The 144,179-nt window shown below is 37.0% G+C and overlaps 1 long non-coding RNA gene across 2 annotated transcripts; it reads left to right on the top strand.

Moving 5' to 3' along the window:
- Positions 1-63,378: 63,378 nt before the first annotated feature.
- LOC111775482 (uncharacterized) lies at positions 63,379-116,425 on the top strand. 2 transcript variants are annotated; one of them, XR_011422560.1, is made up of 5 exons: positions 63,379-63,633; positions 98,969-99,141; positions 101,715-102,154; positions 112,415-112,571; positions 114,511-116,241. It is a non-coding gene; the product is annotated as an uncharacterized lncRNA (long non-coding RNA). The 2 variants fall into 2 exon arrangements; XR_002811186.2 differs by lacking the exon at positions 101,715-102,154 and having other exon boundaries at positions 63,414-63,633; positions 114,511-116,425.
- Positions 116,426-144,179: the final 27,754 nt, after the last annotated feature.

Raw genomic sequence — 144,179 nt, 5'->3', positions numbered from 1 at the left:
TGTTTTATTTCCCTTCCCAAGCAGATTTTAGCGTCTCAGAAAGTGGGAATTCTATTTTTTTCCTTCTTAGTACTTCTGTAGTGCCAGTGTAAAGCTTAACATTTTGTACATAGCTTATTATTATTAAACTGAATGGCATTTATAGCTGAGTGGTTGTGTTCTGGGTATATGGAACGATTCTAGAGATGAATGCCAAAATCGGTAAGGAAAGGTAAGTGGTAATAAAAGAGAAAATACCTGTCAGTAGAAGAAAGGGATCATCTCTGAGGGAATTTTTTGTTAAAGTCTGAAGTTAGTACTGGGGAAGAGTGGAGTTTATTTGTAGATTCTGGAGAATTCCAGGGGAGTTATTCAATCCCAATGGAAGAGTTTCAGATGCAATCGAAATTGAGAACGGCTAAACTAGAAAGTATAAACTGGTGATGGAATTTGGAAATGGATACATTTAGGCAAAGTAAGAAGAGATTTCATATACACACACACACACCATCATCATTACATAAACAGCTAAGAAACTTCATACTAATTACGTCATAACAGTAGTTGCTTTGAAGAGTTCACCTATTGGTATCTATGGGGAAAGTATAATTGCTTTAAATTACTTGAAATTGCATTGGATAAAGTCTCAATGGTAACTTAAATATTTTTCTCAAGTAATATTTTGAGTTAAACATAGTTTCACATTTTCATTCAGGGATATGTTTGACATTGAAAAATTGAATTAATACATGTTTTCATGCCAACTCTATAGCTGGAATCTGCAAGGTCCTGAGGAATATATAAAATGACAAGAACTTACCACAGAACCACAGGATGGTGTTTATTCTAATACAACCCATCCAGACTATAACAGAATCTTTCAAAATAAATAAGGTCATCTCTGGAATGCTTCTGAAGATCAGAAGAAATGGCAGAATACTGTCAGCTTAAGTTATGAAGACACTAAAATAAAACAGTAAAACTAATTTGGTTCAAAAACAAACATTTGGATACTGAATATTCAAAAATGGAAAACACATGTGTATTATCTTTGAGGAGCTCAAAATCAGGCAACGAACAGAAAGACTGATATCCACAGTGCTATGAATATGGAGATGTGGGAACAAAAACGCACCTTTATGAGGTGGGATGAGGAGAAGGGAAAGGACAGAGAAAACAACAAAGCTTTGTGCTATCAGTTCATTGCCCAACAAACTAATGCACAAGTCTTAGATTTTTATTGCACTAACAACTAAAATCAATAATCCCAACAATGTGAAATTAGACCAATAAAAACCAAAATATTATTGCCATGGTGCAGTTTTCTATCAATGATGATATGATCTTGGCGATGCCTAACATCAAAATGGGATTGTAAAATTTCAGGGCTCTTGCAAGTCTCTGTTTTTTGGAATAAAAGACTTCTGCAGAAAATTATATCACATTGCATGTTTGTCTACAAGCAGAAACATAAATAAGACATGCAATAGGAAACTAGCGGCTATTTGAAAAGAAAAAAAAGTTGGGTTGAAATTTATTTTACTCAAGGAAACATAAAATGTCTCCACAGTCCATAAAGATTGAAGAGATAAGCTGAGGACCTATCACAATGATTTGAATTATGTATTTCAAAATTCTGTGGAGCCACCAGTATAACTCGGGCCATCTTTAAATTTCTTGATATACCTATATGTTTAGGCAACCTCTCAGTATGTAATAACATAACGTCTGAGCCTTGGTTAGATAAGGTTAACATCTTTATGCCAATGAATGAGTCCATAGATACCCCCACTTATAAGGGAACCTTATGTACACTCCCTGGTTACACCCTCATATGCAGAAGTTTTGGTAGTGGCCTTTACTCTTGGGCAACTCATTGTATTGACAGCTAGAGAATACAAGGACAGTGTGCATTTGCTGTATTCACTGTTTTACTCTCTCTACATAACCAAACAATGGCCTCTCATTGTTCTGTCCCATTAAACTTCCATAACCTATTTAACTGAGAACTTCTAGGAGGTGTGCGTGATTCTAGGTTTGCCTCCCTGGGAAGAGGTTTCTTCCCATGAATTGGAGTGAGCGCCAATGAACAAATGATCAGGAATCCTCCTGACACTAGAAGAGCTGGCCAACTCCACAGCCAAAGCAATTTCAGCTCAGCAACAGTTGCTTAACTCGTTGGCCAAGGTAGTTTTGGAAAATCTTACAGCCATTGATTATCTGCTTGCTGAGCAAGGAGGTGTCTCTGCAGTGGTGAATACCTCCTGTTGCACATGGATAAATGCCTCTGGGGAAGTAGAGAGCCAATTACATGAGATTAGAGAGCAAGCACAGTGGCTGCAACAAATTGTACCTAACAGTCCACTGTCTTTTGATTTGTTCAGCTGGTTACCTTCAGGTCTGGGCTCCTGGTTAAGAATCATTCTGAAAACTGGGCTTATAGTATTCCTCCTAATCTTATTCTGTATAGCTGTTGTAAAATTCTGTACCTACGATCCGTCAAACCTCTGTAAAAATGATGTACCAAAGGTGATGCTGGCTCAGTACTTTGAGATGATTTCCAATTCCTATGACCTTGTAGAAATATGGACTTCAAATGGGAAATGCCTACGAGTTCTCCCGCCTAACCTTCCTTATTACTCACATGTGGCCTAAATAGTTTCCAACCACTATGCACCTTCCCTCCAAAGTGGGACATGACAACCAGGAAAGGTCTTTCCTGGCACTGAGGGATGAGACCGCTATGTGCAGAGAACCTGACTGTTGATCAGTGGTGCTTTGGGAGTTAGATCTTGATCAAAAGAAAAAAATTTTGAAATTAATAAAATAAACCTCAACTAAATGGGAGTCAGGAAGGCCTGTAAGGGGAGCTCTCGCGCCCTATCATACAATGTCAATTACCCCGAATAGGAAGAGATGTAGGCTTGCATCTCCAGCAGGAAGCATAACTATTTTACTACTGAAGAAAGATTTCTCTCCCTTCCTGGCAACAGCCCAGCCAATGAGAAGCTGTTACCACCCTGAACTGTTGCTTTCTTCCAATAGACCTTCATTCAGAACAGCCTTTCCCTACTCCCCTTTTGCTCTATAAAAGCAAGTCCCTTCCTTTGTCTCTCTAGATTTCCCTATGGTTCACTATAGCATACACACTCCAAATTGCAATTCTTTGGTGATCCCAAATAACCTGTTTTTTTTGCTGGAGAAATATCTGGATGCCTATTTCTTTAAGGTCAACATTTTGGTAGAAAGAATAGCAAAATATGAGCAGAAGATGAGAACAGTGTGTTGTGACCTAAGAATTTAGAAATTAGGAAAATTAAGTTTTTCCTTAAAAGAAAAAATAAGCATAAAAGATGAGATGAAATAATAAACATTACCAAAAGAGAAATCTGATTTTTATGTTTAAGGGCCGCTGAATGGATGAAAAGTACATGAATGTATACAAGAGGAAGGGCAGGAGAGGGAGACAATAGCCAAGCAAGAACAGTCCAGGAAACAACCAATGTATTAAAGGGTGTGATGTCTGGTACCACTGTGAAGAGTGAGGCAGGAAGACACTGATGTCATTAAGCATTCAAAATATACAAGAATTCAAAATGTACAAGTGACTCTCTTCATTCTAGTTCCATGCTTACCAAGAACATGTCTTTTAACTTGACTTCACATGAACTGCTTATAAAAAGAAATTTTCAACCAAGTCACTGTGAAGCAGTTATGTTTCTTGACAGTTATATTTCTTATTGCAGAGTAATCTTTTAAAGAATTATTCAGGAATATTTCATATTCCACACAAAGCTAACTTCAAGGGAGTTACAGTTCAATGATAAACATATAGGAAGAACTGTAACTCATGCTTCTTAAAAAATAGCAACATTTCTTTAGCATTTGGGCAAAAAGCCACAAAAACGGCAAATTGACAGCCACTTCAAGGAAGCAGCAACCCATTTTGATATTCCTTGTGTTAACTAGAGGGACAAGGAGGAAATGTTCTAGTATTAAAGAGGCATTTTACCTAGGAAAGAGTAAACATAGGGCACAAAAGCTATTGATTCTTACTTTGATGCCTATTCCAGAAGTAGGTGTTTGAAAAGTAAACATGTTAGAGTCCTGGAAGTCCCCTCAGTATCCCACTAGACCTACATTCAAGGTTCGTGTCAAGCTCTGATGTACAAATAAACCCTCTGTGCCCCTGTGATCACAGAGAGAACAAGAGTAAGAGCTGTGACAGAGCTTCCCAAGCGCTGAGCGGGGTGAGGGCAGCTTCATCCTTCCTGCGTTCAACCCTGCCCTTCCTGCCATGTATCTGATACACGCCTGGGACTGTAATTCTGTGAGACCGTTGCCATTTTCTTCTGAACTAAGGGCTCTGAAAACACTTTTCAACAGAAAACTGCTTTGTCTAATGAACTTAGAAATGTCCTAGAAAGCATATGGTGGAGTGGAAAGTTTAGAACAGATGCATCATTTCTGCTTCACCTGTCCTTGGGCAGCTGTTGCCATTCTCAGTGGACTGAGGCAGGGCAGTGATGTCTGCAGGTCTGAACGCAGCCTGAAGTGGGAACCCTCCTTTTGGGCTTGCCTCACCTCTCCTCATTCTCTGGTCTTACAGTAATTTACAAAACTGCTTAGTTTGCTTTATTTGGTCACATAAAAGAATGTGAACAATATGTAATTAACACAGCAAGAAAATTAATGATTTTGAATGATTTAGAAGCATTAGGTTTTAGAGAATTAAGGTCTAGAGAATTATAAAGCCATCAGCAATGAACTGAGAATTGCCCAGCAGATTATAGCTTCAGAGCTGGAAGGGCCCTTTGAGAGCATCTGAATGCAAACCTCTCATTCTGAAGATGAGGAAATAGATCTCCAATAGCTGAGGCTTAAAAGAAAAGATATGGGAAAAGAAAGTTAATTCATTATTGGTCATATTAAATTTGAGTGGCTAGTAAGATGCCTACTAGGAAATATTAGCTGGGCATTAGGCAATGTGATCAGAGGGCTAGGCTTCCTTCTCTTTCTGTATGGTGTTCATTCTGAAACAATTTTTCCTAAGATATTATGGCTCTAATAAGTATCACACATTTCTGCTACCAGGAAAGGTCATATTTCTTTGTCATATATTGGGAACAAGGAGGTAAAAACAACACTACTCCTAAATTTGCCACTGGGTACTTTCTCTTCAGAATTATACCTATGAATCAGCAGCAACCCTACCTCCTCTATGGGCCGCCTTCACTCTGCAAGAGGTTACCCTCCAGACCTTTTGGACACAGTTCTCTGTAGAAGCCTGCATCTGCCATGTGGGTGCCAGGGGCCTGTGAACATAGAGAAGGCTGGAGGTCTCCAGCTATGACACACAAATCTCTGTGGCACATCAGCATTTAGGGTTGGGGTGACTACAGGGAATTACAATACATGAAGAAAATTAAAACCACATGTTTGTGACTTTCCCTTGACTCTTGCTCAAGAAAAAGATTCCTAGAATAAAGTGTTCTTGAAGCATCCTTTTATGGAAATTTTCTGGCCTCAAGTGCTACTTGGTTATAAAAATGCCTTCATCTTCAAGTCCAATGGTTCCCAACTCTAGTTGCCCATTAGAATTCCTTGGGGAGTTTTATGATTTTTGTTTTGTTTCTATTTTTTACGACAAACGCTTGAATTGCACCCAGACTAATGAAATCAGTATCTTTGAAGAGATAAACCAAGCAATTGTAGTTTTTTAATAAACTTCCAAGGTGACTTTAAGCTACAGTTTGAGAAGCACAACCTTAACATCTCTTGGGAATGAGACAATGTGAGACGATATTTCTGGCAGGACGATAAGTGGTAGCTACCTTTGGCAATCCAATTCCTGAGAACAGGGGGATTTTGTTGCTTCAAGTCCCGCAATACAGTTCATCTTATCCATGAGGACACCAAGTGAATACCCTCTGAGATTTCTCAACTAGCCACATGCACCAATAGCATGGACTGCAAACATATTTCTACATTTTTCAGGTTTTCGAATGGGTAGCATTGCATAATCCAAATGGGTAAATAATATATACATGCACATGTACACATAGATCTTCTTAGAACAGCCTTAAATCTCAGAGACCATATCATCTTACTAGAATGCCTTGAGGACCAGGAAAGTAATAGACATTTCACAATCAAATCTGTGTAAAACAGTAAGGAGGGGTGAAGTCCATAGTGACCAGAGACAGAGTGTGTCACATTCATTAAAAAAAAAGATCACTGGGATGGCCAAATAAAGCAGAGCCCTTGGCAATATTCATGACCCCTAGCTCTAGACCTGGTTTCTTAACTAATTCATCCTTACAAAACCATTTCTCTTCCTATAATGGAGTTTGACTATCAAGTTATCAGGTGTAGAAGTGTTAGTGTCTTTATTTTTTAATCCACATCTCTTTGCACTTGTACATTGTGTTTCGTTAGTCCTGTGGGGTATAATATACAAGCCCATTGCTGAGCCAGATATCTCTTAATGACTGCTACATAAACAACTATCCAAAATTTGCAATTGTCAGGGCTGGCCCTGTGGTGTAGTGGTTAAATTTGCCTGCTCCACTTCAGCAGCCTGGGTTTCACAGGTTTGGATCCTGGGCACAGATCCACCACAGCATCCCACATAAGAAACAGAGGAAGATGGGCACAGATGTTAGCTCAGCGACAATCTTCCTCAAGTAAAAAGAGGAAGATTGGCAACATATGTTAGCTCAGGGCCAGTCTTCCTCACCAAAAACAAAACTAAAACAAAACTTGCAATTGCCTTTCTTAAGAACTCCATTAAGATTTTTGCCAGGGGCCATTTTTATCCCCAGCCTGTCTCAGTGGAGGTCTGGATAGGATGGTGAGGAAATTTCGTTTGTTTATCTTTTGGTGCTTCTGCCCACTGAAGGCGAATTACTCACAAATCCAGGATCAATCATGTACAACAGAAGCTCACACAATGACCAAAATGTGGGTGCAAATTACTATTTATTAGCTGGATTTATATAATTTTTATGTCTTTAAATATAGCACAAGGTGGTGATAATTATTTACATGTTTATCATGCTGTCTTTTAAAGATTTCTCTTTGCAGGTCTCCAAAAGAAGACAAAGCAATTGCAGGAAGGCAATTTTTGTATGTACTTTTCTTTTCTTCTCAAATGGAATGCAAGCACTCTGAAGAGGGGAATGTGTCTTAATCTCCTGTTGCGTGACACACAGTGCTTACACAGTGTTGGACGCATCGCAGCCACCCAGGAAGCAGTAGAATACATTTAATTCTGCATTTTGTACTATACAAAAGAATCATAAGCCATAGTCTTTCACTGGGTTGATAGTATATGTCTGGTTTCCTCTGCATCCTGAGAGAGACTAGAGAGAGGATCCCTCCAAAACTAACGGACACTGCTGTAATAGCCCCACGTGGCCCACTGGGGACCCTGGAAAGTCAACCTCAGCTCTAGGTACACCAGAATTAGAGGTGGCTTTATGATACTCAATTTTTTTGCTAGAAATGTTTTGAGACCAATTTTTTATATGTTGCTTTGGAAACTGTTAGACACCAGCTTTTCCCTTTAGTGTGTCACTGCCTATGATTTCTCAGAAATCACTGTGAATAGACAGGGATACACGTAAACAGGAGAAGTTATTACTACAAATTCATTTATTCACTCATTCAGAATTTTGATTGACTTCCTTCTCTGTGCCACATATTATTCAGGAAGCTTGGTATACATCAGATAACAGAAGAGACAGGAATCCCTGCTATCATTGAGTTTTTATTCTAGTGAATGGAATTCTTTTCCAGTGTAATTAATTTTGATGAATACTAACCAATTCTCGCAGCTGACGAAATGTTAACTAATCATTTTGTAGATGTTTAGTTAAATAGTTATTAATTTTAGTTTTACAGTTTCCTTTAAGCATTTTAAAGCATATATATATATTATACACACATACACACAATATGTTTATATATGAAATTATATCAAATAAATTACATAAATATAAATTTTATAAATATAAAGTGGGTATAATTTTTTTCTTTTTATCTTTCTTGAGCCCATGAAAAGTTCAAAGGTTCTAAGCATTCTTCCTAGTTCATATAAATGGTAAAATAGTTCTGATTTTTGTTCTGTGTCCTGAATTAGAGAAATGCTGCTTTGCTCAGTGTTAAAAATAGTTCATAAAACATAATGACGAAAAAATTCCAAACTGGAATAATGACTGTTGTAATAGAAAAACACTCTTCTGTGTTTCTTCTCTATTACTCACATGGAATACTTCACTTCTGACACTTAATGGGTCTTTTTCCCCACACCAAGCAATTCTCTGCAACACCAGCAGGGTGTCCCTACAATTCAATTCAATTCTGACACTAACCAGAGTTCGTGCAGGCTTCACTCAATCCCACACGACTTTCCCCCACTTCAGACACCAATTCCAAGTAGTAAGTCCCCAGGTTACCCACAACTTCTGTCTGACTTCACTGCAAATCGGAGGTTCCCAAGACACCTCCCTGGGTTTTATCATTTGCTAGAACACCTCACAGAACTCAGAGAAACCCTTTTATGAGTTTCTTATATAATAAAATAAAGGGTATGATAAAGAATACAGGTGAACAGCCAGATGAAGTAAGTAAAGCGAGGTCTGGAAGGGGCCTGAATGCAGGAACTTCTGTTGGTTTGTAGCACCCTCCCAGTACCTGGATATGTTCACCAACCTGGAAGCTCTCCCAACGCTGTACTATTGGGATTTTTATGGGGGCTTCATTACACAGGCATGATGAGTCATTAACTCAATCTCCAGCCCTTCTCCCTTGCCCAGAGGATAGGGGATGGGGCTGAAAGTTCCAAGCTTCTAATCACAGCTTAATCTTTCTGGCGACCAATCCCTCTCTAGGAACCCACCAGGAGTCACCTTATTAGAACAAAAGACGCTCTCATCATGTAGAAATTCCAAAGGATTAAGGAGCTAGGTGTCAGATGTTCCTATCACTTAGGAAACTACAAAGGTCTTAGGAGCTCTGTATCAAGAACTGGGGCCAAAGACTAAATGTTCGAGCAAAAGATTATACTAGAACCACTATTTACTAAGGTTGTAGGAGCTCTGTATCAAGAACCAGAGACAGATACATATTTCTTATTATTTCACACTGTGATGTTACAGATCTTCAGTACCAAAATGGTACAGAATACACCAAGATAAGTCACATTAAGATTTCCATTAAAAACCAAAGTTTTTAAACTTTAAGGATATTTAATGTCAATAAAATTGTGAGATCAGTATATATCTTTCACTATTTTGAAAAATAGGGAAAACTTACAGGAGAACTTAGTTTCTTTTGTCATCTACTAAATTCAAATAATAAATACAGCAGCACCTATATTTGCTATTGTAACAGAGCATATCTTATTTGAATTTAGTAAATTGGTGAATAATTTTCCACGTGGAATTTATTTTATTCTTCACTTTTGATCTTTTCCAGGACATATAAAAAGTATAACAATAATTTTTTTCTCATGTTCTTGGTTTTCTGCAACCATTCTTGGGCTAGAACCTGACAGCCACGGCTTCTTTTCTTGTTGCCTCAAGTCACAATAAATTCTATAGACATGTACCAGCTACAGAGTGAGTAACAGTGTGCTAGTAATTGACATTTCTATTACCAGATGTAATTCCTCATTTCAAAGAGTGATTGTAGCATTCAATGTGTTTCTGTAGAGGTTTTAGACAACTTCTCAAGAACTGAACTCTCTTGAGAGTTCTACCTTTATGATAGCAAGATGTTCTTGAATAACTTTATTTTTTTTAATTTAACTCTCAAATAGAGTTATCAGTTAGTTCATTGGCCCAAAGTTATGTGTTTCATTTCTTTTTGCTTCAAGTTTGAAAGAATTATATGCATCCTCAGAAAGCCAGTGACCCTGGAATAATAGTCCTCAAGAGTACAGCCTCATGTTCAAAACCAATATCCATCATAAACGCATTAAAAATTCTGGTATTTTACAGGAAGTGTTGTGCATGATCACATCAAAAGAAGATGCTACTCAGAAAGACATTTTGGTTTATTTTTACCTTATTCTCATCAGACTTATACTAATAACTAGCATAGAATATAGAAAACTTTCTATATGTATAAATTTCATCTTTTTCCTGCCTTAAGAAATATACATACATATTATAGAAAATATGGAAAAATAACTGCAACAAGAAATAAGTCACCCTACACTACAGAAATACCTATTATAAATGTTTTTATTCTTCTAATCTTTTCCTATGACTAATTATTTAGGTTTAAGAGCTATAATCATACTATATGTAAGATGTGGCATTTTGCATTTAATAAATTATTATTTTATCTTTAAAAGTTCCTACATGACTGACTCTTGGACATTATCTTTTAGATTTTGCCTTATACCTGGGAAACAGAGTGGTGACACAGAGCATCAGATGCATAGAACACAAGGATGGTCTCATTAAAAAATTTTTAAAAAGACGAGTAACAGAAAGACAGTATAACTGAAGTTTTTTAATTCCTGGAGATGCTTCTCTGTATTCTTGTCAGCATCCAGCTACATCACTCCTCCAAACTCCATCAAAATATAAAATAAATAAAACCAGAATTTCTGTGGTTATGGTAAACAGACTCTAATGCACCTTCAATTTATCTCCACCTTTTTGTCCTTTGCCCTTGTGTAATCCCCTTTTTTTGAGTGTGGGTGGGACCTGTAAGTTGTTTCTAACCAATAGAATAGGGCAAAAGTTACAAAATGTCCCTTTTGTGATTACAGTTTCTGAGACCATAACAACTGCCTTACTAAGGACTCTTCCCCTCATTGGCCTCATTCCCCTTCATTGAGGAAGCAAGTGGCCATGTTGGGGAGGTTCACAAGACAAGCAACTGAGTGCAGCATCCAGGTGATAGCCAGAAAGAAACTGAAGCCCTCAATCCAGCAGCCTGCGAGGAACTTAATACCACCACCAACCACATGAACTTGGAAGTAACTCCTTCCCCAGTCACTCCTTCATGTGAAAACTCGGCCCTTGCTGACACCATGACTACAACCTTGTGGAGAATGCAGTGAAGCTGGATCCGGGCTCCCAGCCTACTGAAACTGTGAGATTATCAATGTGTGTTGTTTTAAACTGCTAAGTTTGTAATAAGATTGCTTTGTAAGTAACTAGTATGGTGTTATTAACTATGTTTCAGACCCATGCTAAAGGAATAAAAGGAAATAAATATGGTCTGTAATTTAAGGGACTTCTCACTTATTGGTTATGCAAAAGATTTAAAATAATAGAAGTTTTAAAATTTAGTTAATGCAAAGCTCTGGTAAGGAAAAACAGAGAAAAGATGGATTGTTTTGTATGCAGACTGGGGATGCCTTCAAAGAGGTGGAACTTGAAAAATAAATGAGTTAAATGGACATGGAAGAGTGAGAAGAACTTTTGGGGTTTCTGTCAAATAAAAATAGACTGACATGACATCCATTTCTCCTATAGATGGAAGAAAATCATTCAACTGAGAAATAATTTGGCCTTTGCAGAAAGACATTTATGGCAGCATGGAGTAGGGAATTGAATCATGTGGTGAAAAGCAACATATTATAAAATCAGCATTATTGACCTTTTCCCCTCATTTTTCTTCTGTGTCTTTTTTTTTTAGCCCTCCTCCATATCTGCCAACCACCAAACACTCATGTGTGTGAGTGCACTGACACACACACAGGTTTTCTTCTTACTTTTTTTTTTTTAATTTTATTTTTCCTTTTTCTCCCCAAAGCCCCCCAGTACATAGTTGTGTATTTTTAGTTGTGGGTCCTTCTAGTTGTGGCATGTGGGATGCTGCCTCAGCATGGCTTGATGAGCAGTGCCATGTCCATGCCCAGGATCCTAACCAGCAAAACCCTGGGCCACCAAAGTGGAGCTCGCGAACTTAACCACTTGGCCACGGGCCGGCCCCAGGTTTTCTTCTTAATTCTGCTTTCTGAATATGCATAAGAATACAAAGCATCAGTTTTCTGGGGGACTGTTTCAATGCCCAGGAGTATGTGATGATTGGGAATTCTGGCAGGAGATAAGCGTAGGATGGGAATGTTTCTTCTTCCCTTTCTAAAAGTTTGAACTCAATCTACAGAAATTGGAGATCCAAGGCTTCATAACTAACTAGAAGATACTTCCTAATGTTACCAATATGTTTTTTAGATTTGTGCATTTCTGACACTGCAACAACAAGGAAAGCACATGTGGAAGCCCATATTAGATCGACACTGAGTTACTAATTCTCTTAGCTTCTGCTTAAAGCTCATCAATTGAATCTCTCTAATGTTAATTAAGTAGTGGAATTTATTTAATTTTTTTTTTCTGTTTGGACTTTTGTTTCAATACATAAGCCTTATCTAATGAAATTTTTTATTTACAGAAGGGTTACTTTCCTGTAAGTGTTCCCTTCTAATATTATACCATAAGCAACCTTGATTATCTAGCCAAGAATATATTTCAAGGCAAAAAATTGATCCCTTTGTCTTATGTTTGTTTCCTGAGAAAAGTAAAGAATGATGAACCATTTAATCTGTGGGAACTTCTCAGTTTTGAAGGACAGAAATATTTGAATGTAAGAAATAGAACAAATAAAAATTTGTTTACATTTTTCTTGTTGAATATTTTGGTTATCTTTTAACCAATATACACCGTTTATTTATAATTTAACTCTAAGGAATTACATTTTTAAGCAATTCATTCACCAAAATCATAGGGAGACTTGAATTATATTGTTTATACATTTTACTCTGGTGCACGAATAAAGCACAATTTGAAACCATATGTTTCTGTAGGCGTTTAAAGGAACTATTAAAGAATAATTCTTAGCTTGGAGTCAAAGGATGTACTCTCTTATTTGCCCACCCCTCTTAAAATGTCAGGACTCTAGGTGTGGTTTTATCAGTGGGGAAAACGTACAAAGAATCTCTGCTCTTGCCCTTTCATCTGGGTAACATTTCACTGCATTCCCTTTTGTCTCATATTGTCCATTAATCAACTGGTTTCCTGATTTAGAAAACAAGAGTATATTTTTTCAGTTTTCAGCAAGCCTTTTGCTGTAAGAGCTGCAGACTCTAACAGTCATGATTCTACTCTTTCACCTCACCCGCTGCCTTGGCTACAGTTGATTAGACCAGTGTGGACACCTGCTTCCAGCTGGTACAATTCTCATTATTTTTTTATCTGGAATTTGGTATGAAGACTAAGAGATTTGTAACCAGTCTGCTTAGATCAAGAACAAGAATTAAATATAAACTCAGAAAGCCAGTATTTCTGATATGTACATGAAGAATCAGAGGGAACAAGCGTGAAAGAAAAGAAGAATGAGTCAGACACTGCAGAAAGGGAGATGTGAGAGATGGAGAAGGATGACTGTCTAGACTGCTGATGACTTTCCAGTTATTAGTTCCAGTCATGGCTGTAGTTACAAGGATCAGCTCCCTTTGGTTTCCATGAAACTTCTAAGGTTTCATCAAATGCGTATAATAATTTTGCTTAAGTAATGCCATGGCTTTCTGTTACTTACAGTTCAAATAGTCACGAAGAAGACATTTTCAAGGTCTCCTTCACACGAAAAGAAGACTTTTTATTAGGCTAAAGAAGACTGTTTTAGAAACAAAATGGAAAACTCAATGTATAGTACTAACATTATAGACAGATGATAGATAAATATATAGATACACAGATAGATAGATAGGGATAGGCATTTAAGCTTATCTTCCAGTCTAATGAATTAATTTTGACCCTTCAACTGAATGTACTCTCTTTCCTATGTTTCTACCTCCACAAACATTGGAAGACTTCATTGTGTTTTAGTGTCTAACTGTGGATAGAAATATTAAACAGCATACATCCTAAGACAACAGTCTGCTCCACACTACTGGAAATATTCCTGAGTTATTGCAATTTGTTAATTAACAGTTTTCTAGTATATTTTACTTAAATAGTTATACCTTCATTTTCTATCATCAAGACCTCATCCTTCAGGTTCATAACATCTAAATATATATCTCTGTATACATCTATACTTATACCTATGTCTATATCTATACTGATATCTATACCTGTATCTATATCTATTAGAAATTTCACGGACTTTGATAAAATTCTTACTAAAACACAGATGCATTAAGTCAATAGCATTCATCTCATACAATGATTTTAAGAAAGAGGAGCAGTGTTGGTTTATCATAACTTGTACTTAGAAAGTGCCTTTGCATTTTCCATTTGTGGGTCTCTCTTCCCCTTGTTGTTTCTCCCTCTCCCCCTCATTCCACCATGAATGTCTTCATGCACTTATTGACTTTCCATAGATGTCCTACAAATCCTGTAAAATATGTTGTGATATGTTCTTTCTCCAGCAAGTTCAGTCCTATTAGAAGAATAGGTGAGTCACTGGGCAAATTTCCACTGTCAGACGTGGGCGTCATGGCTCCCTGTGCAGGGACATTACACAGAGGAAACAGCACTTTCCTTCAGCGCTCTTGATTTGTGGAGACCATGTGGAGCTATGGTAATGGTTAGTGTATGTGAGCACAGTCTATAGTGACTGCATTCAGACAGGGAGATCCATGGTGTTTGAGCAGAGACCAGATTTGTTAAAGTTCATTGAACCATCCTGGATCTTCCTCAATAATACTTTTTGAATGCAAATTTGTTTCCCCATTTTTGAAACCTCCAAACTTCATGAGACTTTCATCATTTGCCCTGAGTTTACAGCACGGACTTCCTAGCACATCCTATTGCCTTCAATCACTCCTTTTCTTGGGTAAATCAGGTAGCACATTGTCTAATTAATCTTCTCCAAATCTTAAGTATTAAGATCTATTATCACTTGGTATGCTACCATAATTCTTATTAAAGTCAAAATTTTTACCTTAACTCTCAAGATTCTCTATCATGTAACCCATGTTATCTTTATGATTGTATTTCTACTCCCTCTCCAGCTATCTGGAAATTTTACCCTGCTAGCTCAGTTTCTCCCATAATATTTCGCTCAGCTAGAAATTCTATATCACAGCTATCTGATGACCTTCAGCTTTTGCAATTTACTATTTGTCACAACTATGTACAAAGTGCCTTTCATATATCATCTCATTTAATCCTTAAAACTCTATGTAGCATGGATTATTGTTCACATTTTTCAAGTGAGATCTGAGATATTTTACCCCAGGTCACACAGGTAATCTATGATGAGTTAGGATGTGAAGGATGTCACTCTGTTATAGAAACTACATTCTTAATGATTATCCCCAAAGACTTGCCTTCAATTTCCTGTGATCTTTTTTCATAACATAAATTGTACTAGCTTCTGTTTAAGCAATCTTAACCATATGATTATCGACTTTTCTATATTGACTTAGAATGGCCATGATTATCCAAAATGGATTTGAGACACCGCTGTGGGATCATACTTTCATTTTTGTTTAAGTTCCACAACATTTTATTGAACATATATTTTAGGCCAGTAGGGAGACCCAATATTGAGGAAAATATTCCTGCCTTCTAGAAGCTTAGCATAGAAGAGAATATACACCTGAAGAGAACACATTTAAACATATGTCTTTAATTTTTAAAATTTGGGATGAAATATGGGACCAGTTCGGAATGGAGCAGTGGGCTCTGCTAGGGAGAGTTGTAAAGGGGATCTCTCGTCTCCCCTGCTCCCCGTCTTCTGCCCCTAAGTCGCTCACAAAGATGAGCACCTAGTATATTTTAACGCATGAGAGAGATTCTGAAAGTAAATGCAGTAATGGATAGGAAGGTTCTACTTTGGAAAAAGGCAATTCGGTGTGTCTATAAATAGGGGATAAACCTAGAATCCAGTTTGGGAGATTGTTTTTCACCAGCTTAATCATGATTAGCATGCATCTATGATATAATTTTGTATCCTATTGCTGGGCTATGGCAACTAGCAAATAAGAATAATTGATGTTACAAGTAGTAGTAATTTGCACTTGTGATTGACACATCTTTGCTAACCTGCAATTTGGACAGCGAAAACAGTCACCTTATTCATCAACATGTGGGCAGTACAATTTCATAATAGTCTGGATTCTTTAAAATGAAAGTGAAAAGATTCTCTCTACATTAAAAGTTATAATTCACAATGCCTGTTGACAACAGCATTTACTGTGCACCGCCCACTCTGTCCTTGGCATCATATTGAATGTGATATATCAAAAGAACAACCTGCTTCTGCCCTCAGGGGATTTCCACCTCAATAAGGCAAAACCGTTAGACAAATCTTTCCCCCTTTTGCAAAGCGCATTGGATAAAACTGGCAAATATATTTGCACTTTCCATACATTGACTCATTTGTTTGTTGGCATAAGATAATTTCCAGAGTTATACCCAAATCACAGGAGTTTGGCACCTGAATGTATGAGAGAGGATGGCATTGGCTTCACAAATAAGAGGGAAACCGTTATGAACAGAACTGAACATGGGCCATCCAGAAAGCCCAGGAAGGAGAGTAGGAAAGAGGAAAAGTAGCCAAGGGCCAAACTTTGACTGGTGAAGCTTAAATAGTAGTGTAAGAGAAGCACAGGATATCTGAATATGCTGAAGGTGAGGCCAATTGATGAAGGCTCTACAATCCGAGCATAATCAATTTAAATTTACCAGAGAGTTTGAGAGCTTTGTGAAATTTCTTATCCAAGGAAAGAGATGAGAAAAAGTATTTTGAAAGCATCTGGAGAGCTTTCTTACAGTTTTGAAGGGTTTAGCTCTAACCTATTTCACTGCCTAAAGAAAGGATGAGAAAGAGGGAAGTCCAAAGTATACCAAAGGAGAGAAAGAAAGGAAAAAGTAAGAGATTCAAGGAGGAAAATAAAATGATCTAGAACAACTAAATAAAGGAAAAGAGGGAGTGGCACGTTCTAGAAATACAAAGAGGAAACAAGGAAGTCGAGTAGGAATTGGAACAGCAAGTGTGGGGGCGGGAAGGACAATATTCACTCCATCTCAGGAGTGTATATTCACACAGGGCTCCGGGGAACAGCGGAGAAGGGTGGTGGATGGACATGCAGGGTCAAACCTGATTAGCAAAGCGGAGGAGTCGCTTCAGGGAGTGTGACTCAGGAGGCAAGGCCTGGCCACTGGAAGGCCACCTCCTGCGCTGAAGGGGCCTGCACCTCCCTGCAACAGCGTCAGAACTGGGCGTTGTTGTTTTGTTCTCTGTCAGTTTGGGGCAATATTCTACTGTGACAATATAGAGAAGTGAACTACTTCAATGGTAGGATATAAATACAACACATTGGTACCAATTATTGCAAGTTAAGTGACAAAATTAGCTTTGTCCTCTAGCAAAGGGAATTATTTCCCTCTAGGCAAAAAAAATAATTAATTAATTAAATGAGGTGAAAGAAGTCAAGGAAAGAAAGAGATAAAAGATGAAGCTTCATGACCAACAGTAAGAGGAGAAAGGAAAAAGTAGTAGAAAGAAAAATACAAATTTCTTATGTATCTCCTACAGTGTAGGGCCTGTGCTCTGTATGTTCACAGACCACTTCTGTGAAGCAGGCTCATTACACACATTTACAGATGAGGAAACAGGCAAATCAAACTAACCTCTCCCTCCACAGAGCCAGGGGCTTGATGCCTCTGACTTTTCCTGCCCTGTTTTCTCTCCATAAATGCCTTTGTCCCTTCTCTCTGGTCAAATCTCATTCAAAAAGCTCCACCCAGGCCTAATTGTCTCTGAAGTTTTTCACAAATCTTTACTTAAAAATAGCACTACCTTCAATTAATAGAAGTCCAACTTCAGAAAAAGTCTCTCTGAGTGTGCAACCTTAGAACCATGGACCCAGATGGGCCTTAATCTTCCCTTCAGCTTGGTCAAACTAAGACAAACTTCTCCCAGACTCTAGGCCCCTGACCTCCCTTTTCTTAGAGCAGTTACTTTAGAAAACTTCTAATTGCAAATTCTTTCTCTGCCTCTTTGAAATGCAGATAAATCTCCCAGCCTCTAGCCAGTTTTACAGCCCCGGAGCACTTTTCCCAATTACTTATCATCAAGGAGGATAGTACCTCTACCTCCCAGTTTCTCTGGGAGAGAAAGAGCCTAACTTTAATGGCCACCAATTAGCAAATACAGAGGCTTAATCACAGAATAAAACATGCAACCTCATGAATAGTTCAACATGGTCCACACACCCCCTTGAACAACCTCCTCCAGTAATTTTCCACTAGCTCACTCCAGAGCTTAAAAAGTCTCCTGCCTTTTGTTTCAGGGGAGTTGAGTTCAGTCTCGTTCGCCTATTGCAATAGTCTTGGATAAGTCTTCCTTTTTGCTTAACTTTGTCCAGTGCAATTTTTCTCTGACACTGCAATAGAATACTGCAGAGAAAGGAGACAATATCTGCCTGAGCTAACATGGAGGGGCTCATTACTAGACTATCCGCTATGTACAAAGAGCTACACTGAATACTTTATTCATCATCTCCTTTGACTGCTATAACATTTCATCCTAGGAGGAAGGCATTATTCATTGTATTTTTGCAAATGAGGAACAAGCTGAAGAGAAATGAAGTAAATTGTCCAACATAAAAAAATATTAATATGTAGGAGGGGTAGGATTCTAATCCTGGTTTCTTCACCCTAAATATCCACTTTTTCTATTGTTAATCCATTATTTGCATAACTTTTTACAAAGTACTTATACATATGAAAAATAAATATCCCTTTCCTAAATCTTGTGAGATAGATTTTATTATTCTCATTTTACAGATAAATATACTGAAGCCAAACTGGTAAGTAACTTGCCCATGTTTACATAATGATGGTTGAAACAGGAAGTTATAAGCCCCATTTTCTTTAATTTATGTCTGTCCTAGTGATGAAATGAAATGAAGTGAAGTTACAGGTCTCAGGCATTAATGAAACGCAAGAAAGAATGAGAGTATGTAGGCTTAGGAGCATTAAGAAGGCAAGCACTTAGCCAGCCATTGCATTTTGCTAGAAAGAAGAGAAGAGGTTAACAAACATTTACATATCTAATAAGATAAAATTTAAATTAAATAAGTACTTATTGTTTACTTTATTATTATAAAGTCAGGTTTCTAAGCCTGTTTGAAAAACAGAGTGAAGAGCTATTCTTGACTATAAAATGATTTGTTTCACTAGTTTCAAGTCTTACTGACTTGCAACCTTAAACTGGAATATGTTTGATATAGAAAACCACCTTTGTTGAATGTTTGCTGAAGGAAACTGTTCACTTAAAGTTATTTAACTATCTTTGCCAAAGGAGGTTAATTTTACCTACCAACCCTGATAATTGGCTCACTATGACCTAACTTAAATTGCTCTAATTAACAGCATTGCTATAAAAGAACTGTACAGAAATTCTTAACATTTGGAATATTAGCTAAAGGCAATTTCTTCTTTATAAAAATGTATTTTAAAAATAAAAGTAAAATGATTAACTATTCCAATAAGAAACAATGGTTCATTCAAGTGAAGATAGCTGAGAAAAATTGAATGAAGGGACAGTTTATAAAAGAAGCAGGAAAATCAACCAAGGATGCTAGGTACCTGGGGCCACAGGGAATTGTTCCTACTGGGGAACTGGAATTGGCCACCCCAAGAACTGTCTCTTGGCATGAGGATTATTTTGGCCTGGTTACTTTTAAAAAATGCAGACAGGAAAGAAATTCTGAAAAGTAGAATTTACTCACCCTTTGTTAGATCTCCATCTGTAAAGGTGTCTCCCTCTCTGTACCAGGAAGAAGGGGGGATGACCTTATCTCTAGAAACTCTTATCAATGCAAAAGGCAGCAACTTAAATCTGCATAATAATCTTACTCTTGTTTACTGTACTTGTCTGGTAATCTCTGGTAACTGACTCCACCCACTCCCAACATCTTCCTTTGCCTTTAGCTGAAGATGATATTTAAAGTGGTGGCTTCAGCCATTTTGGTGAGTTGCTCAGGTTGCCTGAGCCTCTCCCATGTATACATGTTATAAAGCTTTGTTTAATTTTCTCCTGTTATTCTGTCTCATGTGAATTTAATTTCTTCTCCAGCCAGAAGGACCCAGAGCAGGTAGAGGAAATGTCTTCCTCTCCTACACTACCCTACCTCTGAGTGATGGGAAAGGGGAGTACTTATAAGCACTTGGAAAGAAGCTGTAGCTGTGAGTGGGGCTGTTGGACAGGAGTTGTGACCTTTGGCAGATAAGTGCAGCTATGACCAACTACAGGTTTACTGTGAAAAACAGATGGGGAAATAAATATCCTTCACTCTGCCAATTTGCTGTTCTTCTGCTCCTGACTTTCATAAACACAGGCATCAAACCATAAGCTAGAGGGCAAAGTAATCTATTAATCTATCTAGAAAGGTCTGCATTCCAAGGCATGGAATGTGACATACTGTGGAGAGTGGATATGGAGGAGCTGAACAAAGTCTGTTGCTTTTATCCTTCAGCATCTATCCTCATTGTTCACAGATGAAAAATGTATGTCCCCAACTCAGAGGGTGTGAAAGGTCTTATCAGCTACCATATCATAACAGGGTCAAGTAAACTCAATCAGAATCAAATCTCAAACCTAAGGCAGTAACCAAAACTGGAAGGAGGGGGAACTAATTAACATAATATATAGCTGCTATTGGTCCCACTTTTGTAGGTTGTCAAAAGGCCTTATTTAGCAGACAAAGCTTCATTCTTCTACACCCATTTCATGTTCTCCTTATGTTCTGTTTGCTCAACTAGTACCATAGTTGGACAAGTTGGGATAACCCAATATTTTACTCCTATATGATCTGAGTCTTTGCTACTGTTGACTTTATTGGTTGCTATGGTTTTCCATGGCCAAAGACTATAGGGCAAGAGAGCCTTAAGAGGAATCCCAATGACTGCTCTGGTTCTAGACATGGTCTCCTTGTACCCATTGTATAAATTTCTTCTTAGTAATTCAGATAAACTTCCATGACTATTGACCTCCTTCTCTGCCTGTTGATTCAATGGCATGAAGAGCCACACATTGCCACCAGGCAGCATCAACTTCCAAATTAATGAAACAATGTCTATGGTCCTTGGTGGAAACAATCCTTTTCTTGTACGCTATGCCTTCCAAAAAAACTTAGCCCAAAATCAAAGGGAGTGGGAAGTTAAAAGAAAATCCCTTAAGTGGGATCCACTACTGCCTATGGGAGAGGCAGTCACCATATATTGACTGCTAATTTAAGGTATATAGGATAGCACCTCAACAACTGGACAGGGTGTGTTCTCCCAGCTGGGTCATTAAGTGGACATTTACTAGGTCATTCTACCACTCTATCTGGTGCCTACTTTCAGAAGATGGCACACATGTAAGTCTTTATTTCTTGGGTGTGAGCCCTTTATGTACTTTCTTTGTGATAAAATGAGTTCTCTGGTCAGAGGCAATGTCGTATTGGTATAAAGTTTTTCCATAGAAATAGATAGGAATTTTGTAAGCCAACAAATGGTGGCATTAGCAGAAGTGTTGTGAGCAGTGAGGATGAGTCAGCAACTACTTCTATAACTCTCGTAGCTTGTAAGCTATCTCTTTCTGGACAAGACTTGTACTTCTCCACCCGGGCTGTGTTGAACTCTCTCTAACTCTCATTATAGGCCCAGAAGCAATGAAGTCCTGAGAAGAAACACCACCCCTTTGTGAGGCAATTATGAAATCATTGAATAGCTTTTATCTAGTGGAAGACTTGTTTTCTCAGGTAAGGAAAGCAGAGAAGAGGCTGCTTCCATAGTAAAAAAGAATTTTGTATTTCAACATCTCATCCTTTTCTGGGTATATTCATATACCCCAGTCCTACATGTTGTGCTCCCATTTTTCTCCTCACTAGTGACTCTATCTTACCGTAAGAGACTTGGCATTGTTGTTCATATGATTGGTGCTGACATTATACTCTTACAATCAGGCCCTGGGTTTGGTCCTCAACAGTATCAATCCTTGAGCTACAGGACATAATGGATTCCTTCAAGGCTAGCATAGAGATTTTTATTTTCCCACCCATGTTCTGAATTGGGCACTAAGAGGATCAGTTTGTCATTTTCTTTCTGTGCTTTCTAGGGCCATCAGAAGCAGACATTTATTGCCACAATCTGTTTTAGTCACTGTTATCACCATAGTGACTAAGTACCACAGACAATTGCTCTGCCAGTGCCTTGCCCTCCACTTGTTCATCATGCCATACTATTACCTGCAATAATCTGAATAATCATTATGCCATTTTATGCTATGTATTAACACTTTCTTATTCTACCCCTAGCAAGGAAGTTATCCTTGTGCTTCTCAAACATGTGAACAATCAGAGCTGGGCTTCCAGACTTTAGCAGAGGAAGTCAAGACCTGGAAGGAAGGGTCTTGGTGTTTTCTTGAACTTTTTCTTTTCCTGAGTTCCAAATTCATGCTTATGATTTTCATTGGCAAGGGTAAAATTGAAGCTGTGTGACAAGGAACCTGTTGACACCGTCCATACATGTGGAACATGCAGCTGGGTGGAGTAGGGTAAGCTGGATATGAGAACTAGGCAAACAGAGAATATTGAGCACATTTGTAGGTTATTTTAAAACACAATACAAAATCTTAATCACCTGGGTGATTTGACTATGTCTGTACCTATGTTTTAAAGTCTCACTTCAATAACTTTGTTTCCCAGCTCACTGTCAAATCTCACTGCAGACATTTAAAGTGAAATAATTAAATAACCAGTAAGGAGGACAAAATAAACTAATAGTCATCAATACCATAGCTTTCTGTAGTTCTCAGCATATACCATCAAATCCATCTTGTATTCCTTTAAGTGCCATATTTAATTGAAGAATATAAATGGAGACAAAAATAAAAGTCAATGTGAGTAGCTGCTAAAAAGGAGATGGCATAGGAAAGTAGATAGGCTTCTATTCTCATTAGCACTTTTCTGATCCTTTGAGATTTGGGAATTATCATCCATTTGCAGCTACTAAAATCCTCCAATAATAGCTTTTAAACAAGTAACAATGCTTCTCTCTCTAAGTCCAATGTGTGTCAGATGCAGCCATCTCCCTGAGAAGCCTGGCTTAGCCTCTAGGCCACAGGTAGGACTTTGAGGCCTGGGTGGAGCAGAGTGTGGACAGAATTGAATCTTTAAGCATGTTAACTGACAGAACTCATCTCATTTGTCCCTTCATGGAGATTTGAGAAATGGTAACCCACTGTTTCTTCATTTGTCCCACTTCTCTATTTTCCTAATTCTTTCTTTGTCCTCTTTCTTAGACAAATGTTTTCACATGTTCACCATTAAAACTGTCTTACTTCTCTGAAATTCTACTTTAGGAAACATACTACATATATTACTATTTTAACATACTTCCAGATTATGAAAAAAAAACTAGATTCTCAGCTGCTTTGCTAATAGGAGCAACAAAACTACATCAGTTTTTTGTAAATACAATGTTCAGCAAGATTATTTGGGAGTTCCGCATGAACTTAAAATGTTGAATTATTAGAAGCTTTCTTGAATATTTTGCACTTGAATCTGCTAATAAACAAAGACAGGTTATAAGTAATAGAGTTATAGCTTTATTTTGTGCTTTAATTTAGGTGTATTTTTTTAAATGAAGTCCATTTTGCATCTTGAAGACTTTTTCCTACTTGATATGGGAATTGACCAGTTAGTAATCCTGGTCCCTAGTTCTCATAACAAACTCTACTTGGTGCTATGAGTCTTCTCATTGACTCATGACAACTCTATAGAGTCTACACACTGACACTGGGCTCATACTCAGCCCTGTATCTATGTGGTTACTGTTATGGTTCTCTCTTCTGCCTAGATATTCAGAACATACTCATCCTTGTCTTCGTGTGTCAAAATCTTCCACTTCTTTTGCGATGTCTCAGATCCTCCCCTAAGAAACCTTTCCCAAGGCCTTCATTCCACACCAACATCATCTATGAAATGGTTGCTTTTGTGCTATTGTTAGTACTTCATGGCACACTGGGCTGTTTGCTGTGGTCTAATTATCTAAATCGTATAACATCATACTTTATTAAATCAGAATACAATGTAGTTCCATAAAATTGACCAATTTTTAAAGTGAGTTTACAATTTAATGCTTAATTTAGTGTTTCTCAGCCTTCTAGGACCTCACTAGGGGAAAAAAGTTAGCGGTATCATCGCATGAAACTGGGTTACGGGGACATCAGGACATTACACTCAGCATCTCTGAAATGCTCAAACTCTGAGGTCAATAATTTTTTTCATTGTAGAACACAGCATCTAAATAATCAATAAGGGAGCTGTAGGGAAATGAGCAGGGTTAACCAAAAGTTACTCTGGGAACTTATTTAGGGTTTTATGGACCAAGTTGCTGGGACCGTGAGATCAATTTTCCTCAGAGGGAGGGGATCCCCCCAAGCTCAGCTTTCCACGGAACCAGTGACTTTGCCCCCATGGCAGGGGCCTGCAATATTCTAAATGTTGAGTGGCTCATACTGCCAACAATGCCTGTAAAGAGCTGGCATGCTAATCCAAGCTCCCTTGCTCCAACAGCCTCTAATCTCATTGGCAAGGCTGCTGTCCTCCACTTGACCTTTAAAAAGGGAAAACCAGGGGGGATTCTCTTTCCTGGAATAGATACTCACACTGTAGGCCCTGCAGCCTCCTGACCCTAGAGCACACCTCTGGGGGATGATGGAGGCACTGAGGATTGTGTATTCATATCCTTCCTACTCTTGCTGACCCTTGGCTTTTGTAAAATTTCCAAATGAGGTCTGCTACAAAACCTTGCTATATGATGTTGTGGCATTTGTCTTGAATTCTAGTGCAGGACAGAAAGTCCAAAAAGGGCCCATCTTTCATGGCAGAGACCAAAGAATAATGTTAAATGTAGAGAGTGTTTTAATGTCTTAAGGCCTGGTTGAAGCGTTACTTTTGTATGATACAACACTTCACAAAGAACTCATCCTCCACACAAAGGGATTAGGAGGTCAAACAGCTAACCACCTCCCCCCAGCCCGGGCAGCACATCTGTTCAACACCTGTGCAGCTCAGGTCGCTACACTGCTGTAAACCCTGTAAACTGCCCTACTGCCTGTGGAGAGTAAGTCCGAGTTTCTTATCTTGGCCTGTGAGATTTTTCATGATCTGGACTCTGCTTCTGTCTCCAGACTCATTTCTCTTCATATTCTCTTTGCTCTCTAACAGCAAAATAAGATCCATGGTTCTCAAAACTTGGAATGCTCTGTCACGTTACATGCCTTCTCAAGGCTGTTCCCTCTGCCATAGCTACTTCCCGTCCTGATGCCCTACCCTAATGAACAAATGTGAATTCCTCAGAGCTAATGCAAGGCCTCCCCTGTAAAGCCCTCCCTACTCTCAACTCTAGAGGTATTCACTTCTCTACTACATTTGTAATTTGGTGCATACATTTATTTTTAATTATCATTTTATATTGCATTTTTTAATTGTTTATTTTTCTCTGTTGGATTGCTGCACACTTGGGGATTTTATTCCTTTATCCCTGGCATCTAGCATGGCGCCTGCTTTTTTGTGTATTCTCAATAATGATGACTGGTGGCATGGAATTGTATTACTATTTTTTTCCTTTGAAGGATGAAAACTCCACTTGATCGATGTAACAGTTGATAAAGGTCATAGTTGATATCTAAGGCTGTCTTTTGACCCTAAGCTCAAATTTCTTTCTATCACTACCACCACCACTGTTACTGAATCCGGTTCGTTTTTGACGGTTGCCCAGAAAGCCTATCACCGAGATGACAAGATTGCAGCAGAGAGAGTTTTAATCAGAAGGTGGCCAAATAAGGAAACAGAAGAACCAGTCTCAAATCTGCCTCTGCAAAAGTGGGGACTCAGGGATATTTATGGGATGGGGGAAGGTGGTCTGAAGCGTGGAGACAGATGATTGCAGGTGAGGAGAGGTGAAGTAATTGGCGATCTGCACAGGCATAGTCAAACTTCATGCCTCTTCATAGGACACATGTTCGCAGAATGGTGGCATTGGCATGATCTGGGGTGGAATTTTTAGCCTCTTGACGTCAAATGGTCACTTATCAGGCATCTGTGCAGGCCCAGTTGATGAGTTGGTGGTCTCAACTGGCCTGAACTGGACAAGGGGTTCCTATTTCCTGAAAAACAGCTCAAACACCCCTTACCATGGTGACCGAGGCACCAGGGAGATGTTATCTACAGGAACCTAGCAGAAGTTAAATAGTAAATTGCCTAAACAGCACAGTTAACAATGAGAGGGTGATCAACTAAAAGCTATAATCAGTAATTGCAAAAAGGGAAAAGAAACTTTAGTTACTAGCTACTTAATCATCAGTGGCTAACTGTTTACTCATTTCACCACCACCACCAACGCAGGAATAACATAAGTGCTTTTTAAAGAAGTTGCTTCTAAAAGACAGGAGAAGAACAACCAAATGGTTAGGAAGCAGCATTTCCCTTTTTACTTGAGGCAGTTAATTTAGCAGATTTAACACTGGAAATCTTGTCAAAACGCAGTTTAGTGTCTGGTGGCTATTTTAAACTGTTACTATTTGATGACAAATTGTAATGCTATTGACATCTGAATGCACTTACCACACCCTTGCTGGCATCGTAAACCAATTTTTCACAGAACTCTGATTTTTTATCAGATCATCTCATGAGAGAATTCCAGCAAAACTAAATGTACTTTAAAAAAAAGAAGAAGAAAAAGAGGAGGATATTTACATTATTAGGTCCTCTAAGACAGTAATTTTCAAATTATTTTTCATATTAGTTAAAAAATATTCTCTAGTTCAAATAACTTTGGGAATTACTATGTACTATATCAGCTTGTATAGATTTATCAAACATATTTGCAAAATAAACAAACAAGAAAAAAATCCCAGAATCTGAAGTAAAGCTATTCATTTGGTTAAACTCAATATTTCTCAAACATATTTGTCCACAGAACCTATCCTAGGATAACATCTAGTAAGATCCTATTGATGCTACTTGAAAAACACTTTGCTAAACACTGCTCAGGGAGCGTGTGTGTTACAAATATATACAACAGCAAATGATGGATAATTCGCTAGGAAGAATTAAATGTTTCTGCCAAATCATTACTGAAGAGACTGCTTCTAAAATTCTAAAGTGAAATAGAATAAGTCTATGTCACAAATAAGGTCAGATATTCCTGACAAGAAATCTTTTTTCCTTTGCTCTGAAGCCCAAATTTGAGGAATCCTAACAAGAGTGGCCTACGTGAGGCAGGTACCGCTCCTTCCCTTCAGGAAAGCTGAGGGCCTAGAGCTCTGATTTTGTCTGAGTTGACAGAAAAATATCCCAAGGAATAGATTGAAGAATTTTTCAGTTGCAAGTTCTGCTGCCAGGAGTAACTGAAGTCTGTTGTAGGGGAAGGCGTTCTAAAACTTACAGAACAGACTGAAGTCAAGTCATTGGGGTGAAATCAAGGGCAAGAACTGGATTGAAAGAGAAAGATGTATCCCAGAGAAGAGACTGATGGAGCAGCCTGGGTGGATTCCTGGAGGAGATGGGGTGCCTCAGGAGGGACCTTATCCCTGAGCCCCTCAGCCAAGCCCACAAGTGGTGGAGACCTAACTTGGGACAAAGGCTGTGATGAGAGACAAGAGGCCCCGACCAATCAGTACTGTATTGACTGGACTGAAATCTATTACTTGCAATGATAAGTGTACAGCTGGTCATTCTGATTTCCCCATGGTAGAAGTGAACACTTATGGTCCATTTCACAGCTGTGACAAAGTACTCGTGTGGTTATGTGTAGTCTGATGTGCTACACTTTATTGTAACAGCATAGCTGGAGTTGCAGCAACTGAACAAACACATTTAGTGTGCAAGTTTCTTCCCTATTAGCTTCAAATCTAGGGCAACCTAAATTTAAGTCAGTGAAGGAGGAAACCAAGTACTTAAAGTGCTTTTCACATAATCTCAAACCTGAATCAGTGAAACCATCTCACGGTGCTGAGATCTGTTTAGAAAGCACCTCATAGGCCAAGGCTCATCTATTGTTCTACAGAACGAAAGTATAGTCCAGCTGAAGAGCAGTTGCCTGGTCTCTCATTTTTGTTAATACTTTGTCTCTTCCCTAAGTGTTGCCTTGCAAAGCTTCCAGAACTCTTGGAAACAATCAGAACAAGTTTATTTCATTTACATTATCAGATAAAATATTTTGACATATTTACAAAAAATAAAAATTATCCCCTCTCAGGCAAGAGGATTTTGAACAAATCCATAAAGCAATGAGACATTTTCAGCACCTACAGAATTCCTAAGAATTCAGATATTTTTTTCTGATTCTAAGAGCCTATTTTGAAAGATATGTTATCATATTGTCATCACATGGTTGAATGAATACATTCAGTTATGGGAATCTCATTTTACATTTCCTCGCAAGAATGTTCTGGAATAAAAATGAATTTGCTGAATGGCAGGATTCCACAAGGAATGGGATCACTAGCTTCCTAATGGCAGTATAAGGAACAATTCCATGTTGGGTGCCATTTTGCAAAGGAGATGCTTACCTGTTATAGCCAAAAAGCATAACAGAACAGGGAATATAGTTGGGTTGATCTGGTTCAAGTCCCTCTTTAAAATACCTAAAGTATGTAGATTATTGTCTTAGATCTCTATAAAAAACATCCTTACAGAGACCCCAGATAATCATCCAAAAACACCCAAGTAAAGCATGATAAGGAGGATTGTTATTAAGAGATGCTACAATTGTAAATATAGTAGACCTGATTGAAAAGGTGACATTTGAACAAAGGTAAAAAGGAGATAAGGGACATAACCCATGTGGTATCTTGGGGGAGAGAATTTGAGGCAAAGGAAACAGCTCTTACCAAGTCCCTAAGGCCAGAGTGTGGCTCAGGTGCTAAGGAATGGCAAGGAGACCAGTGTGGCTAGAACAGTGGGAGCAAAGAAGAGCATAATTGGAGATGAGACTGGAGAGTAAAGGAGATGAGGAGAAAAAGGAGGAGATCATGTCAGGCCTTATTATCCGTTATAAGGATTTTGACTTTTACCCTGAGTGAGATGGAAGTCAATGGTTTTGAACTTGGGAGCAACTAAGATTCAAAAGGATCACTTGGATATTGTGTGAAGTACAGAAAGTCGAGGGCAAGAATGGAAGCAGAGGGACCAGCTGGGAGCTCAGAGGCTATTGCAGTAATCCAGGTGAGAGAGGATCCTGACTTGAAACAGGGAGGGAGCTGCGAAGGTGGTGAGAAGTGGTCATATTCTGGATATATTTTGAAGATAGAGCCAAAAGGATTTCCTGAGAGACTGAATAAAGGGTGTGAAAGAAAAAGACTTATCAAGGATGATTCCAAGGTTTGTGGCCTGAGCAACTGGAAGGATACTATTTCATGAGAGACTTCCATCTACGTGGATTCTTAATAAGTATGGTGCTCAATTAAGGAGGTTATACTTTGACAACGATTAGTATGAACTGCTTTTATTCAACTTTGTATCAATTTCGAAAACCTGATTCCAGAATTTTCTCTCTGCAATTGTATAATCTTTTGGATGAATCCCACTCAAAGACCCAAAGTCAGTCTATAGCAACTAGAAAAATGACCTTCTGGCATTCCAGTGTGACACGTATGACTGCAGTGTATGCTTGGGTACTTACAGAATCCATCCACACTAGCCCTGGGCTGGGACATTACTCGGGAACTGCTTGAGCAGCATCTCTACTCTGGTTGGCATCCAGAGTCAGATAATGCTAAGAGCCAAATGTGGGCTTTGGAATGAAGCCCAGCTAAGTCCGAATTCCAGTTCTGGCCCTTATAAAGTTAGCTTCAGGCTCTCTTCTGTAAAATGGGGAATATAATATTACTTCCTGAAGTCTTTTTTTAAGTTAGCATTTAATGAAATACATACATGTAGAGTTTTTATAGTTGCTGGTTCTTATTCTCTCCTCACCCTTCTCCTAAGTTACGACTTCTGATCATGTGCTAGCATTGATAGTTTTTGTACCATTCAGTGTCTACTATAAAACTCACGAGAGCCTGCATCCCTTGATAGTCCACCAGTCCCCTCTTGGGTTCTTTCATTAATTACAGGAGGGTTTCCTGTCTAGACTTTGTTAAATTCCCATTCTTTAAAATAGGCTTTCTGCTTCTGTTACCCAAACTTTTCATTTCTAATTTTACTGCCCTTATGATTTCTATAGTTGTTCCCATCTACCATGTGGCACATAGCAAGAACTCAATAAATGTTACCTATTGTCATAATAGTAACATTATTATTAGACAAATAAGATTAGGGATGTCCATAGTGTGTAAGATCTGATTTTTTACTAAGGAAAAGTAATTCATAGATTTTTTTGTGATATTATGTGGGAAATGTAACTCTAACCATGCCTGAGCTGAAAACCTCTCTTGACTTATGCATCCTTTCCCTGTCATTGTTTCCTGGCTTCAGTGGGAAATGCTACTGTTGCCTGTTTCAGGACTAATTTAGCTGATCCAGCCTTGGATTTACTGCTCAGATGTTTTGTGTTCTCATATGCTCCGCGGAGGTGAGGATCTGAAAGTTGTTCAGGTGAATGACATAAAAATGACAAAGTTTGGGTAAAGTTAACTGGAGAAGAAATTGAGTATGAGAATGCGGTCAAGATTCTGTATAAAAGCAAGGTTATGTACTAAAAATACAAAATCAATGCACACTTTCCATTTTTTGTTTTTGTCTAAAGCGTTAATTTGCTGAGAAAAATATTTTGTATTTTGATAGACAAAGTCAGTCCTGTTCACAAAAACACTCACAAAGTAAATTTTAAATTAAATACTAATTTCAAAAGCACTAATTGACAACATTTTCGACACAACTCTTTTTCCTTAAAAGAGAAAAAAATAATTTTTTTCTTAAAACTATTGATTCATGCTTTTTCATAACTGGAATAATCTTTAGCTCTCTTAACTCTCCACCCTGGCATAGGGCTTCCCTGGATTTCAACAATTCACTCTTTGATCTCTCTCCTCAGATACCTATCAGGTCAGAGTGTCACATCACTGAAGTTTGGATATGCAGTAAATGCAGAGTTTTCCAGAGACTACAAACTCCATCCTGCAATTGAGAAAGTTATCAGCTTCAAAAAGAGAGTAAGAATTCACGTCAGCATTATTACCAAATGTGTTGATCTTCTACACATATTTTTTCAGTAAATGAAGATGATACAGTTCTGTGTGGAGTCCTGGAAAATTCCTACTTCAAGTCTCTTACAAAGTCTTTGATCTATCTTTGTATTTTATTTCTGTTTCCTTACCGCTAAGACAAAGATGTTTTCATATGCCTTGCAGAGATGCTATAAGAATCTCTCTTTAATTATTATTTAAGCATTTAGAAAATATACCCCTTTGTTGCTAAACAAGAGTCAAGTAAGATGATAAATATTTTGCATTATATAAACTCTCCCCGAAATAGAGATTCCTAAATATAGAACTGAAACATTGATTTTGGCCAGTCGTGACTCATGCAACACTAAGGAAAGTTTATCCAGGGATTTAAAGGTGAATAATTTTAAACAAAATGTGACCTATGGGTGTAATTACTTAGGTAGACGTATTTCTCAAAACTGTAAGTGCACTTTTGTTCACATCACTGGAGGAGAGAAAATTAGTAAGTTTTTCTGTGTTACTCTCCCTCAGACAAGGTGGTAGGAAGTAGACAGACAATAATAGTTTTGCACATCAAAATAAATTGATTAGAAATTTATTTTAGAGTACCTGAAAGTACAATTAAATTTCAGTGGCTAGCCAATCTGTTGTTTTGGTAATTCTGTTGTTATGACTTTTAAAATGTATATTTTCCACACAGTTCATTTTAGAGACTGAAAGCCATGGAAAGTTCCCCAATAATAAAATGCACTTTAGTTTCCCTAAAGTTAACAATAGCTTTCATCAAAGTACAGGAGAGGACTGTGCACATTGTTTTCACTGAATATTTAAATAAAGAACAATAAACTTATCAGTATCAGTATCATCATATTTTACTGGCCACATTCATTGTTTTTTCTCAGCTTTTGGGCTTGTTCCACTACCATAATCTTTCCTAAATGAGTTTTAGAAAACTAACTAAATTAAAAAAAACATTGGTCACTTGGCCCCTGGTTGATACAATCTAGGAATTCACTAGTAGTTCACCTTCATGTGGTACGTGAGGGTTATGTGTGTGAGGAACAGTATGATGTGAGCACGCGAACGCCATGCTTACAAGAGTCCTGGTAAAACAAGTGAACACGAGCCGCCACACCCTCAGCCTCGAAGAAACGCTCACACCTGGAGGACACAGATCCTACCTTCCACGTGGATAATGTACTCGTTGATTGTGACCAAATAAATTCACCTCACCTTTCCCCTTTTAACATGCCCTTTAGTGTAAAGTTAAAAGGTCATTTAACTGATGAATTTCCCAGAAAAATAAATCACACTAGGCTGAAAATATTGGCCTTGGGAAGTTATCGGTGTTCAGGTGTTTTCATTTTCTGGCTTTCAAGCCCTCCCAGTTTGCAGGGCCCATCCAGATCAGCACAAAGAACAGAAGAAAGACCTAGGGGTGCCTATTTGCTGCCCCTGCTACTGCGCTCCTGAACAGTGGCTCTGCACACAGCAGTCTTACAGACTGAAATTCTCATGAGGTTCCATTTGAGGAAGTAATTCTGCTACTTCACAGATTGTAAAAAAACGATGCTACGCTATTGAGATTACTTACTCAGCAGTGTTATGTTCTGCCAGAATTCAAAGGCCAGAACCTGCAGACCTTGCTGACAAGTATGAACAACAGGTCAGACAGGAAGGGAACCAGGAACTCACAAAGGAAAGCCCTGTGATAAAGAGCAGGTAGGGATAGGATTCAGAGCAAGAGAAAGTTCTGAACTCTAGGCAGAGAAGTAAAGTGGAGCACTGTGAAATGGAAATACTAGACTCTGCTCTATACATTCAAATTAGATCGATCCCTGGGTGTGGGTTTCTTGAACCTGTCAGCACAAGCTGATTAAGGTCCATACGTGGTTGCAGAACTGGTGAGAATGTGCTCTTAATTTGACAAATATACTTTCCACACGTGCTGTGCCATTTTGTTAAATATTCAAACATGTTATGAATTGTAGGGTACAGTTTAGATTGGTGGTTCTCAAACTATTGTGTGCAGCAGAATCAGCTGGAGGACTCAAAGTACAGATTGCTGGGTCCCACCTCAAGAGCTCCTGGCTCAGTAGGTCTAGCGTGGGGCCAAGATTTTGCATCTCTAAGTTCTCCACGATGCCTCTGCTGCTGTTCTAAGACTCATACTTTAAGAATGAACCACTGGTTTATAAATTACTGTAACTTACATTTTTATTTTTATTTTTTTAATTTTTTTGCTTGATGAAGATTGCCCCTGAGCTAACATCTGTGCCAATCTTCCTCTATTTTTGTACGTGGGACACTGCCACAGCACGGCTTGAAGAGTTGTCTGTGCCTGCGATCCGAACATGCGAACCCCGGCCACTGAAGCTGATCGCACAAACTTAACCGCTACACCACCAGGCCAGCCCATGTAACTTACTTTTTACTTAAATGATTTCCATAATGCAGGGTGAGGTTTTCTTCTTTCCTAGATGACTATTCTCATCTTAATTTCCATCCTTTTCTACGGGAATTCTTGTCACAATGATATGCTAAGTTTGTGCTGACATGATCAAAATTAGCAAATGGAGAGAGAGATTTGCTTCTCCTGAAGATGCTACACCTTACTAAGAGATCATACAGAAACCAGTAGAGTCACCGGGCTGTCATTTCTGTATTCTACTGGGCTAAGTAACTGAACCAATACTCCTTCTGAGAACAACCAAAAATGCCAGATAATAAATCGATAGAGACATCTGGCTTCTGTCCAGGGACGGTAGAAAGCTGAAGGCATGTTGCTCCCATGCTTGCAATTTAAAAAGAGTCAGATTAGCTTCAAAATCATGACTTTTTTTCAAAACCATTGGACAGTTGAGATCACAGAGAAACCAACCAAGCCAAAATGTAGGAAACATAACTGTAATTTCAGGGACAGAAAAGATACGAGCATGCACTCACCTAGAGTAGATGCAAGTAAGGAAAGTTGAACTAAAGTAGTTGCCAAAGGCTGGCTGAACAGAATAAAACTCCTGAGAGGCACAGAGATTGGGGAGTCTGCATTCTCTTGTAATCTTTGTTTACACGAACTCTACTAAGTACTCTCAGAAAGATCATAAAAATCTCTAAGAAGTGTAATTACGATTCAAACCCAAGGGAAGGAAACAGCAGTGATGCAAGAGAGGCAAGAAACTCTTCCCGGATCTTCCTCACCCCCGCCACCTACAAAAGCCTGTTCATGTGGGGGATGGGATTGAGGTCAACCATGCTTCTTTAACCTGATAAAAGATGTCTACAAAAATCCTACAGCTATCACTACACATAAGACTGATAGAACAAGCCCTTTTCTAGAATCCTCTAAGATCAGGAATAAGGCAAGGCTGTCTTCTCTCACCACTCCTATTTAACATCATATTGGGAGTCTTAGAAAAATAAAGCAAGAAAAAGAAAATAAAGAATGGAGATTGGAAAAAAGTAAACAATACTGTCTCTGTTTTCAGAGGACATGACATGTCTGTCTAAGTAGAAAATCCAAGAATCTTGTAGAAGTAATAAATGAGTTTAGCAAGGTTGTAGACTGTAACATCTAATAAAAAATAACTGTATATCTGCACACTAGCAATAAGCCATTAGAATTCAAAGTTTAAGAAAATACCATTTACAATAGCACTCCAAAAATGAAGTATTTCAATATAACCTAACAGAAGATATGATGGTGTGGCAGAATCAGACCGTCTTTGATTGCAGTCCTGACTTCACCACTTACTCGGTGTGTGAGTGCCCTCTCTAAGCTTTCATTTCCTTAGCTGTAAATATAGATAATACCCTTACCACAAAGATTCGTTGCAAGGATGAAATAAGGTAACATATACCATGTACCTTATTCAGAATATACAACTACGTATATTACAGATATTATAAGTAATAAAAATTATTACTTTCATGTTTCATTTTGGTTTCCTTTAGCACAATTCAACACACGGGCAAAATATTTTACTTAAATATAGATGTTCATGAAGTAATTTTCTTGTTTGTAAATCTCAGAAATAAAATGATTCTCAAAATAAATATTTGTTACTCACTTATGAAAAAAAGCAAACTAGGATTGATTTTTACCATTTCAGAAAAGTTATAACTAGCTTCAAAAATGTTCACTTTTTTGGTATTGATCTAATATTGGATTAAAAGTGCAACTGTAGGGGGCCGGCCCTGTAGCCGAGTGGTTAAGTTCACACTCTCCTCTTCAGTGGCCCAGGGTTTGCAGCTTTGAATCCTGGGCATGGACCTACACACCACTCATCAAGCCATGCTGTGGCCAAATCACACATAGAAGAACTAGAATGACCTACAACTAGGATAGACAGCTATGTACTGGGGCTTTGGTGAGGAAAAAAAAGAGGAAGATTGGCAGCAGATGTTAGCTCAGGGCCAATCTTCCTCACCAAAACTAAAAATCATGGGCTCTGGAGCCAATATATATATACATACATACACACATATATATATACACATATATGTGTATATATATATATGTGTATATATATATATATAAGAGTCCTGTGGTTTAAAAGTACAACTGTGAACACTGAGAGATAGATGGCTTATTTCCTGTCCTGTCTGCCTTTCCTCTCTTCTACCCAAGAGATTGGTCTAGTTTCAGTTTCAGTCTGTTAGTGCAGCTGTTCAGCTGGCAGAGTCCCTCAGCATGCAGATGGGCATCCGGAACTCAACCCAAGCATCTCTGAAATTGCCACCAGTACATGTTTTGTTTTGCAGCTCAACTCTTGAACAGCTCAACTCACACCATTCCTTCATTCTCATCAGTCCTGATCATTGAGTTTATTACAGTATACCTGTTACATCATCTTATATTACTTCTACCCTGTGGCCTACTTCTTTACAAGCTCAGCTTCCACTTCTAACAATTCTATATCCCTATCCTATGGCCATATCCTCCAATCACACTTGGAGTGCTCTCTCTGGCTTGAAAAGTCTCTGGGATTTTTCTACTTTCTTCTATAAGAGATACTCTCACCCAGCACACTCTATTCTTCCACATAGAACTGGGGAGATGAAATTAAATTAATAACGTTTGCAGTGAGATGAATCGTACTGGGAGAGTATTGCTCTAGATCAGACATGTGGGTTATCTATGGCCCTAAATCAAGTGTGTGCAAAAGCTGAGTGTCCTAAAATTGATCTCGCTAAAGGTAGAACCAAAATCATTGTAGTCTCTAAGTGACTCTGCCATCTTGTCCCTTCCCCTACCCCGTCAGGACAGGGAGGTCAGATAAATAAAGAATACTGCATGGCCCACTAAGTGGTTCATTCACTCTAAAGTATATAATTCCTACTGTGCCCCTAGAGATGGTTGCATGTGAAATAAGTGTTCTATGATTCCAGATCTTCCTATTTCTGAAGAGAATTCTGGTATTTATATGTGAATTACCCTAATGTTTTAATGTTTACAAGTAATTAAGATTCTTTGAATCTCACTGCAAGTTGCACAAAAAGACACATGAGCCAAGTTTGAAGAGTGGGCCACTAGTTGAGGCCTCTATTTTAAGAGCTGACCTAAAGGGAAAGTCTATTTTCTCACATCCCAAAGGATGTTTAACCTTCTACGACCAACTTTTGGATTTTATGTTCAGTGCAGAAATACCAGAATGTAACAGCTATAGTTCCATATTTTCTCTAAAAGCTTTGAGAATGAGAAGAATTATCTTTGTTTAGGCTGGTGTACACCTTAGTCCCCTTTAGGTTTATTATAAATTTAGGCTGAAAATCCTTAGAATGCTATTTGCAACATTGATGCTTCACATGAATTTGAAAAATGATCTATTTCTGGTTCCTAGATTTTAACCACTAATATTATTGTCTTCTGGTATAACTCAGTTTGTGCCTGAATCCTAACTCCCTTTGCTAAGCACTTGAAAATGTGACAGCAGCACAAATGAGATTATTATATGTATTAAGGCATTCCAAACTGCTGAAATGAGAAAAATACCCTGACAGGAGGAACAAACACAGAGGAAGCAATACATGGTCACTGGTTTCACAGATTCATTGACGTTTCCTTACTACACAAAGGAGAGAGGCATCATGCTTGAGTTCAAATATATTTGAAACCAAAGTGTTATATCTAAGGCATAACAGCAGCCACTGATGAACTCGAAAAAGACATTGGGGAAACTAGGTGAGTGACAAGTGTAAGAATTGTTGATGGGTCTCTCGCTTCACATAGTTTAAAAAGACAGACGTAAATATGGTTAAATAAAAGCTTAATATTAGACAGTCATGAGATGTTTGAAGTACTCAACTAGAATAAGCAAAGTTTTACAGGTCACCTTTATTATTATTTTTAATAATTCAAGGAAGACTTCATTCTTTGGGTTATGAGCCTTAATACAATCTTTAGACAAAGATCTTAACTTTACAGTCAATGCCTTTGGGACATTTTTATGCTACTTCCTTATAATTGTCATTCATGGAGACTTATGATTCAAACAAATCCTCATCATCTTCTGCCGCTAAGACTTTGACTAACTAGTAAAAAATCTTCTTAGCAATTCTTCTCCCAAATCTTCTTATTAAAATTTTCACTTTTGAAATTTCAGAACTCTGGGTTCAATGCAAGTTTCCCATTATCTTATTTTGAATAATTATGCACATAAAATGCCTTTTGCAGGTTAAGAAGATGAGCTGCATATAAACAGCTAATTTTCACAAACTAAATCAAGTTCACCTAACAGTTTCCAGAGTTGTATAACAACAATAAACCAAAATGTTTCTTCGTCCTTATTTCCATACATTTTGGATGACACACTAAGATGAATACAACAGAGTTGTAGCTTTATAAAAATACGTCTCCGGGAAAAGGTATCAATCTCATGTTTAGCTAATACGTCTAAGAAATTCTAGTCAGTCTGAGGATGACATTAAACCTTAGAAAGCAGACTGAGGTTGTAAAATTTATTTCCCAAGGTGGAGAAAGTTTCAGAAACCACATTCTTTGGTAGAGGGCACCAGCAGTGAGTCAGTGAGAGGAGAGAAGGATTCAGAGAACTTCACAGCTGTCTTCAAATATTGAAGGGCTGCCAAATGGAAGACGTGCTGGACTTGAGTTGCTCTAGCAAGCAGAACTAGTACCAAAGATTACCAGGAGACATATTTTGACTTCTGTCAGGAAAATCTTTCTAAGAATTAGAAATGATCATCGATGACATGGACCATTTTATGAAGTAGGCATTTCCATATTTCAAAATGTTCTGAGAAACCGGACAATTATCTGGACTGCAAGTACAATTCCTTCAAAAGGTCCAATGCTCAATGCCTTTCTCCTCTAATAAACTGTGAAATTGTGCTTCTAAGGTCATGTTTACTCATTTCCAGTCTCTCTGTCATCTTTCCTAAGAGAGATATTCTCTTCCCAGTTGTCATATTCTTTCAACCTGGTCATCATCACTAATAGATTTCAGGGGAAGTTGGATTCAACAGAACTAATTCCCTGAGGTCCATTATGCCAAGGTACTTACTCCTTAAGATTATCAACATCCAGTTAGCTTATAGAACACTTATTCATTGAACTAGGGTGATTTGCAACTCACTGAATACATATTTCACTACTTTTCAAAGCTTTGTTATTGAGAGTTTACTATTTCCCAGGTACCAGGCTCACGACTTGGTAAACAGGATAAATGATAGCGTCACAGACTGGCAAGATGTGCTCAGTGACTTCAGATCCCTCCTAAGGCATACAAACTCCAAAGTGACCCATCTAGTTCTCCAGGTAAATATTTAGATTGCCTTTCCTTAATCATAATTTTTTGTTGTTTTCTACTGAGTGAATGTCTAAATTCTGGGAATGCCTGCATTCTTGAATACTATGTAGTTTCCACAAGTGTAATTGAGTGAAGAAAAGATGATAAAAGTCACAAATAAATTATGTTAATTATTTTAACATATATTAAGGATGTAACTATGTTATAGTTAAAGGCAGCATCATCCACATAGGAAGTAGGACCTCAAGCTCTATAACCACTGCATTGGGGTGATAATCCTGTTCAGTTCTTTTGGGAAACTAAACTTATTCCTTTTGTCACAGAGTAGTGGATCTCTTTATATATCTGTGGCCGTTCTTGGGTGTTCTGAGATGACTTGGCAATCCTGACTATGTGCAGTCAGTCCAGGGCAGCAAGGTACAAACAATGAACCTAGTAGATTGGGTTATGGGTATATTTTGCCACAGAATCATTCATGCTCATGCCTCTTATTAACTTACACTCTTATGGCAAGTACAAGGCATTCCTAGCACATTGCTGAGTTTATCCACCTTGCCAAGTTGAATCAGAAGCCATTACTAGATACTTCTGAGTTCTGTTGATCCCTCTGGGGACCAGATTCCAAACATGTCTGAAGTCCTATTCCTATCAACTAAACAGTTATTTCTCAACATATATTGTATACATTTTGGAATCCTATTTAATTATTTAAATCTCTATGTATTTTGTTCTGAAAAACTCTACTAAGTACATCACTGGCACAAAAATATAAATGCTGATGGTGTTTCAAACCATCAGGTTTAGCAGCTCAAGTCTTAGGCAGTCAGTGGTTTATTTTTCCCGGTTTTCAAATTAAGTCCCTTTCTAAAACACTGGTTCGTTCACAAATATATTCACACCTGTACACACATTCCATGTGAAACAAGTGCCATGTCAGAGAGTGACTTCTGCTCTGAGTTGGTCTGGATTTCTCTTCTCTCAAGACTTGAAGATGTTTCTCAATGTGCCCGTGTTGTTCTCATCCCAGAGTGTCCACACTGGGGAGTAGCTACTTCACTTAAGGCACTCACTAGTATTTACAAATATTGTTAATCTTTGCACTTACAAATGTTCATTGTTCTCGTTTGCCATTTGATTTATATGTAAATACCATATACAAAGAATTCTCATAATTCTTCCACCTGTATTGCCTCACAAAAGTGTGACATATGGACCAGAAATATTAGAATCACCTGAGAGCTTGTTAGACAGGCAGAATATCAAGGCCCATCCCGGAACTACCATAGCAGTTGAGGTCCAGTAAGTAAACAAAAGACACACTTATCATTTTAACGTATAGAATTTAATATTAAGAATTAACCAGAATTAAAGTTGTTACATAGATAACTAAAAAAGACAAAAAGAAAACACAAAGGTATTTGGATGTAACAGTTGTAGAAGCATCTCTTACTCCTAGGGCTGGTTGGAATTATTAAATATTGAGGGCATGGAGAGGCTCCATGGAGTTGAAATCCAGACCAATGGAAAAGGAGTACTAGTCAGCTGATGCTGGTGACCCTGAAATTAGGCGAGGGGCCCGACTGGAGTGAGAACCATAGCCCTGAGGAGAGGCAACTGAGCAACTGGTGCTGGCATCTCAGCTCAGAGAAGGGGCTCCTTGAATCTGAAAATCAGGTCTTTGAGCAGGGAACTCCTCTGGACAAGTGCAGGTTTTCTGTAGTAGGGTGGATTGGGGAGGCAATGAGGCTGGTTCAACAAATGCTGGAAAATCCAAATCGGATTTAGCTGCTGCTACAGAAAGGAGATGCTGCTGCCAGTGTAAAAGAGTATTGTTAAAATGACATTCACAGGAGCAGGAAACAGGCAGGAAACCCAAAAGAAACAAAGAGGGAGGAGCTCTTCTTCTTCCTTCCTCCTGGGAATTTGCATTTTGTGCTCTATTAGGAGAAGCTAATGTTGACCCATCTCATAAACACAGAGTGTAGAAGAGTGGACTGAAAGCTCAGAGTCAATAGATCACTCATAGAATAAGAGTTTGTATTTTAATGAGCTCCACCTCCTCATCCCTTATGCACATTCAAACATGAAGCTCTTGTGCAGTGGATGTTCTAAGTAGTAGAATATCTCATTTGGAATGTATGATTTAAATTCTTCCCCAAAGATTACAATTGCTGTAACTTACTACTGTTGGCACTTAACTACATATCTTAATTAACATTAATTTTCAATAAACATTATTTTTCATTTTACTTTTGAGACAATGTAACTGTTAGAACATTACCTATCTATGACACCATATAACAAATTCGTGAGGATCTGGTTGATTTATCCAGATAGCCTGACTTCTTTGTAAACAGGAATAACTGATAACTTGTCATCTCTGAATCCTCAAAGAATTCAAGTATAACTTTGTGCACGAGTACCTGGAACTTTAGTGTCAGAACCAGACAGACTTTTCAGATGGATATCTAGGCTAGATTTTTGGTTGCATCATTGACTTGCCTATCGTTTGGGGTAAATCCTTTAACTTATACTACTACATAAATGGAGAAAATGTGCTTTATTCACTCCATACCACAGATGCTCTGTAAAGATCACTTGAGCTTTAAAGTTATGTACATTTCTCAGGAGAAATAATATATGTATAAAAGTGAAGTACAGCTATGAAGAAATAGTACTTATTTTGAGCAAAACTTCCATACTTTATTTAGTAAGTTCAAAGTTGTCACCGTGGGAAGGTATAATGACTAGGACTATTCCCTGGGATTAAATTTGTGGAATCAACTTTGATTTCAAAGGTAAATTTTTCTGAATATTCTCAGCTGTAATACATCGTCCTTTGAGCTGGATTTATCCTAGAAATAGACTCTTTCATTACTCTTATTAGCTCATCTCTCTATAAGGGTGACAGCATCTAGATCTTGATTTCTATAATTTCAGTGCTCAATCTGGGCCTGTCATGTAGAAGATTTGTTGAGTAAGAAAATAAATGAATGAATGGCTAAATGAAAGAACATAAGTGAGTAATAAAATTTAATTTTGGCCAAGGAATAAGTGTGAAATTGTTATAAATATGGCTGGAAAATGGTTATAAAAAACATTTCCCAGGGTCGGCCCAGTGGCGTAGCAGTTAAGTTCGCACACTCCATTTCAGTTGCCCAGGATTTGCCAGATTGGACTCTGGGCACAGACCTACACACTGCTCATCAAGTGATGCTGTAGCAGCCATCCCACATATAAAGTAGAGGAAGATAGGCAGGGGTGTTAGCTCACAGCTAATCTTTCTCAAAAAAAAAAAAAAAATCTCCCAAATAGAAAGTTCAAAAACGTTTTTTTTTCCCTTGAGAAATCTTTTTGCTGAGGAAGATTGGCCTTGAGCTAACATCTGTGTCCACCTTCCCCTAATTTTTATATGTGGGACGCCTGCCACAGCACGGCTTGATAAGCAGAGTGCAAGTCCGTGCCCAGGATCCAAACTGGCGAATCACGGGGCACCGAAGCGGAGCGCATGAACCCGACTGTTATTCCCCTGGGCCAGCTCACTCAAAAACATTTTAAGCAGTGGAATACGTGTAGAATTGCAAAGGGAAGAGAAAGTGTTGACTTGAAAGACAATTTCTGTCAGGTTTTCTAAACCGGTCTCATTTTCATAATAAACATTATACATAACTTAGATACATATTTTATTACATATTTCTATAATTACAAGGAAAACGATGACTAAAAGCTTTTTTTCATTATGTTAGTAAGTATATCTCTCTCTGAATTGTCTTACACAGTTGTTCAAGTGCTTGGGAATCAACTCAGATACACAAAATCCTCAGTAACACCATTAGCCTTTTTAGTGTAAATTGCTGATTTTTGTGTCAAGACAGAATTGGTCAAGCCAATAACTGAGTTTGCAGTCTCAGCAGCTGAGAATTCTATTTAGTTACAGTGAACCACAAAACATCACACCACTCCAGGATGCAATAGCTCTAGAGATCTTTGCAGCTGCAGGCTGACCTATTCAGAAGAGAGGATATTTGGCCAGCTAAGGTCGTATGTCTAGGAATAGTTTAGTTTGGAAGAAAGGTCTACCATTTGATAAAAATGTTGTCGTTCTTCGTGGAAAGCCCCGAGACCTGTGCTAGACCATATGGCAAAGTCAGCAGTGGTCGGGAGGTCAGAGACGGAGGGCCTTTCCCTGCATGTTTTCTTGTCCACACAAAGCCTAGAATACCCGTGAGGTCGTTTTGACTAGAAATGGTCAACCAATGGTGCAAATATGCTAAGAGAGCACACAGGTAAACAAATCTGGACATGCAGAAATTGTCATAGACATATCCTGATCTTGTGACTTAAAGGATTTGTGTTCACTTGATGGAGATGCTCTGGCTACTTGTCATCAGACTCCTAATGAATTATTATGTGACAAGACATTTTCCATTTTGATTAAATATATAATATATGAATAACAATTTAAAAATAACAGTCATAATTGTTGTCTTCATTAATATCATCTTTCATGGACAATAGTGCTCTTTCAGGGTTGGCCTAGGCAACATTGTGAAACAAGTTTACTTGTCCTTGTCCTTTTCCTTTTCCTCAAAGAATAAATTCAATGACATGAAATTGTGTGAATGATGATAAGAAGACCACCGAGAAGTTACTGTGTGCCTCTGCTTTAAGAGCATTACACCTTTCATCGTTGTCCGGCCATGAGTGATACCCACTATCTTCTCTGCATTTTACAGATGAAGGACTGGGACACCGACGGGTCAAGCAACTTGCCAAAGTCCCTAAGCCAGGTAGTGCTGAGCCAGACAGTGTGGCTCCAGAGTCAACATGCACAAGCACTAGCATGTGCAGAAAAGGCCCTTTCACAGAAGCATTCACATTTGAACAGATTTAGTCCAAAGAAATCTCCTAGAAAATAGGTTAGGAGACTTTGTTCAGAAGAATTCATGACCTGAGTCTGAACTGAGATGGGAACAGTTTTGACTGGGAGAAGGCTTCCTAATTTTCCTGGAGCAGGATCCCTTGGGAATTAACCTACTCTGCCTAACTCAGTGTCATGCCTAACTCAGGGTCTGCCTAACTCAGGGTCATGCCTAATTCAGGGTCATGCCTATCTCAGGGTCTGCCTAACTCAGGGTCATGCCTAACTCAGGGTCATGCCTAACTCAGGGTCATGCCTAATTCAGGGTCATGCCTAACTCAGGGTCTGCCTAACTCAGGGTCATGCCTAACTCAGGGTCTGCCTAACTCAGGGTCATGCCTAACTCAGGGTCTGCCTGACTCAGGATCATGCCTAACTCAGTGTCTGCCTAACTCCGGGCTGGGGAAAGGGAAACAGGCAGTGAATCTGGTATCTGATGAAAGTGTAATCTCCCATTTAGTCTGTTAAAGTTTCTCTTTTGTGTCCCTTGGTGTGTCTTTGGCTCTAGACAGATGTGTGTCCTTATGACATACTCACACTTCCTTCTCCACCTCCGAGAAAGTGTTAATTGCTCCCTCTCTGGGTCCCTGGAACATTTACCCTTCATTCTATTTAGCACTTCTTATGTTATATTGATGACCTTCTTTTGATGCCTCTTTCTCCTTAGATGTTAGTGAGTTCTGAGGAGAAGGGAACACACCACCCTTCTTGGGTACCCAGCCCCAAGCACAGCCCCATACATTTTGGTAAATCTCACGATATTTCAAACTTTATCATTATTATTATGTTTGTTATGCTACTATTGTAATTGTTTTGGGGCAACATGAACCACACCTATGTAAGACGACAAACTACATTGATAAGTGTTCTGTGTGTTCTGAGTGCCTCACTGACTCACTGTTCCCTGGTCTGTCTCCCTCTCCTCAGGCTGCCCTTCCCTAAGATACAACAATATTAAAATTAGGCCAATTAACCTTGCTATGGCCTCTAACTGTTCAAGTGGAAGGAAGAGTCACTTGTCTCTTACTTTAAATCAAAAACTAGAAATGGTTAAGCTTAGTGAGGAAGGCTTGTTGAAAGCTGAGATAGGCCAAAAACTAGGCCTCTTGTGCCAAAGTCAATTTGTGAACGCAAAGGAAAAGTTCTTGAAAGAAATGAAAAGTGCTACTCAAACGAACACACAAATGATGTGAAAGTGAAACAGCCTTATTGCAGATATGGAGGAAGTTTCAGTGGTCTGATTAGCAGATCACAGCAGCCACAGCACCCCTTTAAGCCAGAGCCTAATCCAGAGCAAGGTTCCAACTCTCTTCAATTCTATGAAGGCTGAGAGAGGTTAGGAAGCTGCAGAAGAAGAGTTGGAAGGTAGAAGAGATTTCTTCATGAAGTTTAAGGAAAGAAGCCATCTCCATCACTTAAAAGTGCAGGGTGAAGCAGTTAAGTGCTGATGAAGAAGCTGCAGCAAGTTATCCAGAAGATCCAGCTAACATAATTAATGAAAGTGTCTACACTAAAAAACAGATTTTCATTGTAGACAAAACAGCCTACTATTGGAAGAAGATGACATCTAGGACTTTCATAGCTAGAGAGGAGAAGTCATGACTGGCTTCAAAGTTTCAAAAGACAGGCTGACTCTCTTGTTAGAGGCTAATGCAGCTGGTGACTTTAAGTCAAATGCTCATTTACCATTCTGAAAATCCCAAGACCCTTAAGAATTACATTAACTCTGCTCTGCCTGTGCTCTATAAATGTAACAACAAATCCTGGATGACAGCACATTTGTTTACAACATGGTTCACTGAATCTTTTAAACCCATTGTTGAGACCTGCTGCTTAGAAAAAAGATTCAAGACATTACTACTCATTGACCATGCATCTGCACCCAAGAGCTCTGATGGAGATGTACAATGAGATTAATGTTGTTTTCTTGCCTGCTAACACAACATCCATTCTGCATCCCATGGATCAAGGAGTAAGTTCAACTTTCAGTTCTTATTATTCAAGAAATACATTTTTAAGGCTATAACTGTCATAGATAGTGATTCCTCTGATGGATTTAGGCAAAGTAAATTCAAAACCTTCTGGAAAGGAATCACCATTCTAGATGCCGTTAAGGACATTTGCAATTCTTGGGAAGAGGTCAAAATATCACCATTAACAGGAGTTTGGAAGAAATTGATTCTAACCTTCATGGATGATTTTGAGGAGTTCCAGACTTCAGTGGAGGAAGTAACTGCAGATGTGGTGGATATAGGTGACCTAGAATTAGAAGTGGAGCCTGACGATGTGACTGAAATGCTGCAAATCTCATGATAAAACTTTAACAAGTGAGGAATTGTTTCTTATGGATGAGCAAAGAATGTGGTTTCTTGAAATGAAATCTACTCATAGTGAAGATGATATGAAGATTGTTGAAATGGCAACAAAGGATTTAGAATATTACATGAACTTAGTTGATAAAGTAGGGTCAGAGTTTGAGAGGATTGATTCCAATTTTGAAAGAATTTCTACTGTGGGTAAAATGCTATCAAACAGCATCATATGCTACAGAGAAATTCTTCATGGAAGGAAGAGTCAATCGATGGGGCAAACTTCATTATCTTATTTTAAGAAATTACCACAGCCACTCTAACCTCCAACAACCACCACACAGGTAAGCCAGCAGCCATCAACATCAAGGCAAGACCCTCCACCAGCAAAAAGATTACAACTCTCTGAAGGCTCGGATGATGGTTAGCATTTTTTAGGAAACAACTCTTTTTAAATTAAGGTTTGGACATTTTTTTTAGACATAATGCTATTGCACACTTAATAGGCTAAATAATAATGTAAACATAACTTTTAGATGCACTGGGAAACCAAAAAATTCCTATGATGCTTTATAGTAATATTCGCTTTATTCGGTGGTCTGGAACCAAACCAGCAATATCTTTGAGGTATACCTGTATTTATAAAACCCCTTAAACAATAGGCTTCAAATTGAATGCTTGGACTTTACTTTTTTCTACCCTAAAATAATACATAATCTGATATAAAAATACCACTTTCGTCTCTCCTATCTAAAGCTCTCACCAATTTGTAAGTTTAGCCTTTGTGCCACTGATATTCCATGATTCTGAATCCTTCACCTACAGCAATATGTAATATATTTTGTCTCACAAGCACACACAAGAGCTTTTTATCCTCATATTAAAATGTTATCACTTGGATGCCACCAAAATAGGCAATAATAGAAGTTAACATTTATTGAGGGATAATTATATACACCAGGCCTTAAGCCTAGTGCTATAGGTAGATTATCTTACTTTATCCTCACCTGAAGTCTGGAAAGCACAAACTATTATTGTTATAGTTTCACAGATAGGAAAAATGAGAGGTGAAGTAACTTGCCTGAAGTTGCTCATCTAACAAATGATGGAGCCTGTAAGTTATGCCATACCACTTTATCACAAACTGAAGAGACCACCCAGGAAGAATAATCTCACATTCTTGGAAAATGTTTACCTGTGACTTAAACACGAGAAATCATCTGAATGCAGCTGAGAAAGCAGGACTTGTGACACAGCCCTCCCCTTCCTATGTTCATATCAGGGCAGCTTCATGGCATCAGTCAGGATCAACCTTGAAGAGACACACAGAAAGTGATGTCAAGTTTGATTAAGCCTATGTGTTGTGTAGTCCTGACTCTGCTTTTATTTCTTATTTTAATTTGTTTTAATTGGAAGCATTTATTTATTTTTTTAAAATATAAAATTGTAATATTTAAGATTATAACATGATAATTTGATATACATGCACATAGGTTAAATAATTACTACAGTCAAACTAATTAACATATTTTCTCCTCATGTGTTATCTTTTTTTATGATGAGTGTACCTGAAATCTACTCTGTTACCAAATTTCCAGTATTCTATACAGTATTATTAATTATAGTCATCATGCTGTACATTAAGTCTCTAGACTTGTTCATCCTACATAACTGTGACTTTGTACCCTTTGACCAACATCTCCCCATTTCACCCGCCTTCCAGCCCTTGGTAACCACCATTCTACACTCTGCTTCTATAAATTCAAATTCTACATATAAGTGAGGTCATGCATGGTTTTTTTCTGTGTCTGGTTTATTTAACTTAGCATATTATCTTCTAGGTTTATGCATTTTGTTGCAAATGGCAGGAGCTCCTCTTTTAAGGCTTAATAATATTCCATTATATGTGTATATATATATATATATCCCACAATTTCTGAAAGTTCTTTTAAAGGTAATGTGTAATGGAGGAAGCTGTATGTTGGTTGCAACTTTTATAAATGCAAAAAGAAAGAAAAATTAACCAATCTCTCTGAGTGCTGGTTCACTTTATAGCTTTAAGTATGAAGAAGAAACTTATTTGAAAAGAATATTTCTTATGTCATTCATCAAATTTGACGTATTCTAGAGACTCTGTGGAGTGTCGAATTCCTCTGCATCCAGTGGAATACCATGAATCACAGTCACAAAATATGTGAAACTCAAACTCAAGTATCCAAAGCAGAACTCTCTGCTCAAATTGATGCTCATGCCAAGAACAATCCTGGTCATGGCTCTGCCAGCCACACGTCCTAGTGGTGTGGTTGCCTGAGCTGCAGCATAGCAGTATACACTCATGAGCGTGCTACACTTGTCCAATGGAAGCCAGTCTGCTTGGGGTTTGACCACAGAGAGGTGCAGTCTAAGAGGACTTGCAATATATCACACACAAATTGGGCATATTAGATTTGCATATCAATCACCTCAGTTACATAAGGGAATTAACACCCGGAATTCATTGTCCAAAGTCTCACAGCTCAGCACAGACAGAATTCTAAATTTTTATGCCATTCCTATTTTACCACCTCCACAAAGGATGTATCTGATTACTTTCAAAAGGAGATTTATTTTTGTGTGAAATCAAGATCTCTTTTTCTTGCCATGCTCTTTCTTTCTTGCTAGGTGTTTTTCTTTTCCTTTTGGGTGTGATTTCACTCAGCTCTCTCAAGTGGCTAGCATTGCTATAGTTGTTGATTATGAAGTATGGATCTAAACAGGAAAGATCAGTACTGAATTTTTGTGGGACATAAAAAGCATAGAGATATAATTGGGTCTAAAAATGCACAGTATTGCCAATCCATATGGCATACAAAAAAAGAAGTCATATTTCCCATCCCTCTCGAATGCCCTTTGAAACACCACAATAAATGTGTTATTTCTATGTCCGTATGAATCCTTTCTCTAATTCACCTTGGAAGAGCTTCTTAGTTGATGTAGCATTTTAAAACTCTCCAATCCACCAATGAAAGAATGTAATAAACAAAATTGAACCTGCCAGCAGACATTAAGGACCATCTCATATGGTTTCTCAAAATCATAAGCCACACTTGCTCCTGCCCACCTGCACAGTAAACCCAGTAAATATTGGCTAAGTGTGATGCCAGATATGGTCGACAGATATCAGATTTGCAGTCAGAGGAAATCTGTGGAAAATACCTCTCTGGACAGATGCAAAAGCCAGCTGGTCTTGGCAACAATATCTGTAAGGATGCTTTTAGCTACAACCTGGCTCAAACAGTAAAGACATTGATGAGACGGCATTACTGGAAGTTGGTTGACATCTGTGTTAGTTGATTCTTTTGCTTAGCAATAAAGTTCTTAGGTTCTTCCCATCTCTCTACTATGCCAACAACAGTTTTGGCTTCATCCTTAAGCTTGTGACTGAAGAAGTTCCACATACAATATCTACACAAGAACTATATCCAGAAGTGAGAAAAATCCCTTTTCTTACTCTTTTACTAAAGTTAACTGTTTTTATCATTGACTTATTCTCACTCTTATGCTTGAACCAAGTTCTCACCAAGAGAATGGATTACTCTTGTAGAAAAGGATGTCTATTGAAGGTAGGAGTGGGTTCTGCGTACAATGTTGACTACAACAGTGCTTCAGATTGAAAGACCCATGGAGTCCACCTTAGGAAATTCCCTAGATAGGTGGAAAGTATGGACATATTCGATTCCTCCACTCTCCTTGAATGCCACATGATACACATTCTCAACTTACTGTTGTTCTCTTTAATATAATTATTGCATGTTTAACATTAAAATATGTCCAAGGTAATTTCTGATACATTCCAATAAGTTATATAATTTGGTCTTCACAAAAAATTGTGTGCTCAGAGAGTGTATTAATTTTCTGCTGTAACAAATTACCACGAACTTAATACCTCAAAACAACATAAATGTATTATCTTACGGTTCTGGAGGTCAGAAGTCTGATGCAGGTTTCAATGGGATAAAATCAAGGTGTCGGAAGGGCTGGTCCCTTTCTGAAGACTCTAGAGACGAATACGTCTCTTTACCTTTTCCATTTTCTAGAGGCTGCTCACATTCCTTGGATGATGGCCATCTTCCATTTTCAAAGCCAGCAATGGCAGGTTGGCTCTTCACCTTGCATCACTCCAACTTTGCTTCCATCACCACATCTCCCTCTCTCTTTTGTCTCCCTCTTCCACTTTTAGGGACTGTAGTGGACGTTGTGCCCAACTGGATAATACAGGATGATCTCACCCGTTTTAAGTTCTGTTGATTAGCAACCTTGATTCCATCTGTACCCCTCATTCTCCCTAGCCATGCAGCATAAAATAGTCTCAGGTTCCTAAGACTAGGACATGGAAATCCTTAGAGGGGTACTAACCTGATTACCACAAATAGATATTATATTATATTCCTGTTTCACAAATAAAGGAATAAGAGGATAGAGAGTTTAAAAATTTGCGTAAGTTCAGACTACAATAATTGACAAAGTTAAGGATTTGACTCAGTTATCAGACTCCAGACTCAATGGATTATTTTACAAGATAGAACAGTTGCTCCCAAATGGCTTTCTAAAGAACGCTTTATTTTCAGTGTTTAATGTGGCAAATTCACATCACATGCAAATATGAGACAGAATGTTCTGAAGGCATAGTGGGAAAATTGTCTTTTCTCTGGGTGCATAAACATTAATTTGACTACAAGCTGTTTTGAATGAACGTAGAGTGAAAAACAACCACTTTCAGTCATTGTGTTCTCAGCTCAAAGTTATCTCAGGGAGACTTTCCTTAAGCATCAGTCTAAACAGTGACCTAACCTCACCCCGTGCTGTTCCTTTATCGTGTCGTCTGTTGTTTTCCTCGTGGTAGCAATCACTATACAAAATAATCATGCTGATAGATTTATTCAGTTGATATGCAGCTCCCTACTCTCACAGAGGGAGGAATGTAAGTTTCCTGAAAACTGTCCCATTAGAATTTTGTTTATATAAACTTCAAATTAATTTTCAAAATCACATAACATTTTGTATTTTTAATATATGCTTTCAGTAATCAAAATCTTCTTCTATGTTGCTCGTGTGTTCTTTTATGTGTCCTTCCTTAGAGATGATCTTTTAAAATGATCTTTAGTCCCTCTTCTGGTGACATGAGCTGGTAAAAATAGGGGATTATTTGGAGAGATTGGGTCAAATTAAATATATTGCATAAGAATAGCTTTTAATGTTAGCAGCATTGACTCAGGTCTATGTCATCTCTAAGATCAACTGTGATGTTTACTAAGAAATACCACTTTATCCAAAATAAATATAAGAATAGTCCATGTATTAACTAGGAAAGGATTTTGTACAAAGAAGTTTCCCAATGATTGTGGAATTGAAAGATTGAATGCTGCAATTCTAACTTAAGCTTCCATTTTTCTAAATTTTATAGATAAAGATAACTTATTTAAGGATGTAACAGGACTGGTCTATCACAATTTAAAAGTATTCATCCAGAGCTGCTGTCATGTCAATGCAAATAGTCATTCTTCTGGTTGAACAAATTAAAGCTTTGCAAACTGCACAATGTTTACATTCATTTTTGATTTACCAACAGCTTCAGAAATTTTGTACATTGCAAATATTTTCTACATATGATTTCACTAATCATTACTGAGATGGGAAATAAGCCAAAACACTTGACACCCATGCAGCTTTTTGTTGAAAATCTGCATGTTCATTGTGAGCTTCTTTATTTTTCCTGGTATGTATTATTTAATGATTTTGATTGCATTGTGGGAGAAGTCTGTATAGACTGAGTCAGGGAAATAAGATTAAGAAGATCCCTGAGCATCAGCTCCCCAGGCAATTCATTAATCTTTACTTGGCAGCTCATGTTACAGTGGTGATTCCAATCACAGACTGGAGCAAAACCTAATTGAAAGTGTGGAGCAGTAACACAGTTATCAGGCAGACCATTCATATGCCTATGTCCTACAACAGAACATATTCTGAGCATGGGGAGAGCAATTTTCCCTTTCGTTTCCAACTACTGGAGTCCAAGAAGATTCAGCATAAGAATCCTTTGAGTATCCATTGGCTATGGTAGAGAAGATATTACAATACACAAGAAAGAATTTAAGTTTAGAGGTTTGAAATCAGAGCTACAGATAGCTGTGCCTTTTTCATTACTTGTAGACCTGTAAGCACCTGAAGTGGAATGAAACACCTGCTAAATTCCAAACCACACTCCATTCTAAGGGTGGGTTCATGGAGCCTTGTTTTGTCTTATCCTTGAATTCAGATGGAGACTCATCTTCATGCTTACAATTGGACCTCAAATATCTTGTCCCTTTCACATCCATCCCCTCCCACTGGACAAAAGGGGTAAAGGGGCACATATGTATGGTGACAGTAGTCAAAAAGTCTTTGTATTTGTGAAATACTTTATGGAATATTTTTCCCCAGAAAAGAAAAAGAAGAAATCTTACCACCTAAAAGACTAGACTTGCCCATGGCAATAGACTCTGAAGGAAGCAGTGGCAGAAACAGAAGTCCAGGAGGAGGCTCAGAAACAAAGCAGACTCAGGGTTCAGCAAAAATGGGTAAAAACAAATCCTGGAGAAATAAGAGATTTGTAGCAGGTATTCAGCTGCATGTATTTGGAAGGGACTAAAAGCTTCCTTAAAAATACTGGTGATAAAGATTTATTTAAATTAAGTTTTAAGGAAATACAGGTGCATAGACTAATGATTTAACACAAAAAAATAACAATGTTATAAAGGATATTAAAAAGGGAGGAAGGGGGCTGGCCTGGTGGCGCAGCAGTTAAGTTCCCATGTTCTGCTTCTCAGCAGCCCAGGGTTCGCCGGTTCGGATCCCAGGTGCGGACATGGCACCGCTTGGCAAAAGCCATGCTGTGGTAGGTATCCCACATATAAAGTACAGGAAAATGGGCATGCATGTTAGCTCAGGGCCAGTCTTCCTCAGCAAAAAGAGGAGGATTGGCAGTAGTTAGCTCAGGGCTAATCTTCTTCAAAAAAAAAAAAAAAAAAAAAAACAGGGAGGAAGAGGTGTCCGTAAGTCGACTTACTGAATGCTTTCTTCCAGTTTTTAATTTTTTAACATTCCAATTTCAACTTCTCAATTCTAAGTCTCGTAACCAGAGAAACATGAACTAGACAATTAAGTTTTAGTCACAGTCTCAATGGCAAATGTTATCAGTATCAGAACCTTGTTGCTTTTCTGTTCTATTTCCCTTAAACTTGCACTAAATGGGAAATATCTATATGTCTAAATATTGTGCTTTCAGATTCTCCATAGTATGAGATTCAGTACTATTGAACATAATTCGTTTAACTTTTAGGCACAGAGCACGTTTTTGTTCACAGTAGATTGGATCAAGTCCCTTTTCTAATTGAAAACCTACAATTACCATATGAGTGGCTGATACTGTCCTTTGTCACAAGTCCTACTCATAAAAGCTCCCAAGGGCTCAAAAAGGAGGCTCACCTGGATTCTCTATTATCTAATTACAGCTTAATTAATCCTTCAACTGTGTCCTCAAAGTGCTGCCTTTGCAAATATTTTAAATGATATATCTTTTTTATTCATGGGTATTTGTTATGTGTCTAACTTTCCAATAAGATACAAGACATAGAGCATGTCTCATTGCTGTCTGCTTCTCCCATGCTTTTCATGGTTCCTAATACATACTTAAGAGGAGTTCAATATTTAAAAATAAAATCTACTAAATTAATAAAGAAGTGATACTCTGGCACAGGAGACTGAACTATTTGCTTGCAATATAAAGCAAGATGCTATTATAAAATATTACAGTGATTCAGAGGAGGAAATGTTTGTAAAAAAACCATTTACAACTTAATTTTCCATTTACTTACTCTACCCCAATATTCATATACAAAATCTCCTGTGTGTACCTACTGAAAAATTGATAGGACAATAAGCCTTCAATAAATGTTTGTTGGCTCCTTCATTTCTTTAATATTTATAACAATTTATATTTATAAAGAGTTTAAGGAAATCTTTTAGATGCTATAATTAGAAATGTATGGAGAAATTCATTGTCGACAGAACTAGTTAAACGGTGGAGATTAGATGGATTTTTTTTTTTAGGAAGTTTTCTTTTCCCTTAGACCAGCCATTGTTCTTTCTGGCTTTAAGCATTTGGACTACTAGGACTAGTGGAATCCAGAATGCAAAGACACTGAGACGTGTTTATTGTCTGCCTGAAGACAACAGACTGTTCATGGGCAACTCGAGAGCTATGACAGCCTAAACTCCAGAGCTGACAGGACCACCAGAGATACGGAATCTGTGGTTTTTGAATTGTAGTGGAGGCTGCTTTAAATATTGGGAGTTGGTATGATTTCTTTCCATAAAGATACTTAGTTTAACATTTTCAAAGATTTTCACAATCATTAATTTGTCACACTGTTCTTTTCAGAATAGGTTAATGATTTTTCTCCAAAGCATGAGAAAATTGGTCAGAAAGATGTTTAATAAAGGAGCCAAAGCCGTAAGATTTTCTGACTTCGATTTCCACAACTGTTTCTTAGAACCTCTTTCAACAATTAGCGTTCTAATCCAAGGCACTTCTCCCTGGAGCAATCACGTTAGAGGACAGCACTAGGGGAGTAAGACTTCGTGAAAAATTATCCTCTCAGTATGTACAGAAACTACATTTCTTTGCAGGTCACTGAACCATTTAGGTTTGGCATTCCAGCAATTGTTTGGTTTGCCTTTAGACATATGGCTGCAACTGTCACTAGCTTTGCATCTTGCTTTCTAACAAGGAGGAATTGCCCCAAAAAGTAGCATCTGGCTTAAGTAAGAAAGATCAAAACAGAAAGAATGAAACTAAGACACAGAACAATGAAGTCTCATTTATGTGACCTATGGTGTGAAAAGCATTGGAAGCAAAATTGAATTTTATTGAGCAGAAGATAATAAAATCTGTGAGTTTCCAGTTGTGAAGGGATTTGGCCTGCCCTTTCATTTATAGCTGCAATTACAGAAGCATTATCACAAACAAACGGAAATTATATTCAATAATCAGACCTTTGGAGAAAGTATCAGAACTGGCTGGCCAGAGTTCAGGAGGTACAGACACAGTTACAATAGGATACTGCCTAGACAGTGTGACAGACTCATGCTTCTTGCTTGAAAAGGACAAAATTGAACAAATCTCTCAATGGTTTAAAAGCAAGACCAAAAAAAGTTAAGCTACTTCTGCTATTAGGAAGACTTCAAGGTAAAATAAAACAATTAACTGGATATTACCATCTAAGAATCAAATAATTCTGAGCAAGATTTGATGGTATATGTTGAAACTTTTGAAGTAAAGACGGTAGAGAAACTGTTCAAATAAGTAATGGCATGAGACATGACATTTAGTATAGTGACATAAACTGAACCTCTGAGATTTTGTTATATAAGAGGTGCCAAATGCCTCCACTGACCTAGTCTGTGTGTTCTCTGAGAGCAACATATATTGAGGAGCTCTCCATGGTGATTATTAAAATACCTCTACGTTTAAGACGAAGGCCACACTAGCCTATCAAGCCAATCTGCCCATCTCATATTGACACACTTACAAGAATCTAAGGGAGAACCTACACAGAAAAACATTCTAACTCAAGACAATGAGAAATTGACAGAGCAAGGTAGTCTCTTCCTACTACCCTGAAATCACGTATGTCTCTGCAAAGTTAAGATTTGATTTCTTTCTTTATGAGAGACCTTAGATGAGGTAAATATCCCAGAGGAATAATTTAGCGAATAGAATGTGAAATATGTAAGGTACATTGGGCTGGTCCCAGTCCGTGTTGAAAGAAAGGACAAAACCCAATATTATTGCAAATGTTTGCTCTTGGAAGGAACTGTCCTTTCTACTATTTATCAAATTATGGCTGTATTCAATGTTAGTTGCATTTTCCTTATTAATTAGCTAACTAAAAATGTGGATCTTCCATTGATCTTTCCTTACATATATTTTTTTTAAAGATTTTTTATTTTTTTCCTTTTTCTCCCCAAAGCCCCCGGTACATAGTTGTATATTCTTCGTTGTGCGTCCTTCTAGTTGTGGCATGTGGGACGCTGCCTCAGCGTGGCTTGATGAGCAGTGCCATGTCGGCGCCCAGGATTCGAACGAAACACTGGGCCACCTGCAGCAGAGTGCGTGAACCTAACCACTCAGCCACGGGGCCAGCCCCTTTCCTTATGTATATTTTAATTTGTGGTTAAACATTACTGAGTGTTGGAACTTCCTCAATTCATCTCACTCAACAATGAAGTTGACCAAGTAAACTGAGAACTCTGATGCAAGATGACTAACAAAGCCCAAGCATCCTGGCCACGTAAAAGAGAGGACATAACAGAATGGGATTAAGAAACCATTTAAGATGAACATATAAGATGAAAAAGCTCAAACATATAAACTAAATCTACATGTATTTAGAGACCTTAGCTATCTGTTAGTTACACTCAATTAGCAGAGGAGATGCTCAGGCCAAGGAGATTATGGGAATTACCCAACATAGAGAGTTAGCTCTGGGAAAAATCAGGACTAGAAGCTTGATCTGCCTCCTAGAGTAGTATTTATTCTCTTCCAAAGTGCTGCTTCATTCAGAGATAATTTGGTTAAACTTGCTCATTTGTAGTGAGAAAGTTGAGGCATAGAATGTTTGTGAAACTAAGTTCTAAGGAAAGAAATTTTGAAATTCCAAAAGAATACCGTGAGAAGCAAAGGCCAAACTGGCAGAGTGGACTGGACTGAGACGTAGAGCTTAAATTTTGGACAGAAATATCAGGTACAGGTTGAGTCTCCTCTTGACCATTCCTCAACCCAAATCTCTTCCCCACTCTGCTCGCTAATATCTGAAACTCTTGAAAGTGAGGGGCTTAGGTAAAAAGGAGAAACTTTTATCACAAAGTCTCCCAAAGATTTGGGAACACCCTATGAAAGAGATGGTCATGAGAGACAGAACTTTTGATTAACCAGCTGGACAGGAAGCAGGAAGCAACACAGGCAGAAGACGAGGGTGGAATGAATATCCATGGTACAGTCAATAATGCATGAGCAGCAGGCTGACAATAGCCAGTAGAGCAGGACTGCGGAAGGGCAGAGAATATCTCTGATGACTTGCAAGGAAACCTCTTCCCTCCTAGGATTTCTTTAAGGAAATAACTAAAGACCTACAAACTGCTGGGGAGAGAGGCTAAAAATAATCTGGTAACACAGGTAAACACCCCCAGGGGTTTATGGCAATACCAGAGAAAGGGTATTTCCCTAGGCAAATATGAGCTTCCCACTAGGCGTAGTGCTATGCTTCCAAACTACACTAGTTATGGTGTTTGTTTAAGTGTGATACTTTCTTATTCCTAGGCTTATTGTTATGTTGACACATGATGATAGGCAATGGAGAAAAGACACAAGAAACAATATCAATGAATACACTGAGAATGAAAGAGCACCAGTCTGAGGTCATTTAGCATAGGCAAACAACTCCATAGCATTGATTAACCTTCCATGCCTGACACAAAAAAGAGAGTCCTACTCTCCAGAAGTTGCTTATGACAATGAACTCTTCACTTTTATGAATGTTTATGAATGATTCTTTGCTTTATCTACAGAGCTCTAGTTTTTCCAATGCTATTTCTTTATTTCTATGATTAATGAAAGAGAAAGTTGTTGATGACCCTCAACGCTTCTTGATTTCCTTTTTTTACAGGGAAAACTAAACACATTTGGCAGGTGTGGAAGCAGCTACAGAATAGTCATCAGAGAGAGGTAAGAATAGAAACAATACAAGCAAAAGAAGAAAAATAGCAAAAACTCTGAGGCTCAGCTTATATTGCACTGCTCTCATCTGAGTAGACAAGTAAACCCTCCTTCCTCTCTCCACTTCTTCCCATAGTGTAAGTAGCTAAAGATTAGTATGCGTAGCAGATGAGAATTTGGAGTGTGGGGGGCGTATAGGCTTTGCCTGAGGCTTTGACTTAATCACACACTACAATGCAGATTGCTATAGAAGATTGCATCTGAACATCATGGTGGCTTGGCCTGGCTTCAAATAAAATGTTTCACATTTCCCCATAAGCTACGTTTACTTCTGTATATGTCATTTGAGTGGGGCACCCCATTGTAAGGAATAGTGATTGAGAAGACAGAATTTGGTGATTCATTGATTGCAAGTGATAATGCTATTCATTATGGGTTGAATTGTGTCCCCTAAAATATGTATATTAGTTCTATCCCCAGTGCCCCAGAATGTGGTCTTATTTGGAAATAGGGTCACTGCAGATGTAATTAGACAAATTAAGATAGGGTAGTACTGAAGTAGGGTGGACCCTTCATCCAAGACGGCTGGCGTTCTTGTAAGAAGAAGAAATTTTGGAAACAGAGATACAGAGAAGACAGTCATGTGATGACAAAAGCTAGAGATTAGAGTGACGTATCAACAGAACAAGAAATTCCAAAGATTACTGGGAAACACTGGGAACTAACAAGAGGCAAAGAAGGCTTCTCCCCTAGAGATGTCAGAGACAGCGGGATCCTTTAACTGCTTTGGTTTTGGACTTCCAGCCTCCAGAACTGCAAAGAATAAACTTCTCTTGTTTTAAACCAGAGAACTTCCGGTACTTTGTTTTCACAGCCCCAGGGAAAAAAAACGCTGAATACCAAAAGCAACTGTGTTTCTTTCACTGCTAACACTTTCTTTATGGACTATCTCCCAAATTAGGAGTTAATCTCTTTTTGGGCTAGAAGCCAGCAAAATATAGCCTGCGGGCCAAATCTGGCCCCCTGCCTGTTTTTGTAAGTAAAATTTTATTGGAATACAGCTACGTTCATTCATTTATGAATTGCTGTGGATGCTTTTATATTGTAACACCCTAGTTGAGTAGTTGCAACAATTGTATGGCCCACAAGGCTGAAAATATTTATCATCTGGCCTTTATAGGAAAAGTTTGCCAACCTCTGCTCTAAACCAAACTATACTTTGGTACTTTTAATCACTATATAAGATAGAAATATTAAGGCACAAAAAGATAGAAACCACTGACAGAATTTCACAGAATATTTTATTCGTTATTGTCACAATTTCCCCCCAAAAGCTGAGATTTACTTCTTCCTGAAGGTACAAAATGTAAGAGGTCTAAGCAGTCCTGAGGCTCTGAGCTGGCTTGTTTCTGTTGAGAACAGACGGGCGGGGTCATCCCACAGTTGAAGGCTGAACCCTGAAGGGAACTACCAGACCAGAGTAATCTGACAACCAGAGGGGGTGTCTTGTGCCTCTGGTACATTGTTGGGCTGAGGGGATGGGTATTGTGTTTTAATGACCAGATGTACCATACCTTCCCTGGAGTTTAATCGCATTAGTTCTTGCTGGGAAAAATACTTGCCCAGGCAATATTACAGATTTTAAACAATAGCAACAGCAGCAACAACCAAAACAAAAGCATTTTTCTAAATTGAGACAGGGAAATAAGGAGAGGCAAGTCTCCTGAGCAAAGACATGGTATGTGAAAATGTGACTGGTACTTCCTTATCAAAAACCACACAAATATGTTCTCCTTTTTGTATGTTTTTGAGCATCTTGTGTTATCTTTCTAGAATAGCTGCACAGCAGATGGGACCAGCCAGCATCAGTAATTCTGCCTAAACTGGAGAGAGTAAAACTGCTCAGTGGATGAGTGCTGCCGTCTACCTAATAGTCATTCTACTCTTCTTGTTTCATAGCAAAATTCCGATTTTATTCTGGACTGCAATACACACATCTAAAAGTGTAGACTTCCCAGGCTCCTTTACAGCTAGTTTGGCTACATGACTGTGTTCTGGCCAAGGAGATTTAAGAAGCTGATGGAAAAATGTCTTAACGAGAAGACAAGATACCTGATAAACACTCCTTCTAGCTTTTCCTGCCTTACTCCTAATTCTTTCTTTAAATGCTGTATTTCAACAGCCATCTTGGACCATGAGGTACCTTTTAGGGAGGGGAGTGAATCATACTTTAAGATTGACCAACTAGATATATAGAAGAAATCTGAGTCCTCAGGGCATCCTGGAGCTGCCATATTGTATTTCACATTATTTGAAAAAAAAAAGTAAGTCCTTATCTCTTGTTTAAACCACTGCTACTTGTGATTTCTATCATATGTGCCCCCCCACTATATTCCTGATAAAAAGATTTAAAAAAGTATTACGAAGTATAAATAAGCACTCGTAAAATAAATGGCAATGAAGATGGGGTATGGTATGGGAAAGTAATGGGAGACAGTGGAAATAGATACTATTACTCTAACATAATTTTTTAACGTAAAAAATAGAAGTTTAAGGTGATCTCTAGGAGAATCAAAATAAAAGGTGTGAATTTTACACATTTTTAAACTCTTATTGTATGTGTCTACATAATAATTAATGTTATTTTGAACATATATATAAAAAGAGTTGGATAAAACATAAAACATATGGCCCAAATATCCGAATCATATATTGATTTAATTTTCCTTACCATTTATACCTTTAGTCTATATATCACTATATTATAAGCACATTCACATAGCAGAAAATAATGTAATTTTGACATATAAAAATATAAATTTTTTCGAAATGACGAGGTGTCAGCCATGTGAGAAGATGCATTAGTGGTTTTAAGCTTCCTATTGCCATTTGGTTCACAAAGCAGTCGATTAATTATCAAATATAATGTTCTAGTTGGATTGTTCTTAAATTGATTGATAGGTCAAAGTAAGACAAATATGAGCATTTAGAACATTACAGAAAAATCAGATGTAATATTTTACGTTTGGGCTCAGCGACTTATCCCTGATGGGTGATATTCTCATTCTGTTGTTATGCTTTGACTAATTAGCTGAGAAAATTTTAAAAGAATATGTTTCCTCACATACTATTTGCTTACCACATGGTGTACTTCGTATAAGAAAGGCAAGATAAATACTTGATACTTTGCTTTATTTTCTCAGTTTTTAAGAGAATGAATTGGTTCCTTGCCATCTTCAGAAGGTAATCAGTTATTTCGCTAAAATCTCTTAGTTTAAATACGCTTAGTAACTTGAAACCCATTACACTTTCATACTCACATGAAACCTCAAATTGGTCTCTCTTGGCCACTGGGGCCTCTTCAAACTGACTTGACGTAATGTCTCTTTGATAGGCCTCTAGTAGTTTTCAACAGCTGCTTTGCCATCTGGGATAGATCTTTCACACTCATATTCACATTTCCTGTTACAGACCCGGGTCAGCCAATTATCCAAAATCCCCTGATATTCCGTAATATTCAATTAGAAATGATATTTCAAGAAATCAGAGCGGGCACATCAATTTTTTTTAATATAACTGATTTATTGTAGAGTTTCAACCTGCTGGTTTAAACCATGAAATGCTATTATTTTCCCTAATAATTGTTACTATTTTTCCCAAAATGTTGTTATAAAAATTTTCAAACATACAAAAAATTGAAAAAATTATTTACAGTGAACACCTGTAAACCCATCACCTAGATTCTACTATCAGTATTTTACTACTATAGTTTCATTGTATATACATCCATCTAACAAAACCTCAAAATCAATAGCCCTCTCCATTTATTTATTTTTAACAGCTTTGTTGACATATAATTTACAGAAGATAAAATTCCTGGGCTCTAAGTGTAGTATGATAGATTTCAGTAAATTTGTACAATTGTGCAACCATCATTACAATCTGGTTTTATGATACTTCCACCGCCCCAGAAAGTTTTCTGATTCTTGCATAAATTCTAAAAAAAATAAATATGTCTTGAACAAACAGCATCTAGAACAATAATTCTTTTCTAAGCATTATCATCTAGTCAGTTGCTTCCAATCCGTAGTGGGCTGAGGATCTGTGTAATAAATTATGTTATAGTTATGTCTAATGATAGAGATGTTCAGATTCTCAGTGACTACAGTACACAAAATTCAGTGCGGATATTGACATCCAATTAATAGTCTTAAAGAAAGAAATGTTTCTTTTGTTCCTTTTTTGTTTCTCAGGTGTATTCTTAGCAAAGTGACTGGAAAAGAAATTTCTTGTAAAGTGAGATGTTGCCATATTTGTTTCATGAATTTGAATCCTGCTGTTCTCCAAGCCACCAAATACTGTGTTGAACATACAATCAATTCTCAATAAATATTTGATAATGGAAAGGAAACATCCTCTCTCATAGTTGTAATTTTAGTTCTTTTAAATTGAAAGGAATATAAGAAATATGTTTTTTATCACTGCAGACACTCCATCAAGCCAGTAGGCCAAGCACAATGGCTATCAATAAAGAATCACTTGAGTGATAATATGGATATTTATCTTAGGTTATACACACATTTATGTATTATAGGATATCTGTTAACTTAAAAATGATACACACTTTTGGATATATTGCATCCACTGTACTCAATTTAATATAAATAATTTTTTGGAAAACAGTTGCTTTTGACATGTCAAAGGGCAGATGTGAAGATTTATTTGGACTATTGAGAATGTCTGCCATGCCCTTCAAGTTCCAGGAGTTCAAATAGGAAATGCACTTAGGCATGCGGCTCTGCTCATTAAGGCCACAGTGTTGGTTGTTGTTTGTGAGGTACCAATGAGTGGACAGATAAACCTGAACAAGAAACACTGAAGACACCGTTTGCAAAAGGCTCTTACTTTTTTAAATTGTGAAATGCAGAAAGTGATTACAAATACCAGAAAAAGAATATATGTAATTTGTCCCAGGTTATAGTACTGAATTTCTTTCACATGCCCACTTAAAAAGCATATAATTTTTGGATGTAGCCGAAAGTAAAGCCACATTTATTTTTCTTAAATATAAATTTCTCTTTAACTCTAGGTACTTATAACTAAAGCTTACTTTTAAGGCTAGTTTTATTGGATTTTTTAAAAAATGTTGTGCTGCTGAGAGAAAATCAAACTATTTTCCATGTAACATGACCTAAGAATATATTTTATCTGTGTCATAGATTTATGACAATAATTGATGGCAGCTTGACCTTCATGAGCAATAATACAAACGCATTTTCTTTTCTTTTCTTTCTTTTTTTTTTTTGAGGAAGATTAGCCCTGAGCTAACTACTGCCAGTCCTCCTCTTTTTTCCTGAGGAAGACTGGCCCTGAGCTACCATCTGTGCCCATCTTCCTCTACTTTATATGTGGGACGCCTACCACAGCATGGCGTGCCATGTGCTGCCATGTCTGTACCTGGGATTCGAACTGGCCAGGCTGCCAAGAAGTGGAACGTGCGCGGTTAACCGCTGCGCCACAGGGTCGGCCCCACAAACGCACTTTCTATTCTTTTCTCCTGGACTTTATTTGTGGTGAGACCTTGGCCTCACTAGCTCCTCATCTTTCCCATCAGGCACAGAAAGCAGCAAAGCTACCACAGCGCTGTCACCATGTCCTTGTGTGATTTCTTAGCTGTGATTCAGAACGGTGATTTAAAAGTAAAATAACTGGCTGGAAAAGGTAAATAGGTAGCAATTCTTCATCAAAACATTGCATTTTAACAAGGATGATGATATTTTGCAGAAAGTGTAGATTGTTAACTGAATTTTGATAATATATTTCTTTGTAATCATGATCTTTAAACTCTAATGCTGTTGAATTTGAGGTTACTATGAAGTTTATATCATCTGGGTTTGAAATAGTGTAAAATTTATGTAGGTTCATAAATTCTGTACACATTTTTTTTTCTGACCAACAGTCAGTTATCTTCCAAATTGGAAAAATAAATTACCTAATGATATTTACAGAAGAAAATTGTGAATAATATTAAAACGTTTTTCAGCAGGTTTTTAGCCAGGATGAGCACTTTAGTAACAGCTGTGTTGTGGCTGCATTGGGGAAAACACTGCAGTCAGTGACTATCGGTTAGTGTGTGTCTGTGACGGTGCAGGACTGTAACCAACAGGATTAAGCACTTGAAACGTTATATTTCCATTTGGGAAATACCTGCTCTTCAAAGGCATGTTATGAAGTAGGAATCCCAGAAGCAAGCAGATTCAGTTAATAAATTTTTAAATATGCATTTTCAGTGCACTTTACACTTTGTGTGTCCACAGGCCTGATAAATTATGTAAACAAAAATACTGCACCGCTTCTTAGGAAAAATTATTTTCCAAAACTAGAAATTTGAGGGTTTAATGACATGATTGTCAACTTTAGACAAGTAAATTATAATTTATTGAAAAATTACTATTAAAAATTTGAAGTAGCAGCATTTAAAACCTCCTGTGCTATCATAAATTTTGATTGTGTATTACAGCTGTCATCTTTCCCTTCACATGTGGAAATTTATCGAGTGTCTGTTGTGTGAAAGGAATTGTTCTCAGTCCTGGGGAACAGGACCTGATCTTTTATGTGAAAATTTCTTTGGCTTTATCATTTCACATAGATTTCTTTTTCTAATAGACACCTCAGATTTTTTCATGATAATTTTCTCTGTTTCTATTATTCCATAGACTTGGTTCTGACTTCTAGTTGCTTCTCAAAAAGATTTAGATTCTTGTTTTATAATGATACTCTTCAGATTCGTGAGCCATGTCCAATATCTATGTTTTGGATATGGCTTATATTCCCTCATGTTTTCATCTTTAATTTTATTGTCTTACCTTTTAAAAAAGTTCTTAGGTAATCTTGCATAAAATATAAATTTTATTTTTCTCCATTATGCATATTATGAAATATGAATAATTAACTCAAATGTTTCTTCTTTCAAGAATATTCTGAAACTTTATATCTCAAAACAATTTTCTAAAGTTTTTAATAGCCTAGCTGTACAAGTGTATGTTTTTCTATGAAAGGATTGAAGTCATTGGTTAATAAATTCCATTGATCAAAAGTAAAATTAATGAAATATTTCTGAACTATTTTTTACAAGTAAAAGCATGCATTGATATTTTGCATTTATTTATTTTTTGTACAGGAAAAACTTAAAATGCAGTAAGCAAAATGTTAAATCAAATTTAGAAATTGCTGACACAGGTATCTCTTTCAATCAATGAATGGCAGATTACCAAAGGGCATTAAATGGCATGTTGCATTGGATTATTTTTGTGTGTAATTATTAAATTTGTAGCTAACCTTTGGGTTGAAACATTAGCATTTTGTCTATATACCTCTTACTTTGAAGTGTGAATAGTGTAGATCAGGGCAATTAACTGTGATGTGTAGCATTTATTGTGTTTTGTTTTGTTCAGTGTGTACCAGAACAACATTTAATACTTCTCTTCCCTCTTCTAAGAGCACCATTGATGGATGTCTAATTATATTAGTTAGATGTAAATTAGATATGCATTTTTATTGTCTTATTTTATTGAGGATGAGGGCACGGGGCAGAGAGTGGGGCAGAGTTACATGGTCATGAGCTAGACAATTGTACATAGAGTATTTCCATCTATAATTGTTTCCTTACATAGTCCCAAACCCCATTTATTTAAACAGTACCCACTATCTATTACTGAATAAATTCCAATGTGAAAATTAGGAAAGATTGAATTCCGTATCTCTGTCACAACCTGGGCCACTGGTTCACTCAACCCCTGGGATCCTGTGAGTCCCCAGGGCCTTCCCTCTCCTCTGCTCCCTCTCTCTCACTAAAGTTTTAATAAAAACTTTGGGAGTCCCTTCTAATAGCCATGAAGGAACCTAGCCACACGTGTTGCAGCCCTCAGGCAATCTTTGCCAACAGGGCCATGCAGCAGGCCTGCTACCAGAGTTCTTGGAGCCGGTTTTCCCTCAGGAGTTCATGGAGTTAACAACTCTTATCCCCTCATTCAAATTTTGACCAGGATTCAGGACCTAAATTAGAGATTGTAACATCAGCAATTGCCATATTCTATCGACACTTCTTGCTTTTCTCTTGAGGTTGCATTTTTTTTTTCCTCCTTTGGACACACCATGCAATCCACACATTTGAAGGCTGACAGACATTGCAGCCTACTGCCCTTCTTGCTGTTCCTCAGACAAGCTGCCTTAGGGAATTAATAAAATTACAAATATCGCTTCAAAATGTAGTTTATTTTACATAAAATATACAAAATGAATTGAAGATAATGAGAATTATGGGACAACTAGGGGTTCCCATTAAAGAGCAGCTTCTCCCATCTTGCCACCAAAGAAACTTCACTTTCCTGAAGTTTCTGAGCAGTGGCAGCTTGGGGACAGAAACACCTCTGAAAGTTTCTTGTCTAGTTTTCATCATCTTGTTAGCAGCATTTTTCTAATAGTGGCTCCACTCAGATTAGCCAGTAGCTGTTAGATTAGATTAGACACACACTATAGACACTGTTACATGAGCCAAACTCGCTCCCGCTTCATGGCCTTTGTTCTCGCTGTTTTCCTCTGCCTGCCTTCTTTCTATGCCAAGATATTTATAAAGGCTGGCTTCTCATCTTCCAGCTCTTAGTTCAATGCGCAGTCCCTCCACTGGGCCTTCCCTATGCATCCTAGAGTACCCTCCATCCCTTCTCAGTCTCTGTTCCAAAACTCTATTTTCTTTTTAAAAATTTAGCACTTTTTACAACCTGAATTATCTTATTTATGTTTATGTTCATTGCCAGTTTATCACCACCAGAATGGAAACTTCTTTAGGGCAGAAAGTGTGTCTGCCTTGTCAGATTCTCTGCTAAATTTTTAGATGTTCAATAAATAGTTCTTGAATCACTGAAATAAAATTGCAATGAAACTATGGAGTTACCAAAATGCATATTCTGTTGAAAATAAACATCACAATTAAAACTATTTTGGGTCCATTTTATGTATGTCTACAGCACATTTTCCATTATTGCAGTACTGTTCATATTGAATTTAGTTGTTTCCAGATTTGTCATGCTCCTCAGAATGATATGGCTTTGCCTCAAGTGTGGCACCCTGTCACAGTCCTAGAAACAAAGAGGAGCTCAGTCTGTTGAATTATTGAGTGGGTAGATGAATGCATTTAGTATTTATGAATAAGTGCTGCAATTTAGTTATTGATTTTTTAAATAACTGTGTCATATTTGCAAAAATAATCATTAAAAGTCCTGGATTGAATACAGAAGATCTACAAGTAAATTTTTAAAGTGTCTCAAAACCTTGTTACTTAATACCTAGTGCCAGATTTATGTCTGTGTGTCTTCAATTTCTGTGAAAGGATTCATAAAATGAATGAAAATACTAGGGATTGGTTAATAATTCCACAGCCAAATTAATCGCTGACCTCCTATCATCTAGTTAAGGAAGTGATCCAGGATCTTCAGGAGCCTTATCGACTCCAGATTCCCTCCACCAACGCATCATTCTTGCATGCAAATATGCTGCATCTTCATCAGGTCTAACTTTTTTCTTCTTGTCTCTTTACATTTACTTTCTTTACACTCTTTCGGATAATTCTGTAGGTAGAAAATTATTTTTTCTTAATTTTGAAGTTTAACAGTATACGTCTCCAGTTTTCTTTGTTAGGAATAGAACTGTAAATAAGCTATCTTTTCTCCACAAAGGTCTTCACGTAAGTGCTTTTTGAGCTGTTAGATGAAAGATTATCTTTTTCTTAAATGGCAAATGCAGTGCTAAGGACACTGGAGGTAGGAACATGTCATTTCTAAAAGGTTTTTGAACATACACTTCCAAGATTAGGATGTTTCCTCATCAAATTCACCTTCAGACATGTGAGAAAGCAGAAGCTGAGAGTAAACTGCAGGAGGATTTCTACTGGTGAATCATGCTGCCGCCACCAGGCTGAGCTCTTCCAGAATGCTCTGTATGCAATAGCATCACACTGGAGAACCTGGAAGCTGCAGAAGAACAGATTGGCTGGGTAAAAAATGGTAGTTTTAAACAGATAATAAGTGGCTGTTAAAAGAAATCAATTTTCATGAATGAGCTAAAAGAGGCGACTATGGAAACAAATAATTATAATGGCAACTCTAATCAGCTGCTTCCAGCAGGTCATTAAAATAATTATGTTACCATATTATGACTGCCAGAGAAAGTCAAAGGCTGCAGATGGAAATGAACTTTACTGACTTTTGAAAGATGTCTGGATGTCGTGTGACTTTTGAAAGAATTTCTTTCTTCCTTTCTTTCCTTTCTTCCTTTCCTTTTCTTTCTTTCTTTCACTTTTTTTAAAAAAATTGGGAGCAAAACGAGGCTGTGGAGAAGCAAGAAATCCAAACCAGGGAAATGAGTCAAAGCTATTTTACTGGGCTTGAAGTAACACCTCAGATTAGATGTAGTTACACTGTGAAATCCTGAATAACACATTATAACTAATGGGTAGTTATTATTGATTATTTCTGAATTTTTCTGTGATAATGAAATTCAATAAATATACCTTTTTATGTTCCCAGTAGTGCAATCTCTAATTTCATTGTGCTCAGAGGTGAATCTTCTCTAATTGTAGTGTTTCACGGGACTGTGACAGGAGCTTTTTCATGACAGAAAATGTGTAGGTGACATTTCATGTTTGTCTGGCTTAATAATTATTTTTGGTAAATGAAATATGGACATTTTATGCCAACAAATCAGCTTTGAATACTTAAGGTTTTCCTTTTTTTTCTCCCCAACAGGCTAAAGAAGTTATTGACTATTTTTTCTAGAACTCTTTGTTTTATTCATCCGTTAATTCATCCGTCAATGCATCTATCCCTCCGTTCAACCATCCATCCATCTATTCACCATTTACTGAGTTTGACAAAGACTCTTTCCTTGAACAAACTTTAGTTATGTTCTTCTGAAATGACGTCTTCACTTGACTAGACCTTGACCTTGACCTCTGTCCTATCTCCAGCCTGGCTAGCCCAGTTTTAGCAAAGAAACCTGCTAAGTCAGGTTAGCAAGAATCATCCCCCCCTTGCTATCTGATCAGGTTCTTTATCCCCCACCTTTGATACCTAAGTCCTTGGCCTGCTTTTAGCAAGAATTCTTTTAGGTCAGTTTAGGAAGAATCTCCCTACCTTAGTAATTTTCCATCCATTTTACTCCCTCTTCCTGTTACTTGGCTATAAATCCCCCTTGCACTTGTATTTGGAGGTGAACCAGATCTTTCTCCTCTATTGCAATACCCCTATTGCAATAGTCCTGAATAAAGTCTTCCTTATCATTTTAACAAGTGTCAGAATAAACTTTTCTTGAACAGTATGGTGCCCATAACTTGGACAGAGTCAGATTCATCACTGGGCTCCTGGACTTCTCATGCAGGATCCCAGTGTGCACCTTTCAAGCCTTTGTCTTCACTCCTGACTGGTCGATCAGGGATCCATTGGTGAATTCAGCTTCTGATCTAATCTAGGGCTCTGGATGATAGTCCACTGAAGCAGGATAAGGACAGATGCTGATTCTTAAGATTCTGACTACTCTCTCTGAGGCCAAGTTAGAGTCCCATGCTTCTTTGGTTAAAAGGTAACTATTTGAGCAGGAATCTTCCTTGATGAAAGCCTTCCTTGCTCTTTTTGAGTGGGGAGTTACTTGCTGAGGCCTGAGCAGAAAATTCCTGGTTCTCTTATGAGGCCTCTCTGTTTGTAAGACACAAAGCCTGGGTTAGAGTCCCCAGCTACTTTGTTTGTGAGATACGGTTAGTTAAAAACATGGAAGCTTCTCAGTGAACTGAAGCTTTCCTTCTCAAACCCCTGGACCACATGCTTACCACTGTTACACTAACTGTCCACTTCCTTTCTTGTTGGCATGATGTTACTAAGGATAATTTGGAACTTCACTGGCTTATTTAAGAAACTTAAGCTCTCCCCAAACTGACTCATCTAAGACCCCTCCCTTCCCATCGCCTCCATTCCTCCTTCTTCCTTTTACTATCTTCAATCTTCCCTTTAGTTCCCTTGAATACTTGAATACATTACCCTTCAAATCTTTACCTCCCTCATCCCTCCATCCACCCCTGTCAGAAATTTCCTTTCCCGCTCCAGCCCCTCAGTTCCCTACAGTCACTTGAACTTTAGGTTCCTGCCCCCATCTTGGGATCTCAATGGACTCAGGGACCCCCTGAAAGTAACTAGATATCAGAACAAATGAAAATCTTAAAAGTTTCTTCCACGAATAAAGTTTTATTGAATTTTATCACAAAAGTTAACAATACATATATATTCACTACAACTATTTATTGGACTGTATGCTTAAAATTTGCGCACTTTTTTTTTTTTTCAGAAAATAGCAAATATCCCATGTTTCAGGAAATATTCTATAGACTTTTTAGCTGACATATTAGCATTTCTTGAAGAATGATTTAATTCAAGAAGAAACTACTGAGTTCCCTTTTTAGAGTGTGAGGAACAGCTGCCTCTGCCAACTGGAGTTGGTTCAGATAATCTGGCTGGCAGATGTCCTGCTTCCTTGGCCTCATGCCACCTAAAGCTGCTGAGTGCATTGAAGAATATGGCCTTCCCAAAGAGAGGTATGTCTTCTGGGTATATCACATTTACAGATGGATTAAAACCTTTATTTGAACAATAAGACAGGAGAGGTTCAAGACGGCAATGCAGGTGGACTCTGAACTCACCTCCTCCCACAGTCACAACCAATTTACAACTACTTTGGAAACAATTACCCCTGAGAAAGAACTGAAAACTGGACAAAAGAACCACCACAACAAGGGACAGTCCTGACTGAAGTGGAAGAGGTAGAAATTCATTCCTGGAAAGAAGAAAAGCCACCTTCACAAGCTACAGTGCATCATGGCCAGCGGAGAGCAATACTAAGGTACACAGACTTCCCTGGAGGAGGAGGGGACCTGAGTGGGGGAGCATTACTGCTATAAGCATCCTTTGGACTCAGCAAAATTAAGATAAGTCTCATAATATCTGGCTTTCCTGGCTGCTAACAGCAATGGGGGATACCCCCAGAAAAGCTATTGGACATATGGGGGGGGGGGAAAGATGACTCTTAAAGGGTGCATGCACAAATTCACTCATTTTGGAAAGCAATCTAAAATCACCAGAAAGGTGCACAGTTTTTTGATGAAAATACTCACCAGATAAGCTCTGGGTGCATCTTGGTGAAAGGTAAGACCTCTCCAGGGACTGAGGCATTGGCAGCAGCCATTATTGTGACCTAGTATAGACATGTTGACACAGACACTGGCAGACACCACTAGAGTTCTCCCCCTGGCCTTTTAGCCTAGGGTCTGACCCACCCATTAGAGCACCGATTTAATCCAGCTCAGCCAGGGCAGGCAGCCTGCCCTAGGGACTGGCCCCACCAAACAGCAAGCCCTCAGGAAACTTGTGGGCCTGCATAGGCTGGGTGCCTGGATCCTCTGCAGCTCGGTAAGTAGGTCTGCCTCTGTGGGGCAGGGTGTGCAAGAGGAGTAGATGGAGCATGTGGGGCATTGTCAGAGTGTGGTGCCACTGCAGTGGTGTGACTGGGTCAGCTACAGGGGGTCAGGACACATGCACAGGGCAGGATTGTGTTGACAATGTGTGTGGCCCTGTGGGCGGTGGGACTTTTCAGCTGCATAAGCTCTGTGCTTCTTCAACCACATAGGAGATTGGCCCAAACTTCCAAGCCTGAACAAATTGGATGCTCCCGTGCCTGGGGCCAGCTCCACTCAGCTGCAATCCTGACAGAGCTGACAACAGCCTTGCAGGCTAGAGGCCCACAGTAATTTTTAGCCCCTGAGCTACAACCAGCCATGCTGGGGGCCTACTCACTTAACAGAAAAACTGCAAGAGGAATGTGCTACTATACTCTGCAGCCACAAGAGCTGGGGATCCCCATGCTTGATAAAGTGACTGAAGGGTCCATAGCAGCCACACACAGCTGAGAATTATGACTAGCCAGCTAGGGGGATGGCCTAACTTCTGTGGTTACCTGCAGCAAGAGCAACCCTGCCACAACAGAAGGACACAAATAACCTACACAGGGGTCACTCCTGGTTTGGAACTAGTGACAAGTGGGAAGCATACAGCTGGACCTCATAAGGCATCTTTTACATAAGGCCACCTCTCCAAGACCAGAAGATGTAGCTGACCCACCTAACACATAGATATTAGAACAGAGAAAGAAGTAAAATGAGGAAGAAATGGAATACAATCCAAGTAAGGGAACAGGACAAAACCCAAGAAAAAGAACTAAATGAAACAGAAATAAACAATGTACCTGACAAAGAGTTCAAACAAAAAGTTGTAAGGATGCTCACTGATCTTGAGAGAAGAATGGCTGAACTCAGAATATCAACAAAGAATTGGAAAATATCAACAAATAATCAATCAGAAATGAAGAGTACAATATTGGAAATGAAAAATTCACTAGAGGGACTTAATAGCAGAGTAGATGGTGCAGAAGAACGGGTCAGCCAGCTGGATGAAAGTCTAGAGGAAATCACCCAAGCTGAGAAGATAAAAGAAAAAAGAATTTTAAAAGAATGAGAATAGTCTATGGGAACTCTAGGACAATGTCAAGTGCACTAACATTTGTATTATAAGTGTCCCAGAAGGAGAAGAGAGAGACAAAGGGGCAGATAATCTATTTGAAGAAATAAGACCTGGAAACTTTCCTGACCTAAGGTTGGAAACAGACATCCAGGTATAAGAAGCACAGACAGCACCAAATGAAATAAACCCAAAGAGGCCTACATCAAGATACATCATAATTAAAATGTCAAAAATTAAAGATAAAGAGAGAATCCTAAAAGTTGCAACAGAAAGGCAACAAATAACATACAAAGGAAACCCCATAAGGCTATCAGCTGACTTCTCAACAGAACTCTTATAGGCCAGAGGGGAGTAGCACGATATATTTAAAGTGCTGAATGAAAAAACATACAGCCAAGAATACTCTACCTGGAAGTTTATCATTCAGAATGGGAGGATAGATAAAGAGTTTCCCACACAAGCAAAAATTAAAGGAGTTTATCACCAAGAAATCAGTTTTTCAGGAAACACTAAAGGGACTTATTTAAGTGGGAAAGAGAATACCACAAACAGGAATAAGAAAATTATCAAAAAAAAAAAAAAAGGCACTAAAATCACTGGTAAAGGCAAAAATACAGTAAAGGCAAGAAGATGAACCACCTATGAAGATAATTTGGAGGTCGAAAGACAAAAGTACCAAAATTGCCTATTTCAATAAGAGGGTAATGAATATGCACACACACACACACAAAAGAGGTTAGATATGATATCAAAAACATAAAATGTTGGAGGAGGGGAATAAAAGAGTAGAGCTTTTAGAAAGAGGTCAAGCTAAAGAGACCATCAAACAAATATAGACTGCTACAGATGTAGGTTATTATATATGAACCTCATGGCAATCACAAAACAGAAACCTATAATAAATACATAAAAAATTAAGAGAAAAGAACCCAAACATAAAGGCTAAAGAAAATCATGAAACCACAAGGAAAGAGAAGAAGAAAGGGACAGAAAAGAACTACTAAAACATCCAGAAAAAAGTAACAAAATGGCAATAAGTACATACTTATCAATAGCTACTTTAAATGTCAATGGACTAAATGCTCCAATCAAAATGGGTAAGGTGACTGATTGGATTAAAAAACAAAACCCATATATATGCTGCATACAAGACTCACACTTCAGACCTAAAGACACTCACAAGCTGAAGGTGAAGGGATAGAAGAAGATACTCCGTGAAAATGGCCCATCACATATTAGGCCACAAAACAAGTCTCAATAAATTTAAGAAGATTGAAATAAAACTGAGCATCTTTTCTGACCACAGACGTATGAAACTAGAAATCAACTATAGGAAGAAAATCAGAAAAGCTGCAGTTGTGTAGAGATTAAACAAAATGCTACTGAGCAATGATTGGGTGAATGGAGAACTCAAAGGAGAAATCAAAAAATACCTGGAAACAAATGAAAATGAAAATAGGACATGCCAAAATGTATGGGATACAGCACAACTGGTTCTAAGAGGAAACCATATAACAATACAGGCCCACCTCAACAACCGAGAAAAATCTCCAATAAACAAGCTAACAGTGCATCTAAAGTACCTGGAAAAACAAGAACAAACAAAGCCCAAAATCAGTAGAAGGAGGAAAATAATAAAAATCAGAGCAGAAATACATGATATAGAGACTATAAGAAAAATAGAAAAAAATCAATGAAACCAAGAGCTGGTTCTTTGAAAGGTAAGCAAAACTGACAAACTTTTAGCTAAACTCACCCAGAAAAAAGAGAGAAAGGTCAAATAAATAAAATCAGAAATGAAAGAGAAGAAATTACAATGCACACCTCAGAAGTGCAAAAGGTTATAAGAGAATACAATGAAAAACTATATGCCAACAAATTGCATAATCTAGAGGAAATGGATACATTCTTAGAATCATACAACCTTTCAAAACTGAATCAAGAAGTAGAGAATTTGAATAGATCAAACACCAGTAGGGAGATAAAAACAGTAATCAAAACCTCCCAACAAATAAGAGTTGTAGGACCAGATGGCTTCCTTGATGAATTCTACCAAACATTCAAAGAAGATTTAATATCTATCCTCCTCAAACTCTTCCAAAAAATTAAAGAGGAGGGGGAGCTTCCTAACTCATTCTACGAAGTCAACATTACCCTGGCGCCAAAACCAGACAAGGAAAACACACACAAAAAAATTACAGGCCAATATCGCTGATGAACCTTGATGCAAAAATCTTCAACAAAATACTAGCAACATGAATACAACATTACATTAAAATGATCACACACCATGATCAAGTGGGATTTATTCCATGGATGCAGGGATGGTTTCACATCCTCAAATCAATCAATGTGATACACCACATTAACAAAATGAAGAATAAAACTCAGATGATCATCTCAATAGATTCAGAGACAGCATTTGACAAGATATAACATCCATTTATGATAAACACTCTAAACAAAACGGGTATGGAAGGAAAGTATCTCAATATAATATAGGCCACACATGACAAACCCACAACTAATATAATTCTCAACAGAGAAAAATGAAAAGCTATTCCTCTAGGAACAAGAACCAGATGAGGATGCTCACTGTCACCACTCTTATTCAACATAGTATTGGAAGTCCTAGCCAGAGCAATCAAGCAAGAAAAAGAAATAAAAGGGATCCAAATTGGAAAGGAAGAAGGGAAACTGTCACTACCTGTAACATGTCACAGATGAAACTGTAACATGTCACAGATGACATGATTTTATATATAGAAAACCCTAAAGAATCCACCACAAACCTTTTAGAAACAATAAATGAATACAGTAAAGTTGCAGGATACAAAATCAACATACAAAAATCAGTTGTGTTTTGGGGCCAGCCTGGTGGTGCAGAGGTTAAGTGTGCATGTTCCACTTTGGTAGTCCGGGGTTCGCCAGTTTGAATCCTGGGTGCGGACATGGTACGTCTTGGCAAGCCATGCTGTGGTAGGTGTCCCACATATAAAGTAGAGGAAGATCTGCATGGATGTTAGCTCAGGGCCAGTCTTCCTCAGCAAAAAGAGGAGGATTGGCAGCAGATGCTAGCTCAGGGCTAATCTTCCTCAAAAAAAAAAAAAAGTCAATTGTGTTTCTGTACACTAACAATGAAGTAGCAGAAAGAGAAATTAAGAACACAATCCTATTTACAACCGCAAAAAAAGAATAAAATGCCTGAGAATAAACTTAACCAAAGAGGTGAAAGATCTGTACACTGAAAACTATAAAACATTGTCGAAAGAAATTGAAGAAGACACAATGAAATGGAAAAATATTCTGTACTCTTGGATTGGAATAATTAACACAGCTATAATGTCCATACTTCCTAAAGCAATCCACATGTTCAAAGCAATCCCTATCAAAGTTCCAACAACATTTTTCACAGAAATAAAACAAAGAATCCTAAAATTTGTATGGAAGAACAAAAGACCCCGAATAGCTAAAGGAACCCTGAGCAAGAAGAACTGGAGTTATCATATTCCCTGGTTTCAAAATACTACAAAGCTATCATAACCAAAACAGCATGGTACTGGCACAAAAACAGACACACACATCAACGGAACAGAATTGAAGCCCAAAAATAAACCCACACATCTACAACAGATAATTTTCAACAAGGGAGCCAAGAACATACAATGGAGAAAGGAAGTTCTCCTCAATAAATGGCATTGGGAAAACTGGACAGCCACATGCAAAAGAATGAAAATAAACCATTATCTTACACCATACACAAAAATTAACTCAAAATGGATGAAAGACTTGAATGTAGGACCTGAAACCATGAAACTTCTAGAAGAAAACATAGGCAGTATGCTCTTCAACATCACTCTTAGCAGCATATTTTCAAGTACCATGTCTGACCAGGTAGGGGAAACAATAGAAACACTAAACACATGGGACTACATCAAACCAAAAATCTTCTGCACAGCAAAGGAAACCATCAACGTAATGAAAAGACAACCTAACAATTGGGAGAAGATATTTGCAAACTGTATATCTGATAAGGAGTTAATGTCCAAAATCTATAAAGAACTTGTATATCTCAACAGCAACAAAACTAACAACCCAGTTAAAACATGGGCAAAAGACCTAAACAGACCTTTCTTCAAAGAAGATATACAGATGGCCAATAGGCACTTGAAAGGATGTTCAATGTTATTAACTATCAGGGAAGCGCAAATCAAAACTACAATGAGATAACACCTCACTCAGGTCAGAATGGCTATTAATTAACAAGACAGGAAACGATAAGTGTTGGACAGGGTGCGGAGAGAGGAGAACTCTCATACACTGCTGGTGGAAGTGCAAACTGGTGCAGCCACTATGGAAAACAGTATGGATATTCCTCAAAAAATTAAGAATAGATCTACTATACGGTCCAGGTATTCCACTGCTGAGCATTTATCCAAAGAATTTGAAAACACGAATGTGTAAAGATACATGCACCCCTATGTTCACTGCAACATAATTCACAATGGTCAAGACTTGGAAGCAACCTAGGTGCCCATCCAGGGACGAATGGATAAAGAAGCTGTGGTATATATATATGTACAATGGAATACCCCTCAGTCATAAGAATCCATGACATCCAGCCATTTGTGACAATATGGATGGACCTTAAGGGTATTATGCTAAATGAAATAAGTCAGAAGGGAAAGTCAAATACTGTATAATCTCACTCATAGGTAGAAGATAAAACCAGCAAATGATCACATAGAGACAGAGATTGGATTAGTGGTTACCAGAGCGGAAGAGGGGAGGGAGGAGCTTGAAAGGGGTGATTAGGCATATGTGTGGTGATGGATGTTAATTAGTGTTTGGGTGGTGAACATGATGTAATCTACACAGGAATGGAAATATAATGATGTACACTTGAAATTTATATAATGTTATAAACCAATGTAACCGCAATTTAAAAAAAAATGACAAAAAAGTAAAAAAAAATCCTTCATTTTTAATCTCAAAAAATAATTTGTATGACTTTTAAATTGTGCTGTATTTGCCTTACTTAATCTCTATACTCAATAGTTATCATAAAGTAGTAAATAATATGAAAAGTCTTAGTGTTACATGTTTATAAATCTTCCACCATTGACATATCTTTAAGACTTTTCCACTTTTCAAATAAATAAACCTGAACTGTATAAAAATTGGAAAGAAAGAATGAGGCAAAGATACACTGTTTCATGTTGCTTTTATTTTCCTCATCATAAAAACAATACACAGTAATTGTAGAAATTTTAGAAAATTTAAGAATAAAGTAAAAAAAAAATGTATCCAAAATTCTTACCAACCAACAATTACTACATCAAAGAGTGATTCTCTCCCTTGTGTCAGTAGCCACCCACATACCTCAACAAGACGATACAGGCCAAACATAGTAATTAGAGTGGATAAGATACTACACTTTTTCCTAAATGTAACAAAATAAAATTGTTCTGTAACAAAAAAAACAAAAAAGATAAACCATTTTTCAGTTACATTTTTATGTATTAAGGAAAACTTGGAAAAAATGCTAGTTGTAAATGTTTTTACATAAGATTTTAATAATGAAAACTATCTTTTATCACTTGAGAATCTCCTTAAATGAATAGCTTCTCTTTTTTGCTTGCTTGTTGCACCTGAATGAAACATGAAAAATGGGTGTAAAGTATTTTTGAAGAAGCCTTGAAACAATAAATTAAATATATTTTCAAGCATTTAGTAATCTGATTCTCTCTGCTTTATCTCTCTCCTTCTCTCCCATGACTCAACTCCCACCTGATGTGAGAGATGATGCTTCCTAAACTTGTTTTTATGAATTCTCAAAATTTGCTCTCATCTCATTTTGATTGACTAGACTTGTTATGAAGCTTTACTTCCATATTTTTTCTTCCTACCTCACTCTTCTTTTACTTCATCTGTTAGTCACAGATCTATTCAGTATCTTCATCATCTTACTGGAGGCTTGTGGGTCACACCTACCAAGATCACCATGTCATCCTTCCCTATTTGTCAGATCTACTCAGGGACTGCATGACTTCTTTTCATCCCCACAGAGCACTTTTGCTAAGATAAATAGCCGAGGCTCTACTTCTCATTGTTCCTACTTGATACCAATTCAGGCTTCACTTATGGCAGCCATTCTTCTTTCTGGGATGGGGAGACTACAAATCCTGGTTTGCACTTCTTTATCCAAGCATCACTTCTAGTTTAATATTTGTCTTGTATTTTTCAACAAAAGAAGGAATTTTATTCTTAAAAAGCAAAATTTTATTTTAAATTTCTTTTGATAACTACAATAACTACATCACCCATGGGTCTCTTATTTTGTCACTTTTTTCCTTATGATTTTTATTCACTTGGTACTATGTTTTACACAGCCTTGTATTTTTTTAAATTTAATGCTATACTTTGAATAAGAAAAAAATAAAAGCCCTAGATGTTATCTTCTTTCATAAAATGGTGATTTCTCTTGTCAAAAGCTTTTAGAGTGCCAGATATATACTTGATTATCTTAAAGGTTGGATTTCATAATTTTTAGAGAAAGTGTATATTCTCTGCTTTTACTCCTGTGCTGTAATTTCTCATTCCCACTGTGTGGTCTTTTTGGAGCCTCAACAAAAAGCCCAGGGGTTTTGCCAAGGCCCCCTACCCCACATTAGCAGGGTTTGTACTCCAAAGTCTGCCTCTCAAGCATTTTGTAGCTGCTAAATTATATCCTTGGCTCTTTAATATTCTAGTCACTGTTTCTTTCTGGAGTGATTGAAATTTTACTCTGTGCACTCTAACTTAATAATAAGTCAATGCCTTGAGAGGAGAGTGGCATATGGCTTTTAAGTTCCCTTCACAGAACTCTCTCTTTTCAAGATTTTACCCCTAAAGCCTTAGTTATTTTGACAGATTTCAACTCCAACTTGTCTCTACTTATCCCAGTAAAACTATTCTGTTTTGATTGGACTTTACTCTTCATGTCATGAATTAAACAACGACCCTATTTAAAAAAGGTACAGGTGAATTTGGGCTTACATCAGTATGCTTCTAGCTCAAATGTCACAGAACCTCAAATCTTTCCTTGATTACTCCCTAGTGATTTCTACCTATGTTTTCTTAATGTTTCCTGGCTTCCATAGTGTCTTTCAGTGAGAGGGTTATTTAATGCAAGTTATTGTATTATGACCAGAAAAAGAAGTAGCTTAACTTAAGAGTAAATTTTTAGAATTGCTATAACTTGCTGGTGGATTGACTTTGGATATTTTAAAATGTCTCTCCCTATCTGCACTCACGCATCTTGCTGCAAGTGAATTTTGTCTGACTTTTTTTACTTTGTATATGTATAATATGTATAAGTATATGTATAATATTTAATGAATGTCTCTTTCAAGTAGCTTGAAATTTTTAAAAATCCAATTTGAAAATCTTTGTCTTTTTATTACATTTAATGTAATTTTAGTGTATATGGGTTTAAACTTACAGCTCACTAATTGTTATTTGTATATCATTATAGATTCGTTTTTCTTACTTTTCCCTTTCTTGTTGTGGAAAGCAGATTAATGCCGCCCCCACACACAGACACACACAAGATATCTGCCTAATCCCTGGGACCTGTGTATCTGTCACCTTGTATGGCTAAAAGGAACATAGAGATAGGAGTAAATTCAGGATCTTGAGGTGGAGAGATTATCCAGGTGTTCTCATTATAATTTCAGGGATCCTTATAAGTGAAAGAAGGAGGCAAGAGAATCACAGGAGATGTTATGACGGAAGTGGAGTCAGAGTGATACAGTGAGAAAAAGGCTAGACAAGCGACTGCTGGCTTTGAACACGGAAGGAGGATATGAGACAAGAAATGCAGGCAGCCTCTAGAAGATGGAAAAGGCAAGAAATGAATTTGCCCCTAGATCCTCCAAAATAAACTCAGCCTGCTCACACCTTGATTTTAGCTTAGTGAGGTGCATTGGAGACTCCTCATCTCCAGAAGTGTAGGGTAATAAATTCATATTACTTGAAGCAGTTAAATTTGTGATAATTTGTTAAAGCAGCAATAGGACACTAATACACTTGTGTTTCAGGTAAACCAAGTACTTTATTATTTCATTTTCCCCGTATACTAATTTATTTGCTATAGATTCTTTTACTATTCTCCTACTACAACTGCGTGCTCTAAAGATTACAGCATGTGCATTCATAAGAGTTATAACTAAATGATGACTTTTACTAATTGCTGGGCAATGAAAGAACTTTAAGACACTTGAAATCTGGCTGTGCTCCTCACATATGTGGGACAGTTGTAACTTTTCTTTTTTTGAGGAAGATTGGCCCTAAGATGACATCTGTTGCCAATCTTCCTCTTTTTGCCTGAGGAAGATTGTCACTGAGCTAACATCTGTCTCAATCTTCCTTTACTTTGCATGTGGGATGCTGCCACAGTGTGGCCCAATGAGTGGTGTGTAGGTCTGTGCCCAGGATCTGAATGCATGAATCCTGGGCCACTGCAGCAGAGCACATGAACTTAACCACTGTGCCACCGGGCTGGCCCCACTTATAACATTTTTTTTTTTTTGAGAAAGATTAGCTCTGAGCTAACATCTGCTGCCAATCCTCCTCTTTCTGCTGAGGAAGATAGGCCCTTGGCTTGCCAAGTGGTGCCATATCTGCACCAGGATCTGAACTGGAGAATCCCAGGCCACTGAAGCAGAACTTGAAAACTTAACTGCTGCTCCACCGGGCCAGCCCCCAACTTCTAACATATTTTAATCCTATATATTTTACAAACTCCATGAAACATTATTTTTAAAATTATACAATATTTCAATTTCTTTATCTACATTAATCATCATTGCTTAGTCTCCCTACATATTCTGTGATCATTTTTCTTCCGCTTAAAGATATCCTTTTCGTAAAATTTATCTGAGTGCAGATCTGCTGTTGACAAAGTACTTATTTTCACTTTGTCTGAAAATGTCTTTAACTGTCCTTCATCTCTGAAGGATATTTTACTGGTATGGAATTCTAGAATGGTAGTTATTTGCATTCATTATTTTGAAAATGTGATCTTATTGTTTTCTTGCTCTCACTATTTTAGATGAGAATTCAATAATCTTTTTTATATTCACTTCTTTGTAGGAAATGTGTCTCTTTGTATTTTTCTTGCTACATTTTTTTTTTTCTTGAAGAACATTAGCCCTGAGCTAACATCTGTGTCAGTCTTGCTCTAGTTTTTATATGTGGGTGACTGCCACAGCATGGCTGACACAGTGGTAGAAGTCGGCACCCGGGATCCAAACTGCACACCTGGGCCGTTGAAGCAGAGTGTGCTGAACTTAACCACTGCCACAGGGCCAGCCCTTCTTGCTACTTTTATGATTTTATTTTGTGTTTTTTTTTTCAGCAGATTTGATACTATGTCCCTAGGTTTAGTTTCCTTTACGTTTACTCTATTGGGTGTTTGTAGAACTTCTTGAATTTGTAGCTTCATACTTTGCTCAACTGTGAAAACTCTCAGCTGTCCTCTCTGAGCCATTGCTTCCGCCTTGTCCTCATTTTCTATCCTGGATCCTAACATGTATGCTAGACCTTGTAAGTATGCCTGCTATATTTCTTATACTCTTTTCTATATTTTACATCCTTTTTCTTTGTTTTCACTATAGGTTTCCATATTTTCTACTGACCTATTTCCACTTCATTAATCATTTCTTAAAATGTTAGTCTGCTGTTAAACTTAACTATTGAGTTTTTAATGTCAGTTATTGTGGTTTTTGGTTCTCCAGCTTTTATTTGATTCTCTTTTTAGAACTCCTAAATTCATATTTTCTGCTGAAATTCTCTACCTTGATTCCAATTTCTTGAGAATATTAATTTAAATTCCATGTTTGATAACACTAATATCTGTATCTCCTTTGATATAATTTTGTATTCTCTATTTTCTTTAATGTTTATACCTTTGGCCCTGTTTCTTACATGCTGAATAATTTTTAATTGAATGCTAGAGATAGTGTTTGAAAATTTATAGGACTATTTTGAGACTATAGATGATGTTCTGTTTGGCTACAGAGAATTTTCTTTTCTTTCGGGAAGGTTGTTAGGGTTGGGGCATTTCACATAATCCATTTTGAGTTTGAGCTATTCTGAAGCAGGTCTTCAGATTTTGTAATGGCAAGTCTATTTCTACTTAGCCCCATCTGTTCCCAATGAAAACGCAGAGTGTTTATAAGGCCTCTCCCTCTATGTCTGACCCAACTATGAAGTTTGTTTCTTATCCCAATAAAATGGCTCATCTTCTCACCTCCTGACCTCTGATTTCTTTTTAGCTTCATTGCCACTTAAATCCTCTGCTACAAGATTTATTCAACAGATGGTTTTCAACCTTTAGATTGAAATTGTTTAAAATTTGACAAATGTCTCCAGAGAAATAATATGTCTAAAGGTCAGGATCATTCCTACACTTCATTTTGCTTTGGAATCTTGACTCCTCAAAATCTTAATGCTTTGGTGACCATTAAATATAATTTCATTTGTAATAATTTGATGTATGTTTCCTTGTTATTCACAAGATTGTCTAATACAAACTAGGATAAAGCAGCCAAAAAAAGAAAACCAAGTAATTTTTAAATCTTTTTTAATGTTTTAATACAAACTTTTAGAAGTAATGAGTACATGTAATTTTTTTTATTTCAAAGTAAATTGATAAATAGTATTCAGTAGAGGAACCATAGTAATATCTCTTATCATATGATAACCAGAAGACCCCAATCCACTTAAAAAATTAGAATTTATTTTAAAAGTCAGTATTTTACAACAATTTGAAGAATGAAGCTTTAAAAGTTGTTTTACATATTACTCGTGGAATTTTGTTTTTTAATTCAGATCAAATCACTCTTACTCAATTAATTCTACTTATTTTTGATCTCAAGTATTTTGTGCATGCTTAGAATAACTGTAATTTGTTGACTCAGCAGAAGAACATTTCAAACAATTTATCTCTGCTACCTGACACAAATCCAACTTTCAAAAATGATTGAGTGTGAAGAACTGTGTTGTGAATGTTATAAAACTCAATACTAGTGTCTTCTATGTTTTGAATATTTAAAAATTTTGTCTGCTCATTGTTCTAATATTACTTGAAAAACCTTTAATCAACAATTAAAATGTCTAAACAACTTTAGCTTTTCAAGTTTTCGGCAAATTGCAGTCATGGAAAGAAAGCTTGTAAATAAGATGTTTAAATGTATCTCTAAAAAATGGGAATTGAATAAATTAAACAGTGGGAGCTCAAAATATATACACTATTTAATTTTGAAATATTATAATTGTGCTTTGGATATTTTCACTTCTGGAAAGAATATTTTAAAGGAGCTTCACATTGAGTGGGATAAATTTATATTTTGTTCTGAAATGGAGTGAAATTCAGAAGACCTATGGTTTTATGGAATCCAAATTTAACAAAACAGTTGAGATAATCATAAATAAAGAAAAGTTACTTGATAAGTTTTGTCTTCTAAAAGGTTGTTGAGGAAAGGTAATTTTAAATCAGAATATAGAGACAAAATTATTGCAGTGAAATATTTACACATTTTATTTTGAGGAAGATTATCCCTGAGTTAACATCCACTGCCAATCCTCCTCTTTTTGCTGGGGAAGATTGGCCCTGAGCTAATATCTGTGCACATCTTCTTCTACTTTATATGTGGGACGTCTACCACAGCTTGGCTTGACAAGCGGTGCATAGGTCCACACCCAGGATTTGAAGAGAGGAATCCTGGGAAGCTGAAGCGGAATGTGTGAACTTAACCACTGCACCACCGGATGGGACCCAATATTTATAATTTTACTATGAAAGATGTTGAAATTGAGGGTATCTTCCACTTCTCAGAAGTCTCTTTAAGCTGACCTGAGACCTCAGTAGCTGTAGAGAGAATATTTTCTTTTTTTTAAGTTAATTTTTATTGAGGTTATGATAGTTTACAATCTTGTGAAATTTCAGTTGTACATTATTGTCTGTCCATCCTGTTGTATGTGCACCCCTTCACCCTTTGTGCCCACCCCCGACCCCCCTTTCCCCTGGTAGCCACTAATCTGTTCTCTTTGTCTGTATGTTTAACTTCCTCATATGAGTGGAGTCATACAGAGATTGTCTTTCTTTATCTGACCTATTTCACTTAACATAATTCCCTCAAGCTCCATCCATGTTGTTGCGAATGGGACGATTTTATTCTTTTTTATGGCTGAGAAGTATACCATCGTATATATATACCATATCTTCTTTATCCAATCATCAGTTGATCGGCACTTAGGTTGCTTCCACATCTTAGCTATTGTAAGTAATGTTGCAATGGACATAGGGGTGCATGCGACTTTTGGAATTGCTGACTTCAAGTTCTTTGGATAGATACCCAGTAGTGGGATATCTGGGTCATATAATATTTCTATTTTTAATTTTTTGAGAAATTTCCATAGTGTTTTCCATAGTGGCTGTACCAGTTTGCATTCCCACCAACAGTGTATGAGGGTTCCTTTATCTCCACAACTTCTCCAACATTTGTTACTTTTTGTTTGGTTATTTTTGCTATTCTAATGGGTGTAAAGTGATATCTTAGTGTAATTTTGATTTGCATTTCCCTGGTAATCAGTGATGATGAACATCTTTCATGTGCCTATTGGCCATCCATATATCTTCTTTGGAGAAATGTCTGTTCATGTCTCCTGCCCATTTTTTGATCGAGTTGTTTGATTTATTGTTGTCGAGTTGTGTGAGTTCTTTACACATTGTGGAGATTAACCTTTTGTCAGATATATGACTTGCAAATATTTTTTCCCAATTAGTGGGTTGTTTTTTGTTTCAATCCTGTTTTCCCTTGCCTTGAAGAAGCTCTTTAGTCTGATGAAGTTCCATTTGTTTATTCTTTCTATTGTTTCCCTCATCTGAGAAGACGTGGTGTCTGAAAAGATCCTTTTAAGACTCATGTCAAAGAGTGTACTGCCTACATTTTCTTCTAGAAGACTTATGGTTTCAGGTCTTACCTTCAGGTCTTTGATCCATTTTGAGTTTATTTTTGTGAATCGTGAAAAAAAATTGGTCAATATTCATTCTTTTACATGTGTCTTTCCAGTTTTCCCAGCACCATTTGTTGAAAAGACTTTCTTTTCTCCATTGTATGTCCTCAACTCCTTTGTTGAAGATTAGCTGTCCATAGATGTGTGGTTTTTACTGCTGGGCTTTCGAATCTGTTCCATTGATCTGTGCACCTGTTTTTGTACCAGTACCATGCTGTTTTGATTATTGTAGCTTTGTAGTATGTTTTGAAACCACGGATTGTGATGCCTCCAGCTTTGTTCATTTTTCTCAGGATTGCTTTAGCAATTCGGGGTCTTTTCTTGCCCCATATGAATTTTAGGATTCTTAGTTCTATTTCTGTAAAGAATGTCATTGGGATTCTGATTGGGATTGCATTGATTCTGTAGATTGCTTTAGGTAGTATGGACATTTTAACTATGTTTATTCTTCCAATCCTCGTGCATGGAATGTCTTTCCATCTCTCTATGTCATCATCAATTTCTTTCAGGAAAGCCTTGTAGTTTTTGTTATATAGGTCTTGCACTTCCTCAGTTAAATTCACCCCAAGGTATTTTAATATTTTTGTTGTGATTGTGAATGATATCGTTTTCTTGAGTTCTTTTTCTGTTAGTTCATTATTAGAGTATACAAATGCTGCTGATTTATGTAAGTTGATTTTATACCCTGCAACTTTACTGTAGCTGTTGATTATTTCTAAAAGTTTTCCGATGGATTCTTTGGAGTTTTCTATACATAAGATCATGGTGTCTGCAAACAGCGAGAGTTTCACTTCTTCCCTCCCTGTTTGAATTCCTTTTATTCCTTTCTCTTGCCTAATTGCTCTGGCCAAAAGGTCCAGTACTATGTTGAATAAGAGTGGTGATAGAGGGCATCATTGTCTGATTCATGTTCTTGGGGAGATGGCTTTCAGTTTTTGCCCAGTGAGTATGATGTTGGCTGTGGGTTTGTCATATACGTCCTTTATTATGTTGAGGTAATTTCCTTCTATCCCCATTTTCTTAAGAGTTTGTATCATAAATGGCTGTTGGATCTTGTCAAATGCTTTCTCTTCATCAATTGAGATGATCATGTGGCTTTTATCCTTCAATTTGTTGATGTGGCATATCACATTGATTGATTTGTGGATGTTAAACCTTCCATGTGTCTCTGGTATGAATCCCACTTGATCATGATGTATGATCCTTTTGATGTATTGCTGAATTCAGGTTGCCAAAATTTTGTTGAGAATTTTTGCATTTATGTTCATCAGCAATATTGGCCTGTAGTTCTTTTTTGTCCTGTCCTTGTCAGGCTTTGGGATCAGCATGATGTTGGCCTCATAGAATGTGTTAGGAAGTGTTCCATCCTCCCTAATTTTTTGGAATAGCTTGAAAAGGATAGGTATTAAATCCTCTCTGAAAATTTGGTAGAATTCCCTAGGAAATCTGTCTGGTACTGGGGTTTTATTCTTTGGGATACTTTTGATTGCTGTTTCAATCTCTTTCCTTGTGATTGGTCTGCTCAGATTTTCTGCTTCTTGACTTATCTTTGGGAGACTGTAAGAGTCTAAGAATTTATCCATTTCCTCTAGGTTATCCATTTTGTTGGCATATAGTTTTTCGTAGTATTCTCTTATAATCCATTGTATTTCTGTGGAGTCTGTTGTTATTTCTCCTCTTTCATTTCTGATTTTGTTTATTGGAGCTTCTCTCTTTTTTTCTTTGTAAGTCTGGCTAGGGGTTTGTCAATTTTATTTATCTTCTCAAAGAACCAGCTCTTTGTTTCATTGATCCTTTATACTGTCTTTTTTCTTTCAATAGCATTTACTTCTGCTCTGATTTTTATTATTTCTCTCTTTCTGCTGACTTTGGGCTTTGTTTGTTCTTCTTTCTCTAATTCAGTCAGGTGTAATTTGGGATTGCTTATTTGGGATTTTTCTTATTTGTTAAGGTGTGCCTGTATTGCGATGAATTTCCCTCTTAATACAGCTTTTGCTGTATCCCATATGAGTTGGTAAGGTATGTTATCGTTTTCATTTGTCTGCAGATAATTTTTGATTTCTTCTTTAATTTCTTCAATGATCCATTGCTTCTTCAATAGCATATTGTTTAGTCTCCACATCTTTGTCCCTTTCTCAGCTTTTTTCTTGTAATTAATTTCTAGCTTTATAGCATTATGATCAGAGAAGATGCTTGCTATTATTTCAATTTTTTATATTTATAGAGGCTTGCCTTGTTTCCCAACATATGGTCTATCCTTGAGAATGTTCCATGTGCACTTGAGAAGAATGTGTATTCTGCTGTTTTTGGATGGAGTGTTCTATATGTGTCTATTAAGTCCAACTGTTTTAGCTTTTCATTTAACTCCACTGTTCCTTGTTGATTTTCTGTCTGGATGATCTTTCGAATGATGTGAGTCGGGTGTTGAGGTCCCCTACTATTATTGTGTTATTTTTGATATCTTCTTTTAGGTTTGTTAATAGTTGCTTTATGAACTTTGGTGCTCCTGTGTTGGGTGAATAGATATTTATAAGCATTATTTCTTCTTCATGAAGTGTCCCTTTGATCAGTATATACTGACCCTCTATGTCTCTCTTTACATGCCTTATCTTGAAAACTAGTTTGTGTGATACAAATATTGTGACACCTGCTTTCTTTTGTTTGCCATTAGCTTGGAGTATCATCTTCCACCCATTCACTCTGAGGCTGTATTTGTCCTTGGAGCTGAGGTGTGTTTCCTGGAGGCAACAAATTGTTGGATCTTGTTCTTTAATCCATCTTGCCACTCTGTGTCTTTTTACTGGAGAGTTCAAGCCATTTACATTGAGGGCGGTTATTGATGTATGAGGGCTTAATGCTGTCATTCTGTCACTTGTTTTCTGGTTTTCCTGCATATTCTTTGTCTCTCATCCTGTGTGTTTTGGTCTACCCATTGACTTCTGTAGATTCTTGTGCTGCGTTTCTTAGTTTTTTCCTTATTTACTTTTTGTGTCTCTGTTCTGTTTGTTAGTTTAGTGGCTACCCTGAAGTTTGTATTCAGAATCTCATGCATAACATAGTCCATTTTCTGGTGGCCTCTCATTTCCTTAACCTAAACTGATTCAGTCCCTTTCCTCCTCCCTTCCTAAGTTATTATTTTCATCTCTTATTCCAACTTGTGTTGTGACTTTGTGGTTAAAGTGACAAGATTTTCTTTGTTTTTGGTATTTCCCTTCCCTTTATCCTAATGCTGTAGCTGAATATTTGCTATCCTATTCTGATTCTATTTGTCTACTTACTCCGTGTTTTGTGACGCCCTTTCTCCCTTTTTTTCTGTTTTCAAGTGTGAGGGCCTTCTTGAGGGTTTCTTGTAGGGGGTGGATCTCATGGCTATAAAGTCCCTTAGCTTTTGTTTGTCTGGGAAAGATTTAATTTCTCCCTCATATCTGAAGGATATTTTTGCTGGATAGAGTGTTCCTGGCTGAAGATTTTTATCTTTTAAAGTTTTGAATATGTCATTCCAATCTCTCCTAGCTTGTAAGGTTTCTGCAGACAAATCCACTGAAAGACCGACAGGGGTTCCTTTGTAGGTTGTTTTCTTCTGCATTGCTGCCTGGAGTATTCGTTCTTTGTCATTCATTGTTGCCAGTTTTACTACTATATGCCTTGCAGTACTTCTTTTTACATTGACATATCTTGGAGATCTGAAAACTTCCTCCACACATATTTCCCTCTCATTCCCTAGATTTGGAAAGTTCTCTGCCATTATTTCTTTGAGCACGCTTTCTGCTCCATTCTCCTTTTCTTCACCTTTTGGATACCTATAATTCTTATGTTGCATTTCCTCATTGAGTTGGCTATTTCTCAGAGATTTTCTTCATTTCTTTTTTAGTCTTAGTTCTCTGTCTGGAGCCATTCAACATGTCTATGTTTGATTATGCTGATTTGCTCCTCTCTGGTGTCCACATGAGCATTCAGGGAATCCATATTTTGTTTTATCTGATCCATTGTATTTTTCATCTCTAGCATTTCTGATTGATTCTTCTATGTAGTTTCAATCTCTTTTGTGAAGTAACTCCAGAACTCATTGAATTGTTTCTCTATTTTTCTTCTATTTCATTGAGTTTTTTGACAATAGCTATTCTGAATTCCTTGTCATTTAGTTTACTTTTTTACAAGTCCTCAGGACATAATTCTGTGTATTTATTGTTTTCCTTCTGGCCTGGAGATTTTATGAATAGTTTGATGCTATAAGAATGATTTTTCCACATAATGATATTATTCAGTTGCAGGTACAGCCTATCACCACCAGATGGAGGTTGAGCGCAGTGTATTCTGAGCCCTCCACCTTCAGCCAAGATGGCGTGGCACAGCACAGGTTGAGGGGGGCACTTTCTCTTGCACACAGACCCGAGTTTCCCAATCAGCTCTCACTATCTGGTCTCCTGGGGTCTTGGCTTGATGATGTCACCCCACGTGAAAGCTTTTGCCCCATCAGAGGGCTTCCCTAGAGGCTGTAATCATGCCAGGGAGTCCTGGGTGATCCTGCAGATGTGCAACCCCTCCCCCACTCCTTCCCTCACAGAGCCTCCTGCAGCAGCAATCCCAGTCTTTAGGGGAGGGAGCAAAGTTCTCTCTTACCCTGTTCCAGCTCCTTGAGGGGGGCTCCTGGCTCTCTGTACTCCATCATTTGGCTGCTGTGGGTCTCTGAGGATTCCTGTGCTAACAGCATATTTTTTGTTGGAATATGGTTGCTCCTTTTTGTTGTATGTTGGAGACGAGAGAGTCCTGGGCAAGCTCACTCCACCATGATGCTGACGTCACTTGGGCTGTTTCTTCTCCAAGAGAATATTTTCTCAATCAAATATGTTGTAGTCTAGGGGCTGGCCCTGTGGCCCAGTGGTTAAGTTTGCACATTCCACTTTGGCGGCCCAGGGTTTGCTGGTTCAAATCCCGGGTGCGGACGTATGCCCTGCTTGTCAAGCCATGCTGTGGCAGGCGTCCCATACATAAAGTAGAGGAAGATGGGCACAGACATGAGCTCAGGGCCAGTCTTCCTCAGCAAAAAGAGGAGGATTTGCAGTAGATGTTAGCTCAGGGCTAGTCTTTCTCAAAGAAAATATGTTTTCATCTACAGAGTAGAATCAAAGATATCAACACGTTCAGTTCTACCAAACAGCAAAGAATGTGTGTGTGTGTGTGTGTGTATAAAACTTTGATGAAAATTACAGGCAAATTTATGAAAAAAATTGACCATTTCAGATAAAAAAATGGAGTTTTCTTCAGAAAAATATCAGCAACATGGAAGAGGAGCCAGATATGGCCAAGTAACTGATCAAATTATGTGAATATGTATCCAGAATAACTGTTCTGCTTATGCTATTTTTTAAAGTTCTCATAAGCAAATTAAGAAAGGTTTAAAATTTTTGCTTTAAGTCAGATTAATATAAATCTTATTTTTTTAGAAAAGTATTATTATTGAAAATATTCTAAAAATTTAATACAAGTTCAAAAGTCATTCAAATGAATTTCAAAAATAATCTCATTTTAATTATTTAGTATTTCTGATTATTTTTACTGATAAAAACATGTGAGATTTACTCCCTTGACAAATTTTTGAGTACAGTATAGTATGTTAATTGTAAGCACAAAGTTGTATAGCATATCTCTAGAATTTTTCATCTTGCATGACTGAAATTCTATATTCATTAAACAGCAATTATCTATTTCTCCCACTCCAAGCCACTGCCAATGACCACTCTACTTTCTGTTTCTATGAGGTTGACTGCTTAATTACCTCATGTAAGTGGAAACATGCAATGTGTCTTTCTGTGACTGGCTAATGTCACTTACCATAACATCCTCAAGGCTCATTCATAATGTAGCATATGACAGATTTCTTTTTTAAGGATGAATAATATTTCACTGTATGTATATACCACATTTTCTTTATCCATTTATGTGTGGATGGACATTTAGGATGTTTCTGCTTCTTGGCTATGGTGAATAATGCTGTAGTGAATATGGGAGTGCAAATATCTCTTTAAAGTCTTGTTTTTAATTCTTTTAGATAATACTCATAAGCAGGATTGCTGGATCATACGATAGTTCTGTTATTAATTTTTTGAGAAATTTCCATATAGTTTTCCATAGTGACTGCACCATTTACATTTCCAACAGCAGAATACTAAGGCTTCAACTTCTCCACATTCTTGCTAACATTTCTTATTTCCTGTTTTTTGGACAATGGCCATTGTAAAAAGTGTTAGGTGATACTTCTTTGTGGTTTTGATTTGTATGTCCCTGAGGATTGTAATGTTGAGCATCTATTCATGTGTCTGTTGGCCATTTGTATATGTTCTTTGGAGAAATGTCTATTCAAGTCCTCTGCCTAATTTTTATCAGGTTATTTGGGGTTTTTTGGCTATTGAGATGTATAAGTTCCTTATAAATTTTGGATATTAAAATTTTATTGATGTATATTTTACAAATATTTTGTCCAATTCCTAAGACTGACCGTCTTTTCAAACTTGGTTATTTCCTTAGCCATGAAGAAACTTTTTAGTTTGATGTAGTCCCGCTTGTCTACTCTTTCTTTTGCTGCTTGTGTGTATGGTGTCAGATCCAATAAATCACTGTCAAAATACATGTTATCAAGCTTTGCCCCTATGTTTTTTTCAAGGAGCTTTATACTGTTATGTTTGTAGTTTACACAGTGTCATGTATCAATTATATCTCAATAAAAAATAAAAACTTAAAAAATTAACCTAAACCCCTCTATTCATAATTGTCCTAGATTGTATTAACATTATTTAATATTCATCTATTTTCTTCACAGATAATGAGCTCTTCAAGATAGAGCTAGGCTTCTTACCTTTGACGCTCTTCTTATTTTACACTGGATAGTTGTTGTGGGAGGCTGTGCTGTGCATTGTAGAATGTTTCCAGCACCCCTGGCCTCTATCACTTGAAGCCATTGGCATCCCTCACCCCTACCTCCAATTATAAGAAACAACAATGTCTTCATACACTGTCCAAAGTGACCTCTGGGCAAATTGACCCCACTGAGAATCTTCATGTGAATAGGGATCCGGGTTTTTCATCTTGGAATGACAAGCTCTGAACACAAAACTTTAACATGAAAGAAATGTGGAAATATTTGCTACATTAATAAGTATGCAAATAAGTGAATGAATATATTAAAAAGGAAAAAGATGAGTGAGGCCATTCACAACCAGGTGAAAAACAGTTATTAATAATCCACGTTGTGTGTGTGTGTGTGCAGGGAGATTGTTCCTGAGCTAACATCTGTTGCCAATCTTCCTCTTTTTGTTGAGGAAGATTGTTGCTGAACTGACATCTGTGTCTATCTTCTTCTGTTTTATGTGGGACACTGCCACAGCATGGCTTGAAGAGCAGTGCTGGGTTTGAACCCAGGATCCAGGCTGTGCACCCTCCTCCACTCCTTCTCCCTGGGGGCTGCTGAACTTAACCACTATGCTACCAGGCTGGCCCTCTTAATATTCCACTTTTACTTAACAACAAACTCACTTAGTTCTAAGGACAAATATTCCCTGGTCTCATCCTAGACTTTAGCTCTCTGAGGGCAAGTATTTTTTTTTAGTCAATAAACCCTAAAGCCTAGCAGATAGGAGGGGCTTGGTAGAAATTTGTTGACCAACTAACTAAACAATAAACTGTTGTGAAAAGAAAGGAAAAATTATGGGCTTGGCTTTTGCTCTGCTGTGCATTTTTCTTATCCATGTTGGTACCTCTCCTGACCTCCACAAGACTCTCCCTTAATCCTTTGTCATTTCAATCAGCTTTGTGTGGTACTCTGCTCAGAGTCACAACGCATTCTAATTCTAATGCTTGTGATGGAATATAGAATGTGCCGAATTTTTGTGTCATTATATTGTTTCTAAGTAGTTTGGGGAATAACTTTTTATTAGCAGTTTTCTTTGGAGTAATGATACAATTACAGAAAATATTAAAATACAAAATTCTTGCTTTTTATAGCCATTTCTTCTTAAAATATGTCACTTTATTGAATAGACTAAGAGAAATCAATTTTATCTTTCTCATAAAGGTAGTCTCTCCTTTTAGCTATTATTACATCTTAATATTGCTCATCTTATTTTTCACTGTAAAATTATGCTGATAATCTCTTTTATGCTTCCACCTCTGGTTTCTTTCTCATTCACTGAAGAAAAAAATTAACTCATTTTATGAAAATACTCTTTCACATTCAAAATAATATTTTGAAATCAACTGAATTAAAGTATAATATACATATCCTAAAATTAACAAAGTTTAAAAGAACAGTTAGATGGGTTTTGACAAATAAACCCCTGTGTAGCCACCACACTAATCAAGACATAGAGTATTTGGCCATCCTGGAAAGCTCCGTCACACCCCTTTGCAGTTAACAACATCTCTCTGTTTCCTAAACAAATTGATCTGATGTTAGTTTGGGTTGTTCTACAACTTCATGTAAATAGATTCATACAGCATATAATTTTTTTTTCAAATTTACTTATTTTTCATATGTACAGGCAATTTTTCCATTTTATTCTGATTACCATCCCATTGCATGAACATACCATAATTTGTTTTCCAATACATCTGTTGATGGACATGTGAGATGTTTCCAGGTTTTATCTGTTTAAATACAGCTGCTCTGAACATTTGCATATAACTTCTTGAACACATATGTTTTTATTTCTCTAGGGTTAATAGCTATAAATAAAATTTCTGGGTAGTAGACTAGGCGTATATTTAACTCCATAAGACACGGCCAAAGTGGCTGTACCATTTAACACCAATAATAATGATGTATGAGAGTTAACATTTGTTCCACAGCCTGTAACCATTTAGTATTGTCAATAATTTTACTTTTAGCCGTGTGTGTGATTGTGAAATTGAATCTTGCTGTAGTTTTAATTTGCGTATTTACTTGATGGCACAGGAGGTTGAGCATGTTTTCATGTGCTTGTCGTCCATTCATTTAATGTCTCTCAGCAATGCTTTGTGGTTTTCAGTCTAGAGGTCCTGTACTCTTTCATTAAATCCATTCCTAAGTATTTTTGGTTTTTTGAATACTATTAAGTGAAATTTTTAAAAATTTCGTTTGTCAATTGTCTGTTTAAGCAAATAAAATTGAAATTATTTTTATATTACTCTTACATTCCTCAACTTTGTTATTTATCATAATTCAATGGATTTTTATAGATTTCTTGGGTTTTTGTTAATCTAGACCATATGTCATATACAAATAAAGACAGCCTTACTTTTTCCTTCTAACATTTTAAACATTGTCAAATGACTTTCTGTATCTATTAGGTTGATCATACAATTTTTATCCCTAATTAAATTAATATGATTAAATAACTGAATTGATTTTTAAATATTGATCTGACCCTGCATTTTTGGGATGGATTCCATTTGGTGATTATGTATTAAGCTTTTTACATATTGCTAAATTCAAATTTCTAATATTTTATGATGAATTTTGTATCTATATTTATAAGGATTATTAGCCTGCAATGTATTTTCTTATAGTGTACTTCTCAGATTTTCTTATCTGGATTATGCTAACCTCATAACACAAGATGAGAAGTATTTTCCCTTTAATTTTGTGAAACTGTCTATAAAATTGATATTATTCCCTCCTTAATTATTTGATAGCATTCACATGTAAAATTATGTGGGCCTGGAGTTTTCTTTTTGGCATTTTTATTAGTTTAATTTCTTTAAAAGATATTGGACTAGTCAGATGCCATTTCTTCTTCAGCATTGTTAAATTGCTTTTTTGAATAAATTTATCAATTGCATATAATTATCCATTACTACTCTTTTAATATCTGAATGATTTGTAACACTATTTCCCTCTTTTGTAGCTGATATTGGTAGTTTTTGTTTTCTCTCTTTTTTTTTTGCTTGCTCAGTCTTGCTGAGGACTTATCCATTTAATTAAGATTGTTCAAAGAAGCAAATTTTTACTTTGTTAAGTTTTTATATTGTATGTTCTTTAGTTTCATTTACATTTGTTCTTATATTTGTTGTTTTCTTTCTTCTATTACTTTCAGGTTAATTTATTCCTCTTTTCAAACTTAAGGTGGAAAATTAGATAATTATTTTTAAACATTCATTTTTTTTCTAATAGCATTTCAAGTAATATTTTTCCCTTTAGTCACCACTTTGCATTCTAAAAATTGTAGTATGCTGATTTTTTATTACTTTAAATTGTTTTTAATTTCCTCTGTGATTTCTTCTTGGACCCATACAGTATTCAGAAATGTGTGTTTAATTCCAAATTATTTAGGAGTTTTCTAGATATATTATTGGCACTGAATTTTAATTCAGTTTCATTGTAGTCAGATAACATACCTTAGAAAACTTCAATCTTTTGAAATTTATTGAGATTTATAGGGACCCAAGCATATGCCTGTCTTGGTGAACTTCCCATATGCACTTGAAAAAATTTGTATTTTGCAGTTGTTGACCTTAGTATTTTGTAAGTATTAGTGTGATCAGTTTGATTGGTAGAGCTATTCAGATCTTCTATATCCTTACTGATTTGTTCCTAGATAGCCTATCAATTACTGAGAAGATTATTAAAATCTCCATTTGTGATTGTGAATTTGTCTATTTTACTCATTAGTCCTGTCAGTTTTTGATTCATGAATTTGTAAACTCTTTTATTAGGTACATTTTTTATATTTTTCTGTGGAAATGACCCCTTTATCATAATGAGCTGTACTTCTTTCTCTCTATTAATACATTTTGCCTTGAAGTCTACTTTTTCTGATATTAATATGGCCTTAACAGCTTTCTTATTTTTAGTGTTTGCAAGTACTGATATATATGTAAACATGTTTTCATCCTTTTAGTTTCAATTTGTCTTTTTATTTATGTTTAAAGCACATTTCTTACAAACCACTTATGTAGGCTAAAATGACATTATAGCAATCTCTGCCTTTTAATTGATGTCTTTAATTCATTCATATATAACGTAATTTTTTATGTAGATGTTTAAATACAACACATTGCTATTTTTTTATTTGTCTCATATTTTCTTTTCTTTTGTCCCTCTATTACTGTCTTCTTTTAGCATAATTGAATATTTTTAATATTGTATTTTTTTCTTTATTGATTTTTTTAACATTTTAAATTATTTTTTAGATTGTGCTAGGGATTATCTTTCCTTGGCTGAGCCCTTCTCTTCATTCAAGTATCAGCTCAAATCAATTTCTTAGAGATGCTTTCTCTGATATTCAAATTAAAATGAATGTTTTCAAAGTCTTTCTATCACATCAATCCATGAGTGTCTAATATTTTATTTACTTTTCGCTTATTTATTCATTGAGTTTCTTGCTCCATAAGAGCTGGTGCCAAATCTCTTTTGCTCAACAATATACCAATAAACATTTTTGGGATAATTGAATGAATTTATTAATGAATCATTCATATATATTAAGATAAACATGAAAATTGTAGAATTGAAAATTAGGAAATATTGATCATAGGAAGTGTTTATTATGATCATGGCTGTAGTGGCTTAGAATGGTTTCACAGAGGTGGTAGTAAAGAGGAAAATCTTGCACTTCCTAAGGTATAGCACAAAAGAAAGGACCAGAGTTGAAAGGTTGAAGGTAAAAGCAATGAGGAGAACTGATCACCTAATTATTTTGAGGGAGGGTATTTTTTTGTGTTTGTTCTTTTGAGAAATATTAGCCCTCAGCTAACATCTGCTGCCAATTCTCCTCTTTTTGCTGAGGATGACTGGCCCTGAGCTAACATCTGTGCCTATCTTCCTCTACCTTATACGTGGGATGCCTGCCACAGCATGGCTTGCCAAGTGGTGCCCTGTCTGCACCCGGGATCTGAACCAGCAAACCCCGGGCCCCCAAAGCAGAATATTGTGCCACCGGGCTGGCCCCTTGGGGGAGTTTTTTGGCTCCCACCTCCTACTGTCCCTGGTTTTAAGGCCTACACTCTTAACGCCTGGCTTCTCTCTCATTGGCTGCTTCTACTGAGTTGAGAGCTTGGTGATAGGGTCTATCTGGAATTTAATTTCAGCTTTGCCGTAAGACAACATCTCATCTTCCTCCCCTCAGCTTCCCATAGTGAAACTCATAGACATATTATGCCTTTATGAGCACTGGCACTGCTCAGGGAGCCTCACCCTCGCCTTGGCTCCAGCCCTACTTACCTGAAAGAGATATGTGGGGAATTGGTCAGGAGCATGTGAGACAAAAGAGGAAGCAGAACTCTGGTATGACCTGGTAAAGAGATTTAGTGTTGAATGTCAAAATTTGATTCAGATGTGATGTCATTTCTCAAAAGGACAATGCCTTGAGGAGAACATGCCTTTGAGCGTTCAGGATTGACATACTGTGGATTAGGTATGCTCTTGGCAATTTTATTAATGATGACTTGACTAAACAGTTTTTACACATAGAAATTATGCAAGCAATCGTGATGACAGGTGTCAATTAATGGTCTAACAGTAATGCTCTAATTCTGAAAGTAATAGCAGTAATAATAACCATGGTGATGGTGATAATAATACCATTTATTGAGAGCTCATTAAATAGTAGAAAATATGCATAAGTTTTCTCATTTAATTCTATGAACAATCATAAGAACCAGATATTTTAGTCCCTGTTCTCAGATAAAGGAATTGATTCTTAGTCCCAAATCTGAAAACTGGTAAGTTGAGCCAAGCTTTGAATGCAAGTCTGTTTGACTACATATGTCTGTGTTAATAGTCAACAGCTAAAGAATAACTTTGTGTCATTATATTACTACAAAAAAGAAATTAAAATTAGAATTCTGAGAAAATGGCTGATATGCTATGGAACAAAAAGTGTGTACATCTGTTTTTCTGTGTAAGTCTCCAACGAACAGCCTGTTAAAAGAATTATGATAGAACTCTTTATTAAAATGTACAAAATTTTTGCATATACTGCCAAGACAGTCAAGGAGTGCTAAATAGACCATCCCTTATCGGTTCAGATCATTTAAAGGGACTGTCTTATATTCTAAGACTTTTATTTAGTTTCTGATGTGCTAAGTCTGGAAAATATTAATTGGAGCATCAGGTTTTCTAGACTTCCAAACAAGGAAAAGTAAGAGCTATCAGGTTTTTCAAGATTCTAGTTAAAAATCTACATAGATGGCAATTATCAGAGAAATTCAATCAACAGCAGTGAACAGCAATCATATGGCAAGAATTCTGTCTTTTCTAAAATTGGTCACCTTGTGATATTCCACATACTGCAATATATTAGACAGATATAAATATGTATTACACCCAGGCAACTGGGGGTGCTAATCTAGGCTCTTGCAATAAAGGGTCCCATTTTGGTCCATATCTAATTGCATCCCACCCACAGGGGAATGAATCCGTGGAGCCAGAAAGACATGTCTATCTGAAGCTCACACTCCACCTGTACTCCAGGAAATCTGTCCAAATGAGCTCCCTAGCCTATGAATAAGTTCTGTATGATCATCTCTCCTACGTCAGATTTCCTGAGGTTGATTTGAGCTGTCAGTTGTTTGGAGGAAGGTGAGTAGAAAGAGTTTGGACATGTGGCTGGGTATTCACATAATGTGCAAAAGGCAACTTGCAACTTGTGGTGGTGTCAGGGCTGGGAAGAGAAGGAAGATGATGCACAAGCATCTCAGGAATGGAAAGAATTTGAGTATGAATGAGTAGAGGTAGATGCATATATATTTGTCAGGATAATTAAAAATAAAGATGAAACTATGATTTATGTACCTTCAAATTAGTATGTAATATCTGTTGTTAACTGGTTCTATAATATTCCAATATTTCCCTTTACCAAGATCTCAAATTATATGAGTCTCATTTTATTATTAAAATAACTTTCAATGAACCTGGAGTGCTTAGAGTGCAATAGTGACAAAAACTGTTTCTCAAATATAATCCTGAAATTTGAAATTTATAAATAACTTTAGGGATTAAGTATGTCATTTCTTTTCATTATTAAAATGTTGATGTATTTAATTATGATTACATCATTTTATGTATTAACATAAAAATATTGCATGCCAAATAATGTGAGGATAAAAAGTATACTATTGCAGTGGAATTTTATGTTAAATATACTAAAGGAATCCCTTTATGATGCCTCAAATAAACTCAGTGCTTAGGCTCTGACTACATTCTGTCAAATTAACAAAACCAATTTAGTCAGGCTACAGCCAAAAGAGAGGGAAGTTGAACCTGCTATTGAATCATAATTGATTTGAGGGCAAAATGAACTGACCGTCAATTCTTTCAAAAAACTTACGTAGTCGTTCTACTGGAAAAATTTACCTTCCTTCTTAATATTTCCTTCTTTTTTATAAACAATCATCTGAAAATCTCAATAAAAGCTATGTTAAGTTGAGTTTTTAGAAAACAAAAATAAATCTAAATAACACTTTTGTTTTTTGGAACACTAAGCCCTAAATCTTGCAATACAAACAACTATTATTTTTTTCTATTTCCCAAAAGGCTATATTTAATTGCATATTTATTATTCTAGCTATTAACATTTGCATATACTTCTTTAGTTTTATCATTATGCCAACTGACAAAAACTAATTCATTTGAAACAGAGGGAAAAAACTGTTGAATTTGTTTTTCAGTTTGATGATACAAAATCTAGGACTGAGCTAATACATCTCATTTTATATGATAAATAATGGAATATATCATTACAACTGAAAAATAAAATCAAAGGAAAGCATGTTTTTCAGCTCTCTCTATCAGGTGAGATATGTCACTGAAGAAGTGACTAACCATCAGATAAAGTGCTGTTTAGGATGCCTACCAACCTCAAATTAAGTGCTAAGAAAATACCTCAAGAAGAAAACAACAGAGTTGGGGGCTAAAAAGTAATACAGTAAAAAAGATGCAAACTGAACTTAAAAGTGTTAAAATAATGCACTTGCTTAAGGAAAATATATGAATACTAGAAAGGATTTAGAAGAATATAAAGAAAAGTTGACACCTAGTGAAACACTGGATCTTCAGAATGACTTTGAAGGGACAAGGGAAATAATTTGTAATCCAACAGTGCTAGAGGATCAAATGGCAAACTCATCAATAGAGGAAATTATTCTAGAAAGAATCTTAAAAGCAAGTTAATAATATGCCATAGTCATTCAAATTTGCTTTGAACAGCTTCTCATTTTGTAAATTTGACTGACTCCCCTATATTGTCCAACATGAGGTGAAATTATTGAAAATTCTGTTGGAGGAATAGGGGTTCTGGCATACAATCTTATTAAGATGTGTCTCATTTGGTCCATAACATTAGGAAAATCTCTCAGGTCTGGGCAGGATATGGCAACAAAGGACCAAGGTAGGAATAGGCCATGAATATCTGGGAGACCTTCCACATGTGGGTTGGTTCTGCTCTTGGGGAATTCATTCAGGGCCAAGTGTTCAAGGACAAGGAAATAAACTGAAGAGAACTAAACACTGCCTCAGATCTGTGGGGAGGTTTTTAAAATTTAGATTCTTTGGCCCCCCTTAAAACATCTTGAACAAGAATTTATTGGAGTATAAACCATGAATCTGAATTTTTAAACAAGCACCTAGGTGCTTCTGATACACTGAAATGAAAATCTAGCAGTGGAGGATCTGATAAACTAGACAATTTGCTTTGAAGTCTTCATGATGGGAGACCAACAAGAACTGAAGTGTTAGAATTAGAGATCTTAAAGGTGGAAGTGGAATGAGATACAGGCATAGGAAATGTGCCAGCCTCATTATCAGAATGGGTTTGATGTATCATATCAATTAATCATAAATCCAGGGTTTAGGAGATTAGGGTCTTCCTTGGAGACAAGTTTTCCACAGGAGTGAATTTGGGTATAAGCAAAACATATAGGTCAGACTAGCATGCAGATTGATCTTTATGCAAACACAACATAATATTTAAAGAAAACAACAAAATCCACCCCCTAAAGATTTAGTGTTGGTGAAATAAAATCATAAAGTATTGACTTGAGGAATTGAAAAAGACAAAAATAATGAATAATGGTAAGTTAGAAAAGATAGGCTATCTTCTGTAATAAGCAACACCCAAATCTCAGTGGCATATCATAATAACATTTATTACACAGTGTGATCTAATCATCTCGTGAGAAACCAACACAAGCCTAGGATCTTGTTCCAATACTAAGCAGAGATTTTTCTATCACTGGGTGAGAAGGACAACTCTCCTGGCCAAGAGGAACCACAGACTAAGGGCACCATTTTCTGCCAAGGAGAGAAGTGGCAAGAATGTTAAGGAAGAAAAGAAGAAAAACCCAGCACCAAGGCCCAGGCTCATGAGGCCTGTTAAGACTGAAGCTGAACCTGGACCACAGAGAACCTTCCTGCCCCCTTCAAAACCCTCAAACCAAGAAACAAGCAACGTCAGCCTCCTGCCGGGGGATGCCATACCATGGACAGCAACTCCTCTTCGGGTACAGGAGTAGGATAACCAGCTATTTAGAGAGACAACCCAGGACACAGCCATACCAGAACAACAACAAAAACTAATAAAACGATATGATATGTAGTAAGTAATTATACATTTTAACATGAAACTATGACAAATAGGTGTTTACTTGAAATTGCATATTTTCCTGTATCTTTTTTACTTTTCTGTTACTTAAATGCAATTGATTAATCAAAACAGTGATAAGACTAGTTAACAGCAGCAATTAATAATTAATAGTAACACTAATGAAGCAAGCAGTGTGTATGAGAAAAATATAACAATATTTTATGGTGTTTATGTTCTTTGATTCAGCAACTTATTTTAACTCTTTTTTTTACTGTTGGATATTCAAGTTTTATAGGCCAAATTATTGCCTAATAGCCATTTTGTGGACACGTGTCTAAGGATACTATCTCCCTCCATTTCAATAAGATAAAAAATTTATTATACATAAATATAAGAGTTTTTAAATGGAGAATATAAATTAATTAAACAAGTGTTTTATACATTTAATAAAAAATAACAATGACATGTTTCTTTTATTCCACGGTACAGTGGGGTATTTTTACTATTTTTCTTTCTTCTTCCAATATTATTTCTCTTAACTGCCTGTAGCCTTTGAAAAATTCCTTCTTTTCTTTCATGTAATGGTAGCTTCAATATAGTCAATCATAAACTTTATTCTGACTTGCACTCTGCTTTCATCAAGTCTGCATTATACTGCTTTTTGGTATGAGCCCAGTGTGATGACATCAAACTAAATATTCTCTTGAAAAAGCATTGCAGTATAGACACTTCATATTTTACTTACTAGCAACAGCAAGTTTTTAGACATGTAGGAATTAGTTTCCAGCTCTCCAAAAATGGCCCCTCACTTTGCGTTTACAAACCTGTTTCAGTACACCAGCTGTACCAGGTCCTTTGGCTCTGTAAGTTTATCGTATAAGCTGTCCATGTCTAAAATGTCCAACGTTTTTTAAATACTCTGAAGCACATTGAATATCATAAGTTAAATGCCTTTTTCTCAGGGAGAATTTTTTAAAATACAGAGGTAATTTGAAAACGTGAAAGTTGAATTCTGAAAAATTCACAGTTTTAGTAAGGGAAAAAGTTGTGCTTAACTTAGTTGCCCTGATCTGGTGACATTTTTTTGAGTTCTGAAGCAGTCTTATTTACAAATAAGTTGTCTTTTTTTCTTTGTGAGTTGTCACAACCTGCACATAACATCAAATTACTCAGGTTCAGTAGGTTAACCCTTTTCTTGGCATCTTATGGCCTCTTTAAAGATCATCAGTATTGGATAAACATAACACAAATTTCAGTTTTACTGTAATCTTTTTCTCCATTCTTATTTTTACTACATTTCCAAATTAAAAGCCATTATTATTGTCTCACACTTTGAAAATGTGATTTTATGGCAGATCGATAGTTTAATATTTTTTCCATGGTGGGCAATAATAACCATTTTTTAGGAAACTATAAGGAGAGTAAGGAGACTACCTCTTTTCATTGCAACAAAGTAAAATAAACCTCATTAAGTGCTTTGGTACATTTTGAAAAAAACAAAAACTTTCATGAAAAGCTCAACATCACAGGTAAGTAAATTACATCTCTTTTTTAGCAGTGATGTGTACTAGGTGTATAGAGCATTTAGTAGATAAAATGTTTTTATTTTCTTTGATTAGAAGTTTATAGACAATTAAATTTGCCCAAATTTAACTTTTACTGCCTGATAAAGAAGCAGATAGAGAGACAAAGTCTATTTTGTATTTGGACAAAATATCAACACTCTTTAGTTTCATGTTTTCTTACATATAATTTAAATCTTCATAGAAATCAAGAAAGTGTTTTGAAACTCTATTTTTCTAAACTAGTGTTAGAACACTACTAACACTAAATTCCTCCTGAGAGCTGAGAGGGGCATTTTTGTTGTTGTTGCTGGGATTCAATGAATCACTTGAGATATTCTAGAAGTATGGTCATTGTTAAGACTTTACAGAACCAGCTCTACATTGTAAGAAATCAGCACATTTGTTATCAAAATTTCTTCTTTTGTTCTTCCACAGGACATTTTAGCTGCAACCTCTGAATCAGGAAATGTACCTTTACTGAGTTTCACAGAGCAATCAGAAGAATAGTGCTGTAATATGTGTTTGTTCATGTGGTGCTCAAACAAATTCAGTGGCTTCTACCTTCAAATGAGCATTGGTGTCTTTGTGGGAGATGAAAAAACTTCTTCTTGGTTTAGAATTACTTCCCTACCTCATACTGGACTTGTAAGATTCTATCTTCATGCGTGCTTCCACATCCCCTTCTCTACCATGTCAAAGTCTGAATTCTCTTTTGCAGTATGCTCTGTTTTGGTAATTTACCTCCCTAATCCAACTGTATGTTCCTTCCATCTGTTATGCAAATAACACAATCGTTTATCCTTCTTTTTCAGTGATGCCTGCATCACGCTGGTTTGGCTATTGCAATTGTTTCAAAATCTTAACTGTTAGAAAACATGGTCAAAATATTCACAATGTGAAACACTAACATAGCACTATCTTTATGCAAAGCGTAACCGTTAATCTGTAGGTAAAGTCAAAGGTAAACTGTTAACACTCTTGATTATTAAATTCCACACTTACATCAGTCAGAGAAATGCAATAATAGATCAGTGGAAAGGGAAAATACTACCACAGAAGATGGACTATCTTGTATTCATTTGACGCTAAAAAGAGGGTTTCTTTCAGTCACTATTCTAAGGGCTTCAGTATGAGTTTAGCACATTTCCCCGAACTTTCTGCCTCTGTCATCAATAAACCAGAACTTTCTGTTCCTGGGGAGGGTTTCTGGGAAGTAGGACAGCTAAAACTGGAGCAGGCCTGGGCAAACGCATAGTTGATCACTCCCCCAGATATGCAGGGGCTGCGGAGAGCTGAGGGTGGAGTGGAACACTGGGGAAATCTCTAAAGTTAGATTCATCTAGCATTCCTGGCGTAAACCACACTTGTACAAGGTATAGTCTTTTTATGTGTTGGTAGATTGTTTTTGCTAATATTTTGTTAAACATCTTTAAATTCATTTAATAAGAGATATTGGTCAGTAGTCTTATTTTTTGATGACATTTTTCTGTTTTTTATATCCAGTTTATACTAGCTTCATAATATGAGCTGGCAAGTGAATGGATATCAAGATGCATCCAGTCGCTCATATATCCGCTTCCTTTTATCCAGATCCTGTCCTCCTATGCCACACTCGTTTCATTATGATGTTCTTTGTCGACTATTCTAATTTGTTGCTAAGTTTCTAGTCTTCTCTCCTCATCCAGTTTCAAATGCATACCACTGTCAAGTCAATTTTTAAGACGCACAATTTTATAATGGTACCTTTGTATTTCATGGACTCCAGAAGTCCTATATAATAGAATATAAATCTCTTAACCTCACATACAAAGTCATCCTCAGTCATCTGTACTTTCTTTCAGATCTTCCAATTCTCTATCCCAGCAGTTCTCAAACCCAGATGTGTATTAAAACCACTTGGGGGATGTTTAACAAATACTGGTTATGTTGTACAGGAAATTATATTGTTGCAATGGTGGCCTCCATGTGGGCTATCGAGTAAGTTATTTCAGAGGTCACAGAATGGAAAGGTCCACAGACGAAATTAAAACACTCAAGTGACATTGTTATTAAGTCAATTTTAAAGCATACAGTGAGAAGCAAGGGGAAAGATATGAGTGAGTTAATACATGTAGGATAGCATACAAGCAGGAAGGACTCACTGCCTGAATCCTGGAGGAACCATTGTTCATAGGTGCTATCTCTCTCTGCCACATCAGCCTTACCTGCTGATGGTGTGATTCTGAGGACCAGAATTAAATTTTGAACAATTGGGTCTACAGATGGAAGGGGACTTGGTCTGGCTCTTTTGAATAGACATGAGGACATCTACTCCTGGCTGCAGCTGTCCCTTGCCAATTAGCCTGCAAACTGCCGTGGATTATATTTGTGTTCTATGTATGGAGGACATGTGAAGCAAAATGAGTGTCACCAATGTGTGGCCAAATTGAGACTTCATGACTAAGTTTCTCTTATATATTTAGTCTCATATATATTTAGTACCTATGTGTCTTATGAATATACAGTCACTCTTGGTACATACTAACTACTTATCTTATGCTTAATGCATCTTATTTTTCTGGTCATCTTGCACTTCACACATCCCGTGAATTCTGGCTATGTCTAACAAGTATTCTGCTCACTAGCTACTTATCTATACTGAAAACATCTTTAAAAGTTTTGCCTATGCCTTACAAACCACGTACTTATTTATCTAACAGATTTAGATAATCACAAAAGTAAATGCATGCCGCAGATTGGGTACCTAAAATTCACTCCAGCTTAGCTGAATTAGAATGTCTGCAAGGGATCTAGACACTGCATTTTCAAAGCTCTCCAGATGAGCCCACTGTGCAGGCATGGTTGAGATTCTCTACCCCATGCCACCTCGGCTGAATAAGAAACAATCACCCCTATGTGCTGAGAGTCCTACCTCTGTTTTACTGTGTGTGCCATCTCATCCTATCCACCTGAGTTTTCTCTTTCCAGATAAATCTTATCTGTCTCATTTCATTCTAAAGTTCTATCTAATCATTAAACTATGTTACAAATTCAGCTTCTCAAAGGTTAACTTACAATCAATTGGAAACAGCATCTCAGTTCAAAATGTTTTCTGAATATCCACCACCATTTGCTGCTTAATCCTCTGCATGTTGGACTACTATTTTCACAGTTTCTATTTATTTATGTATTTATTTTATGAGTGCAGAACTCCTCATTTGTATATATTTGCACTGTGTAATATGCGAGTTCAGACAGCAGCTGAGGAAGGGGTGAAAATAAAACACCCAGAGGCAACCTCAGGGGGAGTTGACCTTACAGAAATAATCATAAGACAAGCAAGCAATCTGACTTTGCCGGGAGAGAGAGGGCAAGGGCAGGAGGAAGCCGGGCAGGGGGGAGAGTGGTTTAAAAATGACAATGCTCCTAAGTAACAAATAGAGGACTTTCCCTGACCACCTCAGGGGTCCAAAGAGGTAACCATCTTTAGCGAACTGTCCACTGCCTGGCATGTAGACATTGTCAACTCATGAAAAGTATATTCTTTGAATTTCACTTCAAATTACCCTAGATATTTAATTCAGAGATTATAATTTTTGCTAAAAAAGATCTGCAGACATATTTTTATTAAATTGATTATAGCATATACTTTCTTCATCCAAATTTGAGCAGCAAATATCACCAAATTCATATAGACAATGTCACGCACTAGAGCAAAAACTGAAAAGCCTAGTGAATAAAAAGCTGTTTTAGTTCCCTGATCCCAACTAAGCGCACTTGGAAACCTGTCCTCTCGACTTGACTTTTCATTTCACTTTGATTATAGTTTATGAGACCATTTAGTAAGTGACCTGTTCTTGATACAAAAGGAACATTTTCTTATATTACACAAGTTTTACAATTGTCCATTTGATAAAGCTGTTTCAATTAATTAGTAAAAATGTTATCTTAAAGTTTGATTGAAGACGTTTGATTGAGCTGATCCTGTTTATTCAACTCAAGTGAAATAAAACTTTGATCTATTATCATGTTCATTATCTGTATAAAGAAAAATACATTCCCAATAGAATTCTTGAGAAAGAGAATTTTCTTGAGGTTATCAGAATTATTGATCACATCTGCTGCTATTGCATTCCACGTGACAGGTAGTATTAAGGAACTGTTACTCACAAAGTGTTACTTAACCCTGTCTCCTAATCGATCAGAGAGCAGTAGGGAAATACCTGAAGTACACTTGGCCTTGGTTAGATATTGGGTGAGTTATTAATTCACCTGTCAACAGTTGCTATATATTGGATATAGGTAGAATTAAAAGTGCCTCTTTCATTACTGATACTTTTTAAGCAATTAACCTCATTAGATTTTTTTTTAAGTTTCCTAGATTCCTGCAGCAAGTGGAAAACTTTAGATTTTGCTTCTCTACTTGAAATAGTATTACTATTAGATTATAAAATACTAATAGATAGATCTGAAGTTTCATCAGGATTATAACATATTATGTTTATCTCATTGTTTTTGAGCAAGAATGAATTACCAGTAAAAGTGAGAGTTGTTAAATTTTAATGCCAAAATAAAGCCAAATTATATGGCCTTTAGATAAATTGGAAAATTATGTAGGAGACTGTAGCTGGCTTCTCATTTGGCAATTTGAATCATGACAAAGATGCAGCATTCCAAATTTTATGAATGCTCAAATTAACATAGTAATGAAATTATTCATTTATTTATTGTTTATCATGAAGCAACAAGTATTATAAGCTTATCTTTTACGGAATGTCTGATTTGTTTATTTGAATGTCCTCTGTCCTGATATGAGAAACTTCTTTAAACAGACTGATCTGCTAAGCACATGCCACTTATCATAAAAAAAAACATTGAAGAGACTAATTAATCCACCTCCTTTTTTCCGCCCAGTCTGGGGCATTTTTATCTAAAATATCTTCTAAAGCCTTGTTTTATAAAGTTTATGAAGTTTCACATTATACTATTATGGAATCACATAGAAATTTACCATCCATTAGGTGAAATATATTTACCCCAAATCCTCACCATGGCAGTTTTTCAGAAGATAGAAAAGCAAAGGCTTTGGTATTTTATATTCCTCTTTAATTTATCAAAGCCAATAGTTTAGATGTAGTGTTAATGAGGATATAATTTTACCATTTTGGGAAAAAGATAAAGAAAATTGTTCCCTCCAGAAGAAGTTGTTCAGAATCAAAATTACTTTTGCTAAGCTAATTATTTCTCTGACCCTATGGCCTACTAGCAGTGCGCATATCAACACAGTTTAAGAGGAAATATCAAGGGAAGCAACCTTGCACTGTGTACTTCAAAGGAGACCATCAAGAAAGTGAAAAGACCACCCACCCAATGGGAGAAAATATTTGCAAATCATATAGCTTAACAGGAGATTTTGTCCAGGACATCTGAAGAACTCTTACAAAAAAATAAATAGCCCAATTAAAAAATGGGCAAAGCATTTGAATAAACATTTCTCCAAAGAAGATATGCAAATTACCAATAAGCACATGAAAAGATGTTCAACTTCATTAGTCATTAGGAAAATGCAAATCAAAACCACAATGACATGCTACTTTTCACTCACTCAGATAGCTAAAATAAGACAGATAAAAACAGGTGATAACAAGTATGCCGACAAAACGAAACCTACATACATTACTGGTGGGATTGTAAAATGAGGAAGCCACTTTGGAAACATTTTGGTAGTTCCTCAAAATGCTAAACATAGTTTCCATATGACCCTGCAGTTTTACTCATGGGTATCTATCTAAGAGAATTGAAAACATACGTCCATGCAAAAACTTGTACATGAACATTCATAGCATCATTATTCATAATAGCCCAAAAGTGAAAACAACCAAAATGTCCATCAACTGATGACTAGATAAACAAATTGTGGTATATTCATCAAATGGAATAGCATTCAGTCATGCAAAGGAATGAAATACTGATACATGCTACATCATGGATGAACTGTGAGACCCTCATTCTAAGTATAAGAAGCCAGATACAAAAGGCCACATATATGATTCTATTTATATGAAGTTTTCAGAATAGGCAAATTCATAGAGTAGGGTTGGGGTCAGGCATAGAGAGTGACTGCTAATGGGTATGGGGTTTTTTTGGGGGGTGATGAAATGTTCTAAAATTAGAGAAAGTTAATGGTTGTGCAACACTGTGAGTATAATAAAAATCCCTGAATTATGCAATTTAATGAATAAGTTTTATGGTATGTGAATTATATCTCAATAAAGCTGCTATGAAAAAGAAAACTTAGAGGCTTAAAACAAACATTTCATCAAGCTCAGTGAATCTGTGAGTCAGGACTTCAGGCCAGGCTTTGTGAGAATGGTTTGCCTTCATTTTGTGATGTCTGGGGCTTCACCTGTGATGACTCAACAGGCTAGGGGTTGGGGGGACTAGAATCATCTGGAAGCATCTTCACTTACGTTTGTCAATGGATGCTAATGTTTTCTGAGACTTAAGCTGGGGCTATTAATAGCACTTACTCATTGCTTCTCCATGTTTCCTGGCTTTCTCATCATGCATTGTGGCCATAAGGTAATCAGACTTCTTATATGGCAACTCAGAGCTCCACAAGCAAGAGTCCTAGTGAACAACGAAGGAGTTATATTGCCTTCTCCAACATAGTATCACAATTCATGCCGCATCCTTCTGCCTCATTCTATTGGTTTTAAGTGAGTCAAAAGCCCACCTAGATTCAAGGGGAGCAGACAGAAAGTCTACCCCTCAATGGGTGTCAAAGAATTTGTGGCTGTGTGGTTTTCTTTTAATGTGGCAAAATACACATAACATAAAACTTACCATCTTAACCGTGTTCAGTAGTGCTAAGTACATTCACATTGTTGCACAACTAATCTCCAGAATTCTCATCTAGTAAAACTAAAAAACTCTGTGCCTAATAAACAACAGCTCCTCATTCCAGCCCCCAGTAAATGTTCAATCTCTAAGAAGTTGACTACTCTAGCTACCTCGTGTAAGTGGAATCAAATAGTATTTGTCTTTTTGTGATGGGCTTATTTCACTTAACATAAAGTTTCATTCATGTTGTAGTATGTGTCCAAATTCCCTTCCTTTTTTAAGGCTGGATGATATTTCATTGTATATATACACTATACTTTGCTTCTCCATTCATCTGTTGATGGGTTGCTTCCCATCAACCCTTGGTTTACTTTCACCTTTTGGCTATTGTGAACAATGCTTCTATGAACATGGATGTACAAATATCTCTTTGAGTTCCTACTTTCACTTTTTGTGGGTATATACCCAAAAGTTGAGTTGCTGGATCATATGGTAAACCTATGCTTAACTTTTTGAGGAACTGCTGTATTGCCTTCCATAGCAACTGCACAATTTTAAATTCCCACCAACAGTCTACCAGGTTTCACAACACTTGTTATTTTTTGTTGTGTTTGTTTGTTTTTAATTTATAGTAGCCATCCTAGTGTGTATGAGATGGTGTGGCTATGTTTTTAAGTATTAATTGGGCTTATAGATGCAAGGGAAAATGTTAACAATGAATGGTTTCTTGTCTAGTCAAAATGGTTTATTGCACTGACCTTGTGGCTTACCTTGGCTGACTAATAGAATGCAAGGAGAGGAATATCATGGGACTTCAGAGCAAGGTCTCAATAGGCATTTAAGTTGCTTCTATTACCCTTTTGGAAATATTCCCTGGAACCACCAAGTAAAGACCTACACTAGCCTACTACAGTATGTGAGTCCACGAGAGGACATTCAAGGCATCCCAGCCTACAGTAAGTACCAAATGCCAGACATAAGAGTGAGGCCATCCTTGTCCCTCCAGTCCCAATTTGAGATGCCAGTTGCCTACAACCACAGGAGTTGTCCCAGGAGAAAACAGCCACCCAGTGATCCCAGACAAAATTGCTGTCCAGAATTGTAAGCAAATAATGATTTTTTGCTTTAAGCTGGTAAGTTTGGATGGTTTGTTATGCCACAATCGATAACTGAACTGTCAAATCTGTGGTGTGTTGGAGACAGCTCTTACGTGATCACAAAAGCCAAGTGTGTGCAACTCTTCTCGGCTTCACATACTCCACTTTTAGTGATGTTATATTGCTAGCATGAAATTGACAATGCTGGGAGTATTTACATATTTAAATGTGTAAATCAGCAAACTGGACTTTTTTGTTTTGAAAGAGAGCTATTTAAACATTTTTAACACACCACTAGATACAGTCATTTGGATGCTGAGAGGATAACAGCTATCTGGTGACAGAGGAACAGACTTCAAAAACCCTGTGAGAGCTGCTGATCCTGGATGTTGAAGTGTCCAGAGTTGCTACTGCTGTTTGCTGTTGTACTACCAACAGATATTGGCTGGGCTTGCTGGTACTGCAGCTCATTGCGTGCCAGTGAGAGCCACTGCAGCTACAGAGAGGATGTGACAATATCCGTCAGGTCTGAAACTTGCCCAAGGTAACTGCCATGGGACTAACTGCCTGCACACAGACACCTGTATTGCATAGAATATAGGATATAGGCTAAGCTTCTGTAACAAAGAGATTCCAAATGTGATGTCTCACATAGTAGAGAAGTTCATTTCTCTCTTTCCTCACAGTCTGAGAGGAAGTGGACAGCACATTGTGGACAGGTGCCTTTGTTTCATGAGGTCTTCTAGGTATCCAGTTTATTCCTGATGTGTTGCTCCTCCATCCTTCAGGTTGTGATCCTTGTCTGCAGGCCAAAGCTGCCTCATCAGCACCACTTTTGATACCTAGTCTGTGGATAAGCTAATGAGAATAAGCAGAAGATATATAATTTCTTTCTGTGGAAAAGGCACACCAGTTGCATGCATCTCTTGTGCTCATGTGCCATTGGTAAGAACTTATTCACGTACTTCACCCAGGGTTATGGGGAAATTTGTTTCTAACTGAGCAGTCATCTGCCCAGCTGAAACTCAAGGATTGATGTCTATTACTAAAGGCAGGGGGGAAGAAGGATGTTGAAAATGATTACTAGTCTTTTATACACCCAAAATATCTATTATAGAATCGTCCATTCATTTAACAAACATGAATCAAATCCTATCATGTAGCTGCTGCTATTTTAGGTACTCAAATCATAGAATAGAAAGACTCAGTAATTACCTCAAAGTTCTCACAGTGTAAGAAACATCTGAATAGCTGAAATGCAATAGCATGTGAAGTTATAAAAGTATTGTGAACAAAACATCATGGGATTACAGACGAACAATCAAATAACTGCCTGAGTGGGTTATGAGGTTATGAAAGGTTTTATTGAGTTGGGATATAAATAGTCTTGAAGAATAACTAGGTGTTTACCAGACAGAAAAAGAAAGGCTTTATAAGCAGAGCAAGTCCCTTGACATCTGTGGAATGTCTGATTTTGGTTGAACTTATGATAAAACCTAAGGAAACTGGAGGCTCAGAAACCCAGCCCTCAGAATTGTGAAGGAAAATGTAGCTTGAAGGAAAACAAAAAGGTATCATAAACTTACAAAAGAAACCATTTAGCTTAAAATGTATACAGCAAGCATATATTTAGGAAGTTAATTTAAAATGTTATTTAAAATTTTAGCCATAAAATGTGACTGTCTAAACTTTAAATGTGGGCAAGCGTGAGAATCAACGAGGGATTGGCTCCTGAGGCCTTTCTAGATGTGTTCCGTTGACTAACTTTCCACTCACGGTTCCCTCGATGTCTCTCTGTCAATGTCCTCACAGACATTTTGTAAAATAATCCTCCATAGCTCAAAAGGAAGCCTTTGCTTAAGTCTTAATCTATTCTATAAATAAAAGGGCATCGCGCCCTTTTAATTTAATGCTAAAGTTATAGATTGCATTTTTTGGAATGGTATCACTAGAGTTTTATTCCCACACTTATTTCCAGAATTCAGCTGTATCAATTTCTTTTTAATTAGACGATTTAAAGAAAATAGCATTTTATAGACGTATTGAAAGGACAGCATTCTTTGTAGTCAGACATATTAGAGACATATTAGAGAAAGAGAATAATAATAATAATATTTCTATTTATAATCAGTTTCCTGATTGAATTCACTACCCTCTCCACAAACTTTTGCTGAAATAGTTTTTAAGATATAATTAATGTGGCAGCACATTCTTGAATTCTTGACAAATTTTTTTGAAAAGAAAGCAAATATCAATTGTATCGTGAACCATATTTGATAAAGTAGCATTCCCTATCATTTTACTGAAGTCAATGGAATAATAAAACCACTAGGAAATTCATGTTTTAAAAGCCCTTAACTTTCTGTATAACACCCAGGAGCTAAGCCTCTTGGGCACTACAATTTGTCCACATGGTTCTGGCACAATTATTTCTGTACTTCTGGCAGAAAAGGAGGAGGGAGCTAACTGACAGGTTTCTACTGAGTTGGTGAGTGTTTGGAAATGGGGAAGAGGATTGGGTTAATTCTCCAGTTATACAATAGAATAAAGATTCAATATGCCTAATGAGATGAAAGAGAACCAGTAAAAAAAAGTGGCCTTAATGTTCTAAAATTATTTTCAATAATTATTATTAATGCATTATGGAATTATATTTTGTGTGATTTGGAAGAAAGTCAGATTCTATATTGTTTCAAGTTTCCTCATTCTTTAAAAATATTGACAAAAATGTTTGTAATTCACTTATCATTAGAAACAATCCTGAAAGGAAATTAGAATGGAAGTAACTGAAAAATATGAAAGAAAAATATAGTTTTTATTTATATCCTAATTAATGGTTGTTACATTGCAAACAGTGGTTTGTTTTTCTTTTATAATTTTGTAGAAAGATCCAATGTCTTCTTCACAAGTCTTAAAAGGATTCATAGAGGTATCAATCAGGACAGATTGAGTTATGCTATGAAAACAAACAACCAGAAAACTCTCAGTGATTTGAAATAGGAAAACATTTCTTGCCCATGCTACATACCTCGTGTGGTTGGCAAGGTTGATGGAGGCAGCAGCATCTTGACAAAAGCTTCCGTGATCACAGAATGACGTGCAAGAGAATATAGCAGGACGTGTTCTGGTATGTACTACTTCTGCCTGGAAGTGACACATAGCATGTCCATTCATGTTTTATTGGCCAAAGGAAGCCACAAGGCAACATCTTACTTCAAGTGGCAGCAAGTCCTAACCTACCATGTGTCTGGAATAAGATTACTCAGCATCTGTGAATAGCCCCAATGACAACTACAGCCTGCCCTTTGAGTTATAAATATCCAGATCCCTATCTTTTCCACATGCAATATAAGCTAACCTCCCCAAAGAGGAAGAAAACCCACACGCCCCACCCAATTTTTAATTAGCCTCAAAGTCTCGTACTTTGAAATCATTTGTATCAAGTCCAAGATGGCTTGAAAATCAGAAAAAAGAAAAGATATATGCCCCTGATAAACACTATATAAGTAGTGAGTCAGAAAAAGATAACGGTGATAAAACACTCCCGTTCTACTGCTACAGACAGTTAGCTATCCTGAAATCTCACTGAGCAGGCATTGTGAAGAGCCCTTACCCTGGGCAGCGGGTGGGAGGGAAATTCTTCGCTAAGCTTTAGTCTACTTCCCGTTGGTAGCTTCTTCAATTCTCTGGACTCTATCCCATGACTCCATGGCTACATCCTTGGGGCTGGGCAGCTTCCTCAGTTGGGTTCCTGCTTCTAGAGAATTGAGGTCCCAAGGTCCAGGTTAAGTATTTAATAGGCCTACTCCTTTTTAATTCAAGCTGTTGATATTGATGTCATAATCCATACACTGTCTTTAACTCTTTTAGAAAGTTATTCTTATCTGTTCAAGTCTAGTCAACTCTATGTGCTATTACCAAACTCATAAGTGTTTTAGATACGTATCTTTCTCTCTAGACTTAATTATGGGTATCTTGAAACTCTCAGTTGTCCATGGCATGGTTAAAATCTTAATTTCTTCTCCATACTGAGCATCACCATACTAAACTTAGAGAATATAACAATATGAAGGCCATACCATTTATTTGATCCATTCTAGAGAGCCCAAGTGTTAATAAGCTCTGTTGGGAAATGTTCTTTCTTAATTGACAAGTATTAAATTTCCAAAATCTCTCCTTCTTTTCATTCCTGCTAGAAAATTTGCTACTCTTTTCTGAACACATTTCTTTTCAAATGCTGGGAATAGTATTGAATCCATGCTACAAATATTCTATTGTCCAACCTCTCGACTTAAAGTTTCAGTCTCATTAGAGACATTATCTTCCTTTTCAGTTTCTCAGGTGAGCATTATCTCACATATTTTACAAACCTAAAACCTATTATTATACTTTGCACACGGTAAAGATTTGGTACATGTCTATTGGTATACTCATAAAAATAAAAGGTATCCATTCATTTATTTACACATTTATTCAATTAATTTATGCACAAATATATCTTAAGTGCTTATCCAATATTATATGTGCCTCTGAAATACAAACCAGATATTATAGTAAACAGCAAGAAATAAAATTCTTTGCTAGCTCATGTATTATTAAAAAGAGTATACAAAAACATGTTTACTGGAAGCTTGAATATTTTCAAACTATTATGTATTGATTATTATGTACCAGACACTATCTATGGAGTTTACATGTATTAACTCATTGAATCAACATTGAAGGTATATTTAATTGTATGCTGAATTTTTTTAAAAAAAAAACAGTTTCGAGTGATTAAAATAATATTCTTCTTAAAATGCTCCCACGAAATATGCAGTCAAATTACATTTAATAGTGTTTCTTTTAGAAAAACAGTTTTGAACTACTAGAGTTAGAATTACACATATATTTTAGCCTCTTATCCATTTTTCCATACTTGGTTTTATTTAATATTTTTTCACTGATACTTAAAATTTATTTTACCTTTTAATTATTTAATAATACTAGAACAGTGATTCTCAATCTGGGACAATTCTGTTCCCCAGGGAACATTTGGCAATATCTAGAGGCATTTTTGATTGTCACTACTTGAAAGGTTGGGAGAATATTACTGGCATTTTACGGGTAGAGTCCAGAAATACTGCTAAATATCCTATGAGGGCCCCCAAACAAATGATTATCCAGCCCCAAATGACAGTAGTTCCAAAGTTGAGAAATCTGTACTAGAGGGTTCCTACTGACCTTGACCTTTAGTGTAGCTGTCCAACCCTTGGAAGCAGCTGTTGATATTAGGAAGCCCTCAAAGGCTGCGATAAAGATACAAGGCAGGTACATCATGTGGTAGCACTGGGAAAGACAGCTCTGGTTCTCAGGGATTTACATCTCAAGTTTGTAAATATTATGTATGTTCTTTCCTAAAAGGCCATAGAATCTTAAGGTTGGAAGAAATTTAGCTAATGTGGCCAAGCCCCATCTCTCACTCATGCAACAATACCTTCTGCACCGCTGTTACCCGTCCCCCCATTCAGGTGATCCTCCACCTTGAACACCTCCGGTGATGCTGTTCATCAGCTTTAAAACATTTAAATTTTTATTAAGCTTAAATCTTCTTCTTGTGAACAAGTTTATTTCCCATGTTGTAGGCATTCCAATATTTGAAAATGGCTATTGTGTCAACATTACTCTATCCTCGCCAGCCTTCCTTTTTGTTCCATTTTCCATGTTTATATACTTCCAGATATATTCCTCCATGTAGCACCACTATATCCCTCAGGATCTAACACAATATAGGTATGTATAATGGTGTTAACCCACCATCTTAGTCAGATTCCAGTTAGTTATGGTTCCTCTTTAAGTGTAGCATTGCTATTTCAGTACAGTATTCCAGTTGTAATCTAAGTAATACAGGGTCCACTTGGAGTAGCAATTACTGTTATGGGGTATTATGTTGCTGTTTAGGTAATATAAGAATAAAAAGTTACTTTTTCACAACTATGCTATACCTTTAGTTCACAAATAACTGGAACCTGAATTTTTCTCCAATTTTTGTGATCCACTGTTGGGTCTGGAGCTAATAAAGACACTTAGCATCTTTGAATATCATAATAGCTAAAGAAATACAAAGGCAAGGGGACATAATGTAGTGTCTTACTATAGACAGATCCTCCCCGATTCAGTTCCCAGTTCACAGGCTGTTTGAATGTGAGCGCTCACTCAAGCTCTCTGGGCTGTGGTTTCCCCAAGCATAAAATGGGAGTAATTTTACCTGCCTTATAAGATTATAATGAGGATTAAGTGAGTGAATATTTGTTAAAGCAGATAGAATGGTCTGACCTATAGTATGTGCTCAATAAATGTGTGCTAAAATAAACAAACAAAAGAAACTATATTTCCAATGCACTCATGATGAACAGAACCCCATGATGAACAGAAAACCAATTCTTCCCAGATTCCAATAATAAAATGCATATTCCCTCTCTGTACACAGAGAATCAAACTGAATTTGACAGAGAAAGTATGTTGAGTCCATGGTATAATGCTCTAACTCTTCATGATTAATATTTATCTTTCTCAGTCTGACAACCACAGTAATCTCTGTCACCATGAAAGCAGAATGAACCTCCCAATGCTTTAAGAATTTGAAATATGAGTGTTTCTTAAAGATGGTGTAATTATTTACTGAGATGCCTTAGCATGTATTGCTCATGAGACTCTCACTGTGGAAACAGTACGTCTACCACATAAAGTAGATCCAGATGTTACTTCTAATCTCTTATTCATCAAAAGTCTTCAAACACACTTGTTGATGGATTTTTCCACATTAACACTTTCTGATTTAACCCAGTGAGATAATAGAATCCAATGAAGGAAATTGATTATATGAATTATGTAACATTATTAGGACATTGATGGCTCCCCAGTGTCTATATAACTTGCATGTGTAAGACACTTCCCACTCTGCAGATCAGAACAAACCTGCCAGATTCCACCAAACCTCAGAAAAGAATGGTGCTTAGCATCAGGGACGCTCCCTGTCTGCCTTGGCTACAGTGGTCATAAACCGAGATGCAATGTCTAGGCTTTCCCTAGCCAGACTCTACCTAGTCTCTCTTTCCCAGTTTGAAGTCTAGCCCATATCCTCTCTTATACATTTCACTGTTGCGTTTTCTTGTTCCTGACAGCTGCTGATACATTTGAATACCACTTATACTTCTGATATCCTGTCTTTTTTAGATTTGTAACAAACTTGATAATAAGCCTAGCAAGATGAATAACATAGAAGGATTTGATGCCTCTTCACTTTGAACATGGATGTCTGCATGTAAATGCAAGTTCCACTCACACCCCACCCATCCCGTGGTTTTACTAGCTGTGGGCATTTTTGAGCCTTGGTACAGTTTGAAGAATTCAAAGTCTTACTGGCTAGAAGAATCTTCAGAGATTCTATTGGACACATGGGCATCCAAATTACTCACACTCACTCAGATTTATAAGTAAGAATATTAGAGTTTCCCCACTTCTCCAAATTCCTTTCCTTTTCTATTGCCATCCAATGAGAGTAATCAAAGGGGCAGCAGGATAGTTCTCTGACGTGATCTTGTCCAGGGACCTTGGTTTACTCCGATTTGCCAAGGTTTTTACTACCACGAGTAAGTTATGCTTTACGCTTTGAGTAAACAAATTTCCTTAAATTTATTTATCATTAGCATTGGTTCACTTGAGAGAGTTCAGGAAGAATTCTGGAAATAAAAGTGGTATTCTGAAGGATTAAATTAATTAATTGGATTCAAATAAAAGTCGGGAGACATATTTCTATTCAATTCATGTCTATTTAATGTCATTCTAAAATGAAGAATCTTGGTAGATGGGGCAAGATTGTAGATTTGAAAGTGTTTATGCTGTATGATTTAGTAGATTATCATAAATATCTGTCCTCTGAATGCTTCTTAGTGTTTGTCCTCAATGATATAAGCCAGTTCCTAATAAGGAAAATTAGGACAAAATTGGGATCTAGGAGCCAGATCGCTGGAAGCTGGAACTAAGCAGAAGATTAGGAATAAAATTCAGGCACAGGCATAAATAAGGATGCAGAAATCCAGACAAGCTGAAGTGGAAGAAGGGAGGTTGTGGAAGCATGAGAAACATGAAGTTTAGGCCACAAGTACAGACTGAGTTGAACCAGGCATTAAATGACACAGAAACAAAGATGGGTTTAGATTCAGGGGCTCAGAAATTAGACTAGATTATATGAAGTTGGAGACATAATAGAGAGATAGATAGATACAGTAGATGGATTAAATTAAATTGTTATATTAAATTGTACTACATTAAACTAAAAAGAACACCCACCAGGCACAGACAGAACTATTCTGGACTCCTATAGCTGCTATGTATTTCCACTATTTCCTTTGAGGCACTATTGATATCCTCTCCAACTATGTCCCCACACCACTATACATGTACATGTATACACATGACATAAACATACACACAAACCTTATCTAGAGACACCAAGTAGTTCTTAATACCAATCTGTGCCCTTTCTGTCCTTCCTACTAGAATGTAAGCTGTTTGAAGGTAGAGATTTTGTCTGTTTTGCTCACTACTGAATCCTCAGTGCCCAGTGCAATGTCTTACATGAAGCTCAATGAACGAACTTACACAGAAGCATTTCCATTTCCTACCTGTACGATACCATGTTTTTGACAGACTTCAGCCAACTGTAAACGTCATTATATGAGCAACCCTCAAGAAGCCACCTTTTCATAAGATGCCACAACCTTGGGACAATAGACAATAGCTAATGGACAACAGTACCACTCACCATTCATCCTCCACCATGCCTGATATCTCTGCTGACCTCAGTCATCACGAGAAGTTCATACCTCCCTGGTCACCCGTCGTCATTCAGACTTTTTAAAATACTGCTTCATATGCCTTCTAATTCCATATTTCTGCCATGCTCTGTGAAATTCAAATTGTATATTCAGCAAAATGGAAATGTCCTTGCTTTCAATTATTTTCCCTTAAGAACAGTCTCCTTGTAGCCTTCTCAAATACACGCTATTTCATTCTGTCACACAGGATGTGTCTCGAGACCAGGAAGTGAGGTTAGTGATATTCTTGCTAATTGTTGCCACTTCAGACTAGTACTCCCACCTTCTGCCAAACTTCTGTTGGAGGCATGCTGCTCTCATGAAGGGCTGGGACAGACACCTTGGTTCTTGGAACTCACTTGAAGTTTTTGTGACTCTTTTCCCTTGAGGATATATCTCCTAGTTTGGGAGCAATCTTCAGACTTATATTCTAGTGGGACATTCTTTAAATGTTTAGTCACAAGCTTTGTTCCAACTTGACATCAGTCCTCATCCAATTCTGTGATTTTGCTTGCACTCCTGTGCTTCTGCTTCAGATTCTGACCTTTATCCTGGCAACAGAGCCTTGGTTCTGACAATTAATTACTGTGGTTGGTAGCCTTGGTTAATTCCTTCAATTGCTTTTTCCAAAGTAAAAACCTAATCATTGCCATAGTCAGCATGTATAATGATTGTTTCATTTAGAAGCAATTTCCTAGTTTGGATAAAAGAGTTGACAGTTACATTTACTGAAACACATTTATGATGTGATATCCAAGCCAATTAAACCACCCAAAGTCTTGTTGATTTTATTTATTATAACAGTTATTGTCCATTTATTTGAGATAGTTCAGATGGACACTACTGACTCAATGAATGATGATTCAACCTAAAGTTTTCAAAGTAATTTTAATGCAAAACAATATATTCATCAATCAAACTTATCATACCTTATTTTATCCTCTATTTGTTCATCAGGTCAGATTTCACAGTCATTGCAATGAGCACCAATTTTTGTTGTAAAGTATTTTGTCCTATAAATCTAGAAAGTGTTGAGATTGCGCTAAATCAATGTTGAACTTTTAAGCTATACAAGATTTTTTTTGCTATTCTTTTTACATGTAACTAAAACACAGTATCCATAAAGTAGGACTCAGTGCCATGAATAAAGTAGTTAACAATTATTGTATTTTGAATGTAATAGCATATAGACTATATCACCAAAAATAGTAAATTACAGAGGTATACTTTCTCCCTTTCCTTCCCACAACCAAATTCCACCTGTTCTGTATTGTGAAGTGTTTCTTCTATTTCCTTTCTCATTTTTTTTTAACACTCAAGCTTATTTTTAAATTATTTTTTTTATTTTGAGATAGTTGTAGATTCTCCTACTGTTGTAAGCAATAATACAAGATAAGATCTCACGTACACTTAACGCAGTTTCCACAATGGAAACAACTTGCAAAACAATAGTACGATATCATTCCCAGGATACTGACTTTGGTAAACTCAACATGCCATCACCATACGGATTATTCATTTTGCCTTTTTTTTTGTAGCTACACAGCTTTCTCGACCTCCTTCTTCCCACTCGACTTACTTAAGCTGTAGAAACTAATAATCCATTCTCTATTCTATAACTTTTCATTTCAAGAATGTTATATAAATGGACTCATGCATACATTTGGAGATTGGCTTTTTTCACTCAGCATAATTATTGAAGATTCATCCAAAGTGTCGTGTGTATCAATACTTTGCTCCTTTTTATCAATCTCTTAGTATTCCTTGGTATGGATGTTTCGCATTTTGTCTAATCATTCACCAGCTAAGGACATTCGTACTGTTTCCTGTTTAGAAATATTCATTTATGGGTTTTTGTGTCAATATAAGTTTTGTTTCTCCATTGCATCTTTAGGTTTTTAAGAAACTGCCAAATTGCTTTCCAGATTAGCATCCATTCCATTTTTACATATCCTACCAGTTTCACCACATCCTCACCACCATTTAGTGTTGTGACTATTTTTTACTACAGTCGTTCTGATAGTACGTAGTGATTTTAGTTTGTACTTCCCTAATGGTTAAGGATGTTGATTACCTTTAATAAACTTATTTGCCATCTGTACATCCTCTTTAGTGAAATGTCTTTTTATATTTTTGCCTATTTTCTGATTGGATTGAGGTTTTTTAAAAATGTTTTTTGTTTTTTATTGTTGAGTTTTAATAGTTCTGTTTATATTCTAGAGACTAGACCTTTGTTGGATATATGATTTGTTAATATTTTCTCCCGGTCTGTAGCTTGCCTTTTCACCCTTTTAACACGGTCTTTCACAAAGCAAAAGTATTTTGATGAAGTCCAATTTATCAAATTTTTTTATAGCTTTATATTCTACATTTAACTCTGACATCCATTTTGGCTAAATTTTTCTATACAGTGTGAGATGTAAGTCGAGGTTCTTTTGTTTCCTAGCGCAAACCAATTGTTCTAGCACCACTGATGAAAAGGCTACCATGCTCTAATGATTGCATTTGTGCCTTTGTCGAAAATCAGTAGCCATACTTGTGTGCAGCTATTTCTGGGTTCTCAGTTCTGTTTAATTAATCTCTCCCAACACCACCAGAGTCTTGTTTACTGTAAATATGTAATAAGCTTTGAAATTTGTTAGACTATTCCTCCAGTTTATTCTTTTTAAAAATCATTTTAGCTATTTGAATTCTTCTGTTTTTTCATATAAATTTTAAAATAATTTTATCATTATCCACAAAAATTCTTGCCGTGATTTTTATAGGAAATATATTAAATCTGTTTATCAATTTGAGTAGAAATGACATCTTTACTATGTTAAGTCTTCCAATCCATGAAAATAGTATGTCTTTCCACTTATTTATGTCCTTGATTTCCTTCATCAGTGTATTGTAATTTTCAATGTGCAACAAATATGGGTACTCTGTTAGGATTATTCCCAAGTATTTCATTTAGTTTTGGATGACTTCAAGTGGTATTGTGTCTTTAATTTCAGTGTCCATGTGTTTATATCTAGTATATAGAAATGCAATTGATGTTTTCTATTTATATTATACTCTGTATGTCTGTTGTGTCATGTCTTAGCCTATTGACAGTAATGCTAGGCTAGAAATGCCTGAGGCACTCACCTGGGCTCATACTACTTGTGGTGAGCTCCCACAGACATTTTCCTGACAGGGGCCACTGTTGTGACTGGACCAGCCCTTGTGGTTCTTGTTATAATTTCAAAAAACCATCAGGAAACTCTGAAGAAAAAGATTTGTCACTCAGATCCTGGAGGGTGCATAGTGTACATGAGAGTGATACAGAAAGTAGCAGGTAGAGAAAGAGGGGGTGTGTACCTGGGGATCTCCACTATTAGAGTCAAGGGTGCGGTCCCTAGGGTTTCACGGATTAACTCTTTATGGGTAAAATAAAGAATGAGTGGAACAAAGCACAGGAAGGGTAAAGCAAAGTCACTCAAGCAGTCAGTTATCTATGTTACTCAGGACTTTCTAAAAGGAAGGCTTCATGGGTTGGGGCAGCCTCATTTCTTATTTAGTTATTTTGCTAGTAGCTGTGTCCTACAGCTACAAATATGTTTATTTGAGAAAAATGTCTTTGAAATGGGTGCCTATGAAAAACTTAATGTCAGGCACTTATATTACAATCAAAAAGCTTAATGTTGGGTGCTTACACTACAATGTCTTATAATTTTGGTGAATGCACTTACCAGCTCTAAGGGGTTTCTTTTGTAGATTCCTTGCAATCTACAAAATCTGTTTGTTTACAGAGACAAATGTGTCTTCTAAAAATAGAAATAGTTTGTTGCTTCTTGGCATTTTGGCTAAGATTAAGTGTAAAAATAGGAGCTGTTTTTCTTTCTGTCCAGTCTTTGTTTCTTTTTATTTTATTTCTTTTTCTTAGTCTGATAATATTGGTTAGAACTTCGATAAAATATTGAATATGAGTATGTATCCTTCCTTTGTTTTTGATCTTAGGGAATGTCAGTTATCTATTTTTCCTCTTGCTTCTTATACTTTTGGTGCCATGTCTTAAAAACCATTACTTGATCTAAGGTTTTAAATATTTACTCCAATCTTTTCTTCTAAGAGTTTTACAGTTTCAGCATTTACTTTTGGGCCTCTGATCCATTTTGAGTTCGTTTTTGTATATGATGTGAGATAAGGGTCCGACTTCATTCTTTCCATGTGGCTATACATTTGATATCCCAGCATCGTTTTTTGAAAGAACTCTTCTTTCTCCAATTGTGTCATCTTGGCATCTTTGTCAAAAGCAGTTTACTGTAAGTGTAACGGTTTATTTCTTAATTCTCAATATTATTTCCTCGATCATTTTGCCTAGCGTTATGCCAGTATGTACTCTGGATTAGTGTAGATTTGTAATAAGTTTTGAAATCAGGAAATGTGAAACCTGTAACTTTTCTCTTCTTTATCAAAATTGTTTTGACTATCCTGGTCTCTTGCACTTTTATATGAATTTTAGGATCAGCTTGACAATTTCTGAAGAAAAAGAAACCTGGATTTTGATAGAGTTTGCATTAAACTGTAGATCAATTTGGAGAGTGTTTCAATCTGAACAACATTAAGTCTTCTGATTCCTGGGAAATTTATTTAGATATTCTTTCATTTCTTTCAGTGATGTTTTGTGTTTTTTAATGTTCAAGTCTTGTACGTCTTTTGTCAAATTCATTCCCAAGTATATTATTCTTCTGATGGTTTATAAATCGAGTTGTTTTCTTAGTTTCATTTTCCAGTTGTTCGTTGTTATTATGCAGAAATAAAATTGAATTTTTTATATTGATCTTGGACCTGCAACCTTGCTGAATTATTTATTAGTTCTAATAGTTCTTTTATGGCTTCCTTGGGATTTTCTACATGTCATTTGTAGATAGAGTTAAATTTTGCTTCTTCCTTTCCAATCTGGATTCCTATTTTTTTCTTGACTATTTGCCCTAGCTGGAACACCCAGTGCAATGCTGAATAGAAACAGCAAGAGCATACATATTTGTCTTGTTCTTGATCTAAGGGGGAAAGCATTCAGTGCTTACCATTGAGTATCATATTAGCTGTGAGTTTTATGTAAATATATAAATATTTATATAATTAATATATATTTTCTTTTTCTTGTTATATATTTCAATTTATATAAAATTGAATATTTATCTAAATATATAAATGAATAGACGTATTTAACAAGATAAGAACATTTCCTTCTACTTCTAGTTTGAGTATTTTTATCATGAAAGGGTAATGGGTTTAATCAAGTGATTTTTTCTAAATCTATTCAGATGATTATCTGCTTTTGCCCTTTATTCTATTAATAGGCTGTATTGCATTGATTCTTTCTTCTTCTTCTTCTCCCCAATGCTCCCCAGTACACAGTCGTATATTCTAGTTGTAGGTTCCTCTGGTTGTGCTGTGTGGGCCGCCACCTAAGCATGGCTTGATAAGCAGTGCCATGTCCACGCCCAGGACCGAACCTGCGAAACCGTGGGCTACCGAAGCAGAGCATGCAAACTTAACCGCTTGGCCACAGGGCTGACCCCCAATTTATTTTTATATATTAAACCAACTTTACATTCCTGTGGCAATCCAACCATGTCATGGTATATAATCTGAGCCTTTGTTTATATTGTTTCACTCTTTTTCTTTCTGTTGTCAGACTGGATAATCTCAATTGACCTATTTGCTAGTGCATTATGTTTTTCATATTTTAGTTCCACTGTTCTTAAGCCCCTCTAGTGATTTTTTAATTTCAGTTATTATACTTTTCAACTCCTGAATTTCTGTTTGATTCTTTTTAAAAGTAACTTCTATCTCATTGATATTTGATGATATATTGTGCTCATACTTTCGTTTGATTATTTAGATATGATTTCCTTTACAGTTTTCAACATATTTATAATTGCTAATTTAAAATCCAATTTGAGTAAGTCCAATGTGTGGGCTTCCTCAGGCACAAATTCTATTGACTCCTTTTTTTTTATTCTGTGTATAAGCCATACTAATTTTCTATTTCTTTGCATGCCTTATAATTTTGTGTTGGAAACTAGACTTTCTCATAATGATGTGGCAACTTTGGAACTCAGAATCTTTCTCCCGCAAGCCAGGATTTGTTGTTGTTGCTGTTTATTGTCATCATTGTTGTTATAGCTATTTGTGTAATGATTTTCTCAATTAATTTTGTAATGCCTGTATTTTCTTACGTATGCAGGCATTAAAGTCTTGCTTGGTTACTTTAATGGTCAGCTAGCATTATTGGACAGATTTCCTTAAATACCTTGAACCAATAAGTCTTGCAGCCTTTGTTGAGAGGCTTTCCATGTGTGTTGGGGCAGCCTTTCAACATTCTGACAAGCAGTTTATAACTCTGCTTCTGCCTTCACTTCTAACATGCACTAAGCCTCAAGCTCAGCCAGACATGAGAGACAGAGCTTTCTCAGGTCTTTCCTTGGTGTGTTCACAGCCCTGATCGTATGTGTAATGTTCTAGGTCCCAAGAATATTTCAGAGCTTTTCAAATTCCTTTGTGGACATATCTTTACCTAATTTTGATTTTTCAGGTTTTTTTTTTTTTTTTTTTTTTATTATTCAGCCTCTTGTTAGTCCCGGCTGGACTCTCCACTGAAGACAGCTGTAGTCTTTTGTGCTTTTGTAGTCACTATGACTTGATTTTTTGCTTCCAATTTCTTTATAAAAATAATTGTTGTTTAAGAAAAACAGTGAATTGAAAATATTGCACAAGAAGGAGAAGATCCAATTCCAAGAAGTTTCCACAGAAAGTTGGGAGCTTCCCAGGCAAATTGATGAGCCACAGCACAAAGATAATAAAACACCCTCTACCTTTAGAAGAACGTTGAGTGTGTTGCATAAGGAAGTGACTCATGCTCAAATTCCCACCAATAAAGGATCATTAATTAAATATATTTGTTAAAGAATACATACAACAATAATAAAAACAGGAATCTTGTTTGAGCATTTGGGCCTTACAAGGACCTAGGAATGCCACACATCTGGGCTAATAAAGACAGAAATAGAGTTTGGGAAGTGATCTGGCTCTAGAGTTTCCAGCCCAGCAGTAGGTCTGTTGCTCTCTCCTTTTATGTTTTGCTACTATGTTGACTTTGGTATTTCTTGCTTCTGCTTCTATCGCTCCTGCCTCTGACAAACGCTTTCCCTCGATTCTCACCTTCTTTGCCTCCTTGCTCCCAAACAGTCTCTGCTTCCTCTCAATTGTGGCTTATTAATTACTCTTAGTTCCTCATGTCTTCTGCTTATTGCCTCTTTCTCCCTGTGTGTTCCCTGGCTTCTGCTCCCTGCCAGCAGCCACTAACTCTTTATGTCTTCAATTTAGATTCTCAGAATCCAATAGGGTCAAGGGCACAGGAAGAAAGTTGAGATTTGAATTGAATGAAGGGAAACCTCATCCTTTAAGACTGAAGGGAAAAAGGTGAGATAGATACTTCTGTAAGTTGGGAATAGGAAGTTGAGAGAGATCATGTTTAATGTCTTTTGTCTTCTTAGTGGAGTAAGAGACAGCACTGTTAGCTGAGAGTCAGGGGCAGAGTTTGACAGGGTTTGAGAAAGGAGCTTGTAGAATGGTGGAGGTTTGGACTAGCTTTGTAGGTGAAGGGGAAAGGAACTGACCAGGAACAGGTGAAAACATTGATAGGTGGAGCTGAGAGCTGAGCTTTGAGACCAGGTGCGGCCAATCTGCCAATCCATTTGGATTATGTTTTTTCTTCCTGATTGTGTGATTTCAGCCCTGCCAACAAGCACCCCTCACCCTGTGTCCATCCGTGTGTGTCCTCACCCACCTTTACCCGCACCCCTGGGCTCCAAGACTCCCTTGTTAGGAATAATGAGGACAGGTAAAAAGGATTGCTCAGGAGATCAACCACTTCCACTGAGAGAGAAGAAAAGTTAAGAAGAGGCTGGGAAGGTAGAGGGGTCAGGGATTGGAAGTGTTGAAGAGGTGGATATCAATGCAGAAAGATGGGTGATCTGGATTAGAATATAGGACATTTGAATGAGGTGAGCCAGATTTCAGAGGTGATGCCATGGTGTGGCACGTGTAGTAGATTAAATCTGGCCACAGCTTCTTTGCAGCTCCTCTTTCCACTGAACCTGAGCTGGCCTTTGATCTTGCTTTAATCAACAGGATATTGATGAAGTGGTTTTGTGGAAGGTCTAGAATGTAGGCCTCAAGAAGCTTCTGCCTCTCCCTTCTTAGAACACTGCCTTGGGACTGCCATAGCATGAAAAAGCCCAAGAGGAAAGACCATGGAAAGAGAGGCCAAGCCATCCCAGCTCTCTCTCCTCACTCTCTACCCATTGCCAGGCAAATGCAGCCGCAAGAGTGAGCCCAGTGGATACCAGCAGGACTGCCCAATCAGCCCATAGACTGATAAAAAATAATACATATTTGTAAAATATGATGTATTTTTTTAAAAATAAATAAACCTGGAATATTTGAGGCCCAGTTGGTAATCCAGAGCAAGCAAGAAATGAGGTCGGAGAGGACAAAGGGTGTGGAAGGTGATGATCATGCTTAAAGTTTATCGTAAGGACTTGGACTTGGACTCTGTGATGCAAAGCTGCTAACGGATCCATGCAGAGGAGTGACATGATCTGACTCGAGTCCTAAAAGGATCACTTTATGAATAGCTTTGATACAACATTATACATAGATATGACAGGACATTGTTCTATTAGTTCATTAAGACTAATTGGCATGTGACTACAAAAAGAATGGATTTGGCAGTTACATTAATTGACAAATTGGATATTCTGAGTCTCAATGTATAAATTTTGGCTTCACTTTTTGTGGATTAGACTTACACTTTCAATAACTTAATTTTGCTGCTCCACACCCCTAAATTATTTTTCGTAGTTACTACCTGAGTTCATGGTTCCCCAAATTCTCCAAAATAGAATCTAGATCAAGTAAGAAGCTATAAAAATGCAAATTTCTGTGTAAAAGCAAATCTTTTCTAGATTTCAGAGATGTATTCTATAAACATAACCAAATGATATTGTTTTTTACAAATCAGACATTTTTCGGTGACTTTTTCTCTCATAAAATCTTTATTGCTAACTTCTGTCAAAGTACAATAAAAAACTCAGTAACACAATGTTTGTGATAATAAAGTTAAATGAGGAAAAATGATGTAAAGGAACTAGAAAATGCGGCGCCATTTTAATCTGTATGTACCATCTTCTGCAATGGCCTTTCCTTGAATATGGCAACATATTCTAACAAACAACTAAATTCTACTAAAATCGGTATAACTACTTACCTCCAATTTTTGAAGCAGCAAGACAAATGGCATATTTTATTTTTATTTTCACTTGTCTATGCCTAAAAATATAATAAAATGCTGAGTTTAAATTTGGCCAAATGACCTCAATAATGCATCTTGCACAACTCCATCTCAAGGTATTCTCTCAAATTTCTTGCTTGAAACCCACGAGTTGTCAGGAAGAGGCTTAAATAATTACAGGAAAGGAAAGAAAAGAGATTTTTAATATGAAATTATTAATCAAGATAACATTTGAAAGTAAAAAACTCAGAGCCTGGAAGGAAATAGATGCTCAAAAAATCACTTCAGCACGATTCAACTCATTTCTCCAAGATTCAGACAAACATCTGTAGCAGGCTAATATGGTAAAATATTAATCTTGTGTGTTACATATTTCCCCCACTCACATATTTTAAGACCTTTTATAATTCCCTCTCTTAGAGAATTTTGCTGTTAGCAAAGCAGAAGTTGCTTCAAAATTTGATTTTGCACAAACTTTCACTCTCAAGTTTTCACCAACTTTGATTTCTGGGTGTTGTTTCCTGTGAGCTTGAGCCTGTGCACTGATTGTGCCAGGAGGCCGCCAAGGAAGACAAAGGACACAGCACCCTGGAGAAGCAGACAGGCAGAGAGGTGGGGTCATTCTGCCTGAATGGTTCAGGTCTGTCAGTGCCCTGTGAGGGTCAGCCCCTGTAAAGATGATTTGACCTCCAGGGAAAGCAGTACACTGTCCCTGAACCTGGGAAACCTAGACATTGGTTCAGGGTCCCCACAGTCAGCGAAGATTGGAGCGCATCTAGTGGTGTCCAGAGAAAGCAGGGGCACAGCACCGACCATTCTGGGCACCTGAGCCCTCACCAGAGGAGTTCCCTTCACACCCTGGTGGCTTCTACACAACTCTAGGGTAGCAGGAACCCCACTGTTGACTGAAGTCTAACAACCATCCATCTCCGTGACTGAAGATTCCTGTCAAGTAAGCGAACTGGCTTGGGCTGTCTTTCCCAAAATCAAAACTCCGAAAACTTGGGTAGGAGAGCACGGTATGCAGTTCAGTAACTACCACTGCCAACTAGCTAACACAGAAAGAAAACTTGTGGAAGACTGCAGGCTTCCTTGAACCACTTTATGTTGGGGTGGTGGGGTGAGGGGTGTTGCAGCTTGAGGCAAAAGGAGGCCAACAGTGGCAGCCAGAGACAAGGTTAGGAAAAGCTTTTAGTATTATTTAAGGACATACAACTGTGAAGTGAGTTGCAAATATTTCCCTCCTGGATTATTTGCTTTTTAACTATTCTTAGGTTGTGTAAAACTTTTGAGAGTCAGTGTGCGTGTTTTTAAAGCTCTCTATCTTTTCTTTTATGGCATCTTCATTTTGGTTTTATCTAAAAAGTCTTTCCTCACTCCAAGGCAATGAAGAATCTCCCCATGTTTAAGTCCAATACACTTACAGGATTATTCTTTACATTTCAATTTTGATCCATTTGGGTTTTATTCAGGTGCATGGTAAGAAATAGGGATCCAAATTTATCTTTTTCCAGATAGCTATCAAATTGTCCCAGCAGTACTTTTAAAAAATTATTACTTTTAGCTATATTAAAATATACATAATATAAAATTTACATTTTTAACCATTTTTAGGTGTACAGTTTAGTGACATTAAGCACATTTAGATTGTCGTGCAACTATCACAACCATCCATCTCCAGGACTCTTTTCATCTTGCAAAATGGAAACTCTATGCCCATTAAACACTAACTCCCTTCCTCCCCACTCCCTTAACCTCTCATAACCACAATTCTACTGCCTGACTCTGTGAATTGGACTACTCTAGACACACATAAGTGGAATCATACAGTATTTGTCATTTCCTGACCAGCTTGTTTCACTTAACATAATATCCTCAAGGTTCATCTATGTTGTATCGTGTGTCAGAATTTCCTTCCGTTTTAAGGCTAATAATATTCTGTTATATGTATATACCACATTGTCTTTATCCTCACCTACTGATGGACTCTCGGATCACTTCCACCTTTTGGCTATTGTGAATAATGCTACTATGAGCATGATGGACAAATATCTCTTCAAGTTCCTCCTTTTAATTCTTTTGAGTATGTACCCAGAGGTGGACTTGCTGGATCATATGGTAATTGTATTTTTAATTTTTAAAATATATATTTATATAGGGGCACATACAGTAAATGTGTATGTACGTATGTATCTATATGGGGGGGTATATATACCTATGAAGGGTACATATAGCAAATAGGAAAACACAGGAAGTTTTGCTGCTAGCTGGAAATGGTACTTCTGGCATTAGCCAATGCATTCGAGAAAAAGATAAAGTTCTAAAAACTTGAAAGAGGAAGTAAAGCTATTACTATTTCTATTGTATTGTATACAATACAATAGATATGTATACCTATAAAAATGTGATATCAACAATTTTACATAGGTATATATATCTATACATACCTATATAAACTATGCTAATATATGTATGTAAATTTACGTATTATTTTTAAGGGAATATTTATTGGTATTCATTTTTTTAAGTGTTTCACCATGGAGCAAATTATAGGATATTTCAATTTTGCTGCATGAAATGTGATAAAAGTTACTAATAAATATTCCAATAGTGACGCCTCCTTTCATTACTAAAAAATCCATATTATAATGTTGTGTAATTATTTAATATGATGTTGAATCCTATTTGCTATTACTTATTTCAAATTTTTTCATCAATTGATCTATAGTTTATTTTATAGATTTTTAGTATCAATGTTGTATTACTTTATTAAAAAAGTAGAAGTCTTCCTTATGTTTTGATGCTCTGGGATAGTTTAAATAACATTGGCATCTGCTCTTTCCACATCTGGGAGAAGCGCCCTGTGGCAGCACCAGATCCCAGCGCTTTGGAAGGCAGACATTTAGCTTATTTGCAACTTCCCCTGTCCTTCTGTGGAAATTACACATTTTGATCTGTTTTAGTAAGTTGTAGACTGCTTGACTAAGTTACATTTTACTTGAAAATTATTCATTTCATTCAAGATATTCTTTCACAAAATTGTACAAAGTAGTCTTTTATGAGTTTTAAAATTTTTCTCAGTTTCTATTACCTTTTCCCATTTTTCACTTGTGTATCTGTGATTTCTCTTATTTTTCCCTTGACCAGCTTGCCTAGTGCCCAGTGGTTCAACTATTTTACTGACTTTCAAAGAACCAGGGTTTTGAAATCTATTCTACTGTTTTTCTAATTCTAATGTTAATTTTAGTTTTTCTTTGTCAATTCATCCCTTCAGTTTATTTTCTTGTTATTGTAAAGATTTTTAAATTACATACTTAATTTATATATGTATAAGTACATTTTAATACATAATAATAGTATGATTTAATGTTAAGAATGCTGCCATGAGTACCGTTTTATGTGTATCCCAGAGATTCTGATGTATACTATTTTCTTTATCATTCTTTCCTACATGAAACCAGATTTGCCATGAAAATGCTTATACAAATAATAGAATACTCCCCACATGGTCTGCCTCTGTTTTTCTTCAAGCAGAGCAGAGTTGTTTGTTTATATTTCCAGATGCAGGTGCTGGACCTGCATGTCAGAGAGGGAGCTAGGTCACAGAGACAATTTAGGTTCTCTACGTGGAGACCAGCATCTCAGCGCTGTGGAACGTTGCCCCTTGGCGAGGTGCCCTCCAGGGCCCGGCACAGCATGTGGTGCACCGGGAGTGGGTTTGAAGGTGGTTTGGTCCAGATCAGTGGTCACTGTCTCCTGATTCCCAGTCCTCTAGTCTTTCTGTAGTGTCAGCCTTATATAGAAAGTGCTTTCCTTAAATTCTCTCCCTTGAGCTTCATACAATTTAGTAATGTCCTAAAAATAACTAAGAAGTGGAAATGGATGTACAGAGACTGGCATTCTCTGCCAGGCAGTTGAAAACAGTGTGCCATTAAGATGTGAAACCAAACCGAGAGTTGGTGTCAATAATGTGAAGTAGCAAGAGCAAGAGGTCAAGGACGGAAGGAGACTCGCGTGCTCCCTGCTGAAGGACAGAAGCCTTCAGGTCTGCAGAATCTTATGATCCAAGAGATAAAAAGGACTTCAAAAGTCAGCTAGAGTTTTTAGTCCCCATATGGACACCCTTCTGCATGGCCCAAGCAGAAGGCCATCCAGGCCATTCTGGAACATTTCCATTGAAGGAAGAAAATATAGGTGTAGTGTCTCTGCTCCCTAGTATATGACTCCCTGGAACCATAGGTGATAATTGAGACCAAGGGACCAAATACATACTACCAACTTATTAAATTTTGAGGAGTAGGAAAATATATTTACAAATGGTAAGTATACAGAGGTAAAATTTAATTATTGAGCAATGACCTGACTAATTGAATTAAAAAAATATGGCTTTGTGTGAAAAGGAAATCAAGATCAAAACAAAAAGACAATCCACCAATTGGGAGAAAATGTTTGCAAATCATATACCTGACAAGGGGTTAATCTCCATAACATATAAAGAACTGACACAACTGAACAGGAAAAAAGCAAACAACCTGATGAAACAATGGGCAGAGGAGGGGCTGGCAGTTAAGTTTGAGCGTTCTGCTTCAGCAGCCCAGTGTTCTCCTGTTCAGATCCCGGTTGTGGACCTACTGCTTGTCAAGCCATGCTGTGATAGGCATCCCACTTAAAACAGAGGAAGATGGGCATGGATGTTAGCTCAGGTCCAGTCTTCATCAGCAAAAAAAAAAAAAAAAAAAAAGGAGGATTGGCCACAGATGTTAGCTCAGGGCTGATCTTCCCCCCAAAAAACAAAAGAAATGGACAGAGAATATGAACAGACATTTCTCCAAAGAAGACATACAGATGCCAATAGGCATATGAAAAGATGTTCAACGCCACTAGTCATCAGGGGAATGCAATTCAAACTACAATGAGATATCACTTCACACCTGTTAGAATGGCTATAATCACCAATACAAAAAATAACAAATATTGTAGAGGGTGTGGAGAAAAATATGAACCCTCAGACACTGCTGGAGGGAATGCAAACTGGTGCAGCCACTGTGGAAAACAGTATGACGATTTCTCAAAAAAAAATTAAAAATAGAAATATCATACAACCCAGCTATCCCACTACTGGGTATTATCCAAAGAACTTGAAATCAGCAATTCAAAGATTCAAAGAGACTCATGCATCCCTATGTTCACTGCAGCATTAGTCACAGTAGCCAAGACATGGAAGCAACCCAAGCACCCACTGACTAATGATTAGATAAAGAAGATGTGGTGTATATATATATATATATATATAATGGAATACTATTCACCCATAAAAAAGATGAAATTGTTCCATTTGCAACAACATGGATAGACCTTGAGACCTTGAGGGTATTATGTTAAGAGAAATAAGCCAGACAGAGAAAGAAAAACACTATATGATTTCACCTGTATGTGGAAGATAAACACACGGTCAAAGAGAACAATTTAGTGGTTGCCAGGGGGAAAGGGGATGAGGGGTGGGCACAAAGGGTGAAGGGGCCCATTTATATGGTGACTGATAAATAATAATGTACAACTGAAATTTCACAATGTTATAAACTATTATGAACTCAAAGAAAATACAGCTTTGCCTAAATACAGAGACTATTTATACCTTGTATTATGTGAATTAATCACATTTTGTTTGCTTTCTGAAGTAGCATTATAAATAGTAACAATTCCTCCTGACTTCTGAAACTGCACCTTGTTTTTCAAGTTTTTTTTAACTGACACAATAAGAAATACACTTTACAACACATCTGGGTACAAACACATATGCACATACAACTGAAATTCACATAAAAACTTCACAGAAGAGTCTCCCTTAGTATTAGCGCAGCCTGATGTTTTCTATTATTTACTATTCTAGTCTAATTCTTTTGTTTTATGAAATCATCAACGCTTTACTTTTTGCTCACACCGAGCGTACATCCTAAACCGACCGTGCTCCAATGCATTGTTTCACCCGGGACCTGAGCTGATAGGGCGGCTTCGATCTAGAACGTTGCTTTTCCTTGTAGCACACGGAGAAACCATAAGTTAGTCCTTAAGACTTCTGCCCAGAAGTGAAACACATTCCACTCACATACATTAGCCAAAGCAGCCCACGTGACTAAGTCTGAAGTCATAGGATTGAGGAGACATGATCCTTCTTCAGAGATAATTAGCAGATATTTGTGAAAAATCAGTTAGCTTACCTCAGAGCTGTACATACATACATAATTTCTTATAAATCTTAAAGCCGTGTTTATATTAGGCATTATTCACCCTATTTAAATGATGACGAAAATGAGGCCCATGGACCACAGAACTTTTAAGTGACAAAGCCTGGATTCAGAGCATATCTGTGATACACAAACCCATTCTCATAACCTGTACATTTTTTATGATTTCCCAATAGACCGAGTTTTCTTTTACAAAGATTCCCTAAGACATACCAATTATAGTAACGAAAATACAAACTTTATGATGATATTCCTATTCTATCATTTAAAAATAATTATTGTCCCACCACTATAAGAGATTCACATCTATAGTTTGGAAAGCACTATTCTATGAAAATTCAAAAAGGCTCAGAATATGGAGAAACATCCTTGTTTACCATAATGACTGATTGTAAGAAGACAATATTACATTAAGAGACTAATATTACAGAGACAACGTGAGATACCAAGAGTGGTGGAAATAACACAGCATCCAATTCTACACACGGGTGATAGTTAAACCTTAGTTCAGAAAAAAAATTTGTCTAAATTAAAATAGATTTATATGTAAGATATTTGTCTTTAAACAATCACCATAGGAATTTAGGATAGAAGAATCCCTACTAAAAAAATTCAAATTATTAGCAATTGTCTGTTTTTCTGCAATTTTATTGACAAATACCTTTGAATAATAATTTGTAGCTCATTTTGAGCACTTACAATGGGTAAGGCTGTGTTCCAAGTGCTTACATATTTTATCTCAACTAATCCACACAATAACTTATAAGGCAAGGAATATAGTTACCTCCAATTGACAAATTTGAGAACAGAGAGCAGAAGTTAGGTAACGTGCTTATGACCACTCACTTGGTGAGTGGGAGAGCCAGGATTGCACCCAGACCCAGACGCCTCAACAATCAGAAGCAGCAGTCAGCAACCAGAAAACAGGCCCGTGGTATTGGGAAGACAGGATCCTTAATGCCCATCCTGACTTCTGCAAGCTTCATGCACCCTACTCCAGGAACATTTGCAGGGCTGCCGGCCATGTGGCTGTGGTATTTCCAATAGGTTATGGCTACTGCCCTAAGAGCTGAAATTGACCAAAATTAAATGCAATTTACCATGCAAGACTTCCCATAGATGTTGTAAGCTTTCGATAGACTCCAGACTTCCAAAACTGTTCCATCAGACAGATGCTACCATTGTAGTTGTTGTCCAGGCGGGGAATCACATCCCTCGTGCTTTCCACTCTGCCATTTTAACTCTCTAGACAGTATGTTCTTAACCACTACACTCATATAGTTTTTTTTTCCCTCTTCTTGAAAAATTTGCTAATTGGCTTCCTTATACATGGGATACACGGAATAAAGAAATAATTGTCTTGGCTTTTCAAAATGAATCAAACCACGGATGCACCCAAGGTTGAAACTCCTCTGTTAGTCTGGGAAGCACGGTAACTTCCCAGCCCTGCTCATGCTGCGCTACTGTCTTGCCATAGTCATTCTTTCCCCCAAAAGGTAAAATAGGTGTCTCTATGTAAATGATTAAGAAAGTTAACTTTATTTCTTCATTTTCCTTAAAAATTTCATTCACAGAGCTCATTTCCCTTTCAACACCACAAACAGCTCTGGGAGATAAAGGAAAAGGGATGGTTATTCCCAAATGCAGACACTCTTCAAGTCTAGTTCTGTTGATTCTGTCTCCTCAATGTCCCTCTGTCCTCCTTGCCACCAGGACAACTCTGAGTGCTATCCTGAGCCGTCCTGTCCTCACCTCTCTCCTTAATTATGTCATTTGTCTCCTTACTGCTTTCCTGTGTCCACTCTCTCCCCCTCCAATTGATCTCATGTCACACAAGTGTGATCTCACAAGAACACATATCTGATCATGTTATTCCTCTGCTAAAAAACTGTGTTCTTGGGATATGAACACAGATATTCACATGGTGTTGCCTTTGATCACCATGAGTTGGATGCAGCCTGACTCTCCATCACTGGAGACAGGGGATGTGTTGAGAGATACAGCCCATGGATGAGCACTTTTCTGTGGTTAGAAGCAGGGAAACTGAGGTATCTGTAGCAGCAATGGTAGATTTTAAAAGCATATTGAAGAAGAAGAGGATGAAACAAACAGAAAAATGCTAAATATGTATATTTAAAACACACACCAAATAATATTATCTCTGTAGCATTCTTGAAAAAGTTTTAACTTGGACCTAACTACCAAGAAGCAATCAGAGAAGTTAAGTACATGGACATTCTAGAAGATAGCTGGCATGTGCTCTTCAAAGATTCAATATTATGAAAAACAAAACAAAACCAAAGGCTGAAGATAGTTCTACATTATAGGAAACTAGAGAAAGAGGGCATAGCTTTCAACTTCAGTGTATGAGCTTTGAAGAGATTCTGGGTCAGAAAAGACATACACACACAGAGCTATAAAAATCATTACGGCAGGGTCCACCCCGTGTCCTAGTGGTTAAGTTCGCGAGCTCTGCTTCGGGGGCCCAGGGTTTCACCAGTTCAGATTCCGGGTGTGGACATGGCACGGTTCATCAGGCCATGCTGAGGTGGCATCCCACAGAGCACAACCAGAAGGTCCCACAACCAGAATATACAACTAAGTACTTGGGGGCTTTGGGGAGAAGAAGAAGAAGAACAAAAGAAGATTGGCAACAGATGTTAGCTCAGGTGCCAATCTTTAAAAAAAAAAAATCATTATGGTATAATGGGGAAATTTAAATGTAGTTATACACTAGTTAATAATACTGCATTAATATGCTTATCTTTAGATGAGGTAATGGTCTGAGAGGGAGTTAGAACTGGCATGGGAGGATGAAGGGGAAAAATAAATGAGAACGTCTCCTTGAACCAACAAGCATGATTAACCCAACACTGGAAAACATACAAACAGATTTTTTAAAAGCTCTGGAACCTCCAGAATGGAATCCAAGTTCCGTAGCGTTATCCACGAATGTCTCTAGATATAGGACCTGCCTACTGCTCCTGCCAAACTCTCCCATTCTCTGCTCCTATCCATCCCACATGGGGGGTTAAGCCAAACTACAGTGATCTTGAAGGCTGCTGTGCTCATTCATGTTTCTGCTGCTTTGTTCATGTTGCTTTCTCTGATAAAAAGGCTCTTCTCCTTTTGTTATATAACAATCCTACCCTTTTTTCCAGACTCAAGGAGTTATTAAAACTTCCCTATGCTCTATCTTGTCATTTCTTTGAACTCTAACGTAAACACTCACACACGCACAAACACACACGTCCACACACTTTCCTCTTAAATACATTCTAGACTAACTGTTACTTGCACTGATGAGTTTTTGGGTCTCTTTCCTCATTCTAGATCAAAATTCCCTTAAGGTGGAGGCCATGTTTTATCCATGCTTGTTTTCCCAAAACTGAACATAATGACTGATAGGCAGGTGTTCAGTAAGTATTTGTTAAATGAATGAGTTAAGGAAAGAACATCCAGGTCTCCTTACGTGCTCAGGCTGCTAACCAGAAGGCGAATTCTTTGGCAAGGCCACCAAGCTAACAAGTGAGTCCGTACTAGCTAAATCCTAGAATAGAGCTCCCTGGTATAGTCCATTATGTCATCATACTGTCTTCATTCATTTTCAAACACTTATTCACTGTTCACAATGTTCTTGAAATTATTCACAGATCTGGGAAAATGAAGAGATGAATAAAATACAATTCCTATGCTCAAATGTCTTGAAATCTAATATAATCAATAAAACATATCACATGTTTATAATATTGCGGATAATATCTTGAAAGAAAAAAAAGAAAATGATTGAGAGGTTTAGAAGAGAGGTTAGCCCAAATTTTGTGTAGGGAAGAGGAAAGTTGGAGAGAAAATGTTTTCATAGATCTTGAAAGATGCATGGAATTTAGACAGGTGGCGAGAGAGGGGAAGGAAAGAAGAAATCATAAAGAGGATACCACGGAAGCAAGACAAACTGTGGTGTAAGGTGGGTAAAGAATAGGAGGGAATGAATACCTCTAATCCTTTCCCCCTACTCCATTCCCACAACCATCATTGCCTTAGTTCAGGATCTTACTATATCTTGTCTGGTTTAATGGTTGCTGTGCCTCCATATTGCCTCCATTCTCCATTCCCAACATCCTTCAATTCATTTTCCACTCTACCACATGAATTATCTTTCAAAAGCAAAAATCATATTAATTAATATTTTGCTTAAGAGCTGTCAAAGAGTCAATCTTCCCTTGAGGTTAAAGGTTGCACACCTTTGCTATTGTAGAAACCTCCTTGTGATTTTCCCACTGCCTGCTGTCTAGCCTCATCTCTCACATATTTCCAACTTGGACCTCACGTGTCAACCATACATGAATTTACCTGAACCTCCTAAACTCACCCTTCTATATCGTACCACATGTTGCTCCCAAAGACTGGCCTGCTCTCCATTTTCCCTCCCTTCTTTGCCTTCTTAACTCTTATTCTTTTTTAAAATAAGCATTTACTGAACACAAACTATGTGCCAGACATAGCACCGGATGTAGAGGTACTAGAATGAACAAGACACCTGGAGTTCCTTTCCTCATGGAACTTGTGTACAGTGTCCTTCACAAATATATTCTCGTCCCCTCAACTGAAGATTAATGACCACTTCTTTACGCCCCCAATAGCCCCTCATGTTTGAAAATACTCCCCTGTCTTCTGCATTATATATGCCGCATGATAATTATCTGTTTATTTCATCTCCTACTGATAGTACTCTGCGGTATCCTTGAGAACAAGGATTGTGTCTTTTTTATCTCTGTTTTCCAGGTATCTTGAACAAAAAAAGATTTTGAAGTGAATGAATGAACAAACTATTTCTGGATTTATTTCTAGATTCATTTATTCATTTAATAGTTATTTACTGAGACACAGCTATATGCCATTCCTTATTCAATGTGATGGGGATATAAGAGAGAACAAAATAGGAAAAGTTTCATACTCATGGAACTCACATTGTACTGGGAACACTGAATTTATCTTTGCTAAAATAAATTAAGGCCAGACACCTACCCAATATCTATTCCCCTTTCCTCCTCACTGATGTTCTGAGAGTGGCAATTTACCCACACAAAAACTTCTTTACCATCCTTTGAAGACCAGGTGACCAATGTTATGTAAAAGAAAGTTGTTGAGTGAGGTCTCCAAGAAAGCTCTTTAAGCGGGGGGGTGACTCTGTTAACCTATATTGCCATTTATCTTCCCCTTCCTCCTTCTTTCTGCCTGGAAACCAAATACAATGGCTGGGCTGCAGCCACTAGCTTGCTACCGTGAGAATGGAAACCATTCTTCAAGGATGGTCGAGACGGAACCTGGAAGGAAACTGAGGCATTGATAACATCGTGGAGCCATTGCACTCCCCCTGGACTGCCTGCCTCCAGATCTAAGTAAGAGGGAAATACATCTCCACCTTGTTTAAGACACTGTTCTTCAGGTGGTAGTACCAGCAACTGAATCCAATTCCTAACAAATACAGTAGACAATAGGGAGCTATTAAAATATTTGAGAAGGATTGATAGAAGGACCAGATGGGAGACTAGAATGATGCTTTGAGTGAAGGAAAACTTGATCGCCTTACAGTGGTGTGGTAGAAGGTAGAGAAGAAAGCATTACAATGGATGTTCCAGATTTATCTGAGGAAAGAGCCAAGGGAGAAATCAAAGACAAGATGAAGAAGGAAGCTAAAGGGATTGAGATTAGGTTAGAAACATTGTCAGACATGGGAATGTTGAGGGAATTTTATTTGGTAAGGCAGGAATTGAGGCTATTTTGGATAAACTGGTTCTTGGAAGCCAATGAGATGGCCATGAGTTGATGTGTATGAAGCTCAAAGACATTCAGGAATGAAGTTCACAGAGAGGTCTGGATCCAAGCTTAACAGTTAACACTCATGCACACACTCACAGGAACACTCACCGTTACCACAGGAGGGTAAAAAACCAGAAAGTACTGAGCACTGGACCTTGAGGAAGAACAACCGTGAAGAGGCAGCAGGAAGAGAAGCCAGAGATATCCTTCTTCAACAGGAGACCCAGAAGAATTCAGTGCCACATAACTAAAAAAAGAGTGGTGTTTCGTGTGCCTGTGTACACTCAGGTAAACTTGATCATATTTTAATTGTAGGCTCTTTGAAGGCAGAATATAAAGACTCTGGCTTAAAAAATATTTTTAATTACCAAATTTTCTAGCAAAATCTAGTACATAATTGGCTCTGAAAATTTTGCCATTTTAATTTTTGTTGAGTCGCCCAAGACAGGGGAAGGCTCCTTGTTTTGCAGACAAAGAGGCGCTTTGGGGTGCTTTCAGATTGCTGATGCTGAACTTTGCAGGTAACTTGCTCTGTTCTTTGGGATACTTTAGAGGAGAGGTATAAATATTTAAAAAGGAAAAGGTCATTATTGTGTTTTCTCTGATTTATAAAAGCGAGGAAAATAAAACTGAAAATTTAAAGATCTTCTGTATGTTCTACCTTTAAATCGACTGAAATAACTTCAGCTCTGGACACCTCGGGTCACTCTGGTAGTCAGTCTTTCCTCAGGGGCTAAGTAACACAAACTCTACGTTATTATTTTAATACATGGCAAGATGCTGAGAAACATAGCTTCTCTCTGCATACCTGTGAGAAATCAGTAAATGTTAGGAAAAGCAGACTGCTGTAAAAATGGACCTGACTTTTAGCCACAGACAGTTCCCTCAATTTGTACATAGGAGAGAGCTTTCTCTAAAATAATATGAACCAGGAGTGAGAATTTTCCATTCTTATACCGTAAAGAATAACAACTGCAGAGCCTAAGGTATAGATATTTTTATTAGTCTTAGGAAGCTTGAAAACCTGCAAAACTTGCACTTAACACAAGTTCACATGATTTCTGCACCCTTTGCAACCCTAATCTGCTTCTGCACAGAGCTGCTATCCAAAGCCCGTAGGTGCTTCCTGGTATTACTGTCAATCATCAAGCTATTTGTATCATTTTGCAAGTCTGCCTCCTCCAATATTCCTGAGCATTAGCTCTATTATATTGTCTATTATAGAGAAGATAATACATGAAAATATGAAGATTTCATCCATACTACAGAGAGGTCACTGTTGGGTTTTTTTGTTTTAATTCTTTTTTGCTTAACCTCTTGGGTAGCAGTAACATAATTACTGGGAAATTTCCTATGGTCTTTAACTTCGAATTTCCTGAAAGCATTTAGCAGAGTTATTTGAGTCTATTCCTACCTGTAGGGCAGAAATTAAGAGATCAGAGCTGGGTTCAAATCTCTCTTCTTCCAATGACTGGCTGTGCAACCTTAGGCAAATTACTTTATCCCCTTGAACCTCAGTTTTCTTATCCACACAATGGACATAAAGCAATACCTAGACTAGGAGTTTTACAAGAATCAATATATGTAAAGCCCTTTGCAGAGGAAGTTTCTGGATCACAGTAAACCCTCCAAAAATTTTAGAAATTGTTCTTTAAACATCTATTAAGCAATTTCTACTATAAAAGGTAAATATATTTTGCTGTGGAAAACTGGGAGTAAAAAACAAAACATTCCATTGATCAATCCCCAGTCCTGATGACTGTGTTAGGATAATGATATGTCTTCTGAAATACTCCATATTCAGAATTCTCTTATGCCATGTACTGCAGATCATTCACTATCCAGAACACACAGAAAACAAGCCATGAGACCATCGGATTAATCTCCAAGTAGAAGAAAGCTCAAACTTGAATATTTATTCCACTTCCATTTATATTAAAAGTTGTTTTTGTTTGTTTTTTTGTTTTGCCTTGGTTTTGATAGTTCCAAAAGAAGATAGTATTGCCAGTAAATGAGGCCACACATTGACAGTATAGAGGGTATTGTTTTTACAGCAGTTAAGAAAGGCAAAATTTTGTGTCTTCATACGAATATTTAAGTGAGCTTTGCCAATTCTCTACAGCTCTTTCTCAGCCTGTTCAGTGTTGTATTTTTTCAGGGGAGACCCTCAGCAGAAGATCTGTTGATGGCTCCAATGCACTGATTTGAAAGAAAATGGTTTCCGTTGGAATTTTATTAAGTCAAACTAGGGCAAGCTGAATATAAGTAGGAAATGGTAGAAAATGGTGTGGAGAATCAAGTCTCA

The sequence above is a fragment of the Equus caballus genome, chromosome 10, assembly GCF_041296265.1.
Source record: "Equus caballus isolate H_3958 breed thoroughbred chromosome 10, TB-T2T, whole genome shotgun sequence".
Classification (NCBI taxonomy): domain Eukaryota; kingdom Metazoa; phylum Chordata; class Mammalia; order Perissodactyla; family Equidae; genus Equus; species Equus caballus.
Note: the sequence above shows the minus strand (reverse complement) of the source record. Positions and strands in the feature narration are given on the sequence as shown.